Genomic DNA, 144,179 nt, shown 5'->3' with positions numbered 1-144,179 from the left:
ATCTTCATAGGCTTGGCTGTATCCATATGTGACATGTACTAATGTTGGGGTTAGCCAAACGACCTGCCCTGCTAGAGCAGATGTCCAGGGAAAGGAGAGCTGCTGCACTTTGTGTGTGGGGCTCTCCCTTGGTTTGGGGTTCCTCATCAGAACATTGCTTTAGAAACTGTCCCTAGCAATGGCAATCATACTGAATGACATTGTCTAGAAGATGTCTGCTGGTCAAGCTCAATGGTGAGAACCTTACTCACTTGCTTACTTGCAATGACTTTGGGCAGTTGCATTACTTTAGGTTACTTACTGACCAAACAAGGTAGCTTTTGTGCACTGGCTAATAATACCTCTTGTGTTATTTGGAGTAATGTTTCAGAATAAGTCAAGTGGTTCCTATATCAAATTCAAGAACAAGGAATTCCTTGTCCAAAGTGGGATGAACTGACCAATGGAATCTCTCCCCAGGACTAGTCTACATAAGGGCTTGATTAAGGGGCATTTTGGTGTTAATTATACTGTTCTGTTAATTGTAGCTGTTGTCAAGTGTATTGTTAACAATGTCTTAAATGCTGTTGCACAGCTACCTTCTTGTTGGTTCATACATCAGATGATGCTATTTCTAAGGAGACTTAAATAAGTGACATATATAAGCACAGTGGGATCTGTGAAAATAGCACTGAAGCAAGACTATGGTGTGGTCCTGAGCACCTGACATATATCTGTGTTTTATGCTCTCCTTCATTACCTTGAGGAGAAGGAGAACCAATCTGTGGGAAATTTCCAATTACAGTACCATTTGTCTGCTGCTGCTGCTGCTGCTAAGTCACTTCAGTTGTGTCCGACTCTGTGCGATCCCATAGACGGCAGCCCACCAGGCTCCCCCGTCCCTGGGATTCTCCAGGCAAGAACGCTGGAGTGGGTTGCCATTTCCTTCTTCAATTCATGAAAGTGAAAAATGAAAGTGAAGTCGCTCAGTCGTCTCCAACTCTTCACGACCCCATGGACTGCAGGCCACCAGGCTCCTCCGTCCAGGCAAGAGTACTGGAATGGGTTGCCATTGTCTTCTTCAACCGTCTGTCTAGGCGATGACAAATCTGAGCCATTGTCACTACAATGGCTCTAAACAGTTAAAGCAGATCGATGCTGAATAGCCTTGAACCTCAGATTCTCAGAGGACGTCACTGAAGATGTTCCTGACCAATAACAGCAGGACTTGCTTTAACCAGCTGGGTTCAGACCTGTGGCCTAGGTCTGTTCCATCCAGAGGACCAGCCTTTGATGCTAAATTAGACCAACCACCAGGAGCTCCCCTCTTCCAGGACTGAGTTTTTTCTGCCACACAGAACTGCTCAGTGAATTTCTCCACTGGTGCATGATCCCTTGTCTGGCAGGGATATATGCATAGTTTTGTAACTTTCTTTTCTGCCTCTGCTATTTCTGCCTTCTTTTTGACCCATTAGTAAGACATATAGTTTCTGAATTGAACAGATCAATCTGGTTGCAGATTCTGCTTCCTCACAAAAAAGAAAAAAAAATTTTTAAAGACAGTTTAACCTTGGGACAATTAAGGTTAAAATTTCCCAAAACTTATGTACCTGGGTAACCAAGGTTGAAGTGGGAAAGTTTCATCTTCATTTATCCATGTTGAACTCAAGTGTTTTGCAGTTCTAGGCAGTGTTTAAAAGATTGTTATTTTTAATATGATATTTGTGACTTTTGCCACACTTATTTCAGATATTTTTTCTTTAATTTAACTCATTTCTCCTCATAAATAGATAGGAGTATCACAGCAAAGGTGTAAAGATGAAAACCAAAGTACTTTTTAAAATAAAGATTTGCTTTGTGCTGTCTTTGCTGTTGTTTTAGCTGCTAAGTCATGTCCACCTCTTTTGTGACTCCGTGGATTATAGCCTGCCAGATTCCTCTGTTCATGGGAATTCTTAGGCAAGAAAACTGGAGTGGGTTGCCATTTCCTTCTCCAGAGGATCTTCTCAACCCAGGGATAGAACCTGGGTCTCCTGCATTGGTAGGCAGAGTCTTTACCAACTGAGCTACCAGGGAAGCCCTTTATACCACCAGTGGTGTGGTTATCATAATTTGTAGATAACCATTGTGATCTAATAGGCAAGGCCTTAGGACTGCTTTAAACCATACCAACCCATTGCAACACCACAAGATCAGAAGTCAATAAAAACCAAGCATCCAGCAATCCAGACTACTTCCTCTTCCCTAAAGTCTCTTTCTCCACCAGCCCTGGCTTTTTATATCTTTACGAATTTGAACCCTCTGCCTTGTCCCTCTCTCTTTGATCTGTGACCCCCACGGTGTTGAGTTTAGAATCTGATTTCCCAGTTTTAATCTTTCATACTCAGTATATTCACTGTAACAGTTAAGATCCTGTGATGGCAAGCAACAGAAATCCAATTCTGGCTATTTAAACAACAAAAAAGAGATTTAGCAGAAGGATCGGGGAAGTCTGCAAAACTGAATGAGAAGCTGAAAAAATAAATTCAGTGTAAGGGAGAACCAGGGCACTTCTGAAGAGCAAGGACACAGCAATTAGTGGGCAATCTGTTTAGGAGATACTAACTCTCCTCACTCTTTGACCCTTCTTTTGGTTGTTTGGGGTCAACATCGAGGCAGATTCATCTTCGGTGTCTGGAACACCATGCCCAGCTCTTCTGGTGGGAATATTGCAGAACTCCAGCCTCAACATTCAAGGACTTGAGTCACTTTGGGCAACTCTCTTCACCTCTTTTAGTCTCAGTTTCCTTGCATGTGAAATAGGAGACGACATGGGATTTGGGGAAATAGCTATGAAATGCAAAAGCACTATAAGGCAGCAAATACAAGCAAAGCCAACAAGGCTACACAAATCTGGGTTCAAATCCTAACTAAAACGTAAGCACTAGCTATGTGTCTGTGCACAATTTATTATACTTCTATTCCTCATCCGTGAAGTGGAGCAATAATATTTACTTTATTGTAATTAACCTTGTATCTAGCATATAATAAATGCACAGTAATGTAAGCCATACAAGGAAAAGAGGCAGTAGATGTGATAATAACCTCATGAAGTTATTATCAATCATTCCTTTTTGAAGGTGAGTGGTGAAACCATACCTCCTCCCACATATTATTAATTGAACAGTTATGAGAAATTTCTGTCTTACAGTAAGCTTTTCACATAGGAGAATAGAAGCCCATGGAATGAAGGGTGGTACTAGATTTGCCTCTGTGTAATCAACAAGGATTTGCCTGCTCCAGTCCCATGTCTCTTCTGGAGCCTGAAGTGTTCTTGGCACATCTTTTATAAAAGTCAGCCTTGCTTTCTTCCTGTTGCAAATTGCATGCACATTTCTGCTCCCTGTGACCAGCCTCCATTTCTCAGCCATCCTTCTCCAGTCTCCCCTCCCCCTCTCCTAATGAGAACGAGTTGACTTATAATTAAGGTCATATTTTATCTGCAGGGAAAGGCAGTGGCTGGCATGGCTGGGGCTCCACAGCTCCGCTCAGCGTTCCTCTGGCGGATTACTTGTGCATTGATGACCATCAGTTGTTGTTTCAGGCTAGAGACAGAAGAATGGTTTTGATAGCTTGAAATTAACAGCCGGGTTTATAGCTTGTAAATAGTCCTTGTGGCAAGATTTTCCTTCTCTTCTCTAATCTCCTCTTCCCATTCAGATCTTATTTAGGGATCCCATGCCAGGAGCATGCAGACTGTTTCCAATATTCCAAGTAGCTTCTGCTGAGACGTCCATAAGGGGCTTCCATGGCTCTTTGCACCAAATCTCCCCTTCTGGGATGGGAAGAGTCCCACTGGTCCACTGCAGCCTACCTGCCCAAGTCCCCCTAAGATTGTGATCACTCACCTCTCACTCTCTCTCTTCTTGGCTCAGAGTGAGAGAATTTCTGATCCCTTCCTATTATTTTTAACTTATCTCTTAACTTAATGGTTCCTGCAAAAAGACAGGCAGTTTTCCCAGATACCCTGGCTGTTATGGTGATGGAGGAGCTGGTTTGGAAAAATGTGAATTTCCTCCAAACCGCTAAAGTCAATCTAGTGCCCCTCGAGGGATACTGAGAAGCCTGGCTGGCTTTGCCTGTTTGCAAGTTGCACTTGCTTCTCTGGCTCAGACAACTCTGCAACGAGAACTAAGCAGAAGTTGCTGGAGAGATCCCCTCTGGGAAAGGAAGTTTCCCATTAGAAGCGAAAGAAAGAACAATCCATGTCCAGACAGCTTTCTGGTCCACTGGTTCTGAGACTGGCGGATGGGCCAGTGCTCGTAAGCAAACTGGACCAACTTGGACAGGAGGGACCCAGGGCTGGCTTTGTCTGAGTCACACAGCTGCAGCACAGTTGGCAGAGTGACTCACCCTAAACAGATGCCCCAAGAGCCAAGCATGGGGGACATTTAGTCCCTGCTTACTTGTTTTCGATGGGAACACAAGAGTCCCCCACCTCCTGCCCTCCCCCCAACCCCAATGTCAAACCAGAGTGTTTTAGATTAACGTCAGGGCTTTAAATGTGAACAGCATGTCAGCAAGCCCCCTAGACAACATTATTTAGTCTCCCGACGTCAGACGTTTGTAGTGACTGTACATTGTACCAGCACCTTCTTCAGAGTGACATTGACATCACTCTGCACGAATAAGTTAATTTTCCCATCACGGACTGATTCATTGGGCAGAAACCGCAAGTTCACATGCCGACGCATGGGCTGAACTCCATGACCCCTCTACTGCAAAACTGAAAGTATATCATTGTGTTTTCATGCAAACAAGCACTGGGAAGCAGTTCTCTTTTACTTAGTTAGATTTTTATTTATCCTTTTCGTGGCAACATGACCTTTCATGACACCGGCTGAAAGTTAGCTCTTTTTGCAGCATTCTCATGGTGGAATTTGCCAATTACAGCCAATATTTATTGAGCTCATTAACCTGTTGGATTGTGCTGGGCAACTTCTGAATGCTATTTTATGTCGTTGTTAGAAAGACTTATCAGAATGGGTGGCATGGTCCTCTTTGAACCAAAGAAGAAATGGATGTTCGGAGATATTAGGGAAATGTCAAACTCATGGATGAGCTCAAGAAACTGTGGCTATAAATGTCAAACTCTAACAAATCATTAGATCAATACAGGCGAATCAAATGTTGTTATGCTTCTATTTCCACTCTTCTCCCCTACATCAAGATCCCACTTCATTTCCCTTCTGGAAAAGTCTCTGAGCAGGTTGCTCAGGAGAAAGTACCCCAAAGCTTGAGACATCTGGACAGAACAGATGCCATGCTGATTCTTCAGGGTAGATTCTGCCAGCTGCGACTCAAGCTTCAACCCAGCAGACTTGCCACTAGCCCTTTATCTTTTGACTTTAGTTCAAAAGAAAGAGATGGGTAAGTGTGCCCGACACCAGGGAGGAATGAACGAGCTTCAGCAAACGTGAACCCACCCACCAGGCCCTCCGCTGATTGTTTAAGCCCGGCCCAAACCCAATGCTGCTCTTTGAAGCCTGCAAACTTTTCCTCATTACTCATCCCTTCTGATTCCCAGCCAACTTTCTACCATGGAAGTGCTGAAGGCCCAGAAGAAAAGTGCCTTCTTACCCTTGGGGAGGAAGTATCCTGGAGAGCTGTGAAAGCGCCTCTCAGGAGATTCCCCCTGCTGGCTTTTCAGATCCAGCAGCTTGAATCCTTGGGGAAACATCCAAAAATTCTAGGCTCTCCTCCAAATGGAAACTGAATCCTGAATCTTTGCAACTGTGTCTGTAAGCATTTCAGACCACTCACTGTGAACTCAGTTGTACTGTGGTGTGAAGTTTTGGTCTGATGGCCCATCATAATACTCTGGTAAAATATGAAATTTCATGCTTTCAGATTACAGTTTCCACATAGCTTCTACTCCCAGATGCCTCTGTCTTTCGACACGTGTTTTTTAAAATTGTTCCGCAGAATCAGCAAAATTAGATTACTGGTTCAACTGCCTGATTCCATTATGTACTTCTGTGTCCAAATCCCACTCAAAAATGGCTTTAAAATCAAAGAGGGATTATTGGTTCAGGAAGGTGAAAGGTCCAGAAGTAGTCGTCTTCAGCTGAAGCTTGGTCCAGGTGCTCACAGAGTATCATCAAGGCTCAGTTTAGCTTCATTTCTTTCCTATGTCTTTCAAGACATCAGCTTCATCTTTTAAGTCCCACATGCTAGCTTCCAGCAGTTGCAGGCTCTTGACAGCTACAACTCCTAATGCAGGAGGGGAGTTACATACCAAACTATCCAAGAGGAAAAGGAGAGATTCTTCTAGCAGTTCCCATGGAAGAGAGGACCTCATACATATCCTGGGAGTTCAAGGCCAATGTCTCCTCTCACCTCCTTTGACTGTGACCATCATCAAACCAGTTCTCACCATCAAAGGGAAGATATGTATTCGCTGGCTGAGAATAATGGACCTCCAGGAAGTTCCTGCATGGTCTGTGCCTCCAGTCACCAGCCATGATGACCTTCTCAGTTCCTTGAACTTGCCAGTTTCCTGCCTGTCACCTGACCTTCCCACAGACTGTGTCCTCTGTCTTCATGCTCTACCTCCTGAATTCTTGCTCAGCGCTCATCCCCAAGGCCTCGTTCCTAAGGCCTCCTAACCAACGCAGCGTCCACTTGTATTCTCGTCGTTCCCTTCCCTTTTGCTTCACCAGTTAAGTAGGTGCCCCCCAACTTTCTAGTGGATGTTAAGTGAGCACCTCCTTGTTGTCCGGTCTCATCCCGGGTGCTTGGGGATGGAGCTATGAATAGGAAAGACTTTATGGAGCAGATCCCTCATTACATAGCTCCAACAGGGAAGCACGGATAACAAGAGCACCTTAAATCACAGGCACCAAACAATGACTGATGGACAATTACATCTGAGGTTCAACCCTCTGATAGAGATTCTGGGTGCCATTACTAGCCTTAGAAGCTGTCTTATTCTGGGCTTGTATTAAAAATGCACAATCCTGAGGTCAGGCCTCTGTGTAGTAGGAAAATTAAATTCCTGAATTCATTTCTGTGGGTCCAGCCTGTGCTAAAGCCTCCCCCGCTCTCTCCTGTGAATTTGGAATGGTCTTGGAGATCCTGGGGAGCAGGAGCTTAGTCCCCTTCACCTCAGAGTCCCAGCACGCCTTCTGGCTCATAAACATCAGTTTGATCAGTCAGTGGCCTGCCTGCCTCCATCTCCTTTTGTATCTGGTCTAGTCCCCACCTGGCCTTCGAGTGATCTTGTTCTCACGGATGGGGCCACCTGGCCAAGGAGATGTTAGTGCCCATTTGACAGTAAAGGGAACTCAGACTCCAGGAAGCGAGGTCAAGTTCATGGATGTAAGGTCATGACAAGGAAGGGCCAGGATGTGACTGTGTCTGTCTGGTTTCACATTCAGTCTCTCTTCTTATGACATGCATTGGCCTATAGCATGTCATAAACCAGGCAGGGGCTCCTCCGTGGAGTGTCAGAAACCCAGTGAACATTCAAGATTCTGTGCCAAATATGGGCATGTAAGCACATGTCTGCAGAAGGAAGATCATAGCTTTCACCAGATTTTCAAAGGTTTCCGGAACTCAAAACCATTAAGAATAACTGGCTTGGGGATATTTTCTTTCTTGCCTTTCCTTATGACTGAGACAGATGCTGATACACCACTGCATCTTAATAGTGGGTTTCATGCAAAGCTGGGGTCCCTTTCTTCCTGGGCACCACCCGGCTGACTGCCACGGACATCTCTGCCAGTCCAAACAGTGTTGACTGCCTCTGTCCCATTCCTGAAGAATCTGAATATTAGAAGGATTGGAGGATACAATGAGGTAAATTTCCAGACAAGATAAATACAGACAGTAATATAATCCTGACTTGAAGAATAAGGCTACTGTTGGAATCGCCTTGCTACGAAAATGTACCAAATTACAGAGGCACACCCAGTTGGAATTCTGGTTTTCACAGTCTCTTTGCTTGTCAAACTTAATATCAAGGAAAATAAGCTAATTTGATTTGGCAAAGGCTCATGCAATATGGAATTGATATCTGTGGCAGCGACCTTTGATGTTTTGTATAAACAGGGTTTTCCCTGCTGGGGAAGTGAGAGTTGAATAATAAACAGCGTCCTTCCCACTCAAGGCCTTCCTTCCCATCAGTACCAAAAGAGAAAAATAGGAAGAAGAAGAAAGAAAGTAGGAAAATAAGTCTTTTCTGTGGCTCACAGAACTCAAAGAGCAAGATGGTATAGCCATCATCAAATAGACAACAATGTTGGCTAATTTCTCAACTTGACATTTGGGGTCAGATAGTTCTTCCTTGGCAAGTGATGGGTGCTATGTTTATATCGTAGGGTGTTTAGCACCACACCTGGCTTCTACTCACTGGGTGCCAACCACGGTATCTTCCTCCTCCAGTTGGGACAACCAAAAATGTCTCCAGACATTGACAAATGTCCCTGAGAAGCAGGATGATCCACCCCGTGCGCCCCCGTCCAAGTTGAGAACCACTGGCGTACAGGTCTGTGTGTGGTTAGTTGCTCAGTCATGTCCAACTATTTGTGACCCCATGAGCTGTAGCCTGCCAGGCTCCTCTGTCCATGGGGATTCTCCGGGCAAGAATACTGGAGTGGGTTGCCATGCCCTCCTCCAGGGGATCTTCCCAACTCAAGGATCAAACCCAGGTCTCCCACATTGCAGGCAGATTTTCTACCACCTGAGCCACCAGGGCATACAGGTAGGAAAGAAGATTAGTAAAGAAAACTTTTTCTTTTCTTTCAGTTTCAGGCACCAGTTTCCTTAATCAAGCCTTCTGCCTGGAGTCTCTGGAGGCCCTGAAACCCAATAGTTCCCTAAGAGCACGCAGTTTTTCTTTGGTGTGACATTCCTTCACCACTTTCCCACCCCCACCCCCTGCCATGCTCCCAGAGGCTTCAGGTCCGAGTGTCACTTACCTGCCTGGAAAGGGGCCGCCCCCACTCTCTCTTGCTGCTTAACCACTTAGTGCAATTGCATGGTTGCTGGGGCACGCTTTACATCCCTTCTCTGTGTAACTCTAGGGAAGCGTGGTACAGAGTGCTTACCTGGAGTTGGGCAAGTTCAAGTCCATGATGTTCTGGAGCTGGCTAGCACCAGCTCATGAGAGCTGATTGCTAAATCTTCAGGAAATCTGTGAACTGTGTGCAGTCATTTTTTTAGCTTGACGTGACCCATTATGAAAGGATTTACACCATAGAAATTGGCAAATGGTACCCATCAGAGCTTCCTGTCCCCTCATCTACACCTCCAACCAGTTAAATGTTTACTCATTCACCACTAGTTCAGGCCTGAACGTAGGCTAGCAGGTGGGCTCACTGCTGACCCAGTATCCCGTCTCTCCTTTGTTTCTTATTTAAGGAATTCTAGTTTTGTTTAGCCTGGCAATGAGTCCATTTATATAACTGCATTTCCTGCCTCTCTTGCGGTTAAGAATACTCAAATGACATAACTCTAGCCAATGGCATGTGGATGGAGTTTAGGGTTGGGCTAACTAGAAACTCTTGAAAAGGGGACAAACTGGCCTGTGACTTTCACTCTCTGCCCTTTCCCTACTCCCTGTTGAGACTGTAGATGCTAGACCAGATGCGGCTCCGACATCTCACAACCACAAGGTGACAACCCAGAGGATGAAGGTCGCACTCAGAGTGGCTGAGCGGAAAGACAGGAGGCACCTGGTCTCTGATGGCTTCCGGGTGTCAATGCCCCAGCCCTGGACTCCCTGCCACAGGCTGCTTGTTGGGGGGCTTCAGTAATATACCACTGGATGCAATCCCCAACTAGGACTTTATGCAAGTCAGCATAGCTCCCTTATCTGTAAAGTAGAAATAGGAAGAATTGAATTCATAGGATTGCTCTGGGGGTTGAGTGATACTATGCGTGTGAAGAGCCCCGTGCAGTCCTAGCATGAGGAAAGCACTTCGTGGGTGCAGCCTGTTGTTATTACTGCTCCTCATCTGCGCTTACCACCCTGGCGGTTATCATGTGCTCGGGGGTTGCCTCTCCCTGCAGGGTTTGTCTCTTCAAGCACGATGGCCATGTCTCACTCACTCTGTTCTTAGTCTCCAGCCTTGATTCTGTAGGCACAAACTGAGTTCAGTTGTTACTAGAGGGCAGGCTAGAGATATGAGTTATACTCAAACAAAGGATAACTAATTTCTTTTTTATTGTTTGAGTATAACCCGTATCCCGAGGCTACCCTTGATTTATTTTTTTAACTATTAAAACGAAATTATTTAATATAGTTTATTACTGTCCTAACTTTTTTTTTAATTTTTATTTTTACTTTATTTTATTTTACAATACTGTATTGGTTTTGCCATACATTGACATGAATCCGCCACAGGTGTACATGAGTTCCCAATCCTGAACCCCCCTCCCACCTCCCACCCCATATCATCTCTCTGGATCATCCCCATGCACCAGCCCCAAGCATCCTATATCCTGTATAGAACATAGACTGGCACTTCATTTCTTACATGATAGTATACATGTTTCAGTGCCATCCTTCCAAATCATCCCACCCTTGCCCTCTCCCTCAGAGTCCAAAAGTCCGTTCTATACATCTGTGTCTCATTTGCTGTTTTGCATACAGGGTTATCGTTACCATCTTTCTAAATTCCATACATATGTGTTAGTATACTGTATTGATGTTTTTCTTTCTGGCTTACTTCACTCTGTATAATCAGCTCCAGTTTCATCCATCTCATTAGAACTGATTCAAATGTATTCTTTTTAATGGCTGAGTAATACTCCATTGTGTATATGTACCACAGCTTTCTTATCCATTCATCTGCTGATGGACATCTAGGTTGTTTCCATGTCCTGGCTATTATAAACAGTGCTGCGATGAACATAGGCTACCCTTTAGCACCAATTGAATTCGAGTCAAGCTTACTGAACACAGATTGTATTATTAATACAATGAACAACACATGAAAAGTGAATAAAGCATTGCTATCTCTGTCCCACTCTAAGGAACTTGGTACTCAAGTTGGAAACATAAGAAGGGCCCGCACGTAACTGTGATGCACAGGAGCATACGGGTTCTCAGACAAAGATGAAGCCAAGTGCTGCAGGTGACCTATGGAAGTGACGAGGGGTAAAGAGAGAGCCATATGGAGGAGGAGGAGGCCTTTATAAACAGGCTCTGGGGGATGGTGTGTTGAGGTTTCCATGAAGAAGGCATCATGGGTATCACAGACCATTAAAGACAAAGACAGTGTGGCAGGAAACCCTGGTTCTTGTCTCTGTGAATGGGGTTAGGTGGAAGGCTGGTTCGGAGGCTTCTCATGGAAGATTTGATTGCCAGGCTGAGGCATTTACATTTCTGCTCACTCTCTGGGCAGTGGGAAGCCACTGAGGCTTTGAAAGCTGGGAGTGACATCAGAGTTGTGATTTAGTTAGATTAATCCAGTAGTCACGTGGAGACTGGTTGGAAAGGAAGACAGAGAGGTAAGAATGGGTAGTCTGTCAAATGGATGAAAGAGGCATACACTCTATCAGCTCTGTGAGCTATGCCTGCACAGTACATGAAACAGTTCTAACTGTATATTTCTTTGGGTAATCCTTGATTAATGTCTGCCTTTACTTCTAGGTCAGAAATCCATGATAGAGGGGCCTTGGTCTGTGAATCTCAGCCCCTAGATGACAGGTGCTCCATGAACAGCTGTTGAATGATAAGGTCAGAGGGGACTGGGGTCAGACTTGTGTCTTCCGAAGCACCGAGAGTAGTCTGTTAACCTTGGGACATGTAGCCAGATACCACCAAGAAGGCTAGTGGGTGTCCTGTCCTGGAGGAATGGTGGAGAACATCTGGTTGGAGCCGGGAACTGAACCCAAAGTGCCAACTTCACTGCACCTTGCTGCAAGACCCTGGGAAGTCCCTTAACCCTATCTAGGAACTTCAATAAAACAGAAGTTGAGACCATGACCTTGAAGGTCTCCTCTAGCCCTGTTCAGTGTAAAGGGAGGAGGGAATTGATTGAATACATGCTGCAGAGCAAGGCGCTGAGCCCTGGGCTTTCTCTCGTTGAATCTTCAGAAGATCCTGCCTCTTGTGTTCTAAGTCACTCAGGCCCAGGGAACATTAGGTTCTACATTTTCATGTCTGCATATCCTTGGGCAAATTAGATAGCTTTTCTGTGCTTCAGTTTCCTCATTTCTAAAACGGGTCCCCCAGAGCATCATGTATCTCACAAAGGAATTGAAAAAGCTTCATGAAATAATGCATTTAATTCATATCTGGTCCATCTGGTTGGTCCTTGGAGATGAATAATGTCAGTCATTCATATAATGATAGACCCGGTGGAAAATCCAAAGCCATTTATTTCCAAGAGTTGCATGAGTTGGTAGGGGACTCAACATCTCATGATCCTTTCCCTGTAACTAGGTATTATGATTTCCTCACTATAATTTAAAAAATCACTTCACTTTTAAAAAGGAAGCTAAATCTATTCCAAAAGCCTGCAGATGGCTACTCAATGGGCATGCAGCAACACTTTGGATATGAACAAGGAAATCAGAAAAATAAATACCACAAACCAAAGTCCCTTAGTCATGTCCAACTCTTTGCAACCCCATGAACCTGCCAGGTTCATCTATCCATGTAATTCTCCAGGCAAGAATACTGGAGTGGGTAGCCATTCCCTTCTCCAGGGGATCTTCCCGACCCAGGGGTTAAGCCTGGGTCTCCTGCATTGCAGGCAGATTCCTTACCATCTGAGCCACTCGGGAACCTCACAAAGATGATATAGAAGTCTGACATTCTAGCTGGCTCCGGCTGCCTGCAGACGGCTGTGAACTTGTGTCCTCTTGTCAATGAGCAACATCTGCAGGGTCAAGCAGGTGGTGAAGGGCAGTAGCGCCACCAGAGTGAGACAGAATTGAGAAAGGACCATGTTTCCATTTGGTGGTCATAAGCCACTGAATCAATCCCACCTAAAATCACCCACCATCACCCCACCCTTGCAGTCTGGAAAATGCTACACCATGCTGTCCTGCTTGTGGCAGCTGCTCAGACGGAAGGCCATTTCCCCAAGGGGTATATACAGATGCTTGCAGCCAGGCAAAATACCCAGGGCACACTTCTTTCCTCTGCTCCTCTTCTTCTCTTTTACTTGATCTGGAGCATTATCGTGGTTGCAAGCAAAGCAGCCTATTTCTTTCATCTGTTGCATCATGGAGGAAATTTTTTTAATCCTATGGTTTTCTTTTCATCTCTATTACCAGCGTTAACTGCTTAATTGGTCAGGTTCCTGCTAGCTGCCTATTGATAACTGATAGACTGTTCCTTCCTTCCCAATTTCCTCTATTAGTCAGCCCAGGAAGTTTATTTGTGCTTTGCATGTAACCCAATAGGATGGAGAGCGCCTGGCTTGTTTGTGGGCCTGTGTAAATTAATACTGTCCAGCCATCTGACCAGGAAGCTCTCCGGTTGCACCCTGGCAGGCTCCTCTTCATTGAAACGACCTGTAGCAGAAACAGAAGGACCGCCCTTGCTCTAATGGCTTTGAGTTGGCCACCTGGGGAGATCACTGATGCCAGCCCTGATCCTCGCTCTAAACCTCAGCCCTGTACCTCAAACCCGGGGCGTTTACAAGGTGGGGGTGGGGAGGTCTTGCTAAGAACATCCTGTTCAAAAGAACTCAGTTTCTCAGCCTTGTCCAGTTCCTCCTGGTTTTTTTTTTTTTTTTTTCCTGTTAGTTTTTTTTCCTTTTCCCTCTGAGTTTATTCAGGCAAGAGGCATTAACTACAGAGAAGTCTCTTTGAGTGGGACTTTGATTTGGGGGTGAATTAGTACTCAAAGTTGCAAGTGACTGTCTATAGGCTACTGTGGTCTGGCTCTTTAAAACAGCTGTGTAGTGAAAGTCTGGAGGTTGGATTGGAGCCAGAGATTTGGAAAATTTTTGCAAATGTTTGGCTTCTGTTAAGAAATTGGAAGAGACATGGTCCACATTTCTACAGGAAAAGAAATAAAAAGGGAGTTTCATGTCCACCAGGATCCACTCTCCTGCTGAGCACAGCCTCCAAAAATGGGCAGTACAGGGCCATGATCTTGTACCTCAAACAAGTTGCATGTGCATAGGACTTTCTGGGGCCCCATAAGTGACTGAATTTCAGACCCCTAGTCCATGCGGCCCAAACCAAAGAGGCATCACTCCTTCAGAGAACTTTGGATTTGGTCAGACAATTGTCAGATTTCTACTTGTGTTCATTTCATTCCCTATTAACATAACTTTAGCCCCCTCCCCCATAGTCCTCTCCTGAGAGAAAAGAAATTGCTGACCTTCTCATTCATTCACTTTATGAGCTTAACAAGGAGCTATGTGTCATCAGGGCCTCTGCTAGAGTCTGGGGATCTGAAGATGAGTTATTTTTGCCTGCCTTCCCTGTAGAATGAGATCTGTGAAGACAGGATGGGAGCTAGTCTGCAAAGAACCGCTGCAAACCCTAGCATCTAGCACATGCCCGGCCCCTCAAAGAATGAAGAGAGAGAAGAACAAGTAGGTGAATGAAGGGCATGATCTCTGCCCTCAAGGAGCTCACTATCTATAAACACAGCACCTTAACACCCTGCATGCAATAAAGGCTATGAAATGGGAAGAACAAGGGACTCTGGACATTAAGTGAAGGGTTATCAGTTGGTGGGGGAAACATTAAAAGCAGCTTTGAGGAGGAAGCAGTGATAAATAAGCATGTGCTTGAAGGGTGAGTATAGTTCAGCCAAAAACAAGGGGAAGTAGAGGGAACCATATGTACAAATGGAAGAACAGCACCTTCATGCAGCTCAAATATGAACTCCCTTGCCTGTGGGCTGTGGGTTCCATTTCGTTCACCCCGAATCCCCAGAATCTAGAGGCTGGCACAGAGTAGACCTGGAGTAAGTGTCTGTTAATTGAACTCATGAAGGAATGACACTTTACGCATAACTGAGATGTGTTGAATCAAGCTTGAATGCGTTTGCACGCTGAAGCTGAGGACGGAGAAGAGATGGCTCTAAGGGTGGTTTGGAATTTCAGCGACAGTAAAGAAGAACAGATGCATTTGAATGTGGTGTTGGAGAAGACTCTTGAGAGTCCCTTGGACTGCAAGGAGATCCAACCGGTCCATTCTGAAGGAGATCGGTCCTGGGTGTTCTTTGGAAGGAATGATGCTAAAGCTGAAACTCCAATATTTTGGCCACTTCATGCAAAGAGCTGACTCATTGGAAAAGACACTGATGCTGGGAGGGATTAGGGGCAGGAGGAGAAGGGGACGACAGAGGATGAGATGGCTGGTTGGCATCACCAACTCAATGGACTTGAGTTTGGGTGGACTCTGGGAGTTGGTGATGGATAGGGAGGCCTGGCGTGCTGCGGTTCTTGGGGTTGCAAAGAGTCGGACACGACTGAGTGACTGAACTGAACTGAACTGAATATCATGTTATTTTGTCCAACTTTGGGGTAATGTTTTAACGATTTTGCTCAATACTTAAGATGAAGATAGGAAGGGGAGGGGAAGGAAACACTCTTCCCTTCACTAAAATTCCTGATACATCTTCATCCTTGTCATGTTTATCTCATCTCTGTGAGGCGAGTGCCATGTGCACTCTTTACTCCGAGAACTGAGGTCTGAGCCTGGAGCCTGCCTCCATCCTTGGTGATGACCCTACTGGACTGCACCCTATAAACTCAGCTTTTCACCGTCCATAGGGCCCCTACTACTTCTGAGCCCCAGCTGGGGCAGAGAGAAGAGGTTTTTCCCGAGAAGCAAACTTACCTTCGCCCTTCACTGAGAAACTTTGTCTTAGGTCGGTGCCTTAGAAGCAGAGCTGGAGAGGGAGCTCCCTGTACAAGTGAGGGTGTAATCTCTCTCAAAACCTGGGCAGGAGCAAAGGAAGCAGGATGGGCAGGGAAACATCAGCAAAGATGTGATTTCCAGAAAAGTCTAGATGGGTCCAGTGAAGAAGACTGGAGTGTGAATTACACCACGGAGGTTACCCTGCTCAAAGGCAAAGGGACAGGACTATAAGTCCTGGCCATGGGCAGAAACAGGCCCATGGGGGAGAGGGAGGGTGTGTGTGGGATGAGCCTCTGAGGCAGTTCTGAACAGCACTGGGTGCATTTGGTTGGGACACGGACAGTATCTGCTGCACACATGTTTCAGTCAATGGAGACAAATATCTTCAAGGTTATATATCAGCAGATGTGTGCTGTGTGCGCTAAGTCACTTCAATCATGTCCGACTCTTTGCGACCCTATGGACTGTAACCCATCAGATTCCTCTATCCATTAGATTCTTTAGGCAACAATGTTGGAGTGGGTTGCCATGCCCTTCTCCAGGGGATCTGCCTGACTCAGCGATTGAACCCAGCCAGGTTTCTTACATTTCGTGCATTGGGAGGTGAGTTTTTTAAAAAATAATTTTATTATTGATTGGTTTTGGCTGTGCTGGGTCCTTGTTGCTGCATGGCTTTTCCCTAGTTGCAGCAAGCAGGGGCTACCCTTCATTGCATTGTGCAGGCTTCCTATTGCAGTGGCTTCCTTTGTTGCAGAGCACAGCGTCAAGAGCACCAAGCTTCAATAACTGCTGCATGTGGGCCCAATAGTTGTGGTTCCCGGGCTCTAGAGCACAGGCTCGATAGTTGTGGCCAATGGGCTGAGTTGCTCTAACGCGCGTGGGATCCTCCTGGATCAGGGATCAAATTCCTGCATTGGTGGGCGGATTCTTCACCACTGAGCCACCAGGGAGGCCCATCAGCAAATAGACCCAGCTTTAAAATCCAGCTTCCACACACACAGTAGGGGACTGCAGACAGGTCACTTCAATTCACAGAGCTTTGTTTCCTCTTCTGCAAGACATGGATAATACTTGTTTTCATCTTTTAAGATCATTGTAAAGACTTAACAACATGATGCAAGAAAAAGGGCTCAGCAGAACGCCTGCTCAAGTCCTCACAATGGCTCTTATTACAGTTACTGCTACTAATAGGCCCAAAGTTAGAAAATATTCTGCCCAGTTGGTGCTCTTATCTTTTGGTGAAGAATTGCTTATTCCTCTGAAGCACAGAGGGATGTTTCTTTACAGGGAACACTGAGAAATACACAAGTGTATGGACAGTGTGCCTATTCTGCACCCACCCCCCACCCAACAACTTGTTTATTTTTAATTGAAGGAAAATTGCTTCACAATGTTGTGTTGGCCTCTGCCGTGCATCAGCATGAGTCAGTCACAGGTACTCATGTGTCCCCTCTCTCCTTAACCTCCCTCCCACCTCCTACCCTTTCCTACCCCTCTAGGTTGTCAGTGAGTACTTTTTTTTAAAGGGGGACCCTAGTTACAAATCCAGTGGGCACATGGCAGAGTGTGACTCATCTTTGGGGTCTGAAGGCTCCTGAGAAGTGCTTGGAAAGGACTGAGTTCTAACAGCCTTCTCCAAGGAAGTGTGTCAACCATCAATACCTTATTTTTTCCCTGTGAGCATCATGGAAATATACAGTCTTAAATTGCCTGAAAACTACTCTGCTGCCAGTTGCCAGAGTAATTTTAGGATAAGCTTCCCTCCCTAAATTTCTAGTGAGCTTTTGAAATGAAATGCAAGGGTAATTATTATTAAATTAAAAATTATTATTAAATTAAAAATGGACCTAGGAAAGGCCCATTCTAGAAGTGTCGATTTCACGTCATCTTTATTAGTCATTCTTCTACATGGAGCACCTTCTTTCATTCTTTCAACTCAATCTGCGTGTTAGCTAGCTGCTCAGTCGTGTCCGACTCTTTGCAACCCCATGGACCATGGCCCGTTAGGCTCCTCTGTCCATGATATTCTCCAGGCAAGAATACTGGAATGGGTTGCCATTCCCTTCTCCAGGGGATCTTCCCAATCCAGGGGTCAAACCTGGGTCTCCTGAATTGTGGGCAGATTCTTTACTGTCTGAGTTACCAACCTAGGATTTGAAAATAAATCAAACTCAGAATTCTCTAAGTGACTGTGGTGATGGTGACTGCAGCCATGAAATTAGAAGACGCTTACTCCTTGGAAGAAAAGTTATGACTAACCTAGATGGCATATTCAAAAGCAGAGACACTACTTTGCTGACTAAGGTCCATAGTCAAGGCTATGGTTTTTCCAGTAGTCATGTATGGATGTGAGAGTTGGACTGTGAAGAAGGCTGAGTGCCAAAGAATTGATGCTTTTGAACTGTGGTGTTGGAGAAGACTCTTGAGAGTCCCTTGGACTGCAAGGAGATCCAACCAGTCCATTCTGAAGGAGATCAACCCTGGGAATTCTTTGGAAGGAATGATGCTAAAGCTGAAACTCCAGTACTTTGGCCACCTCATGCAAAGAGCTGACTCATTGGAAAATACTCTGATGCTGGGAGGGATTGAGGCAGGAGGAGAAGGGGGCAGCAGAAGATGAGATGGCTGGATGGCATCACTGACTTGATGGACGTGAGTCTGAGTGAACTCCGGGAGTTGGTGATGGACAGGGAGGCCTGGCGTGCTGCGATTCATGGGATTGCAAAGAGTCGGATATGACTGAGCGACTGAACTGAACTGAACTGTGGTGCCCTTTTGGGCAAAGGAGAGTTCACTGAGTCCAGAGTCTGGCTTAACTTCTTGGGTCCCTAATTTCCAAGGGATTACTTGCTCACAGAAATCAGTACAGTCCCCTTGGCGGGTCCTCTGCATCCCCCTACTCCCCTTCCCCTGCATACTGGGCTTCAGTACCCTCAGGAGAAGCCAGTGGGTTACCTTATTGCTGCCCAAAGAAGGAATATTTCAGGCTACCCTTGCTGGTTTCTATCACACTTTTTTTGGCAATTGTAGGACAAAAAGAGAAGTTCTATAAAATACTAAGCAAAAAATTGCAATAAAAATGCAAACTAATATATAGTGGCAAAAAGCAGAGCAGTGATTGTGTGTGGAGGAGGAAAGGAAGGGATGGATTATAAAAGATATGAGGAAATTTTGGGGGAGGTGGATGTATTCATTATCTTGATATTTGCAGTTTCACAGATGCATACCTATGTCAAAACTTGTCACACTGTACTTTTAAAATATGTAGTTTATTAGCTAGCAGTTACACCTCAATAAAATTGTAAAAACAAAGTGAATTGCTTCCTTTGTTTTTTAATAGTATATATATATTTTTACAATGAATTAGTTTTCGTGTTTCCAGCTTAAAGGATAAGAGAAAGGTTTTCAGCCAAGAAGCCAGTTAGACATGTAGTTAAAATCTATGTGCCTCTGAAAGCAGCTGAGATATCACTGAGTAGATGAGTAGGGAAATAAACTGTGGCATATCCAGGCGAAAGAATATTATTCAGCACTAAAAACAAATGAGCTATCAACCTATGAAAAGGTCTGGAGGATCCCTGGATGCAAATTACTAAGCAAAATAACAAAAACCCAAAAACCAGCTAATCTGAAAAAAGCTACATACTGTAGGGTTCCAGCTATGTGACATTCTGGAAAAGGGAAAACTATGGAGGCAGTAAAAAAGATCAGGGATTGCCAGGGGTTTCGAGGATGGAAAGAGGGATGAATAGGTGAAGCACAGAGAAATTTGGGGCAGTGAAACCACTCTGTATGACAATATAATGATGGATACATGTCACTGTACATTTGTCAAAGCCCATTAAATGTACAACAGCAAGAGTGAACCCTAAGGTAAACTCTGGACTTTGGATGATAACAACATACCCATGTAGGTTCATTGATTCAAACAAATATATTGCCCTGATGGGGGATGTTGATAACAGGGGGGATTGTGCAGGAGGTATGTGAGACTTCTCCGTACTTGCCTCTCCATTTTTCTATGAAACTAAAACTTCTCTAGAAAGCAAAGCCTTCAAACAATCAACCAATTAATCAAACAAAAGTCCTTATATGCTTCAGCATAAGCCCAGGGGTTATCTGTCTGCCCATCCCTGGACAGTGGGTAGGTGAGCAACGGTCTGGGAAGCTGGTAACTTTCCAACTTAGCCTGAGTTGAATGGAAGCATCTTGAGGTTCTCCCAAAACCTACTCAACTCTCATTAGGTGGTTGGTCAGAGGAAGTGGATTAGATGTGGATTCCAAAATGCAGGACTTGGATGCAATCTCAAAAATGACAGAATGATGTCTGTTCATTTCCAAGGCAAAGCATTCAATATCACGGTAACCCAAGTCTATGCCTCAACCAGTAACGCTAAAGAAACTGAAGTTGAACAGTTCTATGAAGACCTACAAGACCTTCTAGAACTAACACCCCCAAAAGATGTCCTTTTCATTATAGGGGACTGGAATGCAAAAGGAGGAAGTCAAGAAATACCTGGAGTAAGAGGCAAATTTGGCCTTGCAGTACAGAATGAAGCAGGGCAAAGGCTAACAGAGATTTGCCAAGAGAATGCACTGGTCATAGCAAACACCCTCTTCCAACAACACAAGAGAAGACTCTACACATGGACATCACCAGATGGTCAATACCAAAATCAGACTGATTATATTCTTTGCAGCCAAAGATAGAGAAGCTCTATACAGTCAGCAAAAACAGGACTGGGAGCTGACTGTGGCTCAGATCATGAACTCCTTATTGCCAAATCCAGACTGAAATTGAAGAAAGTGGAGAAAACCACTAGACCATTCAGGTATGACCTAAATCAAATCCTTCATGATTGTACAGTGGAAGTGACAACTAGATTTAAGGGATTAGATCTGATAGACAGAGTGCCTGAAGAACTACGGACGAAGGTTCATGACATTGTATAGGAAGCAGGGATCAAGACCATCCCCAAGAAAAACAAAAGTAAAAAGGCAAAATGTTTGTCAGAGGAGGCCTTGCAAATAGCTGAGAAAAGAAGAGAAGTGAAAAGCAAAGAGAAAAGGAAAGATATACCCATTTGAAAGCAGAATTCCAAAGAATAGCAAGAAGAGATAAGAAAGCCTTCCTCAGTGATCAATGCAAAGAAACAGAAAAACAATAGAATGGGAAAGACTAGAAATCTCTTCAAGAAAAGTAGAGATACCAAGGGAAATTTTCATGCAAAGATGAGCACAATAAAGGACAGAAATGGTATGGACCTAACAGAAGCAGAAGATAGTAAGAAGAGGTGGCAAGAATACACAGAAGAACTATACAAAAAAGATCGTCATGACCCAGATAATCATGATGGTGTGATCACTCACCTAGAGCCTGACATTCTGGAATGCAGAGTTAAGTGGGCCTTAGGAAGCATCATTACAAACAAAGCTAGTAGAAGTGATGGAATTCCAGTTGAGCTATTTCAAATCCTGAAAGAAGATGCTGTGAAAGTGCTGCACTCAATATGCCAGCAAATTTAAAAAACTCAACCGTGACCACAGGACTGGAAAAGATCAGTTTTCATTTCAATCCCAAAGAAAGGCAATGCCAAAGAATGTTCAAACTACAGCACAATTGCACTCATCCCACACACTAGCAAAGTAATGCTCAAAATCCTCCAAGCCAGGCTTCAACAGTATGTAAACTGTGAACTTTCAGATGTTCAAGCTAGATTTACTATTATTTTTAAAATATATCGCTTATTTATTATATATATATTTTTAAATTAATTTATTTTAATTGGAGGCTAATTACTTTACAACATTGTGGTGGTTTTTGCCATACATTGACATGAATCAGCCATGGGTGTACGTGTGTTCTCCATCCTGAACCCCCTCCCACCACCCTCCCCATCCCATCCCTCAGGGTCATCCCAGTGCACCAGCCCTGAGCACCCTGTCTCATGCATTGAACCTGGACTGGCAATCTATTTCACATATGATAATATACATGTTTCAGAGATACTATACATGTTTTTGAGATAATATACATAATTCTCTCAAATCATCCCACCCTTGCCTTCTCCCACAGAGTCCAAAGTCTCTTCTTTACATCTGTGTCTCTTTTGCTGTCTTGTACATAGGGTTATCAGTACTATCTTTTTAAATTCCATATTTATGCATTAATATACTGTATTGGTGTTTTTCCTTCTGACTTTCTTCACTCCTTATAATAGGCTCCAGTTTCATCCTCCTCATTAGAACTGATTCAAATGCATTCTTTTTAATAGCTGAGTAATATTCCATTGTATATATGTACCACAGCTTTCTTATCCATTCATCTGCTGATGGGCATCTAGGTTATCAAGCTGAATTTAGAAGAGGCAGAGGGCCCAGAGTCAAATTGCCAACATCTGTTGGGTCATTAAAAAAGCAAGAGAGTTCCAGAAAAACATCTACTTCTGCTTTATTGACTACGCCAAAGCCTTTGACTGTGTGGATCACAACAAACTGTGGAAAATTCTTAAAGAGATGGAAGTACCAGACCACCTGACCTGCCTCCTGAGAAATCTGTACGCAGGTCAAGAAGCAACAGTTAGAACTGGACATGGAACAACAGACTGGTTCCAAATCGGGAAAGGAGTACGTCAAGCTTGTATATTGTCACCCTGCTTATTTAACTTATATGCAGAGTACATCATGAGAAATGCTGGTCTGGATGAAGCACAAGCTGGAATCAAGATTGCTGGGAGAAATACCAATAACCTCAGATATGCAAATGACACCACATGAAATTAAAAAACGCATTAAGACCCCACCACCCTTATGGCAGAAAGAGAAGAAGAGCTAAAGAGCCTCTTGATGAAAGTGAAAGAGGACAGTGAAAAAGTTGGCTTAAAACTCAACATTCATGAGATCAAAGCATCTGGTCCCATCACTTCGTGGCAAATAAATGGGGCAACAATGGAAACAGTGACAGATTTTATTTTGGGGGCTCCAAAATCACTGCAGACAGTGACTGCAGCCATGAGATTAAAAGACCCTTGCTCCTTGGAAGTAAAGTTATCACCAACCTAGACAACATATTAAAAAGCAGAGACATTACTTTGCCAACAAAGTTTTGTCTAATCAAAGGTATGGTTTTTCCAGTAGTCATGTATGGATGTGAGAGTTGGACTATAAAGAAAGCTGAACACTGAAGAATTGGTGCTTTTGAACTGGGGTGTTGGAGAAGACTCTTGAAAGTCTGTTGGACTGCAAGGAGATCCAACCAGTCCATCCTAAAGGAGATCAGTCCTGAATATTCACTGGAAGGACTGAAGTTGAAGCTGAAATTCCAATACTTTGGCCACTTGATGCAAAGAGCTGACTGATTTGAAAAGATCCTGATGCTGAGAAAGATTGAAGGCAGGAGGAGAAGAGGATGGCAGAAGATGAGATGGTTGGACGGCAACACCGACTCAATGGACAGGGGTTTGAGTAAACTCTGGGAGTTGGTGATGGACAGGGAATCCTGCAGTCCATGGGGTCGCAGAGTCAGACTTGACTGAGCGAATGAACTGAAGTGAACTGAACTGATCTCAATGCAGATAGGTTCCATGCCAAACCCAGACACTAAGGTATCTTCTAAACTTACCCCTTCTCCCTGATGCTAATGGTGTCACCACTCCAACGTCCTGGGATTCCTGTATGTCTCCTGATCTAAGTTTATGCTACAAACATGTCTCTCTCACACACACACGTGCGTATGCACACACGTGTGCCTGCATAGATTCACTGATACATATGCACAATGATGAGGTTTTATTAAAAGCAACATCCATTTATCCAAGAATTCTGCTGATCACCTGTTTAAGCTAAAGTGCAAGGGACTGGGTGGGTGATCAAAACAGACACAGTGCCTACCCACAGGCACCTTACGTTCTAGAGGGTAATTTAGACACAGTAATCGAATAACCAAAACCTAAAGGTAAAATGGCAACAGAGGTAAGTGCTAAAAAGCAAAGATAAGAGGCTGTAGGAAAAAATAAAAAGGAGGTCTGCCTTATTCATAGAGATAGGGAAGGATGACTTTCCTGGAGATATGACAAGTGAGGTGATCTGAAAGAAGTTTAGGAGCTAACCAGGTAAAGAAGGTGGATGGGAATATTTAAGACAAAAGGAGTGGTCAGTGCAAAGGCCCTGTGGTCAGAGGAAGCATGGTAGGATCCAAGAACTGACCAAGGGCCTCTGTGGCTGAAGTTCAAAGAGCTATGGTGAAAGAAGTCAGCTAGAGGTTAGAAGGCATACGACTTTACATTCCCTGGAAAAACCACCATGAAATCCCCAAATAAAACAGAAAGCACATTGATCAGGCAAAGCTAAGGTTACTAGACCTACTGCAATAAACGAGAGCACAACCTTGACAGGAGTTTCAGTGATATCCCGGAAGGTGGAGGTTTGGGCAGGCTATTTATAGAGTTTCAGGGCCCGGGTTTGATGGTGTTAAGGCTGATTTTAGCAGGCAAAGAATTAGTTGGGATTAAGCCGAGTTTACAATGTGGGCTTGTTTATGCCTTGAATTCGTGAACATATTGGAAACAGGGTCTTATAGTGAGGCTTGTTGTTTGTCTTCCTATCTAAGTTATTTCACTTGGTTCACAAATTTCTCTTCCATCAGCAAATCTTTTTTTAGAGCACATAGCTAAGTTATCTATGCTGATGCTCAGTATTGCTTAAATGTGGACAGGAATGTTTGACCAAACTTAGTATTTTTTTAATACAGGAAGAGCGAATTATGTTGCTTTCAATTCTGAGGTCTGATTTCACTGTAAGTGCAGTGGGAACTCGCGAGTGGATTTTATACTCCCTCTGTCCTGCCGAATTTGCGGTGGGGTGATGGGTCACCATCACCGTATCACCTGGCTGAGTCACTCACTGCTTGTGGAATTCAGTGTTCTTATCTGTCCAGTGGGAGCCACAGGAAAAGATGACTCAGAAGGCTGTTGCAAAGTTGCTTGTTTTCTTGGGCACATGTCCTTCTGTGTTAGAAGTGGTTGAGTGTGGACACTCGAGCAAACCAGACCTGTCTTCCTTGCCCATCAGCTGCTCATCATTTCTGACCGTCTCCTCTCAACAGTTTCCTCAACTGCAAAGTGAGGATAATAACTTTATTAGGGTAATTCTGGGGATTAAACAAAATGGGCAAGTACATTTTTAGTATTGCCTGGCATGTGACCAGCATTAATTACTCTAGGGTTAATCACTATTGTTGCTTTCAAATTTAACCACAGAGCCAAGGTCTCCAGAAGCCCCTGTGTTCACTCCTGACCCTCTAAAGGGTCAATAATGTACGGAGAATTCTTGTCCCAAGTCACCGCTCTCAATCCGCTCTTATGTCTCTATTATTAATTTGATGTTTGGCCTACAGCAATGCCTTCTGTTTCCCATATCTAGGATTCGAATTATCTGTACTGTCCTCTGGGTCAAGGCTGTCAGCAACAGATTGCAGGGAGCAGGTTTGCTGCCATTTCTTCCCCCACCCAGCAAGAGCTTAAGAACTCAGATCACTCCAAAGGCAAGCCCTACGTGCCAGGCCTAGGCCCAGGTTGGCTGCTGCAAGCGCAGGAATGAGGCAGACACTGATTTCTTAGGGGGTCCTGGGTTTGGAGAAAAAGAGCCCAGATGTTACTCTTGGTTGGGATAAAGTGTTTACCAATAGATGGCTGTATACGGTTCAGACTGAGAAGTGATTCATTCCACCCTGGGGCATTAAAGCAAGCTTCTCAGAGAAGCTGATGCCTGAAGGTTTATCAGATCTCACTCATGCATCATTATTATTTTTTACATAAGAAAAACATGCAAACAGAAAAAAAACAGAAACAGTTCCAAAATAGTTTAGAGTAAAAGTAGGTCTTCTTTCCAATCCCTGAGTTTCCCTCTCAGAGGCCCCACCTTTTGTAGGGTCTGGAGTGGGTAGCTGTTTCCTTCTCTAGGAGATCTTCCTAACCCAGGGATTGAACCCATGTCTCCCACATTGCAGGCTGATTCTTTACCAGCTGAGCCACCAGGGAAGCTGTTGGTAGGATCTACCTGCGAATATCAGTACAGGCGTCACATAATAAACATCCCCACAGCATATTACACTGTTTTACTTGGGTAAGTAGCCTGAGGACCATGTTATATCAGGATGTGTTGATCTCCCTTATTGTTATGATTAATTGCTTATACATAATCAGTGCCTATTGACAGAATGGCTATCCCCCCTTTTTAATTTATATATATATTTTTGCTGCTATAACAAATAATTCCATGAATATCTCTGAGCACTTATGTGAGGAGTGCATAGGTAATACAGAACAATTTCCAGAAGTAGACTCTAAGTATATATGCATGTTAATTTTGCAAGTTGCCTTTCCAAGAGGATATAGCCACATGCGAGTCTTACCAAAGGGCCAGTGGGAGTTGAGCAGAACTTGGAGGATGGGCTCATCTAGAAGGTTTTCAGGTAGCACAGGAGGAGGGGGAAGGATGGGAGGGGTGAGGAGCCCAGGGAGGAAGGGCCTGGAGGCTGGGGGAGCTGGGTAGGTGGATGGAGCAGAGAGGAGTGGGATGAGTTTTCAGGGCAAAAGGCAGGAGTAAGACAAGCGGGCCGAGGAGACTGGGCCAGGCCAGGAGAACCCTGAGTATGGGGCAATGCTGTTGGAATGTTCCTCGGAGACAACTGGGAAACTGATGGAGATTTTAGCAAAAGTAATATGATCATATTTACTTTTAAGAAAGATAATTTCAGCAGAGTGGAGTAAGACCCAGACAGCCAATCGGGTGAGGGGATGTCATCATAATGCTGATGGAAAATGGTGAGACTTGAACTAAGGAAGAGATTTTGAGAGTCCAGAAGAGGGAATGTTTCTGAGAGGTGTTTAGAAAGCAGAATGGACAGTCTTAATTTGCCTAATACTGGGACAGTTTAGGGTTGCACACAGGGCAGGAATGGAAGATGACAGTGGAGCCTAGTGCCTACCATTGCCTAGTACTGAGTCTCTGGGCCAACTTGATTCGGGTCTCAGCAGCAGGAGCGATCACTAAGCAAAGAGGGCCTAGGGCAGTTGGCCAAGATGCTGAATATCAAAATCTTCAGCAGCTCCCACCAGGACCTATCCCAGAAGACTGCTGCCCTTCCTGGGCCTGGGGCTGGGCAAGGCGGTGACTATGAAATTCAGCAATCAGACCTGTGTGGAAATCGGTGAAAGAATGCGTGGAAATGATCTACATTGTTCAGAGTGGCTGTGGTGAAATCAAGTTAATTGAATGGAACTTTTGATTATGAATAATGCCTGCAAAGATTGCTTCGGCCAGTTGGGTTACTATGGTCAGCCTGTGCTTCCCACTTATGTCTGGAAGAATAAGAAGGATAAGAGCTGGGCTCCAATCTTAATTAGCCAAGCTTGTGGCAAAATGATCTCTGTAGTAGACAAGGGTCATAGTATCGCCAGGGACCTGCATGCTCCTCAAATTTTTGATAATCCAGTGGAAAATTTATTTGCAGAGTCAGCTGTCCTTAAACGGATAAGGGAGAAGATGTCTAAGTGGAGGAACTCCATGACTGTCTCATCTGATGCTGGAGGAGCTAAGAGAGCGACTTCTGTCTCAGACTGGTTGAATGTGGACTTGGCTTTGATTCACAGAGAATGGAGGAAGGCTGATGAAGTGGACTGCGTGGTTCTGGTGGGCGATGTGTGGCTCTCCTAGTGGATGACATGGCTGACACCTGTGGTTCAATCTGCCATGCAGCTGACAAACTTCTCTCCCCTGGAGTTGTGTTTATGCTGCGCTGACTCATGGAATCTTTTCTGTTCCAGCCATTTCTCACATTAACAATGCATGCTTTGAAGCAGTAGTAGTCACCAATACCATACCTCAGGAGGATAAGATGAAGCACTGCTTCAAAATATAGGCGATCCCTATCTCCATGATCCTTGCAGAAGCCATCAGGAGAATTCACAGTGGGGAATCTGTCTCCTATCTGTTCAGCCATATCCCTTTACAATAGAATAACTTCTGAGGATTAAAAAAATAAATAAATAAAGTGAACCCCGCCCCTTGTTTTCCTTTGGTATTTGATGAAAAATCCAGCAGAAGACCCAGCTTGTTTCTGCGTAGCTTTCTACATTCCATATCAGTTATATGAGCATTTCTCCTATTGAGTTGACCAAAAATTTTGTTTGGGTTGTTACATAACATGTTATGGGAAAACTTGAATGAACTCTTTGGCCAACCCAATACGTTGGAGAAAGCTAGATTGAGATTAGCTTCTGGGATTTCTTACTTGCTTTGTCTCTTCCTGGCTTCTTTGATCCTGTGAGCCTTGCAGCTTTAACTACAGCTCAGCTGCTGCAAGATGTGAGACTTTGGAAAGCTTGTTGTAGGGTGTGTAAATGTGTTTGGGGAAGCTCAGTCTACTTTGCATGTGAATGCTTCAGCCCCCACACCCCAACATGAGACCAATTCTCTAAAGTCTGTACTCAATTAGAGCAAGAGCCTGGGGCAGCCTGAACCCAACTCTGGCTGCTAAATCCCTGTAAGGCTGGAGCAGCCCTATTTGGTCTGACCTTCTTTTCCTGGCCAAATATCTACTTGTTCCCAAGTAACCCCTGTGCCATAGTCTTCTGGAAAGCAAACTCAGTTTCTTCTCTATAATCTGGAACACTAACATGAAATTATTTCACTGTAGCTTAATCTTCCTTAGCTTACTACCACCATGGAGGTAGGTTTTAGGTGGTGCTGCAGTGCCTTTTGATTATTTAACTGTCTAATTATCATCTTCCTTCCTTGGATCTATTTGGCCTCTCAAATGATCTGAGATTTCTGTTTAAAAAAGTTGATGTTACTGTCTTGTAGAAGAAACTAATAAAGTTATCTGTCTGATTGTGAAGAAAAAAAAGTCTAGTACTTTGAGATTCATTAACTCATCTGATCTTTTTAAGAAAACCTCTGAAATATTAAAAAAATTATTTTAATGTTTTATGTAAATCTGGTAACTTTTTTCACTAATAGTTAATTTGCCTAATCAGCCCGGAGTACTATGGGAGCATTCCAAGATGGAGTGAAGGTGGTGCAGTGGTCTCTGGAGTCTTGAGTGTGGCAATTCAGAAAGGATATCTAGTTCTCTTGGGGTGGGTAAAGACCATTAGGATGCCAGGATGGGGCTGAAGCATAAGCCATCCCAATTTTCTTGAGGGTTCACCAAAATTCCCCTCCCTCATGAGAAAGAAGAGTCATCAAAGGACTTTTCTGCAAGCCTTTCTCTGGCCACAACACGCAACTTGTGGAATCTTAGTTCCCTGACCAGGGATTGAACCTGGGTCCTCAGCAGTGAGAGCATGGAGTCTTAACTGCTGGACCACCAGGGAATTACCTTTGTAAGCCTTTCAAAACACTTCACACCATTGATAATGATGTGAAGAGACCACCAAGAATAGTTTGGAATTATGCGCAGGCTTCTAGAGTCACTTTACAAGAAGAGGTTTAAAAAGACAAAGTGACTATAGATTCAGGAATTGAGACTAGTTCAGTAAACCATAAACAAGCACTTGGGAGATCTTGGAGACTTGGGAGATGAAGTGGGGTCTCTGTCCAGGAAGTTCTCAACCAAGATCCTTTGGAGCCAGTTGAAAGAGCGCTCATTAATCTGTTCCCAAAGTCTCCTGGCAATAACAAGAATGTCTGGGGGAAAGCCATCAACCCCCAGATGATCTAAGCAGGAGGTTCTGCTTTCAGAAATCACCATCCTGCAAGCATGTTTTCAGAAACTATTGGGCCCTTAGGGCTGTGTTGAGTGGTATCTGATTCTTGTACAACAATCATTTGACATTAATTCTCCAAATGAATGTCAGTGGACGTAAGGGTAATGGGGCAATTTTAGGAATGACCTGGGGAGATTCCTTAAACAAATATAAAGAAAAGAGTCAGTTGTTGTGAGCTGGTGCCCATGACCTCTCTTTTGAACAACACCCCAGTGTAAATGAATCTGATGCAAGTCATTTGAGGACCCCACTGTGGGAAACACTGCTGTACTTGAAAGTCCTAGTAATTGGAGGCCGGCTAAATCTAACACTGTATAATACCAGGTAGAACCTAGAGTCAAGATAGGTGAAACGAACAAGGAAGCCACCTCACAGCTGGTATTTATGGAGTCAAATCTGGGGAGTCAGACAGTCAGCTAATGAATTAGCCATGTGCAAGAGTTGGATCGGTTTTTCCTGGCAAAGTGTTGGCTTGGTCTGGGGAGGGGAGAAGGAGGTCACTGAATATGGAAACCAAGAAGGTCTTCATTTCATATCAAGCAGAACACCTAGTCTTTGCTGCAGCTAGTTCTGGATGCTGGGGACACAGTATGAATCCAATGTTGCCTCCAGGAGTTGGTAGTTGCTAGAAACAAGGGAAAGGAAGAGTGCTTTCTTGGCAAGGTTCTTATTTGTGAGCTCCAGCTCTCTAGAGTGGTGCAGCAGACAAATGATGCTCTGCCCTATTTTAAATTTTGAAGGAAAGACATTGACACTTGATATCTGTAGGGTACCCTGCAAACTAATAGCTCAAGGTAGATCCCAGTTGCAACCTTAGACTGTGCTATATCCCTTTTGACAATGCCATAACTTTGATTTTCAGCAGTTACTGTAATAAAAGACAAAGACAGCATGAAAATCAATGTGAAATAGGATATGAGGGTGGTGGTGTTTCATGCACTTTTCAAGGTTTGAGAAGGTGTGTGGTACCCAAGGGCCTCCCAGGTGGCTCAGTGGGTAGAGAATTCACCAACAATGCAGGAGATCCAGGTTTGAACCCTGGATTGAGAAGATCCCCTGGAGGAGGCCACAGCAACCCATTCCAGTACTTTTGCCTGGAGAATCCCATGGACAGAGGAGCCTGGCGGGCTACAGTCCACGGGGTCGAAAGAGTCAGAGACGACTGAAGAAACTAAGAACGAATGCACGTGGGACTCAAGCTTCCCTTTGGAAGTATTTTGACTCTTTAAGAATGAACCCCAAAATATTAGTTTTCTTTTGATTTACACATACTATTTTTAAATGAATGTTAAATTGTTAGGACATAGATACTTATTAAATTTTTAGTTGGAACTAACTGCTTAACTAATAACTGGAGCTATTAGGTGTTTCCTTTCATTAGGGCACTGTGAAAAAATTACCTAGACTTTTGGATTACTCTGTTCGTGCAAAATTTCATTCTTTTTAATCTAATTCTTGCCATAATGGTATTTGTGAGGTATTATTACTCATTCCCATTTACTTTAGAGAAAACTGAAGATCAGTGAAGATTAGTATCTCACAGCTAGTTAGTGCCAGAGGAGGAAAGAAGTCTGAATCGGTCTGACAGAGTGTCCCTGTTCTTAGCCACTATACTTAGCACTCACATACTTAGGATGTCTAATTAGCCAGTGTACCCTAAGCATTAGGAAGGCTTAGTTTTACCGGATTACTAACAAGGCCACATTATTCTTTCATCCTATTAAATCATAGCAGTGTCTCATCTTCCAGTCTGAAATCCCTTAATGTCTGGGCAGTGCAGCCCCATGAGTCAGACCACTGGCTCCTCTGCTGTGATCATGGACAGGAGCAGGGCCCTGAGGACCTGTGAGGGAATACGGCTCTAAATATGGTCCTGACCAGACCCTTTTCCCAGGGACAGCGGAGCCTGGTGGGCTGCCGTCTACGGGGTCGCACAGAGTCAGACACGACTGAAGTGACTTTGCAGCAGCAGCAGCAGCAGCAGGCCCTTTTCCAGGCATTAGGAGGTATTCTTCCTGAGGAATGAGGAACATCTGGAGAGAGTTCAGAAAGAAGCAGCCTCTCTGATCACAGGGTGGGAATCAAAGAAAATTACAGTGTTCAGAACCAGCTCATCATCCCCTCATGACATCAAGGAGAAGACAGGCCCAGGAGGGTTAAGACACTTACCTAAGGCCACACAGGGCCTTGGTGGCAGACCCAACACTCTTGCATAAGCCATCACTTTAATTTTATTGAACCATAACTGATTTACAATGTCATGTTAACTTTTGTTGTACACTAAAGTGACTCAGTTATACATATATGTATATATACTTTTTCATATTCTTTTCCATTAAGGTTTATGACAGGATATTCCTTGTGCTATACTGTAAGACCTTGTTGTTTATCCATCTTATACATAATAGTTTGCGTCTGCTAATCGCAAATTCTCAATCCCTCCCTCCCCCTTGACCACCAAAAGTCTGTTCTGTATGTCTGTGAGTTTGTTTTTATTTTGTAAATAAGTTCATTTGTGTATTTTAGATTCCACATATAAATTATATATTAAACTTTTCTTTGTTTGACTTCACTTAGTATGATAATTTCTAGGTCCATCATGCTGCTACAAATGGCATTATTTCATTCTTTTTTTTATGTTTGAGTAAGATTCTATTGTGTATATGTCACATCCTTTTTATCCATTCTTCTGTCAATGGACATTTAGGTTGTGTGCACGTCTTGGCTATTGTAGATAGTGATAAGCCATTACTTGTTTTTCCCCTGGGTAAAATTCTTTCATTTCTCCCATTCAGATCCCCACACTTGGACCCCTGTGCCCCTCATGGAGGGTTCCCCTGCCAGGAAGAAAGCTGCCTTTTGAGGCCCCACCTCCTTGAAAGAGACTGAAACGCAGGTGGAGTGCCTGCCAACCCACCACAAAGGCATCCAAGGCTGTCATCACAGAAAAGCCTTCACTCTTGACATTAGCCATTGGGCAAAATTAACAGCCAAGAAGAAAATCTCAGAAGCCTCAACTAACTACTGCTATGCCACCTCCAGGTTAGCTGGAGATGGACATGTCAACCTCCAAACTCCACGGTGGCCCCAAAGGTTTCCTTTTAAGAGTTAACATGGATTGGGCCAGACCCTCTGTGCTGCAGCTCACGTCTATTACCCTCACCGTCACTTAGTAGCCACATTTTAAAGACCAAGCCGCTGAGATTCAAAACAAAGAACATTTGAAAGTTAGGGAGTAAGTGAGATGGGAGGTCAGACTAGCTTTCCATGTCTCATGTTACCTCTCATGCAGCTCTTCCATTGTTCTTGGAGGATGGGAGAGTGTTGTAGAAAACCATTAGCTGCTATCACCAATACTGTCATCTTAGGATTTTCCGCTCCCCTTTGGACTTCAATTCTGAATACACAGACCTCTTCACTGCCAGCTTCCAGTTGGGAGAGCACCTCGGGTTCTCAGATGGAAGAAGGTAGCCCTCACCTGTTTAGTTCAGGAGCTGGCCATGGTTTTCTGGAAAGGGCCAAACAGTAAATATTGTAGGCTTTGCAGGCGCCTGTTGTCACCATTCAACTTTTCTGTTGCAGTAGGAAGGCTGCAATGGGAAATATACAAATAAACAGATGTTTCATGCATTGGAGAAGGAAATGGCAACCCACTCCAGTATTCTTGCCTGGAGAATCCCAGGGACTGGGGAGCCTGGTGGGCTTCCATCTATGGGGTTGCACAGAGTCGGACACGACTGATGTGACACAGCAGCAGCAGCAGCAGCAGCAGCATCTGTGCTCCAGTACAAGTTTATTTGCAAGAAGAGGCAACCCACTGTAGTTTGCTGCCTCCTGGCATAGTTAGTCTCATATCTAGCAAACAGACCTTTTCTGATTTAGCTTTGATATAGTCCTTCTCTTTGCCTGAAACTCATCTTGACACTGAAGTATTTGTCTTAGTACTCTTTTGTTTTGGGGGTGAAGGAGGCTGTCCCAGAGCCCACTGAGATCCCCTAAACTCTCTTCTAAGGAAAATGCAAGTGTATGCAATTCTGCATGCAATTTCAGTGGGGCTTGTAGACACAGATTCTTTTTATCCTTGAGAGATCAGTGAATGCATCTTGGCTTTCTGGAAACTGCAGCGTTGGGGACAGCTGGTTGGCATGAGAACATCAGTCTGAGAATGCTATAGTCTGAGGAAGATTTAGTGGTGTGCCGATGTACTGGTTCTTGTGGAATTTTATCTCAAAACAAACCCCCCTGGCTAATGAGTATATGTCCCAGCCCTCCTGGTGGCTAAGCCTAGCCATGTGATCTTGTTTATACCACTGGATGAGAGCAGAAGTGATAGGCACCACTGCCAGCCCTGGCCCTTTAAGACTGGCTATGTGCTTCCCAGGCTACTTTCTCCTTCTCACTGATTGAAGGCAGGTGAGAATGACACAATCACTTTTGATCCAAAGGGACTGGAAAGCCACACCCTGAAGATGGAAAAGCCATACTACTGTCTGAACAACCTACCTCTGAGCTGCTATGTCAGAGAGAATTAAATCTCAGTCTTATTTAAGTCGCTGGATTTCTGGGTCTCTTTGTTATAGCAGTGAAACTGTTCTTAGCACTGGCTACATAATTTGCAGGAGTCAGTAAAAATGAATATGTGGGATCCTTGTTCCAAAATTGTGAAGAATTTCAAGACAGAGCATTAAATCACAATCAGGGCTCTACTAAGCATGGGTACCTATGTGATGGGCCAGGCTGCAAGCCCATGAAGACCATACTTGGATATAGGTGGGAGGTCATGAGGCACAGGGGTTGAATCCTCAGTGCTGGGTCATTTCTAGTGACTGGAAGGCACCACGACTCCAGCAATTTTCTGAGCTACCACACCCACCATGGTCAGGAAGGAACCAACCAGGGACCTAGACTGAGGCTCCCTCTCATGAAAGGGGCCCTGGGGCTTATGCCCTCATGGGAAATTTTCAGATTTCACTCTTTTCCATACTTGGGACACATCAAGAGAACGCACCTACCTGGAGGGCAAATCAGAGGTGACCAATGCCGCGGGTCTCAGTGGTTGCTGTGGACAGACCTTGGGCCAGTCCTTGCTGAGGTTGGATCATCAGATGTCGTTATAACAAGGTCTGGGCAAGGATTGATTTGGTGGCTCCCTGAGATCTTCTTTCACAACCCAGCAGCTACTATTTCTTTCTTCTCAGGAAGGTACTATAATTATTGCAGTTTGCAAACTAGGAAACTGAGGGCCTTCTGAATCAATAGGGAACCTAGATGTGAACCCTGGCAATTTCCCTCAGGAGTTTAGGCTCTTAACCACTGCCCTAAGCTTGACCCAAAAGAAGCTACTTATTTTGCAGGCATTACTGCCCATTTTCCACCCCGCTGAGGGAGTTGGTTTATTCCTCCCACTGTCCGACACCTGTAAGGGGAGGGCCTTTGAGTCAAGAGGTTACTGGGGCAGGTTCTGGAAGGCAGCTGCCAAGGTTCAACTTTTGGCTCCATTACCTACTTACCAGCTCTTGACCTTGGGCCAACCTCAGTTTCCTCATCTGTAAAATGGCAATAATCATAAAATCTCTGCCTTATTAATTTGGTATGAGGATGAAATAAAGATCATGCAGGCAAAGGACTTGCTATTTAGGGAGTCCTTAATAGATGCTCATTCTGATTACTGATGTGAAACATGCAATATGTTACTTTCAAATGTTTTCAGACATTTATCTGCATCTGCTATGCTCTCCCCAGGCCCCTCTTTCTTCTACTCTTGTCTTTCAATCCTTCCTTCTACCCCCGTCTCTTCTTTTGCTGTGATGTTAAAGTAGGCAGGTGTTTTTTTGTTTTGTTTTTGAAGCACCACAAAATGGTTATATTTAACTGAGTCTAATTTATTTAAATAATTGTCTTAATGAATACTAATTGTTAAATGTCCACTTAGTTATGTGCTTCCCTTTGCTGCTACATGTACTTCAGATGAGTCATTATGAAACAAGACAGGCAGCAAACTGCGTAATTACAGACAAAGCATTTCAGACACAAACCAATAAAAATCAAAGGTAGGAGAAAAATGCTTTGAAGAGACGTGACGACTAGTTGGGACTTCCTGTGTCCTGCCAGGAACCCGGGCAGGGGGCAGGGGTGGGGCGGGGCGTCGGGTGATGGCCCCGGAATCTGGTGCCAGCCCTCTCCACCAAAGAGAGGAAATGAGGAGCTGTTTATAGAAAAGACCACAGTGGCCATGTATATCTTTTAACAAAAGAGACGAAACTCTGTTCCGACACAGCCCTTCTCTCAGGGAGAGTCTATGAAAACACAGCACAAGAAGTCAGGTTTGGGATGGAGTCTTGCTTTCTCCAGGCTAACAGTTTGGTGGGTGACTGTCATGGGCTCAACTTTGCCCACCAAATTCACATGTTGAGAACCAACCCCGTCCCTTCCTACCTCAGAGTGTGACCTCGTTTGAAGATAGGGTCTTGCTGAGGTAACGACCTAAAGCTGACAACGTTAAGATGGGCCCTAGTCCAATGGGACTATTCTCTTTACATAAAGTACCACAAACGAATACAACAGTGAAAATCAATTATAATTTAATTTTTTATAAAGTACCGCAAACTAGGTGGCTTAGACAATGGAAATGTATTGTCTTACAGTCCTGGAGGGCAGACGTCCAGGAGCAGGGTGTCCATCGGGTGGGTTCCCTGTGAGTACTGTGAGAGATGTCTGTCACAGGCAGTGCCCCTGGCTCCTGGTGTTTTTCTACCAGTCCTCGGCTTATAGAAGTATCACTTCCATCTCTGCCTTCATCTTCACATGGTGTTCTCCCTGTGTGCCTGTCTGTGTTCAAATTTCCCCCTTTTGTAAGGACACTGGTTTATGGGATTAGACCCCACCTTGATGTCCTCAGTTTAACTTGATTACCCTGCTTTCAACTAAGGTCACCTTCTGAGATCCTGCAAGTTAGAACTCAAGCATGTGAATTGAAACATTGGAATGTGGGGGATGGCGCCGGGGGGGGGGGGGGACCGCAATTCAGCACAGCACAGTGACCTTGGGCATGTATCTTCTGACCTCTGAGCTCAGTTTACCTATCTGCAAGATGATGTGTGAACATATAACCTCCAAGGACTTCTAAGCCCTCGAGTTCCATGCAGGTCAAATAAATCTCTGGAGAAGGAAATGTCAACCCACTCCAGTATTCTTGCCTAGAGAATCCTGTGGACAGCAGAGCCTGGTGGGCTGGTGTCTATGGGATCGCACAGAGTCGGACACGACTGAAGTGACTTGGCAGCAGCAGCAAATAAATCTCAGCCCCCAGACCCAGTCTTGCCCCAAAGGCTGTGGAAGTAGATGCAGAGATGTCAACTTACCACCAGGCTTATGGGGTTGGAAACTGCCTTCCAGAGAGAACTAGGCAAGGGTGTACTTTACAGGAGTCTTCCTGATTTGCTTGGGGTGGGGTGAGGAACAACTAACTCCCCAAGTCTCTGTGTCCGAGTGCTGGGCTGAGTTGGGCAGAGAGGCCCCAGACCTGGACCTGGTCACTTGAGACCAATTACCACTGTGATCCAAGGTTGGGCAAGAATCTCAGGGGCAACAGAATGAGGTCACCAACCCTTTTCACTTAGGTCATCAGAAAGCAATGGGCTGGGCAATAGATGTAATCATCTGCACTCAGCTGCACCCAGTTCAAGCCAGAGGCCACAGAGGAGGGGTTGCGGGGGGTGGTGGGGGGGGTGGTGGGAGGTGAGTATAAAGGCTCCTTTCTCACAATCCTCTCTGCGCATTCCGTTCCCACTATATTGTCCTGGAAATGACCTGATTTTATTTCAGGCCCCCTGAATACTGACCATGACAATGGGTGAGAGGGTTCTAGGACCACAGGTATGGGACGACGCAGGGGAGGTTTACACACCAAACTTGCTCTAATGTAGAGAGATAAAATTTGCTGTTTTGTCTAAGACTGAGACGTAAGATATATAGGTAAACAGAGGGTGCATTTTCAAACCTGAGGAATCTGGCATGTTTCATTTTGAAGGTGGGCAGCGTGGAGATGTGTGCGTACGGCAGAGGCTGTGACTGCTCGCGGCCACCAGCCTCAGCCAAGCACAGTCAACGTCCTCCCCCAGACCATTCCCACCCCAGTCTTTTCCTGCCTCATCTATACCATCTGCATCTACCCCACGGTGAGCAACTTGCTCAGTTGTATCCCTAAAACACGGCCCCCCAAAAACCTACCCTGGTCCCCAGCAAAGTGGGACAGCTGGCCACCCTGTCTCTCGGACTGGCTCCCCCCTCCACACACATGCACACGTGACAAATTTGGAGACACCTGCAGTTTCTGAAACAGCCTGATTTCCTCCCTGAACACTCCCCTGCCGATGGAGATGAGTCTTCACTCTTTCCTCCAAGCTGTTACCCAATCCTGTGCTCTTGGAGCCCGCCCTGGCACGTGAGCTGCTCAGCCCACCTCCCTATAACTGTCTTCTCCTCACCTTGTCTATCTCACCGGGCAGATTAGAAGCTCCTCCTGGGCAGGGGTCTAGAGAAGACTGGGCACCAACAATTGCCTCATGGAAGAAAGAAGGAAGAGGGTTGGACATCAAGATGAAAGCAACATCCCACTCTGCAGCTGTCTGTGGAAGTGACCCTGCCACCTGTCTAGAGAGGGCAAGCACTAACACCAAGAGTCGTGTTGTTCTGAAATGAATAAAGCGTGTATCAAAGTTATACAAGCTAAATTACTCCCACCTCTCTTTCCTAGACACAAGCACAGTGAAGCACTTTCCTGTGTATCCTTCTAGAGATAAGCTGTACAAAGGTCAACACATCTTTAAAACACACACACAAGAAAGAAACTTACAGACATAGAAAAAGAATTTATGGTTACCTAAGGGAAAAGGTTGGGGGAAGTTTAAATCAGGAAGCTGGGATCAGAGCTAGGGTTTGGATTGAAATTAACATATACACATTACTGTATATAAAATTGGTAATTAACAAAGACCTACTGTATAGTACTAGAAACTTTATTCAACAATGTGTAAAAATCTATTTGGGAAACATTAAAAAAAATAATAGATGTATAGTTGAATCATTTTGATGTATAATTGAATTGCTTTTCTGTATACCTCAAACTAACATTGTAAATCAGCTATGCTGTGCTGAGCTTAGTTGCTCAGTCGTGTCTGACTCTTTGCCACCGGGTGGACTGTAGTCCACCTGGCTCCTCTGTCCATGGGATCCTCCAGGCAAGAATACTGGAGTAGGTAGCCATGCCCTCTTCCAGGGGATCTTCCCAACCCAGGGACTGAACCCAGGTGTCCCACATTGCAGGCAAATTCTTTACCATCTGAGCCAAAGGGAAGCCCAAGAACACTGAAGTGGGTAGCTTATCCCTTCTCCAGGGGATCTTCCTGACTTAGGAATTGAACTGGGGTCTTCTGCATTGCAGGCAGATTCTTTCCTAGATGAGCTACCAGGGAAGCCCAAATCAACTATACTCCAATATAAAATAAAACTTTTAAAAAAGATGCACACTCTAATAGGAATATAGTGCCCATGTCCTCTGCTCCTTGTTTTTTTATCTTTGTTGACCATATTTGGTATCAGAACATAAAGCTCTGCGTCTTTCTTTGTAATGACTCTCATTCAGTAGACTTCGGTTGGGGCTGGCAAATTTGCCCTTCTAACAAGTTCTTGGGTAATACTGATGTTGTTTCTCCAGGAGCCCCACTTTGAGAATCACTCACTAGACTATGAGTTGTCTTAGACTGCACGGGAAGCAAAGAGGAGGTTTTAGTCACTAAACTATCCTCTGTGCCTGGCACATATAAAGTAGACAGTTGATACATATTTATTAGGTGAAACATGAATAAGGACTTGTACACAGGCTGTAAACACTTTGTGTGCATTGGTGTTTGTGTGGGTGTGTGCACGCTCAGTTGTGTCGGGTTCTTTGCGACCCCATGGACTGTAGCCTTCCAATCTCTCTGTCCATGGAATTTTCCAGGCAAGAATACTGGAGTGGCTTGCCATTTTCTACTCCAGGGGATCTGCTCAACCTAGTGATTGAACCCAGGTCTCCTGCACTGGCAGGCAGATTCTTTACTACTGTGCCACCTGTGCACTTGTCTGGGGTGAAGCTTAGGCTGTCTTGATAGAGGGCATTTGACAAAGTTGTAGTGTAAATCAGAGATGTGGCTTCGGACTCATCCGGTCAGACAGGTTGGCCTACCCCATTCTCTCCTTGCTCCCAGGGTCTAACTTTTGATGCCACCGACTCTTCTTCATACCTGGATCATATTCCTCCAGACATAGGGTTTCCAACATGCCCCCTTCTCTCTCCTTCATTGTCCTGATCAGCAAACTGGAGAGTTTGGGAGGTAAAGTGGTTTGTTAGGTTCAAAGAGCATTTTTGAAGTTGCCCAGGTAGCCAGAGATCAGCAGTGCTGAGACAATCCATGCCACAGATAAAGCCAGAGTGACTTCTTTTTCTGATGAAAATTTTCAATCTTGCATGAAATTAATGTTCATCATTCATTTATTCATTCAAGAAAGATTTATTGGACACCTACATGCCATGTCAGAGACTGGATATTGAGAATGCAGTGATAAAATAGCAAAGTTTCTGCCTCCATAGAGCTTCCATTTGGGGAGAGGGTGCAAATGAAAACAAGTAAATAATTTCAGATTATGATGACTGAATGCAAAGAAGGAAGGGAAACAGCCCAAAGTCTGAGGGTCCATGCACTGACTAAGGCCATCTTGTGGTGGGCAGAACTGAAGGGTTTTTGATGTGGTGAGTAGGTGTGCTGGCTTTTGGAACATTCCTAAGTAGAGGTACTTTAAGTCGTGGAGTCTAATAGGGCAGAAGACCAACCAGGCAAGGCCATGAGGAAGGAGTTTCCTCTTCAACAGGTACCTTCCATCAGGTTTTGTATTGGGTTGGCCAAAACATTTATTCTTGTTTTTCCATAACTTATGGAAATAGCAAAAATAAACATTTTGGCCAGCTCAATATGAAGAGTAATGCCTCTGCAAACCAAATGTCCACTGATTGGTGAATAGATAGAGAAGATGTGGAATGCTACTTGGAATATATACAATGGAATACTACTCAGCCATGAAAAGGAAATATTGCCATTTGCAGTAACATGGATGGGCCTAGAGATTAGCATACTAAGTGAAGCAAGTCAGACAAAGACAAATATTATATGATATGACTTATAGGTGGAATTCAAAAACTGATACAAAAAACTTATTTTTTTTTACTTCTTAAAAATTTGTTTTTAAATTGAAGGATAATTGCTTTATAGAATTTTGTTGTTTTCTGTCACAGAAATAGACCCACAAATAGAAGACAAACTTACAGTTACTAAAGGAGAAGGAGTGGGAGGGATAAATTGAGAATTTGGGAAGCCTATGTATAAAATAGATAAGCAAGGTCTTACGGTATAATACCGGGAACTATATTCAATATCTTTAACAACCTCTAACAGAAAAGAATCGGAAATAAGAACACGTGTGTACATGCATAGTGTGTGTGTATAACTGAGTCATTTTTCTGAACGTCTTAAACACTGTAAAGCAACTATATCTCAATTTAAAAATAAAATACAGAAAAAAGGAGCAATGCCTTCAGAGCCTGAGAATTCTGGGCTTAAATCCGATCTCAGTCACCTTTTAGCTGCATGATCTGGAGCCAGTCAGTTTGCCTTTGGATCCTCAGCTTTTCTGTCTGTGAAATGGGGCACAATAACAGGAACTGCTGGTTAAAGTCAGAAGAGAAGGGATTGAGTCCCAGTTCTGCTAGATCCAGATAGTGAGGCTTGGGCAAATGACTTGACTTGTCTGAGCCTCAGAAAACATATTCATCCATCCACTCTTTCAAACAAGAAAAATAGATTTATTTATTTTTCTGAGTTTCAGCCAATATATTCATTCATTCAAACAAGAAAAAAAAATGATCTTAAAAATAGGCATGATCATTTACATTTCACTGGGATGTCATAAAGTTTACACAAATCCATATATGGAAATTTCATCCAGGAAATGGCTGTTCCTGTGTTATGTATTACCAAAAGGAGGAAGCAGCCTTTCTCCTCCATCTCATCCCACAAAGTTTTCCAACGCTTTTTACTTCTTTACAGTTCCAGTTTTGGCCTCTCTTTAAGCCACCTAGGCAGCAGACCTCCAGAATCTAAGTAAGTCAAGTAAGACTTAAAAGCAAGGAGAAAGGTGCTTGAGTGAATTAGATGAGAACGGGGTGTATCAGTACCCACACCTGAGATAGTGGGAATATAACTCCGGGCTTGGAGTCAGACACACCTGGAGGTGAGCCTCAATGACTGTGTGACCTTAGAAAAGACATCTCACTCCTCTGAGTTTCTATTTTCCTCCTTTGGAAAAGAGAAAAGCCCATTCCTGAATCCAGGTTAACATTATTATTGTACTGATTCTAAGAAATAACAAAGGTGATAGTGATAATAATGATGGTAATTAATAATGATAATTCTTATTGCTATTATTCACACATTCATTGACTGCTAGCTCTGTAGCAGGCACTGTTTTATGTGATTTATGTGCTTTATGCTATTTAATCCTCATAATTACCTTAGAAACTACTATAAGTCCATTTTACAGGCAAGGAAAGAGACAAGGAGGTTCCAAAAAACCTGCCAAAGTTATTCAGCTAGAAGTGGCAGAGCCTGAATTCCTGCTCCCGTTATCAGCTCTAGTGCCCATGCTTTGAACGACTACACGGCATTACTTCCTGCAGAGCCGTGAACTTGCAGCCCTGGGTGTTTGAGTTGCTCAGAACTGCGTGGCTAGGCTTCCCATTACCACCATCATATCATCAGCTCATAGGCGATGTCGCCAGGTGCCTTCTTGCTGCTGCTGTGGAGAGGGGCCTGGTGGCCAGCACTGCCTTTGTCTCTATTTGTCAGGCCTTAGGGGGTAGCCTCATTCTAATTTTGGAACCTAGATTTATAAGGCCAAGTCTCTGAGTAACAGGATTCTCTTTGGAATGTAGATTACAGTCTTTAACTAGCTTTCTTAAATATGGAACTTCATCCTGGGAGTCAGGAAGACATTTATTTTTCCTATAATTGTAAATTCTCAGATGTTTCTAATTTCTGGAAGGATGGAGTGAATTGGTTTAAATGCTTCAGTTGTCTGTGACTGACATTAATATCCCTTACAGTGATTGCAGTTTCTAAATTGTTTGACTCAAATAGAATGGTTTTAACACACACACACACACACACACACACACACAGAATACAACCAAGTATTCTTATTTCTATCTTTTAAATACATATTTACAAGGAAAATACTTCAGCTTCCTTCAAGTCCAGGAACCATGAATCCTCCTCAGGCAGAGCCGCCCATGTCGAAAATGTTGAAATGTAGTATGGTCTCCATCAACTGTCTTCCTCACCCAGGAAGAGGTTTTGGGAAGAATTTCAATGGTGTAAAAAGGAAACTTTGCAGCTAAACATGCTTCAGGCATCACTCACTTGTTCTCTTATCGTTCTTACTGTTTGCTTATTCTCTTTCCATTTCAATGTCTTTTTATTTGGCAAGCTATTGCTGTGTAACTAGTCACCTCAAAACTTAGTGGCCGAAAATAATATTTATTATTTCATAGCTTTCCTAGGTCACGAGTGTGGGCACAGTACAGCTGGGCCCCTGCTCAGAGTCTGTCACAGGCTGTGATCAATGTGTTGGTCAGGGCTATAGTCATCTCAGGGATCAAGTGGAGAAGAATTTGCTTCCAAGCTTACCTATGTGGTCCTTGGCAGGATTCAGTTTCTTGCAGGATATTAAACTGAGGGCCCTAGTTTCTTGCTGGCTGTTGGCTGAGGCCATCCTTAATGACTTGCCACATGGGCGTTTTCAACACGGCAGCAAGTTTTCTCAGGGCAAGCAGGAGAGTAAGACGGAAGTTACAGTCTTTTACAATCTGTGTCTCAGAAATGACATCCCATCATTTTGTTTCCCTTGGTTTTGGTTTTGTTATTATTGTTTCTGTGAATTTCTTTTTATTTTGTGGGCTTTTTTATATTTAAACTTAAAAAAATTAAATTGTGGTAACATATGCAAAGAGTTGGACAAAACTGAGCATCTGAGCACAAAATATACATAACATAAAATTTGTCCTCTTAAAAAAAAAATTGCCCTCTTAGCCATTTTAAACCAAACTAAGCTGCAGAGTATAGTTTAGTAGTGTTAAGTACTTTCACATTGTTGTGTAGGCCATATTTAGAGCTCTTTTTATCTCATAAAACTAAAACTATCCCTGTTACATAGTAACTCCTCATTCTCCCCTCCCACAGCCCCTGGAAACTGTCATTTTACTTCTGTATTTATAAAATTTTCTATTCTAGATGCTTCATGTAAGTGGAATCATACAGTGTATGCCCTTTCATAAATGGTTTAATTCACTCACCATAATGTCCTCAAGGTTCATTCATGTTATAACATGCAACAGATTTCATTCCTTTTTGGCTACTATTCCATTACATGTATATAATACATTTTGCACATTTATTAATCAATGGATACTTGGTTGATTCTACCTTTTGACTTTTTGTGAATACTACTACTGTAAACAAGGGTCTACAAATATCTTTTCAAGAACCTGCTTTCAATTCTTTTGGGTATACTCAGAAGTGGAATTGATGGACCGACCATACGATGACTTTGGAAGCATCCCCTCAAACAAAGCTAGTGTAGGTGATGGAATTCCAGCTGAGCTCTTTCAAATCCTGAAAGATGATGCTGTGCAAGTGCTGCACTCAATATGCCAGCAAATTTGGAAAACTCAGCAGTGGCCACAGGACTGGAGAAGGTCAGTTTTCATTCCAATTCCTAAGAAAGGAAATGCCAAAGAATGCTCAAACTACCACACAATTGCACTCATCTCATATGCTAGTAAAGTAATGCTCAAAATTCTCCAAGCCAGGCTTCAACAATAGGTGAATCGTGAACTTCAGATGTTCAAGCTGGTTTTAGAAAAGGCAGAGGAACCAGAGATCAAATTGCCAACATCCACTGGATCATGGAAAAAGCAAGAGAGTTCCAGAAAAACATCTACTTCTGCTTTCTTGACTATGCCAAAGCCTTTGACTGTGTGGATCACAACAAACTGTGGAAAATTAATTCTGAAAGGGATGGGAATACCAGACCACCTGACCTGCCTCTTGAGAAATCTGTATGCAGGTCAGGAAGCAATAGTTAGAACTGGACATGGAACAACAGACTGGTTCCAAATAGGAAAAGGAGTATGTCAAGGCTGTTTATTGTCACCCTGCTTATTTAACTTATATGCAGAGCACATCATGAGAAACGCTGGGCTGGAGGAAGCACAAGCTGGAATCAAGATTGCTGGGAGAAACATCAATAACCTCTGATACGCAGATGACACCACCCTTAAGGCAGAAAGTGAAGAAGAACTAAAGAATCTCTTGATGAAATTGAAAGAGGAGAGTGAAAAAGTTGTCTTAAAGCTCATCATTCAGAAAACAAAGATCATGGCATCCGGTCCCATCACTTCATGACAAATAGATGGAGAAACAGTGGCAGATTTTTTTTGGAGGGGCTCCAAAGTCACTGCAGATGGTGACTGCAGCCATGAAATTAAAAGACGCTTACTCCTTGGAAGAAAAGTTATGACCAACCTACATAGTATATTCAAAAGCAGAGACATTACTTTGCCAACTAAGGTCCATAGTCAAGGCTATGGTTTTTCCTGTGGTCATGTATGGATGTGAGACTTGGACTGTGAAGAAGGCTGAGCACCGAAGAATAGATGCTTTTGAACTGTGGTGTTGGAGAAGACTCTTGAGAGTCCCTTGGACTGCAAGGAGATCCAACCAGTCCATTCTGAAGGAGATCAACCCTGGGAGTTCTTTGGAAGGAATGATGCTAAAGCTGAAGCTCCAGTACTTTGGCCACCTTATGCGAAGAGTTGACTTATTGGAAAAGACTCTGATGCTGGGAGGGATTGGGGGCAGGAGGAGAAGGGGACGACAGAGGATGAGATGGCTGGATGGCATCATGGACTCGATGGACGTGAGTCTGAGTGAACTCCGGGAGATGGTGATGGACAGGGAGGCCTGGTGTGCTGCGATTCATGGGGTCGCAAAGAGTCGGACACGACTGAGTGACTGAACTGAACTGAACTGAGACAGCATATTAAAAAGTAGAGACATTACTTTGCCAACAAAGTCCCATCTAGTCAAAGCTATGTGTTTTCCCGTAGTCACGTATGGATGTGAGAGTTGGACTATAAAGAAAGCTGAGCACCAAATAATTGATGCTTTTGAATTGTGAGAGTCCCTTGGACTGCAAGGATATCCAACCAGTCCATCGTAAAGGAGATCAATCCTGACTTCATTGGAAGGACTGATGCTGAAGCTGAAACTCCAATACTTTGGCCACCTGATGCAAAGAGCTGACTCACTGAAAAGATCCTGATGCTTGGAAAGATTGAAGGTGGGAGGAGAAGGGGATGACAGAGGATGAGATTGTTGAATGGCATCACCAACTCAATGGACATGAGTTTGAGTAAACTCCAGGAATTAGTGATGGACAGGGAGGCCTGGCGTGCTGTAGTCCATGGGGTTGCAGAGTCGGACACCACTGAGTGACTGGACTGAACTGAACTAATGATAACTTTATTTTAAATTTTTTGAGGAATGCTTTTCTTGTTTCCCACAGTAATTGCACTATTTTACATTCCTATCAACAGAGCACAGGTCTTCAATTTTTCCATATCTTTGTTAAAAATACTTGCTATTTTTTTCCTCTTTTAAAAATAGAACATCCATTCTAATGGGTATTAAGTGATTTCTCACTATGGTTTTCACTTGCATTTCCCTAGTGATTAGTGATGGTGAGCATCTTTTCATGTGTTTACTGGCCATTTGTTCATCTTCTTTAGAGAGATGTTTATTCAGGTTTTTTGCCCGTGTTCAAAGTTGTGTTGCTTCCTCTTCATGTTGCTGAGTTGTAGGAATTCTTTATATATTCTGGATATTAACCTCTTACCAGATATATAATTTTCAAATATTTTATCCTGTTCCATAAGTCATCTTTTCATTTTCTTGGTTTTATCTTTTTAGGCACATAAGTTTTAAATTTTTATATAGTCCAATTTATTTTTACTTTTGTCTTCTGTGATTTTGGTGCCATATCCAATAAGTCATTGTCAAGGAAAATGTTTCAGAATTTTCCCCTGTGTTTTTTTCTAAGAGTTTTATAGTTTTAGATCTTGTGTTTAGTTTTTGATCCATTTTGAGTTAATATTTGTATGTGATACAAGGGAAGGATCCAAATTTCTTCTTTTGCATATGGATATCCAGTTCTTTCAGCCACATTTGTTGAGAAGGCTTTTCTCATTGAATGGTCTTGGCATCCTTGAAAAAGTTATTTATCTAAATAAATGAGTTTAAATATCTGGGCTACCTGTTCTATTCCATTCATCTGAATGTTTGTTTTATGTCGGTACCATACCATGTTGATTACTGTAGCTTTGTAACATGTTTTGAAGCCAGGAATTGTGTGATTTATTTGTTCTTCTTTTCAAGATGGTTTTGGCTCTTTGGGGCTTTTTGAGTTTCCATATAACTTTTAGGACAGGTTTTTCTATTTCTGCAATTGGAATTTTGATAGAGATTGCATTTAATCTGTGAGTCACTATGGGTGGTACTGACATCTTAACAATACTGTCTTCTAATCCATGAACATAGGAAATCTTTGCATTTATTGTTGTAATCTTAAGTTTCCTTCAGCAATGCTTTACAGTTTTTGGCGTCTTTTCAGTCTTTCACTTTTTGGTTAAACTTATTCCTAATTATTTCATTCTTTTCAATGCTATTGTGAGTGGCACTGTTTTCTTAATTTCCTTTTTGAATTCTCCATTGCTAGTGTATATAAACAAAACTGATTTTTGTACTGATTTTGTAGACAGCAACTACGTGAATTCATGCATTAGTTCTAACAGGTCTTCTGTGGAATCTTTAGGGTTTTCTGTATATCATGTTATCTCTGAACAGAGATAATTTTCCTTTTTCCTTTCCAATTTGAATGTTTCTTGTCCCTATTTCTTGTATAGTTACTTCATCTAGGACTTTCTGTACTATGTGGAATGGCAAAGTGAGCATTCTTGCCTTAATACTAATCTCAGAAGAAAAACTTAGTTTTTTACCAATATGTAACTTGTTAGCTCAGAGAAGGCAATGGCATCCCACTCCAGTACTCTTGCCTGGAAAATCCCATGGACGGCGGAGCCTGGTAGGCTGCAGACCATGTGGTCGCTAAGAGTTACGACTGAGCGACTTCATCTTCACACATTGGAGAGGGAAATGGCAACCCACTCCAGTGTTCTTGCCTGGAGAATCCCAGGGACAGCGGAGCCTGGTGGGCTGTCGTCTATGGGGTCACACAGAGTCAGATACGACTGAAGCGACTTAGCAGTAGCGGCAACAGCAGCAACATGTTAGCTACGTGGCTTTTAGTATGAGGCTTTCAGCTGTGACTTTTACTATGCTGAAGAGATTTCCTTGTATTCTTAGTTTGTTGAACTATTTTTTTTCCATGAAAGAGTGTAGAATATTATTTTTTGCATCAACTGTGATGATCTTGTGTTTTTCTTTTCATTGGTTAATATGATCGATTTTTTAATATTGAATCACCCTTGCATTCTAGGAATATATCCTACTAAGTCATGGTACGTAATCCTTGCAATCTGTGTTGAATTCTATTTCCTAGTGTTTGTTGAGAATTTTTGCTTTACTATTCATCAGAGATATTAGCCTGTAGTTTTCTTGTCTTGTAGTGTATTTTTCTGTCATTGATGCCATCACTGGCTTTATAGAATGAGTTTGGAATTGCCTTCTTTTCACTTTTTTTGGAGAGTTTGAGGAAGATTGGCATTAATTAAAAAAAAAAAAATGTTTGGTAGAATTCACCAGTGAAGTTATCTGGTCCTCGGCTTTTCTTTGTTGGAAGGTTTTTGACTTTTGATTCAATCCATGGGCATCCCACTGCGTTTGTCAGAATCTATATGTTAGAAGCAAGTCACTAAGTATAGTCCACATTTAAGGGGAGGGGATGACCAGGAGGAAGGTATAATTTGTACCACGTTAGAAAGCTATCTATCATAGTCGTCTGTAAAATGCAGCTATTCTGAATCAACTGATTAAAGCAGATGGCAAGTAGAGAGCTTCCACACCGTGCTTGCTATCCCAGAATTACTCAGTGAGAGGAGATTTGCCCTCCCATTTGACTGATGAACTTTTTACGTCTTTGTATAAAATCCACACTTTGACAAGAGTTCCTATTTCCCTAAAATGAACGCAATTTCAAGGAAGTTTGTGTTTATGTTTTCAATATCAACCAGTTAACAGGGTAAGCATCTTAATCATGATTTCCTAATTTTAATTCATCTCATCCTTGACCCCTTAAACCTGGGTACAGCTCTTCCTGTATGACCCTAGACACTCTGGGTTTCTTTTCACATGGTATTTGTTCAGGTATTGTATTTGTTTCAAGCATTTCTCTTTTCATAGATGATGACCTAAGACCAGAAATAAAGTGTTTTTTCCTCTTTGTATTCCTAGACATTCTGGATACAAAATAGGTCCTCAGTAGAAACTCGTTACTTAAAAGAATACATATAAATAAACAAGTAGGTAACTATTGCCATTCTTTTGCTAGCCTTGAAGGCTTTGACTTAGTACACACACCCAACATCTGACCGGCATGAAGCTCAATAAAATATCATGGGTTAAAGAAAAGAATGACAGCTTAGCATCTCTTGCCAACTACTGTAACCACTGGACAAAATTGGAAATTTTTATCTGTTCAAAGGAGCCATATACTTGAGATGTCATTGCTCTAGTCTCCTTATCATAGGAGCAAGAGTCTCAAGGCCAGAGACTCCTTAAATCATTTTAGCATAATAAAAAAGAAAGCTTTTACAGTTGGACTCCCCCAGAAGCTGACCCTGAGAGAGAGATTTGAGTTCAAGCAGTGTATTTGGAAGAGGATCCCAAGGAAGTGTGGTTGGGGGGGAAAGAAGACAGGGAAAGGACAGAATTCAGCACAGGTTGCATTAATGCAGGTGACTTCACTGGGCACCTGAAATACCTCCTCATAGTGGATCCCTTTGAGATTTTGTGGAACACAAAATCTCAGAGCTGTTGCTTTGAATTGCATGGGAACTGTAATATTTACATCAACTCCTGATCTCATTGTCTTGACACTTCTGGTCTGGCCTGTGTGCAGAGGAGTATGCTTTTGCAGTCAGAGAGAGTCCTTAGGTGAGGGTCCCCAGGGACTATAGGAAGAAGCCATCTGGACGCTGAGTGCAGAAGGGGACTGGAAGGGGGATGGACAGCACCACCCACAAAGATTCAAAATTGGACTTACAAACTTGGACCTGAGACCTGATTTTGTCCCTATCAAGCAAGTAAATCCCTTCCAGCTCCTCAGTGTACCCATCTGTAAAGTTCTGTTCTGCTCGGAAGGTGCCAGGATTTTACTCTCCCATGAAGAGGTATGACTTGGGACCAAAGCCTCCCTCGTCAGAGCTCAGGTAGAGTTTCTGGCAGTCAGGCCTCCTTGCACTGCTCTGTGCTCCACACCAGCGTTCGGAGCTGAGGTCGAGCGGTATCTGATCGCTCTTTGCAGCCGATCTGCGCATGTCTAACTGCCGCATGATTCACATTTTGCTGTAACTGTGGTGTTTATATTACTTGATACTCTGATTACTTTGTTCAAAGTGATCTCACTTGTTTATGAGCACGTGTGAAATCCCCAGCCCCCTTGAAATCTCTGCTCTCCTGTCTCCTGGGCAACTCACCCGGCAGTCAGAGTTAAGACCTCTGCTGCTGGAATAACCCAAGGAGGGGCTAAAATAGCCTCATCAATGAGTCACCGTCTTGTAAATTTTTAATCAGACCAGAGTGAGAGAAAGAAACAAAACAAAAGCAACACAGTTGGGTCCAGTTCTGTTAGTATTGATACTACGGATACAGATTTAGATGTTGGCAATTTCCCATCACAGCATGTATCTTCCTCTCCTTGCTGTCATCTCTTGCCCTCCCACCCATATCTTCATCGCCACTTTTTTAGGACCAGATAACTGCCTTCTATTAATAAATGTTCCATGGGAGGTGAATAAGTACCAGGATAAAAAAAAAAGCTTCCAGAGTCACATAAGTTTGAGGAAGGCTGGAACCAACAAAATAGAAAGGTATTTTTATTTCTGGACTTCTTAGAGCCTTGAATCTGCTAATGTGCACTGGACTGTTAGTGGGGACAGGGTGAGCAGCATTTCCAAAATGAACGTGACCACAGGACACTTTTTGTTAACTGAAGAAATGCTCTGCAGAAAGAAGCTTTGGAGGACTTCCTTGCTGGCACAATGGATAAGAATCTGCCTGCCAGTACAGAGGACATGGGTTCGATCCCTGGTCCAGGAAGATTCCACATGCTGCAGGCAACTAAAGCCTGTGAGCCACAACGAATGAGCCCCTGTGCCACAACTGCTGAAGCCCGTGCACCCTAAAGCCTGTGCTCCGTAACAGGAGAAGCCCGTGCAACAAAGAATAGCCCTTGCTCACAGCAACTAGAGAAAGCCTGCATGCAGCAACAAAGATCCAGCACAACCAACCAGTAAATAAAGCTTTGGAAATGCTTTCCTGGGTCATGCACTGGCCATGGAGCTAGAGAAACACTGTTAATTCAGAAAGCTTCAGGAGTCTGCAAGTGTTTAGAGGATGCTCCAAAGGGCTGCCATAGCCCCTCCACGCACTGACTCTCTCATTTACTGAGGATCTACTGTGTGCTGAGTGCTTTACTCTAGGAAAACGGCTTTGGGAAAATGGAAATGCAGCTAGTCTCAAGGAAAAGGTTTCCTGGCAAGTATTTGGAAGAACCAGGGAGGACTGGTGAGAGTTTCTGGGTAACTTCATGGAAGCTGAGTGGGACTCCCTCCACAAATTTGCCCTTAGCGCCAGGACCAGTTACCAGAGCGTGATGACAACATGTGGCCCTTTATTAAAAAATGACCAAGAATTCCAAGATGACAGAGAGAGTTAAAGCAAGCATGGGGCCCTTCTCACAACAGCGCATTTCATACTGACATGCACAGCTTGGACCTGTGGCAAGAACGGAGCCAATCAGATCATGCCTACCTTCACCTCCTCCTCCTCCCTTCCCCTCAGGTGCTGCTCAGAGACTGGCTTTCTCCCCTTCTGCTTGGCAGGAAGCTCGTTCTGCCAGCTCTTCATGAGCCAGCTAATGATTAAGTGCTGTGCCTGGAGATGACTCATAGGCAACAAGAAATGGGGCAAGAGATTGGGGGTTCAGATCCTGGCTTCTTGCCTCTCCCCTCTCAATGATGGTGAGCAATTTTATGTCCCTTTCCTGTCCCTTTTAGAACACTCCTCTGGAAAAAGACAGGTATGGCTGTCCTGGAGAAAGGATGGTGTCGGGGCCAATGAGGGTGACGACACCTGAATATACCCTTTGCTGAAGGCCTACTGCTTCTCAAGTGTAAGGTTTTGTGTGTCTCCCCTTGGAGACTCTTGGTGACTCCTCTCAATTCCTTACTTATTTATTCATTCAGGCAGACTTTGGTAGGTGGATAGGAGCAAAGTGGGCAAAGAAGGACAAAGGCACTCCAGGAGGGAAATCACCTTTGCAGAAATCCCATGGCTGGAGGAGTCTGGAGCACAGGGAGAAAGAGTCAGGGTCCAAACTGGTCCAGACAGCCTCCCACCACCCCTCACCGCCTTCTGAGCCTGGAGAAACTCCACTGACGCTAATGGTAAACGAGGGCCATTGGTTGTCTGTGGATTTTCATCATCTTCACATCCCCAAAGGCACAGTAGCCCAAATAATTGATTGTTGGCCACCAACCAGCTTTAAGAGACTCCAACCTCCTGGGGCCGTCAAACATCTCCAGCAATTAGGCTCAGCGTGACAGTTGTTTCTGAAACGAGGAGCCAAATGAATAGAATTAATCTCCCTGATTGAAATCCATTAGTGCCTGTGATCTACTGGTTCAGGCATTTAAGAGCCACTTCACCTCACCCGGTCATGCCCATAGGGTCACAGGCTGAGTCACAGTTAATAGTGGGGAAGGCTTTAATGGAGGGGCAGGCTTTGAAGAAGGGCAGGGTGTGTTCCGAAGCTTGACGGTTTAATGCATTTTTAATTAAATGTGCTTTAATAGGATTCAGCACCAACTATCATGTCACTGCAGATAGTCTCATTATATTTGTTCAGTTAATTACGCATGTGTTACTGCCCAAGTGTCAACTCTGATGATCTGGAAAGAAGCTTGACTTCGAGGGACACCCAAGAGTTCTGCTGGCCCTTTGAGGAGGAGATTAAACTTCCCCACCCTCCAGTCTCCATATTTACTCTTGTGCATCCCACATCCACACCCACACCCACACATGGGCACACGTGCATACGCTCCAGAAGACATCCAGACACATGTGTGGTATTCTCCCCACCACCCCCCTTCAAAGAGGAAGGGACAGTAGAAGGAATTGAAGTCAGGGAAAAAGTGTTTCCAGATTGGGCTCCATCCTGTTATCAGCTACGTTTAAAAAAAAAAAAAAGAGGTTTTTTGGTTGCGTTAGGCAACATGTCTCTTCGTTCCCCAGCCGGGGATCAAACCCCGGTATCTTGCTTTGGAAGCTTGGACTTCCCTTAACCTCCAGGGAAGTCCCCTCCGCTGTATGTTTTCACACAAGATGTTGAATGGTTCTGAGCCTCAGTGTTGCGCCTCTGTAAACTGTCGTGGCAGCGGTATTAATAATCATACCTGCTAGCACCGCTGTCAGCTTCCAGGAGATAACACCCACAGAGCATTGGACTGTGTCAGATGCCCGGAGACCTGCACATGCTGTTTGCAGCTAGGTGTAACCGATCCGACCAGAAGGCATCCAGAGAGGGCTCCGCTGTCTGCGCTCAGGGCACGGGATGCTTGCTTTACCCGAGTTTGCATGCCAAAGTGTGGCTTTGCTTGCTCACTCAACAGACATGCACTGAACACCTCAGTTATGACTTTCTGAGTATCTACTAAGTGTCCGGCTCAGGGTCCCAGGCTTCTACCTGTTTCTCATACTTGGTTGTGTCTCCATTAACAACCAGAGGAGTATTTACAGGTTACAGATGGGAAGCCGAAGCTTAGATAATGGATTTATTCAGCACTGTTTATTGGCTCTTCATCTGGTGCCAGGCAGTATGCCTCAGGGGCTGGAGATAAAGCGGGGGAGGGGGAAGGAAAGCTCCTGCTTTTGTGGGCTGATCTTCTCACAGGAAGTTTTTGGGGTTCACAAGAAAGTGATTCTGGGCTTTTGGTTTTCTCTGGGGTCAAATCACAGCATGTAAAACTGTGTGTCTCATACGTAGCTTGGTTGCCTGAGCACCTCACTGCCTCCTCGCACAATGTTGGTTCCAAGTTCAGGGCACAACTGAGCTGGGGTGGGGAGGGGCTTGGCAAGGGGGCCCTACTCATTCAGAGGAGGCTCTCAGAGATAAATTCAAAGGCGCTACCTCTCAGATCAGCGTGTACTTCTACTCTCCCAGGGAGCTTGTTAAAATGCAAATTCTCCCCCAAACCCTCCTCTCATCCAGGCTGGCACATAACATTGAGCAGACTTTCATGTGCTATACAATAAGTCCTTGTTGGTCATCCATTTTAAATATAGCAGTGTGTACATGACCTTCCCAAAGTTCCTAACTGTCCCTTCCCCCCTGGCAACCATGAGTTCGTTTTCTATGTCTGTGCATCTCTTTCTGTTTTGTAAGTAAGTTCATGGGGGAGAAGGAACACATGTCTATGTATGACTGACTCCTGTCGCTGTTTGTCTGAAACTACCACAACGTTGTTGATCGGGTATACCCTCCATGCAAAATAAAAAGTTTAAAGTCTGGAAAAGAATGTCTAAAATGCAGATGCTGATTCCGTAGGGTTGGGGGTGGGAGAGCGTGAGGGCATACTTCCTGTCTCCACCTGGCTAGGCCACGCTACACAGTCGTCTGGTGAAACACCAGTCTAGATGTCTCTGAAGGTCTTTGTTAAATGTGATTAACATTGAAACCAATGGACTTTGAATAAAGCAGAGTACCCTCCGTAATCTGAGTGGGCCTCATCCAATCAACTGAGGGCTTTGAGAAAAAACACTGAGGTTCCTTGAGGAAGAAGAAATTCTGACTCCAGACCACCTTTGGACTTGAGCTGCAACATTGGTTCTTCCATGGGCTGCCAGTATGCCAAACTGCCTGGGAGACTTTGGACTTGCCAGCCTTCACAGTTGCATAAGCCAATTCCTGAAAATATCTCCCACTCTCTCTCTGAAGTTAGATAGATAGATAAATTGATGATACCTATAGGTAACATATATATGAATTCTAATAATATATTTTAATGTTGTGTACTTAACATATCTATATTTAATAATAGTATGTTTTAATTTTAATTTATAATTTTAATAATGTATAATAAATAGTAAACTAATTTTAATAATATATTTTACTTAACAGAAAATACCCTATGACTATTTCTATTATTAATAGAAATATATCATATTAATATAGCCTATTAAAATGGCAACCCACTCCAGTATTCTTGCTTGGAGAATCCCATGGATGGAGGAGCCTGGTAGGCTACAGTCCACGGGGTCGCAAAGAGTCAGACACGACTGAGTGACTTCACAGACACATACACACACACACCCCCTGACTCTTTGCGACCCCATGAACTATACAGTCCATGGAATTCTCAAGGCCAGAATACTGGAGTGGGTAGCCTATCCCTTCTCCAGGGATCTTCACAACGCAGGAATTGAACCAGGGTCTCCTGCATTGCAGGTGGATTCTTTACCAACTGAGCAATCAGGGAAGCCCATTTTATATTAAATAATATATTATTAAATATATTTAAGAGTATATTTTAATTTTAATAAGATATAATAAATAGCAAATTAATTTTAATAATATTTTTACTTAACAGAAAAAATCCTATCATTATTTCTACATGTCATCTACATAAACACATATTAATGAGATATAGATATATATGCATGGGTAAATATGTATAGAAAGATATCTTGTCTAGATATATGAAAGTGAAAGTGAAGTTGCTCAGTCGTGTCCCTTTCTGACCCCATGGACTGTAGCCTACGAGACTCCTCCATCCATGGAATTTTCCAGGCAAGAGAACTGGAGTGGGTTGCTATTTGCTTCTCCAGGGGATCTTCCTGACCCAGGGATTGAACCCGTGTCTCCCACATTGCAACCAGACGCTTTTATCACCTGAGCCACCAGGAAAGCTGGTCTATATATATAGATATCTTGTATATGTATATACTGGTTCTGTTTCTCTGAAGTGTGCATGCTTGCTCAGTCGTTTCAGTCATGTTTGATTCTTTGCCACCCTGTACACTGTAGCCCGCCTGGCTCTTCTGTTCATGGGATTCTCCAGGCAAGAATACTGGAGTGGGTTGCCATGCCCTCCTCCAGGGGATCTTCCCGACCCAGGGTTCAGACCTGCATCTCCTGTGTTACCTGCATTGCAGGCAGGCTCTTTACCCGCTGAACCACCTGGGAAGCTGGTTTCCCTGGGGAACCCTGACTAATACAGGGGATGGGAGATTCTACGTTTCCTACAAGTTCCTGGGAGATGCCAGCCAGACTCCAGGTAAAGTCACAGACAATGATGTGTCTGCAGATAGGGGCTCCATCACATAAAAAGCCAGGGCAAATCTTAAATAGGCTTTGAGAGGCTGGTTTGGCTGGAGCTATTTAGCTTGTTCTGTTCTCTCCAGTAATGAGTTTCTGCCCGATTTTCTGAATCCAATAATTTATTCAAGCCAGTGAGCCACTGAAGTCTCCAAGAACGTACCCTGCCTACTTTCAGTCTTGGGGTTTGCAGTTGTATAAACACAGCTTTTCCCACACATTTTCAAGTCAAGCAGAGGCGGCGGTCCCTGCTGCCAAACAGCTGGATGGAAGCTGCAAAAAGAAATCAGAGTTGGTGCAGAAGTTTTCCAGCAGCCCAGATGTCTGGCATCCCACAAACACCAACACAGGCCTCCGCAACCCCCTGCCTTCCCTGACACCTCTTGAATGCCAGCACAAGCTGGCCGTCAGTAGGAGGGCTAGACCAAAATAATGAGAGAGGATTTGCAGCTATTGCAAATGCAAATGGAGCAAGTGACAGTCGGTCCAAAGTATGCAGAAGACCCGGCAGCACACACACATAGACAAGGGGGAGGCTGGCGGGGAAGGCGAGGGTCTTTCTGAGAGTCTGACTGTGTGAAGGCGGTGGCAGCCAAGTCCAGGAGAAGGTGCTGCTGCTGAGTCAGCTCCAGACCTTGCTCTGCCTGGGCACACAGCACTGAACCTGGGGCCAGCCAGCACTGTCCAGTAAAAATACAACACGAGTCACATAGGTTCTTTTCAATTTTCTAGTAGTCACATCAAAAAAGTCAAAAGAAATTGGTAAATTAATTTTTTTTAATTTTTTTTATTTTTGGTAAATTAATTTTAATGATAAACTTTAATTGAACAGAAAATACTCTGAATATTGCTATTTGAACATTTCAGCAGGTCATCAATATAAAGACAGATGAAAGATATTTTATGGTTAAAGGCAGACCTCTTTTTATCAAGCTTCCATTTATTGTGCTTTGCAGATCCTGGGTTTTTTACAAACTGAAGTTTTGTGGCAATCCTGTGTCTAGCCTATGAACACCACTTTCCCAATAGCATCTGTTCATATCTCTGTCCTGTTTTGGTAATTCTTGTAATATTTCAAAGTTTTTCATTATTTCTATATTTCTTGCGGTGATCTGTGATCAGGGATCTTTATTGTTACTGCCCTCACTCACTGAAGGCTTAACATGATGGTTAGCATTTTTTAGTAATAAGGAGTTTTTAAATTAAAGCATGTATCTTGCCTTTTTCAGGCATAATGCTATTGCTCACCTAATAGACAACAGTATTGTAAAAACAACATTTTTTGTTGTTTCTAAGGATTCATTTATTTTATTTATTTATTTTTTATTGAAGTATAGCTGATTGACAATGTGCAAGTTTCTGGTACACAGCAAAGTGATTCAGTTACATAAATATTCTTTTTCATAGTCTTTTCCATTATGGTTTATTACAAGACATTTAATATAGATTTAATATAGATCCCTGTTCTATACAGTAGGTCCTTGTTTTTCTATTTTATATGTAGTAGTGTGTATCTGGGCTTCCCTGGTAGCTCAGTTGGTAAAAGAATCCGCCTGCAATTCAGGAGACCTGGGTTCGATCCTTGGATTGGGAAGATCCCCTGGAAGAGGGCATGACAGCCCACTCCAGTATTCTTGCCTGGAAAATCCCATGGACAAAGTAGCCTAGTGGGCTGCAGTCCACGGGATGGCACAGAGTCAGATGCAACTGAGCAGCTAAGCCCAAGCACAGCACAGTGTGCATCTGCTAATCCCAAACTCCTAATTCATCTCTTGCCCCTGCGAGCTAACTGTAAGTTTGCTTTCCATGTCTGTGAGTCTGTTTTTGTTTCATAAACACGTCCGTCTGTATCCGTATTTTAGATTCTGTATATAAGTGATGTCGTATATTTGTCTTTCTCTGTCCTACTTACTTCACTTAGTATGATAATCTTTATGTCCATCCGTGTTGCCACAAATGGTATTATTTTGTTCTTTTTTATGGCTGAGTAGTATTCCACCGCATACCACATCTTCTTTACCCTTTCATCTGTTGATGGACGCTTAGGTTGCTTCCATGTTTGGGTCATTATAAACAGTGCTGCTATGAATGTTGGGGTACAGTGGATCTTTCTGAATTAGACTTTTCTCTGGGTATATGTCCATGAGTGAGATTGCTAGATCATATGATAACTCTATTTCTATTTTTTTAAAGAACCTCTATACCTAAACATAACTTTTATATGTGTTGGGAAACCAGAAAATTTGTGTGACTCAGTTTATTGCAATGAACCAAATATAGAATATCTCCTAGGTATGCCTGTACCCTTTTTTGCACTAACTCTTGGAAATCTGGTATACTGATAGTACATCTCAATGGGAACAATCTACATTTCAAGTGCTCCTTGAGCATATTTGGCTGGGGGCTACCACGTTGGACAGTGTGGTCTGGATTCTCAATAACCAGCACCAGGTTGGAGCAGAAGTTCAAGCTGGTATTTGCTGCCTGTCCTGCACCTTCCCCCCAACATAGAAATATAAAAGATACTCAGAAAAATAATCTCTGGTTAATTAAAGATGCCAGACAAATCGTGTCAGGTTAACGCTCACAGAGAAGTGAATAATAACAGTGGTTCCACTCAAGCAAGCACCAAATAAGCAAACATTCTTTAAATAAACAGAAATGGAGTATATTTCAGGAATGAATTTACTCTGTGGGTCACAGAGGAGGTTAAACAAAAATTTGTTTTAAAAAGTCTCCCAAAGGACACCCTGTGCTGTGTTCCCAACACATGTTGTTAGGAGAAGGGGAGGGTCTTGAGGGTGGGAGCCCAGTGGGCTGGTGGACTGAGAAACTGAGTTTGGGTGGATAGCAGGGCTTTCAGACACCTCTGTCTGCCATTGCCATTCCCAGCTCTTACAAACGCCAGTGTCACATGCAGATCTGCAGGAAGAGTGAAACTCCCACTTGGGAAAAACTTGAAAAGTGAAAGTCACTCAGCCGTGTCTGACTCTTTGGGACCTCATGGACTGTAGCCCACCAGGCTCCTCTGTCCATGGGATTTTCCCAGCAAGAATACTAGAGTGGGTGGCCATTCCCTTCTCCAGGGGATCTTGCTGAGCCAGGGATGGAACCCGTATCTCCCACATCTCCTGCACTGCAGGCAGATTCTTTACCATCTATCTGAGCCACCGGGGAAGGGAGACATTTTCTGGCAGACACTTTCAGCAGATGTTATGCAAATCTGATTGGAAGGATCAGATTGGAAGGAGGCTGAATCCCACACATTGGAGTTGATTCACTTCTCTTTTCTCCCTCTCCTTCTCACAGTGTCCCGGGTTGGATTCCCTGCTAAGCAGAGGGGAGGTTCATGAGAGTATAACTTATGACCAGCAGCTTAGGCGGGAAGGGGTGAAGGGGGACAGGCGGCTGTGAGGCAGTCTAGTGGAGTCCTCAGCCATCCCCAAGAAAGCTCTGAAGCTGGGATGAGCCTTCAGAGCTCTTCCAAGTCGGGTGGAGAGGGCCTGGTCTTCACGCCCGCAGGCTGGCCAGTTGTCGGATGTGGGCTGCCCTGGAAAGGGAGTATGATGAAGGGAGGTGGCTTCTTCTGCTGAGAGGTAGCACGTTCTGCTGGCAGCACTGCCAGTGTCTGGGGTGAAAGGTCCTCACTCCTGAAGGGCCATGTGGCTGGTGCATCACAGTACCCACCCCACACACCCTTCACCTCGGCCACTCACCTATGCGCGCATGTCTCTGAGTTTCCCTTCCTGACTCCTTCATTCACCCAGTCAGTCATTTTGTCATTCATTTATTTAATGTATGCATGCTTCTTCCCTGCTTATAACCTTCCAGTAGCTTCCCTTGGCACTTCAAGGCCTTCCTGATCTGAGCCCTGGTTGGGTATGAGCTTCACCCTGTCTCACTCTGCTGTAGCCAAGCTTTTTGAACACCAACCTCTTTCCTGGTTTAGTTACCACTGACTGTATTTTATTCTCTGTCTTAGATCCTGCTTCCTGGGATGTTTGTAGCCTGGTTCCTTTGCATCATCTGGGTCTCAGCTTGGAGCTGCCATCTTCAGAGGAGCATTTGCAAAAAACTATAGATAAAACCTCATCTACAGTTCACCCCCAACCTCTCCTGTCTCCCTCCAGCCCTCTTCCCTGGTTATTTTTTTACACTGTCTATCACTATCTGAAATTATCTTATTCATTTACTTATTTGCTTATTCTTTCTCCCTTCTCCTCTGGAATGTAAGTTTCAGGAGGGTGGGTTCATGTCTGACTATTCTTTTTGAGTGAGAGTGAAGTTGCTCAGTCATGTCTGACTCTTTGCAACCCCTCCTCCATTGATGAGATTTTCTGGAGTGGGTTGCCATTTTCTGGGGATCTTCCTGACTCAGGGATCAAACCCAGGTCTCTCGCATTGCAGGCAGACTCTTTACCTTCTGTGCCACCAGGGAATCTCATTTATCCATTTTAGTTACTTAAATATTTGTAGAAGCAAGAAGTGAATGACTCAGCAATTTGCTTACTAATGAAATTATTTCACTATATATTGACTTTCTTATTCATGTATTAATTTGTCCATTCATTCACTTACTCAGTATTTTTATACCTATAAATATGTATTATATACATAGAATTTTATTTGTTGAAATATTTAAGATATTTATGTAAATATATAATATGCATATAATGTATAGGCTTCCCATGTGGCGCTAGTGGTAAAGAACCTGCCTGCCAATGCAGGAGTTGTAAGACATGTGGGTTCGATCCCTCTCTTGGGAAGATCCCCTGGATGAGAGCATGACAACCACTCCAGAATTAGAATCTCATAGATGGAGGAGCCTGGTGGACTACAGAGTTGCAAAGAGTCAGAAACAACTGAAACGACTTGGCAGGCATGCATATATATAATGCATATATCATACACACATATATACTATAACAAATGTACATTATATATAAATATGTAATATATACATTTATGTAAATATCTATCACATTTACTATGAATGCAATAAAGGTAATCTTAGTGACTTTATGAAGGCAACAAAAACAAAATTAAATGAAAAGGCAAATAAATTAGAGTCACCTTGAGTTTGCCTAACACTAGAGAATGGCTGAGGAAATTGCAGGGCATCCTGATAGACCCCTTTGTTAAAACTTCATGACAGTGTAACATGAACAAAGAAAATAGGTACATGAGAAGCGGTGAAAAAGCAAGTTTGATTGACAGGCACATACAGTATGAGGGCAGCCACGTCAAATGTATCTGTTTTCTGGGGAAGACTAGAAGGATGACAAGAACTAGAGTTACTCTCAGGTAGTGAGATGTGGGGACTTTTTTTTCAAGTACTTCTTTGAGAGTCTATAACATTTCTCAGTATGGGAAAGATGTTTCACAACTGTATGGTCCTCAAGCAAGTCATAAGGATATCCTGAGACCTGGTAAGAAGTACAGTCAGCTCTCTGTATCTGGGGGTTCTGCATCCAGAACCAACTGTGGATGGAAATGTTAAAAAAAAAAAATCCAGACTGTTCCAAAAAGCAAAACTTGAATTGTCGGCATTGGCAACTATTTACATAGAATTCATGTTGGCCTTACAATTATTTACATAGCATTCATATTGTATTAGGTATTATGATAACCTAGAGAAGATTTAAAGGACATGGGAGGTACTATCTTGTGCATATGTGTGTATGTGTGTGTGTGTATGCGTCCTAGAATAATGGCTCCAGACTTGTGAGTCTGCCACCTTATATGGCAGAAGGGACTTTGCCAATGTGATTAACTTAAGGTTCTTGAAATGGATTGATTACCTTGGATCATTGGGTTGGTCCAGTATAATCACAAAGGTCCTTACAGGATGGAGGCAGGAAGGTCAATTTTAAAGATGAGAATTGGACCAGAAAGGAGGCTGAGTGCCAAAGAACTGATGCTTTCAAACTGTGGTGCTGGAGAAGACTCTTGAGAGTCCCTTGGACTGCAAGGAGATCAAAACAGTCCATCTTAAAGGAAATCAACCTTGAATATTTATTGGAAGCACTGATGCTGAAGCTGAAGCTCCAATACTTTGGCCACCTGATGCGAAGAGTAGACTTATTGGAAAAGACCCTGTTGTTGGAAAGATTGAGGGCAAGAGGAGAAGGGGGCAACAGAGGATGAGACGGTAGAATAGTATTACTGACTCAGTGGACATGAGTTTGAGCAAACTCTGGGAGATGGTGAAGGACAGGAAAGCCTGGAGTGCTGCAGTTCGTGGGGTTGCAACGGGTCGGATACGACTTAGCAACTGAACTACAACAATGACAAAAGCAGAGATTGGAGAGAAGCAGGGCTACCAACCAAGGAATGCAGGCAGCCTCTACAAGGCAAGAGAATGAATTCTACCCTAGAACCTCTAGAAGGACTCCAACCCTTTTAGATTTCTGATTTCCAGAACTGCAAGTGAATAAATGCGTGTTGTTTTAAGACTGTAGTTTAGGGTAATATTTTTCAGTGATGATAGAAAACTAATATAGTGGATAAATTGAAGCTGAGAAAGATTAAAACAAACAACAACTGTCCAAGGTCAGTGGCATAGTTAGGATTGATTCAGTGATCATAAAATTTTACCTGTTGTTCCCTACAGCTACCTGTCTATGGAGCATAATTGAAGCTGGAATTCTTTGCTATGAATTATCCACAACGTTCTAGATATATGCAGGTACCTGGGTGCTGCCTTAAATTTTGGAGTTTCTCAGGATTCAGTTCAGTTCAGTTCAGTCACTCAGTCGTGTCTGACTCTTTGCAACCCTGTGGACTACAGCATGCCAGGCCTCCCTGTCCATCACCAACTCCTGGAGTTTACCCAAACTCATGTCCACTAAGTCAGTGATGCCATCCAACCATCTCATCCTCTGTCGTCCCCTTCTCCTGCCTTCAATTTTTCCCAGCATCAGAGTCTTTTCAAATGAATCAGTTCTTCGCATCAGGTGGCCAAAGTATTGGAGTTTCAGCTTCAACATCAGTCCTTCCGATAGTAGGCATCCACATATAAATTTCCTTCCTTCTTCTCTTTTTTCTTCTTTCTCTCTTTCCTTCCTTTCCCCTTCCTTGTATTTATCGAGCACCTGTGCCAAGCTCTGTCCCAGACTCTGAGAATACACCAGAAATGTGATAAACTGTCCTTGGGGACATCATGCTGAAATTTTGCCAAGATTCTGCAAATATCGAGAATTTGGTGGTTAATTTGTGCTACAGAAGTCCATCTTCTGCTTTAGTCTCATACAGACATGGGGAGGAAATAAAGGGTTGAAATTATGGTCTTTTCTTCAACCAAGTCCTACCCCTCCAGGAGGACGTCAGAAAATAATGAAACTATGCTGAAAGGCCACGGGAGGGAAAAGATCTGGATTTTCCCCTTCTGAGCCCCACTGCCTCCCAGTGTCTCCAGGGAAGTTTTTGTCTCCTTGGAGTGCAGGGAGGATCCCAGGCTCCTTTGCTCAAGAATGTCTGAAGGGACACAAACCAGGAAGAAACATAAGCAGGCCTTGCATGTCAGGAGGTGAAACAAGCAAGTGCAGCATAGCATGGGAGAATCAACGTTGCATTGGGAGCCTGGAGGCATTTGAGTCCCGCCTCTGCCTCTCACTCTCTCTCTATGTGGGCTGGTCCGTGCACCCCTTGAACCTCAGTCTCCTTATCTGGTCAGTGGGGATAATGCTATTACTTAAGTCTCCTCTGTTCCAGGGTTGGAGTACAAATGAGAAAGTATGTGTAAGGGAAACTGACGCAGTGATAGATAAATGCTTGTGCAGTCTTGGATAAGAAGTGAACAAACACATGGTCACATTTTTAGCCTGCTACAGCTGTACTGATGATGTGGGTAAAGATCATGCTATACCGTAAAGAGCTGTAGATATTGGTATGTGGAGTCCTGGTTCTTTAGCAAATCGTGGCCGACTGTACACACACACACCCCCCCCTTACACCTACAGACACACAGTATGGTGCAGTGGGAAAAAATAATACAGTACAAGCAAGCACAAGATTCAAGTTCAGATTCAAATTCTTCTCTCTGGAGCCCAGTATTTCCATCAATAAAACAGTAAATGGTCACCATCAGGGCTATGTGCCCTTCTGACAGCAGATGAGTTCTGTGGGTCAGAGTGTTGAAAAAAGTTTTAAACGGTTGTCTACATTTTTTTGCAAAGTAGAGACTGTGCTTTACAAAAACGATCTGGATTCTCTTGAGACTCCTGAGGCCTGTTGGGAGCCTGGGGCTCCTGGGCCTCCTTCACCCAGAGCCATACCTGCCTGGTGCTGAGTGGCAGCTGCCTCCTTCACTCCAGAGTGTTCTTGCTGTGAACCACAGACCTCACCACTCTCATATGTCCATATCCCTCCAGCTGCTCTGCTTTTCCAGCAGGAACCTGCTTGGCTCTGTGGTGACTGTGCCAGCCCCAGGTTAAGAATGTTTTGTTTCCCAGCAGTAGGCTTTGGGCACAGGGCAAACAGAGATCTACTGAGAGAGAGAAGGCCAGAAAAATTCAATTTTCTTCTACGACCAGGATACACATCTCTCAGAAGTCAGATCTTTCTTGGGCAACTCATTTCCTTCATTTGGGCATCAGTTTCTCATCTGTAAAATAAGGTGCTGGAACTAGATCTCCAAGGCTTTTCCAATTCTTTTGCTCTTTGGGACATTTTCTCTCTCTCTCTGCACCCTCCCTCATACGTGTATATATATTACCAAACACAAGTTCCTGTGCTAAAAGCACAGTGAGGCCAAACAAACAAAATTGTCACAGTTCAGAGCAGAGAAACCTTTCTTGCAGGGTCATGCAAGGAGACAGGTAGCTCATGCCCCCAAACTCTGAACTCCCCAGGGGTTTCAGAAAAGTATTTTTAAAGGCAAGGTGAGGGCGGAATGTGGTTGGTTGTTGCAAGCCTCTGGGTGTCAGAATCCATGTAAGTCAGGTCATGATGTCCTTGCAAACCTCCAACAAGGCAAATGTCTTTCTCTGTTCTGCAACTCTTTATCTCTGTATGAATGGAAAAGTGTAACCTTAGAGGTCAGAGCCTTCAGAATGGGCTATCCTGTATATTTCAGGCTACAGGCAACATTCTTACCTCAGAGCAAAAATAACAGAATGCAAACTTTAAAAGAAACAAATCCAATATGGAGTCAGATTTGTTCTTGCCTATTACATACACATGTGAGTGCACACAATATGCTGTATTCTTGCACACAGACTCATTTACACATCTTACTGAACATGTTTTTCCATCTACCCACAGAACTGTGCTCCTGACAACAGTCCTTCTGCAGTCTCTGTCAGGACTAAATCCAGCCATTAAGCTTCAATGAGTTACCTACTGGCATTGTGTAAGGGCATGGAGCAGGATTAGTCACCTAATCTCCTCTCTTATCGGTGTTCTCTTCCAGCAGCAGACAACAACACAGACTGTTCGGCAGGTACCCAGAGCTCAGCTGGAGAGGACTCAGATCCCGCCCACAGATAGCAGAATGAGGGCAGCAACCCGAGCTTTGTTCTCATCTCCCGCTGAGCTCAAGGAACTGCAAGAAAGAGATCTCAGGGATCCTTGAAATGGTTACAGCAAGGTCAGGTTCTAATCCTGGCCTCCTGTGGGGCTCCTGAGCCAGGACAAGCCCTTTCCATTAGGGGGTCATTCACCTCCTCTAAACAATGCCAGCTCATCTCCAGCTCAAAATGCTCCAGAACTCTTCATAAAGAACAAAAGTTGACGTTCCAATTTCATATTCTGCTTTGCCGTTTTCTTTTTGGGTCTCTTAAAATTGGAGTAATTTTTGTGTGTGTATGTGTGTGTGTGTGAGAATCTGGGCATTATGAAAAAAGGCAGAAATGACAAATCAGAGTTACAAGTACTGTGACATTAATTTGGATTGAATAATTCATGCTAGTAACCAAGAATGTGACAATGTAATATAATTATGTTATTCACAAAACAATGAATAGTTTGTTTTAAAAATATTAGACGAGGTCCCAAAATGAAGCACAAATTTAAAGCTTTAAAGTGAACCTTTCTTTTTTTAAAATAACAATGTGATGGACATATTGCCTTGCTTACTGATAAGTCTGGATTGAAGCCCTCAGTGAATGAGCTACCTAGCTGTAAAGGTCACCTTAACCTGGCCTGAGACAGACCAGGATTTCGCTGTCTTGACCTGGGAGCTGATTTGAGGAAAGTCCTTGTGAAATGGCTTCCGGGTGACAATGACCTTCATTTTGAAGTGGTTTCCTTCAGATTTAGCATGGCAGTGTCAAGGCAGGACCCATCTGCTTATGCTGAGGTCAGGCTGCTCCTCTCATTCTTTGTTAAAATCCAAGTCCTCCTGGGAAGGGCTGCAGAAAATCAGTCACCTTCTTCTGTGGATTAGTTCATCAGCCTTATTGAAATGTGGCTGTCACTTGAGAGAAGTTCTTCACGAAACAAACCCAGAGCACAAGACTTTGGACAGTGAGGCTTGGCTCCATTGAGTGGGGAGAAAAACCCCATAGACCCAGGGGCCAAGATCTGGATTTTCATTCTTCCTAAACTAACTGTTAGCTCTGGAATGGTGATCAGACCGCTTTCCCTCTCTTTCTTCATGGGTGAAAGTAGATATAATATACTTCTCGTAGGATGGCAAGCCAATGAACCATTCCAGGTGTGAAGTTTACAAGAGAAATAGGCCTGAGCTCTCACAGTTGGAATAGGGAGGCAGATGAATGAGAGGTGAGCTATTTACACTAACTGGTGGCACTTGCGATAAAGATACTAAAATCAAGTGTTTGGATACGACTGGAAGTAGAGAAGCAACCTAACCCAGCATCAAGGAAATTTCTCTTTGAAGAAAGGATACTTGAGCCAAAGGAGAGAAGAAGGGCCTTCCTATAAATATATATGGAATGAATGTTCTAGCAGAAAGAGCCACATGTGCAAAGGCTTGGAGCACGTATGTATGTGAGTGGCGTGAGAAAATGCGAGGTGGCTGGGGTGGCTGGAGCACCATGAATGAGGGGCAGCTAGGGCTGGAGACCGGGGTGGCGCTGGCATCCTATGGGGCCTCATCAGCCATGCTAAGGAATTTGTATTTTATTCTAAGTGACTGGGAAGCTGCTGGTGTGTTTCTAATATACATAAAAGCATGTTTAATATAAAGAAAGTGTTTTGTCAACTCTAAAGTACAAAGGCAAAGTATTATTAGTATCATATGTGTGAATAACAACTTTCCATTGTAGCTAAAACTATTACGTTGGCAGCTTGATCCTTTGGTTCCCTTGGGGAGAACTGGTAGTGCCAGGATCCTGAGACAGTAGATGTGCAAGGGTTCCAGGGGCACCTCTTTGCCCCGCCCCCACTCCAGATCATGGGGCTGCTCAGAGAGCGTGGTCTGCCCAGAGCTTGGGCACCAGCTCCAGGCAGGACACGGCCCTTCCTGCTGCCCTGGTTTCCTCGCCTGGGGGTGAGAGGGGACAGAGGTGTGCATCTGCTGGTCCTCACGCCTCCCACGAACACTGCTGGCTTCAGTGAACACCTAGAAAGTTCTCTGGCTCCTGGGTCATCACACTTGTGTTACCTCAGAAGGACAACTTGGATCTCCTTTGGGGCATTTCTGCTCATGTTTTCTTTTCTTCTGATTCCCCTCAACTATCTTCAGTTCCTTACAGGTATATTCTGAACTCACCATACATTTATCACAGCTTGTGAGTCTCCATTTTTCCTTTTAATGGACTGAAGAATGTCTGACTTTCCCACATCACTGCCAGTTCCTTGAGTCAAGGACCGTGCTTGAGCATGCTTACTTTTGTAGTCCACCGGTGCAGGCTGGATTAGGATGCAATAAAAAAAACAACTCCTGATTTCAGTGATTTAAACTAATAAAAGCTTATTTCTTGCTCAAGCGGCCCATCCGCTACAGGTGGGCAGCGGCTGTGCTCAGCATAGTCATTGAGGCACCTAGGCAGAAGGCTGAGTCTTCATCTTCGGGTGATTCTCAGCTCAGGCTTCAGGGTTCCCAGCAGGAGGGGTGGAGTCTTGAGACCGGGAATAACTGCTGTGGACCAGAAGTCTGCTCACGTCTTACCAGCCAGGACCACTCACATGTCCATGCTAATCTTCAAAGGGTGGTGGTGGGTAATGCCTCCCACGCCCTGATATCCAGTGCCCATGCGTGGTCAGGCCACTCAAGATGGTTGCTCTCTTGCTGTTTGTGCATCTGCTCCAGCAGGTCCTGGTTCACTCACATGACCATCAAGTCCTTTTTCTTAGCTTAATTAGTCCCTGGCCACTGACGAGCCTGCCTGACGTCAGTGCCCCCATAAGCAATATATCAGCCCTGCCCCTTTCCCTCGAGACAGCTGCCGTGTCCTGCCCACCACCTGCTGCACATGGTGGGATGTCTCTACAGGACCCTTTGTCTAAGATCCCCTTGTTCAATAAACCACTGATGTCTCTGTCACTGTCTCTGAGCTCTTTCTTTGGTCTTGAGGCTGGGCAACTACAAGACTTGCCAGCCTTCAGGGTGCAGCCCAACAGTCCAGCACCCAGGCGCTCCGTAAATAATCTTGAAACTGTTGCAAAATGGTCTAAGTCAATCTGACTGACTGAATTTCTTTTAGGGGGCAGGTCAGGGAGGTGGGAACTGTGGATTCCCCACCTCTGACCTCGCAGCTTCACTACTGGATTGCACAATGCAATGAAAACAAGTCTCTGGCTGAATTTTGCTACATGAACATCATTTCTTAGCAAATAAGGAAAAAAAGAATGTCACCTAACATAGACAAATACGAGAATCAGTTCCTATAACAAAACCAGTGAAGTCTCGATTCTTTGTCCTTAGCGTCCTGACACATACATTTCAGGACCAGCTCATTCCATTCTGGGTGCTACCCACCACCCTGGACATTCTGCTGAGTTTCCAGGGGAAACAGAAACCGTGCTTAAAAAGGAAGTACTGGGCAGAGGGGACCATTGGCCTGTAAGAAGGCCCGCCCACCAAGTTTCTTGAGCAATGCTCATTTCACTAAAGGAAAGTGACCCCTCATATCCTATTTTCTATGCCACCAACCATTTAGTGCAGATGTAGACCGGAATATTTGAGGTGCCTGTGCAGCATGGATTCTTGATGAGCATCCTTTGAATATTAACTATCTTCCCCTGAGTATAGATACAGTTAACTCAGGTATAAATGATAGACAAAAGTATAATACATCCATACCATGGAATGCTATTCTGGAATCAAAAGAAATGAATCCCAAAAACATCATTCTCAGTGAAAACAAGCCAGACCGAAGAGACCACTCCATTAATATGGGAGGTCCAGAAAAAAAACTTGCTTTCTAGCAAGATAGAAAGCAAGATAGGTGTTTCCTGGGGTGGGCACGAGGGACTAACAAGTATGCATGAGAGATAATAGTGGAGTGATGAAAATGTTCTAAAGCTGGTGTATGGTGATGGGGCACACCTTTGGAGAGGTACTAGAACTTCGCTGGATTGTGTACTTGGAATGAATGAATTACAAGGTATGTAAAATGCCTCAGTAAAGTTATTTAAAAAGTAAAAATGATAAACTCACATATATATTCCTCATACTGCTTACAGTGCATTTAAAATCAAGGTTTAAATGATGTAACATAAAGAAATCAGGTTTTTTCCTAAGGAGTCATCAATACCTCCATCTACCTATTTGCGCTTTTGAAAGAACAAATTCATTTCATTTGACACCGAAGGGGAATGGATTCTTCTCAAAAAGCCTCCAGACACATTGGCTAGAAAACACAGTAATTTACAATGATAATTCATGTAAGGCATTCCCTCCTCCTGAACACACATGCAATAGGGAAGGGGGTTACAAAACAAAAACCAAAAAACTCTTGAAAGACCTTGGATTTGAAGTTTCTGATAACTTCTTTAGCCCCAGTTCACTCATCTGTGAAATGGGAATAATCTGAGCTCCTTGCAGGTCATGGAATCTAGACTGTAGCTGCTCATGGCAGAGGCTGTTATGACCCAGCAACAGCATACAGTATTGTTTCTCTACAATGATGGAATCTGATCTTCAGCTTCCATTTCCTTCTCCAATGCATGAAAATGAAGAGTGAAAGTGGAGTCGCTCAGTTGTGTCCAACTCTTAGCGACCCCGTGGACTGCAGCCTACCAGGTTTCTCTGTCCCTGGGATTTTCCAGGCTAGAGTACTGGAGTGGGGTGCCACTGCCTTCTCCGAGTCTGATCCCAGACATCCCCAGTGATGCTGTGGGGACACGGCCGCACCTAAAGTTGCAGAAACTAGCCATCTTCACTTGGTGAGGACTCAAATCTATCACTGCTGACTTCTCTTGCAGCTGGTCAAATGTCAGAATTACTGGGGAAGCACAGACACCTCCCTTTGCCAAATAAGCCTCCCAAATCAGTTACCTCAGGGGCAGGGCCCTACCTCTGCATAGGGTAGGATGGAATCTCAGATTTCAAAGCTTCTGCAGAGCTGGAGAATCCCTGGTTAAGAGAAGAACCTTGCAGAGGAAACATGTTCAATCAGGAGGCAGCAAATCTGGCTTCTAATCCCTCCTCTGCCACTGTGTGCATTTGGTGGGGTCGTTTCCCTTTTCTGGGCCTCAGTGTCCCCGTCTGCACAGAATAAGGTGATGGAAGGGTGGTTGTGCCCCCCTCCCATGCTGCTTTTCTGTTCTTCGACTCCGTGAACACCAGCTTTCCTGGCCTGTGCCTCATTTCCAATTGGCCGTGGCATTTCTGTGACTCAGGGGGCAGGCCCGGCAGTCGGGGCGGGGGCGGGGGGCGGGGAAGGAGGGGCAGGTTGCCAGCTTTTCCGCCCTGATGCTGCCACTGGAGCCGGGCGCCCAGCTCGAGCTATTGTCCTCATGGGAGGTCTTAGCTGGGGAGGCCGCCAGCCCGACTGCTCAGGCACCAGGGCTGTTTCATTATTTCATCAAAGTTCATTATGCTGGGGAGGAGACCAGTAATAAAACATGATTACAAGTGTCTCCAATGAGCACGTAAAGGCATAATTCGGGGTGTACATTCTGCGGCATCCCTGTTTGTGGTCACATAACGCACAGAGGCTTGCACCTCTGATATATGCCAGTCTTTGTGTTAACTGAAGTGAAAAAAACGCCCGGAGAACTTGATTCAATTTGTCTCAGGGACTGAGTTGGTGGTTTCCTATGGAGGCATGATGTTAAAATACACAGTTAATTGCGTGTGTAAAAGGCAGGTACAGTGACACAGACGACACAGAGGGGCCGAGCTGCAGCCAAGTGTATCAGATGTTACTGATACACAGTTGCAGCCAAGTGTATCAGCAAAACGCTTTTGGAGAAGTGGTCTTTCTTCCTTCTTCCTTTCTTCTTCCCTCCTTCCTTCCTTTCCTTCCTTCCTTTCCTTTCGCTGCCTCCTCCCCACCCCCATCTCTCTTCATCGTGAAATAGCGGCTGGTGCTGAGTTCTGGGAAGGTAGCAGATGATACTTTCTGTGCCAGAGCTAACAAATAAAGGATCATGTGCCTTGTCCCCTGTCTTCTGGGTCAGCCTCCACACCTGAGGATGTGAAGATTGACAGGTGGGTGTGCCCCGTGGTTCAGGACGTGGATTGGAGACCAAGAAGGCAGAAAGAGCCAGGAAGTGCCCTTGTGTATGTTGAGGAGAATTCTCCTGGGCTGTGGCTGTGATGGCCCAGAAATGTGGCATCTCTCTCTGGGTCTCACTCTTAGCCCCTGAGGGCTGCCCCTTAGCAGGGATGCTCTGCCTTCACCCCTGACTCCCTGAGTGCCCTGAGGCCAGGACATTCTCTGTGGGCCACTGTTGCCAGTCCCTGTAAAATGAAAAGGTTGGGGGACTTACCTGGAAGTCCAGTGACCTTTCAAAGCAGGGGATGCGAGTTCAATCCCTGGTGGGGGATCTAAGATCCCACATGCCTCTCAGTCAGAAAACAAAACACGAAACAGAAACAATATTATAAAATTTAATAAAGGCTTAAAAAAACTTGATTAAAAAAATGAATTGGAAAGGTTGGGCTAGGCAGCACCATCTGTACGGAGATTCCTTAAATAACTAGGAATAGAACTACCACATGACCCAACAATCTCTCTACTGGGCATATAGCTAGCCAAGTCGTTTCAGTCATGTACGGCTCTTTGTGACCCTATAGACCATAGCCCACCAGTCTCCTCTGTCCATGGGATTCTCCAGGCAAGAATACTGGAGTGGGCTGCCATTTGGACTGAACCCACATCTCTTACATCTCCTGCATTGTCAGGTGGGTTCTTTACCACTAGCACCACCTGGGAAACCCATTGGGCATATACCCTGAGAAAATCATAATTGAAAGAGATGCATGTACCCCAAGGTCACTGCAGTGCTTTTTACAATCACTAGGACAAGGAAGCAACCTAGGTGCACACTGACAAATGAATGGATACAGAAACTGTGGAGCATACATACAATGGAATATTACTCAGCTATAAATAAGAAGACATTTGAGTCAGTCCTAATGAGGTGGATGAACCTAGAGCCTATTATACAGAGTTAGTAAGTCAGAAGGGGAAAGACAAATATCGTATGGAGAAGACTCTTGAGAGTCCCTTGGACTGCAAGGAGATCCAACCAGTCCATTCTAAAGAAGATCAGACCTGGGTGTTCCTTGGAAAGAATGATGCTAAAGCTGAAACTCCAGTACTTTGGCCACCTCATGCGAAGAGTTGACTCATTGGAAAAGACTCTGATGCTGGGAGGGATTGGGGGCAGGAGGAAAAGGGGACCACAGAGGATGAGATGGCTGGATGGCATCACCGACTTGATGGACGTGAGTTTGGGTGAACTCTGGGAGTTGGTGATGGACAGGAAGGCCTGGCGTGCTGCGATTCATGGGGTCGCAAAGAGTCGGACATGACTGAACAACTGAACTGAACTGAACACATACAAATGGAATCTAAAAAGATGGAACTGATGAACCTATTTGCCGGGCAGCAATGGAAATGCAGACAAATATAACAGATTTGTGGACACAGTAGGGGGAAGGAGAGCGTGGGACAAACTTTGAGGACAGCATGGAAACTTAAACATTACCATATGTAAAAGAGAGAGCCAGTGGGAATTTGCTGTGTGACACGGGGAGCTCGATCCAGGGAGAGGGAGCTAGGGGAGCGGTTCGGCGGCGGGGGTGGGGGGACATATGTGTACCTGTCGCTGATTCATGTTGATATATGGCAGAAACCGGCACAATATTATAAAGCAACTAACCTCTAATTAGAAAAAAAAAAAATCATCTGAGAAACTTGTTACAAACGAATTCCCTCAGTGTTACACGCAGGATAGAGGATCAGAATCTCCCCTGCAGAGGCCAGGGAATCAGTATGCAATAAATTTTCCCGGCAATCTGAGACAATTTTTTAAATGTTTTAAATTTACTTTATTGGTCTATGTTTGGCTGTCCTGGGTCTTCATTGCTTTGCGCGGGCTTTCTCTAGCTGTGGGAGTGGGAGCTACTCCTCATCGCAGCGCCCAGGTTTCTCATTGTAGCGGCTCCTCCTGCTGTGGAGCACAGGGCCCAGGCATGCAGGGGCAGACTCGGTAGTCGTGGTGCGTGGGCTCAGTTGCTCTGCAGCATATGGAATCTTCCCAGACCAGGGGTCAAGCCCGTGTCCCCTGCCTTGGCAGGAGGAGTCTTACCTACTGCACCACCAGGGAAGTCCCCTGAGGTATATTTAACTCAAATGTTTTGGGTATGTAAGACACATCATTGAATCACCAATAATCGACAGTATAAATGGGTGGTAATAAAGAGTTTCTTTCTATCCACTATGTGCCCCACTCACTTGGTTCCTGCTCCTAATCCCAACCAAAATAATGGCTCCCTGTGTGTGTACATGTATGCATTCTTCCAGAGAAACCTGTGATGTACAAGCCAGTATGCGTATATGTTACATTCTTTATCATCTCCTCTCTCTTTTTATATAAATGATCTTTTTAAAACATAAATGATAACATACTCTATGTGCTGTTCTGTATCTTCTTTTTTTTTTTTTACATTTAATACATCTTGGAGATCTTTTTATATCAGTTAATAAAGGTGGTGATGTGCTGAAGTCAACAGGATCTCTTCTCAAGCCCCATTTCAAAAACCTCTTGTCAGCAGAAGCTTGAAATTGGCCAGGATGGTATTTTCCCCTGGGCAAATGCTACAATCTGGCTACCCACTCCAGCTCCACTCTAAGTTGGAGAACTGGTTGTTACACATTTACCAGCACACACTGGATAAATTCCTCCCTCTTTTTTTTTTTTTTTTAATGGCTGCAAAGTAATCTATATATAGATGAACTATAGTGTATTTAATCGATCCCCTGTTGATGGTTGATGGTTAGGTTGCTTCTGACCTGCCAATGCAGCCAATGCTGAAAGAAATGGTATATACGTCCCCTCACACATAAGCATGATTTGACATTTGTAGTCAAAAGTCTGTACCTTTGTCACTTGGGTAGGCATTGTCACATTGCCTCTGAGAGGCTGTAGCAGTGTGCACACCGCCAACCATAGGTGAGAACAACGCTTTCCTCATACCCTCCACGTAATCACCTTTACATGTCTCCATCTCAGGTTCATGCACGTTTCTTCAAGATGAATGAAGGCTGAGCATCTGTTCACCGTTTGTGGCTCCTTTTCCATGCCCCTTTGAGCATTTTGATCAGGGAAATTTGGAAAGACCAGCCTAGTCTAATCTTTTCTCATACATGGGGACCTGAAGGCATAGAGTTGACCAAGATCCCACAATGAGCACTGGCAACAAAGGGATTAAAATTAGGAGTTACGGTCACTTGTAATCTAACAGGGCATACACAATAAATGAGTCAACATTCCAATGGACATGCATGTGATTACAAATTGTGTCAAGTTAATGAAACAACCAGAGGTGCCTACTGGTGGCCCACAGGCTACACCTGACCTACTGACATTATCTGTTTTGACTTGCACTGTTTGGTCACTGTTGTTTTAATTATAACTTAAAATAGTTGTCAGACTTCAAAACAGAAAGATTTGGCATAGGAATTCTTGTTCATGGTTTCTCTTGGGAAAAAGAAAGCAACCAGAAGCTCTAGCGCCACTGGACTGAATACTATGGGGACAGCGACTACCTGGATAGGCTGTGGGTGGCATCTGCCTCTGCCGTGGGCACACAGTTCATCACGGTCCTCACTGCTCCTCAGGGTTCCCTGTGCTGCCACCACATGTCATCTGTCATGTATGAGCACACCTGTGCTATCATTTTCTTATAATGAAGAAGGAAGCGAGACAGTTCTTATATACATATCCCTGTCAACCCAAGCCCTCTGCAGAGGGCTGCAGATTTAAAGATAAATCTTAAGAGCATCTTTTAAAGCAAGAACATGTTGAAAGGAACAAACAAGTGAATGAATGAATGAAATGAGTCTCTATATGGATCATATGGAGAAGGTGAAATAAACTATGGTAAGAAAAGAAGAGAAGTGAAAGGCAAAGGAGAAAAGGAAAGTTATACCCATCTAAATGCAGAGCTCCACAGAATAGCAAGGAGAGATTAGAAGACCTTCCTAAGTGATCAATGCAAAGAAATAGAGGAAAACAATAGAATGGGAAAGACTAGAGATCTCTTTGAGAAAATTAGAGATATCAAGGGGGTCCATGGGGTTGCAGAGTCGGACACAACTGAGCGACTAAGCACAGCACAGCACAGCATGGGGCTGTTAGAAGGTGGAGAAGGAAGCGGGGAGGATGAGGACCCCTCAGAGCACTGCTGGCTGCCTTTCCTCACACTGAGCAGGTGGACGGCATGGGCCACTGTGGCTGTGGGAGCGCAGGACTGCTTTAGCCTCCCAGAAAGCCAGGGGCAGTGACAGCCACCATTCATTAAGTAACTAGTGTATGCCAGATACTGTGCTAAGTTTCACTTCCGCCTACAGATCTAGGCTTTATTTTTAGCCCCGTTTTCTAGATAAAGAGAAAGAGGCTCTGGAGGTAAGGTGCCTGCCCAAGGCCTCACTGCTGGGGAGTGTGTGCTGGGCACGATGGAACACAGCTGGGGCCTGAAGCACACACTCCTAATCATCTTGTTTCCTGGCAGAAGTGACATACTCATGGTCCTCATGCCAAATCATTTATTTGCTTGATAATTTGCTATGAATTGTTTCCTGACACTTAAAAATTGGAAGACTTCACATAAAAATGGGAGGGCCTGGCATCACTGAACCTATAATCTTGTGTGGCAGGAACAACCAAGTGAGAGAAACCCACACCTCCGGGGACTACAGTCCCAGCTATGTGTTTCTGTCTTATCCCCTGCTTCCTAATTCACTTTTCTACCCAACATGATGAAAACTTTCAGCAATACAGAAAAGTTCTAAAAAAGCAGGGTGAACACCCAACACCTAGATTCCACCGTAACACTTTACTTGCTTGATCACTTATCTTCCCATCTATCCATCCTTCTGTCCATCTGTGAATCCATTTTCTTCTTCTTTTTAATGTATTTAGTTCGGGCTCTGCTGGGTCTTCGTGGCTTTGTGGGTTTTCTCTAGTTGCTGTGAGCGGGGCTCCTCTCTAGTTGTGGCGTGTGGGCTTGTCACGGTGGAGGCTCCTCTTGTTGCAGAGTGTGGGCTCCAGGGCATGCAGGCTCCTAGGTGTGGCTCATGGACTCTGGAGCACAGGCGCAATAGTTGTGGTGCACAAGCTTAGTTGTTCCGCGGCATATGGGAATCTTCCAGATCAGGGATCAAACCAGTGTCTCCTGCATTGCCCGGCGAATTCTTTACCACGGAGTCACCAGGGAAGCCCCACTTTCTGACACATTTCAAAGTCAGTTGCAGACATCAGTACACTTCACCTCTAAAGGCTTCACTGTGTATATCATCAATTAGACTTCAGTGTTTCTTTATGGTTCCTTTTGTTGAGATAAGGTTTATGTATAGAGTGAAGGGCACAGATCTTAAGTGTACTATGCTATGTGTTCAAAAATGCTTGCAGCTATGAACTCAAACCCCTACAAGAAACAGAACACCTATCTCCCCTCTCGGCCCTTCCCAGCCAATCCCATCATCATCTCCCGCTTCATTTTTGAATATTACCAGTGTTGTTGGCTCAGTTGTGTCCGACTCTTTGTGACCCCAAAGACTGTAGCTCACCAGGCTCCATGGAATTTTCCAGACAAGAATACTGGAGTGGGTTGCCATTTCCTTCTCCAAGGGTTCTTCCTGACCCAGGGATCGAACCTGGGTCTTCTGCATTGCAGGCGGATTCTTTGCCATATGAGCCCACTAGTAACAAATCTGACACCTCTAAACCTGAGAAGTTGTGTCTGACAAGATGTGCCGTGTGCCAGTAGAACAGAATATCACCAGCCTGTATGCAATTCAGTTTGGAGATCACAGCAAACAGAAGCAGGAAACAGCCTCAGGGCTGAACTGGGGCAACCATGTCCAGGCCAACCTCCCTTGCCTCCTGGACCAAACCTCCCTAAGCAGAGCCCACCTCTGCAGCTCCCTGCCACTGCAGATACCATCACACCTCTTTATGCAACACCTTTGCACATACCCTGCCTTCTGCCTGCATGCCCCTCAACCTGGCCAACTCCCACGCTTTCGAAAGTTAATTTGAGTGACATCCTGACACAGTGAAAGCAAGAAAAGAGTAAATCTGACCTGCAGATGACACATAATCAATGTCTATCTTTTAATGAATTAATGGATAATTAGATAGAGCTGCTTTATGTCCCAACATTTAATTCAGTGCTTGACACACAGTGGATAGCTGATAAATGTGTGTTGGATAGATATTTAGCCATGGCCCTCTGTTAACATAATTGTGGCAGAGTTATCAAAGCTAAAGAGTTTCGTAACATGTCCATCTTTTTTTTTTTCTTTGCTGTCAAGTCCTTCATTTCTAGAATCACATAAAGGGTGTAGACTTGAACTGGTATTCCAAAGAGCTAGCTCTGAGTCCCAGGTCTGACTCCCTTGCTCTCTGCGAGCTTGGGCAAGCCACTTAACCTGAGACCTCAGCCTTTTCATCTGCAAAATGGGGACAATTGTGATGACTAGCAAAGAGAAGAATAAAGACTGATGAAATCACTTTCCCAAGATATAATTTCCCTCCTTCACAGACAGATCACACAAAGAGGTACCTCTTTGTCACAGCAGTCACTGCTTAGTTACACGAACCTCAGATGGGAATAAGATGATGTGGGCCTGAAATCCTGACTCAGCTCTGAATCCTCGAGCTTTACCTTAGGAGCCTTGACATCCTTGTTAGCAAATAAGGTTCAGTGATCCTTTCTTAATAGAGTTAACACAGAAATGAAATAATTTTTTTGAAAGCACAGTATAAATTGGTGTATAAGTTGCTGTAAGGGGTCACTTATGGCCTTCCCTGGTGGCTCAGATGGTAAAGCATCTGTCTACAATGTGGGAGACCTGGGCTCCATCCCTGGGTCGGGAAGATCCGCTGGAGAAGGAAATGGCAATCCACTCCAGTACTATTGCCTGGAAAATCCCATGGACAGAGGAGCCTGGTAGGCTACAGTCCATGGAGTTGCAAAGAGTCGGACACGACTGAGCAACTTCAGTTTAAGGGGTCATTATAATAGCTATGCGGAGAAGGCAATGGCACCCCACCAAAATTCCATGGGTGGAGGAGCCTGGTAGGCTCCAGTCCATGGGGTTGCGAAGAGTCGGATACGACTGAGCGACTTCACTTTCACTTTTCACTTTCATGCATTGGAGGAGGAAATGGCAACCCACTCCAGTGTTCTTGCCTGGAGAATCCCAGGGATGGGGAGCCTGGTGGGCTGCCGTCTATGGGGTTGCACAGAGTCGGACACGACTTAGCAGCAGCAGCAGCATAATAGCTATGAGTCCGCTGCACAACTCTGCCCTGGTTCAAGCTGTCATTGTCTCCTCTGGATTCCTGGCCATTCTTCTACATCCCCTCCACCCCCACCACTCTGTCCCCTTCTAATCCAACCTCCCCATGTCAGCCAACAGGATCCGACTGTGTCATCTCCAGCTTAAAAGCCTTCAGAAGCTTCTGTGGCCTTCAGGAAAGCATCTAACTCCATACTGTGTCTTAAAAGGCTGTCACGGTTCTTACTGACCTGGCTCCCCACCCGCCCAGTTCTTACTAAGCCTCCTTGCACACCAGCTCCCCACTGGCCTTAGGGAAGGGCTTGCCCTCAGTTGCCTCAAGCGTCTGCACACGGGCTTCTGTGTGTATCCAGTACTCTCTCTCCCTCCCTGAGCACAGGGACTCTGTCTTGTGACTGCTATCTCCCCCAGAAACTGGCACGGAGTCTGGAGTGTAGGAAACAGCCAATAAACATCCATTCAGGGCATGATCTCTCATTGAGCATTCGTCGGGTGTCAGGCACAGCGTGTAGGGAGTTCATACACGTTATTTCAATGCATAGATATCCCCACTGTCCTCTCCCTCTTTCTCACTGTGATTCACTACGTTACAGTGTACACGTGCATGTGTAAGTTGCTTCAGTTGTGTCTGACTCTTTGCGACCCCCACGGACTGTAACCCAAGCGTGGGGCTCCTCTGTCCATGGGATTCTCCAGGCAAGAATACTGGCGTGGGTTGCCATGCCTTCCTCCAGGGCTTCTTCCCGACCCAGGGATCGAATCCATATCTCTTTGGTTTCTTGTATTGGCATGCGGGTTCTTTGCCACTAGCGCCACCTGGGAAGCCCACACCACAGTAAGAAAGTACAGAAATAGACAAATTATTTTGGGTTATAGGGGCTTTACTGATGGCTCAGATGGTAAAGGATCTGCCTGCAATTGGGGAGACCCAGGTTCAATTCCTGGATTGGGAAGATCCCCTGGAGAAGGAAATGGCAACCCACTCCAATATTCTTGCCTGGAGAATCCCACAGACAGAGGAGCCTGGTGGACTATGGTCCATGGGGTCGCAAAGAGTCAGACACGACTGAGCAGCTAACAATTTCGCCTTCATTTTGGGTCCTAGGAAACACAGTCTTTTGCATTTCATTTTACAGAAGGTCTGCTGCTGCTGCTGTTTCGTCACTAAGTCATGTCTGACCCTTTGCGACCCCATGGACTGTAGCCTGTCAGCCTCTGTCCATGGGATTTCCCAGTGGGAAAAAAAAATACTAAAGTGGGTTATCATTGTCTCCTCCAGGGGATCTTCTCACACCAGAGATCAAAACTGCATCTCTTGCACTGGAAGGTGGGTTCTTTACCACTTGGGAAACCTAAGAAACCCTGAGGCATAAATACACGCACTTTTTTTCCCCCCTTTGGGAGCAGGACTGCAACTCAGATCTAAGGTCTCTCTACCCATCCTGTGTCACATGACTAGCAGCAATCTATCAGTAAAGCCTCTGATCAGATGGAGAGCCTCTAAACCCTGCTGACTGATTCAATGGCGGCAGTTCCCAATCTCATGGCTTTCCTCCCTTGCCAGGTAAATTTATAAGCTATCTGTCCCTAAATGATGAATATACACATGAATTACACTCACCATGTCAGTGTTTTAGGGGGTCAATGAGCATAATTTTAAAAATATTTCTTTTTCTTCCGTCTTTATAGAGGGTTCATCATCCCACACCACTGATCCAAGCCACCTGGGGAAGGGAGGGTTGGTAACCTGAGACTGGAAACCAACATCAGACATGCACTCAAATTCCAGTTCCACCATTTACTGCCCATGTGATCTTGAGCAAGTCATTTTACCTCTCTGAGCTTCGGTTTCCTTATCTACAAAACAGGGTGAATCCTGACCTCAGGGGTTGTGTGGATGGTGGATGGAACGAAGGTGCCAAGTGTCTGACATGGCCAGGAGTAGGTACCAGGCACCAGGGCGGCACCTGATGACTTCTGGCAGGGATGATATATATATATATATATATTTTTTTTTTTTGCAAGGGCCAAGTCTGATGGGTCATTGTGGCTGCTGGGAGCATTCTGTTTAATCTTCCTGGACCACATTTGGACTCAGGAGGAAGGAGGGCTGTGATTGCTCTGTCAAGGGGGAGGGGGAGGATGAGCAAAATGCCAAGTGCACATTGTCCCAGATAAGGTATTCGCTGGTGGATGCTCATGTACGGGTTTCAGGTGGCCTGTCAGGAATCTCACGGCTGTTGCCTCTTTTAGCACTGGTATTCTGTGTCCCATCCCGGGCGCCAGGCCTGGGGTTGGGGGGCACTGCTTGACAGGCACTCTTGGAGCTGAAGAGATGAAGAACATTTTGAGGAAGAAGGTGAGGAAGTATGTGTTGCTAAATCACCTCAGTCGTGTCCGACTCTGTGCGACCCCAAAGACGGCAGCCCACCAGGCTCCCCCGTCCCTGGGATTCTCCAGGCAAGAACACTGGAGTGGGTTGCCATTTCCTTCTCCAATGTATAAAAGTGAAAAGTCAAAGTGAAGTCACTCAGTCGTGTCCAACTCTTAGCGATCCCATGGACTGCAGCCCACCAGGCTCCTCTGTCCATGAGATTTTCCAGGCGAGAGTACTGGAGTGGGGTGCCATTGCCTTCTCCGGAGGAAGTATAGGTCAGCTAAACATCTTTCATAACTGTCTTGCCACCTTGAGTTCAGCAAACTTTTGAGTGCTTTTCCTCCTAATCTCCCCTATTTTCCACTACCATTATGAGCCACCAATTCAGAGATGGCATCTCAGTGTTTCTGATTCATTTATAGTTGGGTCAACAAAACGTTCCTTGGTCTGTGGGAGTGGGGGGAGTGAGGGGGAGACCTCCCAGAAAGTTATATAAGCTTCCTCATGGAACTGAGAATCCTTGTTCCGGGCAAGTTTAACTAAATCAGCTGGAGCTGTGCTTTGCTTCTAAAGATAGAGCAAGGAGGAGGTGGAGGGGATTCCCTTCCCACCCCCTCAGTCATCCTTTCTGGTCTTAATTACACAAATCCCACCCTCCGGAGACAGAAATCTTAATGAATAGTAACCTAAGGAGGACTGTGATCTATATACCAATGTGTCTTATCTCAGTAATTTCAGAAGGGAAGTGAAAAAAAAAAAAAAGAGAGATGGATCCTTGAAAAACCATTGTCTAATAAACAGCCTCCTCCCAGCCCCCTTCATTTCCTGCAAAGAAAGCTCTGTTGCAGCTAATCCATCTTGGCTCCACTCAGAGTATATTATCATTTTTATCGGCCTCATAAATCGCCTTTCCAGATTACACAAAAATATACATTGCCCCACTATAATTATCCCAGACCCCCGCCTTCTCCTTTTTCATTTTGATCCCAGGTAAACCCCATCATTACCCGAATCAGTGTGGCTTCCCCAAACGTCAAGATTAAAACGGACCGTGGAGACTTATGCAAGACTGAGTCAGCCGAGCAATTTGAACCAATAAATATCAAAGTCGTGTCTAAGCAGAGAACAATTCATTTGATACCACATCTGTCAACAGGCCTGTGGAGGATTTTCCTTCCCAGGGCTCCACCCTGGCGGCCCTGCTGGCTCTTCTTCCTGATATGATGAAGAGGCAGGATTTGGCCTCACAGGAGGATGAGCGCCCCCTCCTCCCCGCCCAGGAAAGCACGTGGTGCCTGGGTGGGCGGGGCGTGGAGGGAGGCGTTCAGCAGCTGAGCCAACCTCCGCCCGCCCACTATCTAAACGGCCTGTTCTAATGCCTTTAGCTGGGCAAGCGCACTCTGCAATTAGCAATTCCTTTTTATTGGTTGATGTGGGCCTCTAGCCAAGAGGAGTCGGGATTGAATCAATATTCCTTTTATTATGTCATGGTAGGCAAATGAATTATGAAAACAAAAGCTCAATATGAAGCTGCCAATGCTAATTACTGGGTAGGATGCGAAGGCACAATAAACAAAGAGTGCTCTGTCCAGGCGGGAGTTTGGGAGCTGCCCTGCTGCTGGGTCTGGGGTCTGCAGGGCCCAACTGTCCCTCTCCCAACAAGCCCAGAGCTCCCAGAGAGAAGGTGGAAGGATCTAGCCCAGTCCCCTAACTCAGCCATCTTGGATGCCAGTTTAAAACCAACTCAGTACAATTCAATTCATTTATTGAGCACCTACTGGGTACCAGGCCCTGTGCTCTTCACATACCACCATGTCTCACTTTAGTGCTGTCTCTAGAGTCTAGCGGTGAAGAGGGTGTGTCTTTAGAATCAGACACACCTGGCTTCAAACCTCAAGTCGGATGCTATTTACTGTGGAAATTTGGCTTCTCTGATCCTTGGTTTCCTCATCTGTAAAATGAAGACAATGAGTGTTGCAGAGTTCAAGGAGGATTGACTGAGAACGTACATGCCAAATATTGCATGACATAGGCAATAAATTGGAGAAGGCAATGGCACCCCACTCCAGTACTCTTGCCGGGAAAATCCCGTGGGTGGAGGAGCCTGGTGGACTGCAGTCCATGGGGTCGCTAAGATTTGGACACGACTGAGCGACTTCACTTTCACTTTTTACTTTCATGTACTGGGGAAGGAAATGACAACCCACTCCAGTGTTCTTGCCTGGAGAATCCCAGGGACGGGGGAGCCTGGTGGGCTGCCGTCTATGGGGTCGAACAGAGTCGGACACAACTGAAGCGACTTAGCAGCAGCAGCAGCGGGCAATAAATGTGAGCCATAAACTAACCCATAGATGTCAGCTCTTCTCCCCCTCCTCTTCTGCCCCCATCTTCTCCTCCTCCACCTCTTCTGTCTTTATCTTATTATGATTACACTCATCACCACCATCACCATCCTTTGAGCATCCCTAGCATCCAGAGCAGGACTCACATAAGCACTGTTAGTCAATTGCATGATGAGGGAATGGGAAGCAAGAAGGAAGGAAACCGGTCTTGGAATATGGAGGGGATAAAGGAAAATTCACATCAACATCTTGAACTCCACAGTTGACAGTGTAACAGAGAAACAGACTTAAATCAAATAAATTCTAACAGAAAATGGAGAGAAGGGCAACCACATTGTCATGGAGAACACCACCTCCACCTGCCTCCCTGCATCTGTCTTCCAGAACCAAGTGGGAAGAATCAAACTCCTTGCTTTATGAGAAAGTTCTTGCCTCCTCCTGGCATGGAGGATGAGTTGACATCTGCAAGGCCAGCTTGTGCAGGTGGTTGGAGGCAGGGTCATCAGGGAGGGATGGCATGGGCTGGGAATGAACAGCCGCAAACCTGCCCTGTGCAAAGAGTGATGCACACACCTCCTTGCATGACCTTCTCAATGGTTTCTGCAGGCTTTTCTCTGTCATGTGTTACAGAGAGGTAAAGCAATACCTGAGTCCTGTGAGTTCTCACTTGGTCATGTGAAGCTTCAGCTTCCTGTCTAGATGATGGGGATGGCATGTGTGCGCAACCATAAACCTGACGTTGCTGTTGTTTAGTTGCTAAGTTGTGTCCCATTTGTGACTGCATGCAGCATGCCAGGCTCCTCTGTTCTCCGCTATCTCTTGGAGTTTGCTCAAATCCATGTCCTTTGAGTTGGTGATGCTCTCCTACCATCTCATCCTTTGCTGCCCCTTACTCCTCTCATCACTTCATGGGAAATGGATGGGGAAACAGTGGAGACAGTGTCAGACTTTATTTTTGGGGGCTCCAAAATCACTGCAGATGGTGACTGCAGCCATGAAATTAAAAGATGCTTACTCCTTGGAAGAAAGGTTATGATCAACCTAGACAGTATATTCAAAAGCAGAGACATTACTTTGCCAACAAAGGTCTGTCTAGTCAAGGCTATGGTTTTTCCAGTGGTCATGTATGGATGTGAGACTTGGACTGTGAAGAAAGCTGAGCGCCAAAGAATTGATGCTTTTGAACTGTGGTGTTGGAGAAGAATTCTTGAGAGTCCCTTGGACTGCAAGGAGATCCAATCAGTCCACCCTAAAGGAGATAAGCCCTGGGATTTCTTTGGAAGGAATGATGCTAAAGCTGAAACTCCAGTACTTTGGCCACCTCATGTGAAGAATTGACTCATTGGAAAAGACTCTGATGCTAGGAGGGATTGGGGGCAGGAGGAAAAGGGGACGACAGAGGATGAGATGGCTGGATGGCATCACTGACTCAATGGACGTGAGTCTGAGTGAACTTCGGGAGTTGGTGATGGACAGGGAGGCCTGGTGTGCTGCGATTCATGGGGTCACAAAGAGTCGGACACGACTGAATGACTGAACTGAGCTGAACTCCTCTCAGTCTTTCTCAGCATCAGGGTCTTTTCCAATGAGTTGGCTCTTCAAATCAGGTGGCCAAAGTATTGGCCTTTGGCCAAAATATTGCCTTCTAAGCATTGACCCGGGTTTGATTCATGGGCAATGCAGCAGGCTGACCTTTGGGGGCTTCCCTGATAGCTCAGCTGGTAAAGAATCTGCCTGCAATGTGGGAGATCTGGGTTGGGACACCAGGTCTTCCCTTGGTTGGGAAAATCCCCTGGAGAAGGGAAAGGCTATCTACTCCAGTATTATGACCTGGAGAATTCCATGGATTGTATAGTCCACCGGGTAGCAAACAGTTGGACATGACTGAGTGACTTTCACTTTCACTTTCACTTTCAAAGTATTGGAGTTTCAACAACAGACCTTCCAATGAATATTCAGGGTTGATTTCATTCAGGATTGACTGGTTTGATCTCCTTGCAGTCCAAGGGATCATTTGGGATAATGAAGTTTTTGAAATGGAGAGTGGAGAAGACTGTACAACATTGTGAATATACTTAATGCCACTGAATCATACACTTAAAGTGGCTAATATATACATACACACACACCAACACACACAGACACACACTGTATAACTGAATATATAGTGGCACTAGTTGTAACCCACCTGCCAATGTAGGAGACACAGGTTCGATCCCTGGTTCAGGAAGATCCCTTGGAGGAGGGCATGGCAACCCACTCCAGTATCCTTGCCTGGAAAATCCCACAGACAGAGAAGCCTGGCAGGCTACAGTCCATAAGGTCATAAAGAGTCAGACACAACTGAAGTGACTTAGCACACACCACACGCATATGTGTAAACAGAATCATTTTTGTTGTATATGAAACTAACATAACATTGTAAGTCAACTATACTTCAATATGCATGAAAGTGAAAAGTGAAAGTGAAGTCGCTCAGTTGTGTCCGACTCTTCACGACCCCATGGACTGCAGCCTACCAGGCTCCTCTATCCATGGGATTTTCCAGTACTCTTACCAGGCTCCTCTATCCATGAGATTTTCCAGTACTCTTGCCTGGAAAATCCCATGGATAGAGGAGCCTGGTACGCTGCAGTCCATGGGGTTGCGAAGAGTCGGACACAACTGAGTGACTTCACTTTCACTTTTCACTTTCATGCATTGGAGAAGGAAATGGCAACCCACTCCAGTGTTCTTGCCTGGAGAATCCCAGGGACAGGAGAGCCTGGTGGGCTGCTGTCTATGGGGTCACACAGAGTCAGACATGACTGAAGCGACTTAGCAGCAACAGCAGCAGCATACTTCAATAAATAGTTATCTGTTTTTTTAAAAATGTGCTATGCATTTTATCACAATAAACAAATAATGGCCACCTCTTAACTGCCCTGAGCCTCAGTCTTCTTGCCTGTGTAATGGGAGTTAGAACAGGTGCCTGTCTTTTGTGAGGTTCAGTGAGATGGTGCGGGGAGAGAACCCTGGACATACCAGTGGATACGAACAGGTCAGGCACTGATGTCTTGCTTTGGCCTAGCAGGGTATTCCAGGCACGCTCAAGGCCGCGTCTTTGCCAAGTGAGAGCCAGCTGTTGATTTAGATATCTGAGAAGAGCATGGGTACATTCTGCTGGCTCTCGTATTTCTCATTTCCTAGAAGAGCATTTCTGAAACGGTTTACCCTGAAACAGTTATCGGAGCAAGTTACTCGTGTTAAGAGTACACTGAGTTTGGGGAATCATTAGCATTTAAAGGCTCTGAGAAATCTTGTAATTTACAAAGCACATGTATTGGAGCTAAACTGAAGGTTTTCAAAATGTCTTTGAGCATGAGTCCCTTTTTTCTAGGTAAGTTCACAGACTACTTTTAGGAAAATGCTTGTCTGAAGCATTCAAAGGCGAAACATCAAGCAGGCCTAATAGTAAAGACACAAGGCCACGACTCTGTGACTTCTTGCCTTTCATCCACTGCATCAATCTAAGCTCACTTAAGTCCCCCTTAAGCAACTCATGTATTCTCTCTCTTCATTTCCTCATGCATTCAGCAGAACTTTACTGCATAGCCACCCACACAGTGTAGATACCAGGAAACAGGGGTGAGCCCCCAGGGCCCAGCCATCAGGGCGCTCACAGCCTGGGAGAACAGAGAGAGAGCAGGCTAACTCTGCTCTGAATTTCAGGATAAAAGCTCCTACTTTCAAGCCTGTTAAACCTGGAACTGTGAGCGCCTAAAGGAGAGAGCATCTGAAATGAGCACCGAGATTCCTTCACCTCTACCCCACCACCAGCCAGAGTAGAGACGTCCGTGGAGAGATGGAGCCATTTCTTCACTTTCCCGGGGGCAAAGGATGTGGAGCCTCTGGGTGGATTTTCCAGGTGTTTAAGAGCAGACCCTTCAATCTGGTCGCTCTGTGTTCAGTTTGTTTAACTTACAAAGAATCTTTAAGAAATGAGCAAAAAAAGGAGGGGGTATGTGTATACGTTGGAGAAGGGAATGGCAGCCCACTCCAGCTTTCTTGCCTGGAGAATTCCACGGACAGGGGAGTCTGGGGGTGGCTACAGCCCATGGGGTCGCTGAGAGTCGGACACGACTGAGCAACTAACACGCACACATATGTATTTGTGTAACTGGTTCAGTTTGTGGTATAGTAGATACTTACACCACGTTGTAAAGTAGCTATACTCCAATAAAATTAATTTAAAAAAAGAGATGGGCCACCAATAAGAAAAGGGCCCCATGTTAAATTTTGGACTTGGGCTTTTTAATGACTGGGCCCTCTGATGTCTCTGGGCACACCTGCCGGCTCTCGCAGTTGTCTGGGGTCTGCCAGTACCCCTCAGTCGTCCTCCTTCCTATCGGTCTCTTAACTGATTTGTGCTTCATTAGTACGTTTCTCTCTGGATCTTATAAACATGTGAGTTTATAATCCCTATTAAAGACACTGTATGGTCTCCTTTCCCTCTCCCTGTATTAATATTTGATATTGATTTAAAATATAAACCATATATATGTGTATATATATATCCTTGTTGTTTTTGCTTTTTCTGTTAAATTACAAAATGTCATACACATTTATGATCATCCCAATTTCTGTGGTTTTTCTTGACCAATGTTATCCTTTTTTTTCTATATGTTTCTTCTGACTTCTTTTTCCCTGGCCTGCAACATGGCCAATTATTTTAAAAACAACCAGTTACTGTTACCAAATGCTTTTGGAAAACCGGTGATAACATTTACCAGAAGTTTTCTGTGGGTGACACACCTCTCCTGCTTTCTAAACAATCAGCTAGCTACACCTGGGAACCAGAAATTTTCAAAATAGCTGTTTCACTGACTTTGTCCTTGCTTTTTCACTTGTTGGTGTTTGTAGATCTTCTGACAGCTGGAGATATAGCTGGGGTTATTTCTGCTGTGACTGGTGAGATTGAGGTGGGGGAGGGAGAGAGACAAGGAAGACGGGCACAGTCTGCGCCCCTCCTACTATGTGTCAAGCACGGTGCAGGCGTTCTGGCCTCCCCGAGGGCCCCCTGCCTTTTCTAAGCACCCGTTTCCTCCTCCCACTGTGGGGGTAGAAAGGATTGTAACATGGCCTGTTGGTCTCTGAGAGAGCATCTTGTCCAACTGGCATTCTATTGGATTGTCCAGTTGGAAACTGCGGCACAGAAAGGTTATGAGACTTCTCCCGGGTCACACAGCAATGGAACAGGGCCTATGAATCTGTTCACCTAATGCCTCCAGGCAGTGTTCCTTCCCTTACACTGGTGTTTTCCAGACATTGGTTATTCAAGTACCAATTTCATTAAGCTGTATGAGCTTTTATCAAATTATATACTAGATCATTTAAAAAATCACTTTGCTATTTTTACAACTTTGTATCATTATCATAGATGGAAATCCTAATCTTTTGACATTAACAGAAGGCAACTGTACAAATAGATACACTAAAACACAGAAGGTCATTTCAGTTCAGTTCAGTTGCTCAGTCGTGTCTGACTCTTTGCAACCCCATGAATCGCAGCATGCCAGGCCTCCCAGTCCATCACCAACTCCCGGAGTTTACCCAAACTCTTGTCCATAGCGTCAGTGATGCCATCCAGCCATCTCATCCTGGGTCGTCCCCTTCTCCTCCTGCCCCCAATCCCTCCCAGCATTGGGGTCTTTTCCAATGAGTCAACTCTTCGCATCAGGTAGCCAAAGTATTGGTGTTTCAGCTTCAGCATCAGTCCTTCCAATGAACATTCAGGACTGATTTCCTTTAGGATGGACTGGTTGGATCTCCTTGCAGTCCAAGGGACTCTCAAGAGTCTTCTCCAACACTACAGTTCAAAAGCTTCAATTCTTCGGTGCTCACTTTTCTTCACAGTCCAACTCTCACATCCTTACATGACCACTAGAAAAACCATAGCCTTGACTAGACGGAACTTTGGCAAATAATGTCTCTGCTTTGTAATATGCTGTCTAGGTTGGTCATAACTTTCCTTCCAAAGAGTATGCATCTTTTGATTTCATGGCTGCAATCACCATCTGCAGTGATTTTGGAGCCCCCCCACATAAAGTCTGACACTGTTTCCACTGTTTCCCCATCTATTTCCCATGAAATGATGGGACCAGATGCCATGATCTTCGTTTTCTGAATGTTGAGCTTTAAGCCAACTTTTTCACTCTCCTCTTTCACTTTCATCAAGAAGCTTTTTAGTTCCTCTTCACTTTCTACCATAAGGGTGGTGTCATCTGCATATCTGAAGTTATTGATATTTCTCCTGGCAATTTCGATTCCAGCTTGTGCTTCCTCCAGCCCAGCATTTCTCATGATGTACTCTGCATATAAGTTAAATAAGCAGGGTGACAATATACAGCCTCGATGTACTCCTTTTCCTATTTGGAACCAGTCTGTTGTTCCATGTCCCGTTGTAACTCTTGCTTCCTGACCTGCATACAGATTTCTCAAGAGGCAGGTCAGGTGGTCTAGTATTCCCATTTCTTTCAGAATTGTCCACAGTTGATTGTGATCCACACAGTCAAAGGCTTTGGCATAGTCAATAAAGCAGAAATAGATGTTTTTTTCTGGAACTCTCTTGCTTTTTGGATGATCCAGCAGATGTTGGCAATTTGATCTCTGGTTTCTCTGCCTTTTCTAAAACCAGCTTGAACATCAGGGAGTTCACGGTTCACGTATTGCTGAAGCCTGGCTTTGAGAATTTTGAGCATTACTTTACTAGTGTGTGAGATGAGTGCAATTGTGTGGTAGTTTGAGCATTCTTTGGCATTGCCTTTCTTTGGGATTGCAATGAAACTGACCTTTTCCAATCCTGTGGCCACTGCTGAGTTTTCCAAATTTGCTGGCATATTGAGTGCAGCACTTTCACAGCATCATCTTTCAGGATTTGAAATAGCTCAACTGGAATTCCATCACCTCCACTAGCTTTGTTCATAGTGATGCTTTCTAAGGCCCACTTGACTTCGCATTCCAGGATGTCTGGCTCTAGGTGCATGATCACACCATCAAACACAGAAAATTTCTTAGCAAATTCTAGTTTTCTATTGCTGCCTGCCAGACTTCTGTTAAAAAAGAGTATTGGCAATTGCTAGGAGAGGAATTAAAGATAGACTTTGATGTTGTTTAATCGCTAAGTTGTATCTGACTCTTTTGCAACCCCATGGACTATAGCCCACCAGGCTCCTCTTTCCATGGCATTCTCCAGGCAAGAATACTGGAGTGGGCAGCCATTCCCTTTCTGACCCAGGGATTGAACTCACATCTACTGCATTGGCAGGCAGATTCTTTAACACTGGGCCACCATGGAAGCCCCCAGGCTAGCACCTCACTGAACTCTTTCTCTTGATCTAATTCTAAGAACTGGAGGAATAGCTTCCCCTGAGTAAGCCTATATTCTTGAATGTCACTTGCCAGCAGCACGCAAAAGCACCTCTTCCAATCAGGGTGAGCCCACTGCCTCCATGTGTCTCCAGGCTGCCTCTGTGGACCGCGTGAGACCACACCCACCAGTGCATGACAAAGAGCAGAGGTTCTCTGCCGATGGGGTGTATCATCATCACCATATCTGCATACAAAGCAGTAGCTCTGGGCTGTGGTGGTCACTGCTCCCCACAGGCCCTCGGTACCCTCTGTGTCAAGTCCACCGACTTGTCCAGCCCTGTGAAGGCTTAGATCAGAAAGAACTTTAAAAGCCCAAACCCCAAACAACAACACATGAAATCATCCCTCTTGATCCAACCTCTGTATTTGAGGCAAAATCAGAGCCTCTCCCCGGAATCTGGAGGTGGATCTGTGAAGCCACAGTCTTGTTTAGAGACACCTGTGGTCCAAGCTGGTCAGCACCCTCGAGCTGCTGAGATTGGTCTTCCCTCCTTTGTTGTGACCTGTCTACTCAGTAATTAGTCCTGGCAGCCTCAGATTGGCTCTTTTGTTTTCATAATTCATTTACTTTTGATGATATCATAAAGGGTGTATGAATTTCATCCTCCTCCCCTAACGCGTCCTGGCCCCACGCCCACATCCACTAATACAAAGATACTAATTGCTCCTCGATCTAGTGCCAGGCACTTTGAAAACATCTTTTCCTAATGGATGGAATTAACCTTGTTTAACGTACAAATCAGCAGCCTAATTTGCCATGAATCCCGACTCTGTGGCTCCAAGTACCCTGCCTGGGAGGAAACGGCTTCCTCCTGTGCCCTAGTCACACTGGGAAAGAAAACAGATGATGCTGGCATTAGCCACACCTCCCTCTGGGCTCCCCTCTCCTCCTCCTGGGATGGAAGGAAGTGACATCTGAGCTGAGATCAATGTCATCATTGGGGGAACCCCCTGGATGAAATGGTAACCCGGGGAAATGGTAACCGCTACGTATGTTGCCGGGCAGGTTCTCCCAGAGACCACCACATAGAAAGACTAACAGACCAAATGAAGATATGTGAAGCACGTGGTTTGTTAAATCCATTTAATAAAGAGGAAAGAGCTGGGGTTGGCTAATGAATCTAGGACAGGAAGCAGTGTACTGCCAGAGTGTAACATCTGAATTCTGGGCTACCAGATGCTTCTGCGTTCTGTCTCTCTGCCTTGTCAGCCTACCTGGCTGACGGTGAGGTTATAAAGGCCAGAACTGAGGGTGAGCAAGGGGGTCCACAGAGGGAAGATGCCCGGAGCCAGCACACATGTGTTCTGCTAGAGAGTGGCAGGGCCAGTCCTCTAGCCCAGGCCATGCTTTAGCATGAGGACTTCTGGGCATCGTGGCTTCTGTCCGAGGGTCTTGGACACAGGACACATTTTGTCACAGTGGGTGTCACTGATGGTGGACAATCTAAGACCTTGTGAACATTGAGAGCCCATGGGTATTTACTATCTGATGCTTCTTGGCCCCTTCACTTCATCCCACCCAAGTTCAGACACAGATGCTTGACTCACTTCATTTGTGTCCAGCGTAGCTCCCAAGAAGCTTACTAATCTTAGTTTCACCCAGCCGCCTTATTTCTTTGTTTCTCTTGTTCTCAATAAAGCAGAATCAAATGTTCTTAAATAACCCAGGGAACACAGTAAACAGATCTGAAAGCTTAGTGGGAGCTGGCCATGGAAGGTCTGGAGAGAGGGTTCCAGAAGAGAGGATGCTTGCTATCTGACCCAGCCTTGCTGTGCCTGGTCCACAGCCCATCAAGGGTCAAGTCTTCAGCAGCTCTGACCAGTATGAATGGTGGTGGTAACTGGCAAGGCTGGGGGCTCAGATATACCTGGGTTAGAATCCTGGGTCTATTGCTTCTCAGCTGTGTGAGCTGCAGTGATGACTTGGGCTCTCTGAGCTTCTGTTTCTGCAGCAGTGAAAGAAAAATGAGAATCAGTATGGTGGGATTTGAGAAAATGCATATAAAACTGTCCTCATATTACATAACTATCTTTGGCACCTCCATCTAGAATATTTGGTTTTGGATCCTGGGTCTGTGTGCCTGTAAGTCATCTAATTAGTTCATTCATTTGCAGATCAAAGGTTTACTGAGCTCCACATGTCAAGCTCTTGGCACTAAGGGTGCACCACTGATCAAAGCAAAGTCCTAGCCCCCGGAGCTTTCATTCCAGGGGGTGGCATATGTGGGTGTTAAGTCACTTCAGTCATGTCCGACTCTGCGATCCTATGGACTGTAGCCCACCAGACTCCTCTGTCCATTAGGTTCTCCAGGCAAGAGTACTAGAGTGGGTTGCTATGTTCTCCTCCAGGGGATCTTCCTGACCCAGGGACTGAACCTGTGTCTCCTCTGTCTCCTGCATCGGCAGGCAGGTTCCTTACCACTAGTGCCACCTGGGCAGCGCTCCCTTCAGGGCGTGGAAGGAGACACAAATCTGAGGAACAAGTTAATCTATAATATGTTGTATGGTGATAAGGTTACAATAAAGCCCACAAGAGAAAGGGGAAGATCGTTCCCCAGGCCGGGGTGCTGCGTTTGTCCTTTTTATTTATTTTGCTGGGGTGCTATTTGATCTGGGAAAGTTCACACCCAAAAGATCCTATGAGACTTGGGAAAATCGAAGGGTGCCTGACTTGGGAAGAAAATTTCAGACAGAAGCAACAGCATGTGCAAAGTTCTTGAGTGAGTGGGGAGAAGCTTGGCAGGGTTTGAGTGTCAGCAAGGAGGCCATTGTGTCTGGGGTGGGGGCAGGGGGAGAGTTAGATCCTTGAAGTTTCCTGGAGGGCTATGATTTGATGTACAGTTTAGGAGGATTCTGTGGCTGCTGCGGGGAGAACAGGCAGGAGAAAGAAGAGTAGCTGGGAGGCTACAGAGATGCTCGGGGGCAGGGCGGCTCTGAGGGGGTGGCAACACTGAACTCAGTTACACTAACCCCTTAAGTTAAACACATCTGTAAGAGGTGTGTGACCCTGGGTGAGCACAAAGCTCTCTGTTAAACATAGTCACAGCCCTGCCATCTTTTCTTTCTTTCTTTTAAAGTTGTAGTTGATTGACAATATTCGTGACTTCCCGGTGTTAGGCAAAGTAATTCAGTTATTTTTCTCAGATTCGTTTCCATTATAGTTATTACAAGATATTGAGTCTAGTTCTTTGTGCTATATGTAAATCTTTGCTGCTCCCTTATTTTATGTGGAGTAGTTTGTATCTATTAACGCCAACTCCTAGTTTGTTCCTCCACCCCTTCCTTCTCACGTTGTTAACCATAAATTTGGTTTCTGTGTGTGTGAGTCTGCTTCCGTTTTGTACAGAGGTTTGTTTGTATCATTTGTGATTCTACGTGTAAGTGCTGCTGCTGCTGCTAAGTCGCTTCAGTTGTGTCCGACTCTGTGCGACCCCATAGACGGCAGCCCACCAGGCTCCCCGGTCCCTGGGATTCTCCAGGCAAGAACACTGGAGTGGGTTGCCATTTCCTTCTCCAATGCGTGAAAGGGAAATGTGAAAGTGAAGTCGCTCAGTCGTGTCTAACTCTTAGCGACCTCATGGACTGCAGCTTGCCAGGCTCCTCCATCCATGGGATTTTCCAGGCAAGAGTACTGGAGTGGGGTGCCATTGCCTTCTCCTATGATGTAGTATTTGTCTTTCTCTGACTTCACTAAGCATGAGATTCTCTAGGCCCATCCATGCTGCTGCACACGGAAGTATTTTGTTCTTTTTATGGCTGAATAATATTCTGTTGCATGTATATACAATATCCTCTTAAGTCAAACATCTGTTAATGGGCACTTGTGCTTTCTTCATGTCTGAATGCTATGCTGTGAATCTTGGGGTATGTGTATCTTTTCCAATTAGAGTTTTCATTCTTCCAGATATATACCCAGGAGTGGGATTGTTGGATCATACAATAACTCTATTCTTAGTATTTTTTTCTTTAAGAAACCTCCATACTGTTCTCCATAGTGGCTGCACCAATTTACATTCCCACCAACAGTGTAGGGGGTTCCCTTTTCTCCACACCTTCTCCAGCATTTACTATTTGTAGACCCTTTGATGATAGTCATTCTGACCAGTGTGAGATGGAACCTCACTGTGGCAACCATGCCATCTTGATACAACAGAAGTAAAGTCTCCTGACTGCCCACCACATAGCTGCTTCTGGAAAAAGAATCTTAAATATGTGTCCTACTGGTTGAAGGATGGGGCAGCCTTGTGTTTTGTTTCCATGTCAATCAAACGCTGCCGTCCTAAATTGTCATTTGTTGAATAGACTTACAGGTGCATCAGTTAGTGGAACCAGCCGTTTTCCATATGTATGGGACCCTCAGGGGTCCTCTCCTTTCACTCTTCTGCTGAGAATGACCCTCAGGCATCCTTACACCCGCCTGATCATCCCCAGGTTCCCCTTGGCTGCCTCTTTCTCTACATCAAGGCAGAAATAGGCTGACTGTGTCAGGATCCTACCATTTAGGCTTCAGACCTTAATCACAAATCAAAGGTATGTGTCACTCGCCTGCTATTTCTAGCCTGACATCACCTTCTTTTGAGGATGAAGTGAAACAAAATAGCGTAGGAGAAAGCACAACAGACGGTGCCTGGTGCATGATCACTGCTCCATCAATGGTGGCGGTCATCCGTTTAAGACTCAGATTTAATGCACCCTGTCACAGAGACCCCATACATGTTTTTGACTGTGACGTTCTATAGGATTAGAAATGGAGAAGGAAGATGGACTTCTCTGGGGGCACAATGGATAAGAACCCACCTGCCAGTGCAGGGGACACGGGTTTGATCCTTGGTTCAGAAAGATGCCATGTGCCTCGGAGCAACTAAGCTCGTGAACCACAGTTACTGAACCGGAGCTCTAAGACCTGGGAGCCTCAATTACTGACCCTGTGAGCCACAGCTACTGAAGTCCACGCGCTCCAGAGCCTGTGCTCTGCAACAGGAGAAGCCACCGCAGTGAGAAGCTCGTGCACTGCAATCAAGAGTAGCCCTCACTTGCCACAACTAGAGAGAGCCCAGACAAAGCAACAAAGACCTAGTTCCAAAAATAAATAACAAATAAATAATTATTAAAAAAAAAAGAAAGAAATGGAAGAGGAAGATGGGAAAGGTCATTTGCCAAACCGGAAAGTTCTGGAAAGGGATTTGCAATGAGATGGCCTTGGCACCATACTCACGTTTAGGCCAACCTCCAGATGCTGTGGGATTGTTTGAGTCTTGGTGGTCACCCCCTTTGTAATACTGATGCTGCTCTATAACTGAGGGATAGCATTCAACAACTTGGGACTTTGGAACTGCAGCCCAAAGTGACATGGAAAGCAGCTTCTGGGGCATGTCCCCCTGCATCCTGGGGTATACTCACTCAATAGCCTCTAAATCCCAGGACTCACTGTCCACCCATTCAGGCATGATAGGGACACAGCTTGCTGGCCCCTGGCACCCCTGAGCTCCTGAGACTACAGGGTGACCCCAACAGGGTCCAGACACATGGAAGGCATTTGGTAACTATTCATGGACTAGATCAATGAAGGATCTCAAATAGCTTGTAGATAAGTGGGCTTACCTTATGGATCATGGAAAAAGCAAGAGTGTTCCAGAAAAACATCTACTTCTGCTTTATTGACTATACCAAAGCCTTTGACTGTGTGGATCACAACAAACTGTGGAAAATTCTCAAAAAGATGGGAATTCCAGACCATCTGACCTACCTCCTGAGAAATCTGTATAGGTCAAGAAGCAACAGTTAGAACTGGACATGGAAAAACAGACTGCTTCCAAATCAGGAAAAGAGTATGTCACGGCTGTATATTGTCACCCAACTTATTTAATTTGTATGCAGAGTACATCATGAGAAACGTTGGACTGGATAAAGCACAAGCTGGAATCAAGATTGCCAGGAGAAATGTCAGTAACTTCAGATATGCAGATGACACCACCCTTTTGGCAGTGAAAGCAAAGAAGAAGTTAGCGAAGAAGAACTGAAGAGCCTCTTGATGAAACTGAAAGAGGACAGTGAAAAAGTTGGCTTAAAACTCAACATTCAGAAAACTAAGATCATGGCATCTGGTCCCATCACTTCATGGCAAATAGATGGGGAAACAGTGGAAACAGTGAGAAACTTTATTTTTGGGGGGATCCAAAATCACTGCAAATGGTGACTGCAGCTATGAAATTAAAAGAAACTTGCTCCTTGGAAGAAAAGTTATGACCAACCTAAACAGCATATTAAAAAGCAGAGACATTACTTTGCCAACAATGGTCTGTCTAGTCAAAGCTATGGTTTTTCCAGTAGTCATGTATGGATATGAGAGTTGGACTATAAAGAAAGCTCAGCACCGAATAACTGATGCTTTTGAACTGTTGGAGAAGACTCTTGAGAGTCCCTTGGACTGCAAGGAGATCCAACCAGTCCATCCTAAAGGAAATCAGTCCTGAATATTCATTGGAAGGACTGATACAGAAGCTGAAACTCCAATACTTTGGCCACCTGATGTGAAGAACTGACTCATTTGAAAAGACCCTGATGCTGGGAAAGATTGAAGGTGGGAGCAGGGGTCAACAGAGGATGAGATGGCTGGATGGCATCACTGACTCAATGGACATAAGTTTGAGTAAACTCTGGGAGTTGGTGATGGACAGGGAGGCCTGGTGTGCTGTGAACCATGGGATTGCAAAGAGTCAGACACAACTGAGTGACTGAACTGAACTGAGCTAGCTTATGGAGGCAGATGAAAAATGAAAGTGAAAGCAGTAGTCACTCAATTGTTTCCGACTCTTTGCAACCCCATGAGCTATATAGCCCGCCAGGCTTCTCTGTCCAGTGGATTCTTGAGGCACAAATACTGGAGTGGGTTGCTATTTCCTTCTCCAGAGGGTCGACCTGACCCAGGGGTTGAACCCAGCTCTCTTGCATTGCAGGCAGATTCTTTACTGTCTAAGCTATCAAGCAAGCCCATTTAAGGAAGCAGATGGGGAAGCATCAGAGTGTAGGTTCCTATCATTGATCATATACGATATAGAAAGTTTTTGAATCTAAAATTGTGACACATCCCTCTTGCCAGTGGCTGTGCTAATCTCTCTGTGTATTGCACTAGGTAGAGGGTTTTCTTAACCACTGTGCTGTGCTTAGTTGCTCAGTTGTGTCAGCAAGAATACTGGAGTGGGTTGCCATGCGCTCCTCCAGGGGATCTTTCCATTCTAGGAATCGAACCCAGGTCATCTGCCTTGCAGGCAGATTCTTTACCATCTGAATCACCAGGGAAGCCCTCTTCAACCACTACCACCAGCTTTAAGCACCTTTACCCATGAACACTGCCTTATAATACCAGCCCAAGGCCCTTCTCTACCCTCCTCCTTCCCACCACCTCATCCCCCAGCGAAGGTTCACAGTTGACTTAGGACAGCAAGGGGGTAAACAGAGGCTCCAGGGTGACTTTGCAGCATACACAGGAGTCTGGGAGCTGCCTGGGAAATGGTGACCCAGCCTGAGAATTGGCAAGGAAGAGGTGGACTGGAAAAGGAAGGAGAGCCAGTTCTAATTCTGAGGTTGGAGGCAGCTTGAAAGTGATTTGCAAGGCTGGCTGGACTGGGACTGAAGAAGGCTAGGGAGCATGTGTGTGTGTGTGTGTGTGTGTGTGTGTGAGAGAGAGAGAGAGAGAGAGAGAGAGAAAGAGGAGTCCTGCCTGTTCTAATCTGGTAGCCAGCCAGGCTGGTGTGCCCTGCCAGGGAGAAAGAGAAAGAATGCAGAATCAGTGGCTTCTGTGGCTGAGTTTCCATCCCATCCCTGCCCCTTGCCAGGTGTAATCTGCTGTCTCTCTCAGACCTCGGCTTTCTCATCTGAATACCAGGGTTCAAGTCTCTGCCTTGACATCATGGGGATAACATATCTATTTTAGACACTGATTCCTTGGCAGCCTTCCTGAGTCTGAAGTTGCCACTGCCTGTATTATTTTTAAAAACTTTTTTAATGAAAGAAGCTTTTTAGAGTACATTTAGATCAACAGAACAGTTGCAAAGGCAATAGAGTGTTCTCTTATGCTTCATACCCAGTTTCATATCCCTTATTTCCTTTCCTTGATTAACTTTTGCAGTTAAGATAAATTCAGAAATCCTAATGTATTGTTTAGAGTATTTCTTAATCTGTGCATTGATCACTGCTAAAGAACCAATGTTAACCACACGATTATTAACCAAAGCCGACACTTTATTCAGATTTTCTTAGTGTTTACCTAATGCCCTTTTTCTGTGCTGGGATCTCATCTGGGACCCAACATTAGATCTGGTCATTGTGTCTCCTTAGGCTCCTCTTCGTGTCTCTCCGGCTTTTCTTATGTATGTAATCTTGATAGTTTGAGGAACACTGGGTAGGCATTTTGTAGAATGTCTTTCAGTTGAGATTTATTGGACACTTCTCACAGTTACACTGGAATTATGGGCTTTAGGGAGGAAGACCACAGAGGTAAAAGCACCATTCTCAACACATCCTACCAAAGGTACATACTATCAACATGACTTATCATTGCTGATGTTGCCCTTGATCATCTCCCTGAGGCAGTGATTGTCAGGTTCCTCCACTATGGAGAGGAGGGTGTATCTCCAGGCTTTTCCCCTGTTGCTGTACCATCCTTGTTGGAAGGTAATCACTATACACATTTTACCCATGAGGGGTGGGGAGTCATGTCCCACCTCCGAGAGGGTGGAGTAGCTATGTAAATTATTTGGAATCTTTTTTTATGGGTGTGTTGTCTCCTCTCCTCATGATTTTTATTATTTGATGCTTTATTTATGGCAGTATTAACTCATTATAGTTTGGATTATAAAACTACACTCTTTTATTTTATCCCTTGAATTATTTCAACTTTGGCTATTGGAAGCTCTTTCCTTTAACAGATCATCATTTTTTCTCCCCCCACAATTTCTTAATTTTTGATACTGCAAAAATTTCCAGGCTTCCTAGGTGGTGCTAGTCAGTAAAGAACTCACCTGCCAGAGCAGGAGACGTAAGAGATGTGAGTTCGATCCCTGGGTTGGGAAGATCCCCTGGAGGAGGGCTTGGCAACCCACTCCAGTATTCTTGCTTGGAGAATCCCAAGGATAGAGGAGCCTGGAAGGCTGCAGTCCATGGTGTTACAAGGAGTCAGACACAACTGAAGTGACTTAGAACACATACACACATCCTGTCTATGTCTTGTATATGTCCTGCCCCAGGCCCAAATCAGTCATTTCTCCAAAAAGCTCTCATTCTCTTTAATGGTTTTAGAATGGTGTTAGAAACCAAAATCTGGATGTTAACTGTGCTCACGGCTACTGAGGGCTCATTTCTTCCAGGTCTTCTCAGCTGACAGAGTACTCTGTGCTAAGTCGCTTCAGTCGTGTGCAACTCTGTGGACTGTAGCCTGCCAGGCTTTTCTGTCCATGGGATTCTCCAGGCAAGAATACTGGAGCATATTGCCATGCCCTCCTCCAGGGGATCTTCCTGATCCAGGGACAGAACCCATGGCTCTCATATCTCCTGCACTGGCGGGCAGGTTCTTCACCACTAACGCCACCTGGGAAGCCAGAAGACGAGAAAGGAAATGTACATTTGAATACTAACCCATGGCTTCCCAGGTGGTTCAGATGATCAAGAATCCTCCTGTAATGCAGGAGGCCGGGTTTGATCCCTGGGTTGGAAGATCCCCTGGAGAAGGGAATGGCAACCCACTCCAGTATTCTTGCCTGAAGAATCCCATGGACAGAGGAGCCTGTGAGGTCCAGTCCACGGGGTCACAAAGAGTTGGACACAACTGAGAGACTACCACACACACACGCACTGACCGACACATACTTACATCTCTACATATTCCTACCTATTGGTATAGCCATCTGTATCTATATTAAGCTAAACGTAAGTTCTTACCGATCTTTCCAGCTCTAATCCTTTATTCCATGTATGATTCTAGCCTTTCCCCCTAGCTTGTCTGTAATCTTCCACTCTAACAATGAAAAACATGGCTAGTATCACCCCAAATCCATTTACTTAACCGTTAAATTTAAGTTTACAAATGCAGTGGTTTCAGAATCTTTAACCTGTACCCACATAGGACAACTTTATTAACTAGCAGACAGTGCTTACGTGTAGCTCTTTTTATCCTTAGTGTAACAGACCCCGCTCATTTCCACAGTTACTTAGGTCAGGACCTTTCTCTCTCACCCACTTCTGTGAGGTCATTTCAGATGATAATAATACAGTTAGATTATTTTGTCACCATCTGCATTCCAGCCTAGGATCCCCAAATTCCTAAACATTTTTTCTTCATTTTTAATTTGCATGCATTATGGTACACTGTTTCTGTTATAAAGTTCTATAGATTTTGACAAGCAAATGGTATCATGTATTAATCCTTCAAGTGTTATACAGAATAGTTTCACTACCTTAAAAATATCCCTGGTGCTTCGTCTAGTTCTCCCCCAAGCTCTAGCACCTCTGGGAATCACTGATCTGTTCATTGTTTATATAGCTTGTGTTTTCTAGAATGTTAGATGAATGGAATCATACAATATATAGTCTTTCTAGAAGAGTTTCATTCACAAAGCACTATGTATTTGGAATTCATATTGGGAATTTATATTTGGAATTCAAGTCCCACTATGTCTTGGCATGACTTAATAGCTAATTCCCTTTTATCACTGAATAATATTCAACTGTATGGATGTACCACAGCTTGTTTATACATTTACCTATTGAAGGATATTTTATCTGCTTCCAGCTTTTGAAGCCAGATGCCCCTGCCTAGGACTTTGACTTTTAAGGAAGTGACCCAAAGATACCAGATCAATTCAGATAAATTCTGACACCATCAGCATCATCCAATGGCCACTAGAAGTGGCATCTTTTTGTTGTTTAGTCAATGAGTTGTGTCTGACTCTTTGAGACCCCATGGACGGTAGCCCACCAGACTTCTCTGCCCATGGGATTTCCCAGGCAAGAATACTGGAGTGGGTTGCCATTTCCTCCTCCAGGGAATCTTCCTGACCCGGGGATTGAAGCCATGTCTCCTGCACTGGCAGGTTGGATTCTTTACACCTGAGCCAGAAGTCCAGTGGTATCTTAAGTATTTCTGGAAAAATCCTTGATTCCAGCCACCACTAATTTCCTTGGCTCACTCATTTTCCATGCCATGGTTCTCCAGTCTTACCATTAATGGCGTGGAGTTCCAAGAGATCTTTACTTTTCTGTATGTTTGAGTTCACAGGTATAGCGTCTCTCTACCCTCTTGCCATTGGTAACCACTAGTTTGTTTTCTATATCGGTGAGTCTACTTCTTTTTTGTCATATTCACTATTTTGTTCCATTTTTTAGAGTCCACATGTAAATGATATCACACAGTATTTGTCTTCTCTTGCTGAGTTATTTCACTTAGCATAATGCCTTCCAAGTACATTCATATTGCTGTAAATGGTAAAATTTTGTCTTTTTTAATGGCTAAGTAGCATTCCATTGTGTGTGTGTGTGTGTGTGTGAGATATCACATCTTCTTTATCCATTCATCTGTTGATGGACACAGGTTTCTTCCATATCTCAGAAATTTTAGATACGAACACTGCTATGAACACTGGGGTGCATGTATGTTTTCAAATTAGTGTTTTCGTTTTCTTCAAATATCCATGGCCAGGAGTGGAACTGCTGGGTCACAGGGTACTTCTCCTTTTAGTTGTTTTGAGAAAACCCCATACTGTTTTCTCCAGTGACTGTACCAATTTACAGTCCCACGAACAGTGTGTGAGTGCTCCCCTTTCTCCTTTTCCTTGCCAACATTTGCTATTTGTATTTTTTTTTATAATAACCATTTTGACAGGTTAGGATGCAAACCAGTCAATCCTAACGGACATCAACGCTGAATACTCATTGAAAGGACTGATGCTGAAGCTCCAGTACTTTGACCACCTGATGCAAAGAGTTGACTCACTGGAAAACACCCTGTTGCTGGGAAAGATTGAAGGCAAAAGGAGAAGGGGGTGCAGAGGGTAAGATGGTTAGATAGCATCACTGACTCAATGGATATGAATTTGAGCAAACTCTGGGAGACAGTGAAGAACAGGAAAGCCTGGAGTACTGAAGTCCATGGGGTTGCAAAGAGTTGGACACAACTTACTGACTGAACAGGGCTTCCCTCAGCTCAGCTGGCAAAGAATCTGCCTGCAATGCAGGAGACCCCCCAGTTCAATTCCTGGGTTGGGAAGATCCGCTGGAGAAGGAATAGGCTACCCAATCCAATATTCTTGGGCTTCCCTTGTGGCTCAGCTGATAAAGAATCTGCCTGCACTGTAGGAGACCTGAGTTGGGAAGATTCCCTGGAGAAGGGAAAGGCTACCCACTCCAGTATTCTGGCCTGGAGAATACCATGAACTGTATATACCCCATGGTATAGTCCATACGGTCGCAAAGAGTAGGACACGATTGAGCAACTTTCACTTAGTGACTGAACAACAACAATAAATTATGACAGGTGTGAAGGGATATCTCATTGTGATTTTGATTTTCTTTTACCTAGTGGTTAGTGATGTTGAGCATCTTTTCTTGTGTGTAATCATCTGCAGTTCCTCTTTGGACAAATGTCTTTTCAGTTCTTTGGACTCTTTTTTAATCCAATTGCTTGATTTTTTGATGTCAAGTTATTTGAGTGCTTATATATGTTGGATATTAATCCTTTATCAGTCATATCATCTGTAAATATTTTCTCCCATTTAATAGATTTTCTTTTTTGTTCTATCCATGGTTTTCTTTGGTGTATGATGTATACCCAGTTGCTTAAGTTTTTTAAGCCTCAGTTTCCCCCTCTGTAAAATAGGACTGCCTATCGCCACCTCAAAGAGCATACATGGAGATTCAGTGAGATAACAAAGGCAGGGAACCGGGAGACTATGCTTAGCACAAAGCCTGCACTGAGAAAATATCTGCTGCCTAGGCCCTTTCAGTTGCAGTGCAACAGGGAGGGAATCTCATGAGAGGCCAGGCCATGGTCTGTCCAGTCCAAAGCTGGGGCCTGGCAGTTGTAGAGAAACTCAGTCCACTCTTTGACAGACCTCAACCCACAGCTTGGCTTTTCTCTTTGGAGGAACCACTCCCAAAAGCGGGGGAGTAATGGGGTCACCATGACCCAGGACAGAGCACATTACAAAGTCAACATGAGCTGTGTGCCCCTCCCTGCCAGGACAGAGTTACACTGACAAAACAAACAGTCTTTTAAGCAGGATCTAACCAAGAAGCAGGAGAGGGGACCCCAAGAGGTCTGGAGGTGATCAACATTCTGATGGGCTCTCTCTGAACTCTCTGGGGGCTCTTCTCCCATTTGGAGGAGGCAGATTGCAGATTGTATTAGAGGAGAAAGCATGAGGCAGACCTGTGTTAGAATCCTGGCCTTTCTAACTACTAATTGTGTTGTCTTGGATGAGCTTCTTTACTTCTCTGAGCCTCAGTCTCCTCATCTGTAAAATGGGTATATGAATCTCTACCTCCCAAGACACCATGAAGATCAAATGGGTTAGTGTAAGAGTAGATGCCTGTAAATATTAATTACCTTCACTGTGCATAACTCTTCCCAGAAGTCCAGAGCTGAGCCTGCCTAGAGAGCCCCCGTCCCCCTCCCCGGCCCCAAGACTGCAGCTCATTCCAGCAGCAAGTGCAATGTCCACTGGGAAGGGTGGCCTTGTCCTGGGTAGGCAGAGTACTGTCCCAGGAGATAGTCTGGGTTCCAAGAGCTTCATTCCCAGCTTTCTCTGTAGACCCAGTATGGGAAGGCAGTCAGGCAGGCCCTGGTAAACCTGGTCTCCACCAAAGAAAATGTAAACTGCATCTCTGAAGGAAAAAATGCCATCATTAGGCAAAATCTCCCTTTCTATTTTGGTGTCAACAAGTTGGGAACAGCAGGCTCTCGGCCCAAGAAAACTATGCTTGTGCTGCTGCTCCTTGATCGCAATCCATCTTTCAGCAAATAATTACTCTCCCTCCAGGCACCATCATCTCAACCATCTAATTATACTATTGTTGGGTTTAATGTCAACTGAACAATAAATCAAATGTGGAGCAGAATGTATGGTGGAAGAACATACCGGGGAGTAAGTTGCAGGGAGCACAGGGCATAACGGATGGGCACAGGGTGGGGGCTTGTTCTCTCTTTTTCTAAGTTTTGCTTCGGAACAAACTTCCCTTTTCTCTGTTAATTCTGTTAACTTTAGGATCCTGATCTGGGCTATGGAGGTAACTGCATTTGTAATCACTTCCCTCCAAGGGGCCTAGAGAGAATTTAATTAATCAATGACCTTAAAACACTAGCAAATATATGGCTAATCAGCAATGTCTCATAAACTTTTTCCTTAGTGGCAATTGGCTGCCTTCTCTGTGAGAATTTTTGTTGCATTCAAAAGCCAAGGTCCCCATTAGAGAAAGAAAGAGGGCAGTGTTTATTTTAGGATTTTATTTTATTTCATTCCATTCTGTGTTTCTTTTATTTTATGTTACTGAGGGAGGGGAAGTGGCAGATTGCAGAGTGGCCAGCTCTGCGTATCTCACAGTGTGTGTTCTCTGACTAAATTTTCTAAATCAAAGTCTGTGTGTGCACTGGACCAAAGTCCAATATGAGTCAGTATTCTCAATTTAGTTTAAGAAATATGACTTGACACCTACTGGGTACCATGCCCTGTCCTAGGTGCAGGGGATGAACAGACAAAGACCTAACCCTGGCCTCAGGGAATTTCCCTGAAATGGGAGAGACAGCTATGAAAATAGGTAATCATGATGTAAGTGGATGAGTGCTATGTTTGGGGTGTGTAAAGGGTATTTAGCAAGAGTAGTAACTGACTGAGAATCAGTCAAGGGCACCAAATTGACCCTCTGTCCTTTAGCCCCAGAAAACAAGGTGTCTCAATATACCAGTAATAGCACTTCTCCTTTTTAAACCTGTAGTCTATCGAACTATTATTATGGACTAGACACTGTGCTAATCACTTTTCTGTTGACTTCTTTAATCCTTCCAAAATCCCCATGGGGTAATAAAAAATTAGAAAATGACTCAATGTCATGTCATTCAAGTTCAGTCGCTCAGTCGTGTCCGACTCTTTGCGACCCCATGAATCGCAGCACGCCAGGCCTCCCTGTCCATCACCAACTCCCGGAGTTCACTCAGACTCACGGCCATCGAGTCAGTGATGCCATCCAGCCATCTCATCCTCTGTCATCCCCTTCTCCTCCTGCCTCCAATCCCTCCCAGCATCAGAGTCTTTTCCAATGAGTCAACTCTTGGCATGAAGTAGCCAAAGTAATGGAATTTCAGCTTTAGCATCATTCCTTCCAAAGAAATCCCAGGGCTGATCTCCTTCAGAATGGACTGATCCGATCTCCTTGCAGTCCAAGGGACTCTCAAGAGTCTTCTCCAACACCACAGTTCAAAAGCATCATTTCTTTAGCGCTCAGCCTTCTTCACAGTCCAACTCTCACATCCATACGTGACCACAGGAAAATCCATAGCCTTGACTAGACGGACCTTAGTCAGCAAAGTAATGTCTCTGCTTTTGAATATGCTATCTAGGTTGGTCATAACTTTTCTTCCAAGGAGTAAGCGTCTTTTAATTTCACGGCTGCAATCACCATCTGCAGTAATTTTGGAGCCCAAAAAAATAAAATCTGACACTGTTTCCACTGTTTTGCCATCTATTTCCCATGACGTGATGGAACTGGATGCCATGATATTCGTTTTCTGAATTTTGAGCTTTAAGTCAACTTTTTCACTCTCTTCTTTCACTTTCATCAAGAGGTTTTTTAGTTCCTCTTCACTTTCTGCCATAAGGGTGGTGTCATCTGCATATCTGAGGTTATTTATATTTCTCCTGGCAATCTTGATTCCAGCTTGTGTTTCTTCCAGTCCAGTGTTTCTCATGATGTACTCTGCATAAAAGTTAAATAAGCAGGGTGACAATATACAGCCTTGATGTACTCCTTTTCCTATTTGGAACCAGTTTGTTTTTCCATGTTCGGTTCTAACTGGTGCTTCCTGACCTGCATACAGATTTCTCAAGAGGCAGGTCAGGTGGTCTGGTATTCCCATCTCTTTCAGAATTTTCCACAAGTCATTAGGGGAGTGCAAATTAAAACAACAATAAGATATCACAACATGCCTATTAGGATAACCAAACACTAGGATGCTGACAACAGCAAATGCTTATGAGGATATGGAGCAATAGGAACTCTTATTCATTGCTGGTGGGAATGAAAAATGCGACAGTCACTTTGGAAGGCAATTTGGGGATTTTTTTTTTTTTTACAGGGGTAAAGATCCTCTTACTATAAAATCCAGCAATTGCACTTCTTGATATTTAGTCAAATGAGTTGAAAACTTATGTCCTGACAAAAATCTACACATGATGGTTTATCACAGCTTTCTTCATAATTGCCCAAACCTGAAAGTGACCAGGATGCCCTTCAGCAGGTGAATGGATAAATAAATGGTGGTACAGTCAGACAATGGAATATTATTCAGTCCTAAAAAGAGATGAGTTATCAAGCCATGAAAAGACACAAGGATCTTAAATGTTTTTAAAAAAATAAAATGAAAAAAGCTAATCTGAAAAGGCTGCATACTGTAGGATTCCAACACTATGACATTCTGGAAAAGGCAAAACTATGAAAACAGTAAAAAGATTAGAGGTTGTTGGCAGGAATTGGGGGAAGAGGAATAAGCAGAGCACAGGGGATTTTTTAGGGCAGTGAAACTACTCTGTATGACACTATAATTGTGGACACATTATTCAACCAGACACGTAGAATGTACGACACCAAGAGTGACGCGTAAGGTGAACCGTGGACTGTTAGTGGCGATGATGCATCAGTGCAGGTTCGTGGAACGTCCCACTGTGGTGCGGGAATGTCCACTGTTGGGAAGGGCGCTGCTTGTGGAGAGGCAGCAGGTATGTGTACAGAAGTGAAGTGAATTCGCTTAGTCGTGTCCGACTCTTTGCGACCCCGTGGACTGTAGCTTCCATCCATGGGATTTTCCAGGCAAGAGTACTGGAGTGGGTAGCCATTTCCTTCTCCAGGGGATCTTCCCAACCCAGGGATCAAACAAACCCAGGTCTCCCGCGTTGTAGGCAGACTCCTTACCTTCTGAGCCACTCTATCTCTAGATCATGGCAAACTCAAACATACACTAATGTAAAACTTGGTTCACAGTGTATTAATACCCACGTGCATGCATACTCCGTCGCTGAATCGTGCCCCCATGGACTGCAGCCGGCCAGGCTCCTCTTTCCACGGGATATGTACAGAAAACCTCTGTATTTTCTATTCAAATTTGCTCTGAACCTAAAACTGCTCTAAAAAAACACAAAGTTTATTAAAAACAGGAAAACAGTTGCCATTCATGTGTACTGAGCTGACTATGTCCTGGGCAGTGGGTTATGGGCTTTGGACTTGCCCTAGGGCCTGTGGTCACCGTCTCCTTACACTAGAGAGCAGTTAACGCTCTCAAGGACTAAGGAAGGAATTTGTCCAAGTTCTCCAGGAGAAGCCAAATCCCGTCTTCTGACTCAGAACCCAGGCCACTGAACCCTGTGGTGGACTCTTATTTCTAAGTCCAGACATGCATAATCTCACATTTGGTATAGTCGGCGGCCAGTCCGTACACCACCGGCAGAACTCCATTTAGTTTCACGTGTCCACTCACTCATTCAGTCAGCGCTTTGGTGGACAGGGGTCTGGCTCCCCTCGTCGGGGGCCCGACATTGTGCATTATTATGTTCCTTTTCACTGTCCTGAGAAGCAGGAATATTCAAGTACCTGTTCTGCTCCCTCTGGCTCTGGCTTCAAGGATTCGATGTGAAGCACTGGCATTGTAACCAGCCAGCACAATGACTGACCCCTTCCTTACACATGCCTTATTGGATCGTTTGAATGTGTGGCAAAGTCTCTTTAATGAAATGGCCTGCTGCCAAAGAATACCAGGAAATTAATATATATGTAACGTATGAAGCAGTGCCTGGCACAGTTGCAAACCAATGAACCATCAATTCTAAATGAAGTTGCACATTTGCCCCAAAGGCCTGGTCTCAGGCTGAGCCAAGAGGAGGTTGGGGGAGGAAGCAGCGTAGAGGAAATTCTTCCCCTCCACCCCAGTAGCCAATCTTTTGGTCAGAATTTGCCAGATCAAGGCTTTAATTCTCTCTTCATTTTGGCTGCAACCACCCGACTGGCACTAGACCTGTGTGCATAAAATCAGTGTCGCCTGTGCAGACAGTCGAATGTAAAACAAGGCCAAGAAGTCAACTTTGAAGCCCACATGGGGCCTCATATGCCTTGGATAATTGTTTACAGTCATTCAGAGTATTATTGTCTCTCCCTCTCTCCTTATTATGGAGTGTTTGCTTCCCAGCATCAATATACCCAGATGGCTCGGGTTCAAATTGGCTCCCTCAATTCAGTAAAGTAATAAGGTGTCTAAATTATTGTCATTACTATTCTACTGGGAAGGAATAGATGAAGTGCCTACATTTTTGCACCTGAGGGGCCCAGAAGAGAAGGTGGAAGGCCAGAATTGCAGTAGCTGCTTGGGTAGGAGCCGTGGCACAGCCTGGTGTCCTGGTCATAGACCTGGGTTAACTTGGAGCACACTGGAAACAGTTCACAGTGTCTGGATTTAATGGTGTTCTACATGCAACTCTAATGAGTTCCAGAGGGAAGGACCATGGCTGTTTATCTTCCTTCCTCCAAATCCTAGTGCAGGTTCCTATGCAGTGTAGAGGCTCAATAGATACCTGCAATCAAATGGAGTTCAGCTCTAGACTTTTGTTTCCGTGTGGTGTGGACCATGTCAGGTCCATCATTCTAACCGTGCAGGGCTTAGCACCCAGCAGAGACCAGCACATGCTTGCTTGCTTGTTGAATAATAAATGAATCAGTCAGTATTGCTCACCTTCTGTGAGATGGAAGTCATGACCTTCAGGGACACAATGAGTATAAGAACGCAAGTTAATAGCACACTGAAGCCTAGAGAGAAATCGTTTATGTTGGTATTTAACTCATTTCTTGTTGTTGCTTAGTCTCTAAGTTGTTTCTGACCATTTGGACTGCAACCCACCAGGCCCTTCTGTCCAAGGGACTTCTCAGGCAAGCATACTGGAGTGGGCTACCGTTTCCTTCTCCAGGGAATCCTACTGACCCAAGGATTGAGCCCACCTCTCCTGCATTGCAGGCAGATTCTTCACCGCTGGGCCTATTTCCCATAATCAGGTGGTGGTCCATCTACTAGCAGAAAGAGGAGGGAGTGGAGTTGAGTCAGTGAACATGTGTGAGTCCACCTTTAGGCTCTCCACTTCACAGGATCCCTAACTTTCAAGTGACTCGGTTTCCTCACCTGCAAAAAAGGGATAATAATAGTTATTTCAGAGGATTTATCTGAGGATTAAATAAGGTTTAATTTAAATAAATTAAATTTAATTTACATAATTTAATTAAATCTTAGGGCACACAAAGCATTTTTATATGCCAGGTGCATTTACTAGAAGTTCCTGGGTTGCTGCTGGGGCACAAAGATGGCCAAACACTGGCCACTGCCCAGAAACTCAATATGTGGGGAGGGAGGCGGATGAGAGACTAATTCTCACACCAGCCAAGAAGAGGGGCTGCCTGTGTCCCATCCTTTGACCCTGGAACTTGATAAGAACAGTTTATGAAAAATTTTATGGAAAATATATTACTATATTATATACTTATTTTCTGGTATCAGAGAAGATAAAAAATAAGGACAACATTTCTCTAAGCAAAAATAAAAAAGGTTATATACCTTGCAAAAGATTCATACAGGACTGGGGAAATAGAAAATACTAGCAACCTTGAGACTGGGACATCGTATGTAAACAGGATGTCTGCAACAGGCTTCGCAGGGTGGCTTGGAAATGAACGGGTGGAGAAGGGGGCAGTGGGTGGGGGAGGCCACAGCACGAATCTCGGGCTGGGAAGGGAGAGCTGTCGAGAAAGGCAGGGAGGGGACTCTGGGTCGTGGGTGGAGATTGTTCTGTGTACCTGTGGCCACACAGCGGCCAAACCCTCTGGAAAGAGCCAGAAATCCCTGGCTGGGTTCAGATCCTGATTCTGCCACTCACAGGCAAGGCGGGACGGGCCACTTCACATTCTCTGAGCTACTGTCTTTCTGTGTACCCCAGGAACAGAAGTACCTCCTGTTGTGAGAGGGAAGAAAGAAAAACATGGAAAGCGTGTGACTGTACCCAGGACAGGGTCTGACACGCAGTAAGTGGGAACTTGGTGTTAGAACCCGTTTCTCACTTGCTTTTTGCCTCCATCTCCCCTGAGTCCCCAACAAGCAGAAATCTTCAAAATTCCTGTGCAGCTGGCTGAGCTGTGGGAAATGGAGGGAGACACCGGGCAGGTGGTCAGGAAGGGTCATTTTACCCTTTGCCATACACTGGGCATGAAGACCAGGGCTCTGGGATGAGGGTCATGTGTAAGGGGCCACGTGGGCTCATACTTTCTGGAAGGCCCCCCTCACTTCCACACCCCGGCACGAGGCAGATGGTGTTCCCAGTCCGTGGAACAAAGGGAAGCCATTGGCATCAAGGTTTCTGTGCCCCCCAGATCCTTCATTTTCAGGATTCACATGGTCCTCTCCCTTCCCCCATTCATCTCTTAGATCCTAGGCACCTCTCCACCCTGCCTCCCCTTGCCAAACCTTCAGACATCACTGTCATGTGAACTAGGCAGGCCGCCAGCCGGCCAGCGCTTACACAATCCATGGCGCCTACTTAAAGTGTCTGAGAGACTCACCACTCTGTCAGGACCTGGGGGCAGAGAGTCATTATCTCGCTCTCTTTCTTTCTTGTCTTTCTTTCTTTTTTTTTTGGTCTTGTAAAGATAAATAAAGAATTGATATTTTCCCCTGAGTACCCTTCTGCTCGTTCTTTAATGGGAGAAATAGGGGAATTCCCTGGTGGTCCAGCGGCTGAGACTCTGTGCTTCTAATGCAGGGGGCATGCATTCAATCCCCGGCCAGGGAACTAAGACGCTGTGTGGCCAAAAGTAAAAAGGAAGAATAAGCGAATCAGAAAGTTTCATATCATTCAGACCATAGTAGATTCCTAACATGACAAATGGGCCCCTTGGAAAGGATCCATCCAAGGGGACTCCAAGGAGACTAAGTGATGGGTTGTACTCCCTGAACGAGTCCTGAATCATATATTTCGTGTAACTGGCTGGTTATGTAGTCAAAGATTTTTGGCAACCCTGAGTCCACCCAGGTTACAAACAGACTCTTTTTCAGACTAATATTTATTCCACCCCATATTGTCTTTGACAAAGGTGAACAGGACACTACTTGCCCTTCAACCATTTACATTCTAGTAACTTCGAAGAATATAATTTCCTGAGTTCCGCAAACATGTATGAGTGTGCGAGGGGAGGAGGAGAGAGGGGAGTCAAGTAGGGGAGGGAGTGGGGTTATTTAGGAAGCTCCTCCCACTCAGGTTTCTCAGGGTGCTGAACATGAAATGATCTGGGAGTGCAGGAAAGACCCACTCATCATTCAGAATCTAAAAGGCTAAAACATATTTTTCATTTTTTAAATGATGGTGACATGTGGTAGGGAAAGTGTAACATCACATTTTTTCACAGATTTTTTAGTGTAGTTGACTTCTTGTGAAACTAGGACACATCAAGCGTGAAAGTGGGTAATATTAAGAAATATGTTGGGACAGTAAGTATAAATCTGGGCTGTGCCAGGCAAGTGAGGACACACGATTACCTTGCTGATCTGGCATCTTCATACAGCTGGAATAAGGCATAGAGTCTTGCATGACGTTGGACCAGCTGTCGCAAACCTCATGCACTAAAGTGTCCTCCTTGCAGGTGAGCTGCCAGTTCCTTCTTACACACAGCTTACTTGTTCTTCATCTTCTCCAGCAGCAAATAAGGAAGATGATGAAAGTTGTTGTACCCAAGCAGCCAGTACTGACAAGCGGCAGCCTGAGGATGTTTTGCCCCCAAAAGCAAAACCCAGAGAGAAATTTCAGTGCTAAGCTCTATTCAGCTCAATAGCTCCTTATATTTCAAATGATGACTTTGCATCATCAAGAAAATATAAATTTACTCATCAGCCAATTGTGATCATCTTCACTGGGCTAGAAATTGGAAGTAAAGATGAATAAAACAGAGTTTTAAGGAGCTTATAGCCTGGAGCAAGAAACGGATGTGAGAAAAACAAATAACAACAACGCAGTGAAATTGCTATTGAAAGCAAGTTCATGTGCTCAGCGTACAGTGAGGCCAAACAAATGACAGCTTCTGGGTTTGGAACAAGAAAAGGTTTATTACGGGGACACAGAAGGGTGGCTCATGCTCCCCCCATTCCCACCAAATCCGAAACTCCCTGAAGGGTTTTAGCAAAGTCTTTTTAAAGGCCAGGTGAGGGAGAGGGGTCACAGAGGATGTGATCAGCTCATGCACAGCTCTCTAATTGGTTGATGTTGACCTAATAGGGCAATGACACAGCAGTGAACCTTGTCAGTCTCTAGGCTCCAGGAGGCCTGGGGGCTATGTGTTCCTGGTCATCAGGCAGTTAGCATCTTCCATTTGCTGGGGAGTTTCCACATGTGTAAAACAACTCAGGAAAAGTGCATCAGATATTATCTAGGTACTTCAGAGAGGACCTACAGCAGAGGATGTGAGGGAAAGATTTGCCCCGAGAGGGCCCAAGAGGGTAATGTTGGGTTATAAAATGTGTGTAGTCAGAGAGGTGTGGGTGGTGGGCATAGCAATGCAAGGAATGGAAATGGGCTCATTTATTCTGCCTGACATGACGGAGGGCTTCTCAGAAGAGGTGACAATGAAGCTGGGCTTTGAGGTATAGTTAGGCATTGAGGAGACAGAGAATGGACAGAAAGGCTTCCTGACCAGGATGAACAGCAAGGGGACCAAGGTGCTTGGGAAGCAGCAGGGCACTCAGGGTGGACCCAGCACCACCAACGGAAGGTCCTGTTTTTGAGACAAATTGATGGCCCATTATCGTGTGTCCGAAGGCTTAAAAATAATCAAGCTAACTGCCTATTAAAAATATACAAAATGTGAATATATTTGATGAGAAATGTAGAGAAAATGGAAAAAGTTAAGCAATAAGAATTATTTTCCTCTCTATTTTATGAAATAAATTTTCTTCTAAAATTTCAGTTATCTATTGAAGTTAAAAAAGGAAAAATATAAATTATAGTTGATAAAATCAAATTAAAATTATTTTAAAAGCAGATTAAAAATATGATTTAAGTTTATGCAAGTTTGAAAAGGTTTTTTAAATGTTATTGAAGTATTGTTGATTTACAATGTTGTATACACAAGTTTTAAAAGTTTCAGTAATACACACATAACATAAAATGCACCATGTGAACTGTTTTTAAGGGTAGAGTTCAGTGGCATTAAGTACATTTACATTGTATAACCATTACTACCATCCATCCCCATAATTTCCTTCATCTTGCACAATAGAAACTCTGTCCTCATCTGTCCCCTTCTTCAGCCCCTGGCAACCACCTTTCTACTTTCTGTCTTTATGAATTTGACTACCTTAGAGGGGCTTCCTGGGTAACTCAAAGGGTAAAGAATCTGCCTGCAGTGCAGGAGACCTGGGTTCAATCCCTGGGTTGGTTAGATTCCCTGGAGAAGGGCATGGCGACTCACTCCAGTATTCTTGCCTGGAGAATTCCATGGACAGAGGAGCCTATGGGCTGTAGTCCATGGGGTCACAAAGAGATGAACGTAACTGAGGGACTGACATGCACACAGGGGCCTCATATAAGTGGAATCATACAGTGTTTGTCCCTTTATGAGTGACATTTCATTTAGCAAAACATCCGAGTGCTTCATGCTATAGTTTGGGTCAAAATTTCCTTCCTTAAAAGGCACATGTTCTAAATATCTTAAACATTTTTTTTCCAGAAATGTTTCAATGGTCGTCCAGCTACTAAAATAGTCAGTAGCAAGCTCCAAACATGTTACACTGAGACCTCCATCTGTACAAATTCGAGTGTCAAATCCATTGCTTAATATTGCAAAATCCCACAGACTCGAAGTGCTGCTGATGCAAACTCGAAAAGTGAAGGGAAGTCAGAAAAGGAGAAACCTGGTGTTTTGTGAAACCGTCCATTCGTACTCTCCGAGGAGAAAGATGGAGTCAGTGAGTGAACTTGTGTGTTCTCTTTCACGAGCTTGCCTGTGGCTCACACACTCTGCTCTCTGAGGCGGCGGCAGCTCCACTGCTGACCATGATAAAGCATGCAATCCTTCCCAGCACTCGAACACACCTGCCTTGTGTTGCAAGGACAGAAGGCAGAAGATGTGGAAGCATTTCCCAGGGGCCTGAATGGTGTCCACGATGAAATTGTTAGGGGAAGCACGCTGTTTGAAACCGCCCACCCTGGCCAGGCACCATAGTAACCATTTGCATGAGTTGTTTTATGGCAGGAGATCCTGATAAGGAATAGGGAACTAATCAGCCACCACCAACCGGAAGAGTTCAGGAAAGGTTGAAAGACACCGTGTGTCAGTCGACTTCCCAGAATCCCTCTTGCTAGCATCCATCTTGGTTGAGCGATGCGTGCGCCACCAGAAAAGACTCTGAATTAGAGTGATTGGCCAAAGACCACCTAGAAACTAATCCCATCACCATAAAACCCGAGACTGTGAGCCACACGGCAGAGCGGTTCTCCTGGGTGCCCTTTCCCAATAACATCTCTTGGTTTGTCGGCACATGTGTCTCCTCGGACAATTCATCTCTGAGTGTTAGATAAGAGCCCAGTTTCGGGCCCTGGAAGGGGTCCTCCTTCCTGCAACAAAATGACTGTTCAGATGCATGGGTCGTGCTGTGCTCCCAGTCCACAGGGACTGAAACACCTGGGTGATATTTATTTTAAGGCATTTCTGCATCTGATTCTGACATATTGCAACCTCTGAAGTGCAGGGCCCAGAGCAGGTGGCACCCTAGCCTGGGTCTGAGGGTGCCACTGTCCAGAAGCAACAAACTCTATCTTGGCAGCATTACTAGGTGATTCCCCTCCTTCCTTCATCAGCGCCCCCGTCAGCAACACCAGAGAAGATTACAATCTAAGGAAAATTCCTAGACCGTGTGGGGGTAATGAAATGTCTTGAGGACAGGCAACCTAGAAGTCAGCTGGGTCTTGCTGTCTAAAAGCCAGATCTGCGTCTCCATTCCTTCCCTGCAAGTAGGTTCATCTATACCATTTTTTGCACATTCCATATACATGTGTTAGTATATTATATTTGTTTCTCTCTTCTAACTTACTTCACTCTGTATAACAGGCTCAGAGAAGAGACTTGTGGACACAGTCAGGGAAGGAAAGAGTGCGAGGAGTGGAGAAAGTAGCATTGATATATATACACCGTGTGTGAAACCGAGAGCTGGAGAGAAGTTGTCATACAGCACAGAGAGCCCAGCCTGGTGCTCTGTGATGACGTGGAGTGGGGAGATGAGGGCAGGGGAGGAAGGCTCGAGAGGCAGATGATGTACGTAGGATTATGGCTGATTTGCAGTGGAAACTAACACGACACTGTAAAGCAATTTTCTTCCAATAATAAATATATAAATAAATAAAAGCCAGATCAATTTTGTTCCAATTTCTCCCTCCCAGGGCCTATAGAGGTTCAAAGCTTCCTCTCCAAGGACTACTGTTTTCATCTCCACCTTCGTTACCTGGGCATTCATTTCCTTGGGTTTTTACCTCTTTGGGTGCTGTTTCCCATTTGGCATTATGTCCTTCCTAGCCAAAACTTTTGAGTTTCTCCAAAAAAACAAGAAAGTGCAAACTTTTTTCTTTTTTTTTTACTTTTCACATACTTTTTCGAAAATCGTAAAACACTGATATGTATGAAAAAATTTGTTTATGGAACAGGGAGAGCCAGCAGAGGAAATGCTAATATTATTAAAGTGCAAACAATTCCAAATGCAACGGTAGATTTCGCAACTCTTAAAATGCCCTTTGGCAGATTGATTTATTTAAACACTGAGGGTGTTTCCGTGCCCAGTGACCAGGGACCCAGTGAGTCCCTGGGGTCCTCAGTGTGACTGACGTGGATTAGTCCTTCCCGTTTCTTTCTTCTCGTATCCTTCACCACCCTCACTGGTACAACAAATTCTTTCCTTGTCTGATGTATAACAACTTCCTTCCTTTCCCACCCTTCCCACACCAGCATACACACAAATACACACACACACCCCTTTGGAACTTTGAGTCAGCTAACATTCTGACTCTCAGTGTTTCAACTTCCCATAAATGACTTGCCAGTGTGTTTCTTCCAAACAAAGGCAGCTCCCTTTCTTAGAAGAATCATTAAGATAATGTCAATGTTAGGAATATAATATTTTAAATTGAAGTAGAGTTGATTTACAAGGTTTCAGATGTAAAGCAAAGTGATTCTGCTATATATACATATACATATACATATATATATATTCTTTTTCATTTTCTTTTCTATTATAGGTTATTGCAAGATACTGAATACAGTCCCCTGTGCTCTACAGCATGTCTTTGTCATTTTTCTATTTTATATGTAGTAGTGTATATCCCGAATTCCCTATTTATCCCCCCCCCCCACTTTCCCCTTTAGTAGCTGTAAGTTGGTTTTCTATGTCTGTAAGTCTATGTTTGTATTCTATTTCTGTTTGTAAATAAGTTCATCTGTATCATATTTTAGTTCCCATGTTTAAGTGATATTATAGGATATTTCTCTCTCTCTGCCTGACTTTCTTCACTTAGTATGATAATCTCTAGGTCTCTTCATGTTGTTGCAAATAGCATTGTTTCATTCTCTTTTATGGCTGAGTAAACATCTTTGTCCACTCATCTGCTAATGACCATTTAGGTTGCTTCCATATCTTGGCTATTGTGAATAGTGCTGCTATGCACACCAGGGTGCATGTATTCTTTCAAATTAGAGGTTTTTTTCCTGGATATAAACTCAGGAATGGGATTGGAGGCTCATATCGTACTCTAGTTTTGTATAGAATCTCCATACTGTTCTCCATAGCAGCTGCGCCAATTCACAAGGAATATAACATTTTTTTCCTATCACATCGCAAAAAAGGATGGACAGAGATTTGTTTATTGCCTGAATGCGAGTGCTGGAGAAGACAATAATTATATGGTGCTGGCTATGAACTGCAAGCTTTGCTGACTGTTAACTGCTGCCACTGCCTTGTAGCTGAAATGGGACAGATCAGCATGAATGAAACAAGAATCCCTTTGGAGATATCTCTACTCCTCCAAGCATGCAGGTTCCAGATTTAGACACACAAGAGATGATTGAAAATCAAATACACTTAGCTTTTGCCATTTATTTGGAATTACTTGAGAGTTGGAAATGAGTATTGCAAGAGAACACAAATAACAAATTACCATGAACCTATCCTCGGGGGATCCTCCACCTCTCCTGATGGAGCCAGGTGTTAATTTGCTGACTGTCAGAGCTGGAAGGGAGCAGAGGCATTATCTAGTTTAGTGACTGATTGTCAAGATTATTTGGCAAAAGAACTCTTTTTTTCAGAAAGACTCATTCAGGTACCTGATAAGTTATTCAGATAAAAACGGATATTCTCTAGCTGAAGCAAGCGTTAGAGACCTGAGACCTCATGCTTATGAAAATGACCCCATATTTGGCTCTCATCTTCCACCCCGACCCTCCCCTAACCACAAGCCAGCTCAGCAAAGTCTAAGCTTACGCAAAAGAAAAACTTATAGGGCACTGTGTGCCAGGCTCTGGGAAGCCCAGAGCAACAAGTAGGCAGCAGGGCTTCCCTGGACTCCAGTGGCTGAGAACCTGCCTGGCAATGCAGGTCTGCTACTTGGCCTGGGAAGATTTCACACTCTGCTCGGCAGCTAAGTCCCATGTGCCACAACTGTTGAACCCACACACCCTACAGCCTGCACTCCCCAACTAGAGAAGCCACTGCAACGAGACGTCTAAGCACTGCAACCAAGAGCACCCCTGCTCACCATGGCTAGAGAAAGCTCGTGAGCTACAGCCAAGACCCAACACAGCCAAAACTAAATAAGGTAACTAACTAAGTAAAAAAGATGAAGGTTAAAAAAGGCAGCAAATAAAGGCAACTGCAGCCCCAGCTTTCATGGAGCAATCAGTCCAGTGCCAGAAACTATTCCTCGCCTCCTGCAAGATCTGCAAGGTCAGTTTTCTTTTTCTTTTTAAATTGAAGTATAGTTGATTTATAATATTGTGTTAATTTCTGCTGTACAGCAAAGTGACTCCGTCATACATATACATATATTCTTTTTTATATTCTTTTCCATTATAGTCTATCCCAGGACAGTGAATATGGTCCCCTATGCTATACAGCAGGACCTTGTTGTTTATCCATCTTATTTATAATAGTTTGCATCTGCTAATCCCAAACTCCCAGTCCATCTCTCCCCTACCCCCCTCCTTCTCTCTTGACAAACACAAGTCTGTTCTCTATGCCTGAGTCTATTTCTTCTTCCTGCTGCTGCTGCTGCTGCTGCTAAGGCGCCTCAGTCGTGCCCGACTCTGTGTGACCCCATGGACTGCAGCCCACCAGGCTCCCCGGTCCCTGGGATTCTCCAGGCAAGAACACTGGAGTGGGTTGCCATTTCCTTCTCCAATGCATGAAAGTGAAAAGTGGAAGTGAAGTTGCTCAGTCGTGTCCAACTCTTCGTGACCTCATGGACTGCAGAAGTGAAGTGCAGGGAAGAAAGAAAAGGACAAACACCATATGACGTCACTTACATGTGGAGCCTAAAATAGGGATCTAAAATATGATGCAAATGAAAATGAACGTGTTCCACATGTAAGTGATCTCATACGGCGTTCGTCTTTTCCTTTCTTCCCTTCACTTCACTTTGCGTGATAGTCTCTAGTTGAGCCATGTTGCTGCAAATGATGTTCTTTCTTTCTTTTTATGACTGAGTAGTATTCCATTTGCACGCATGTACTACATCTTCTTTATAGCCAAGACACGGAAACCATCTAAATGTCTATCGACAGATGCAAGGTCTTTTGTAACAAATCTAGAGCAGACCTTGTCTAGGCTCAGGAGACCCAAAAGATCCTAGAGCAATTTTGCTTATCTTGTGAGGAACGCTATAGAACTCATAATGGCTGCCATTTGGGAGTGTGAGTTTACCATTTCAGAGTTGGGTCTTGGCACATGCAGAAAAGAGTAGGTTTATTTTAAGAGTCTAGGGTCACTTGTGAAGTCTCTCACCCTGTCACTTTAGCATCCAGGAAAGGAGGGCAAACACAAAATAGGTCTAACTGTCTACTAATTTGTTCATTTATTTATTCACTCGTTCAGTCAATATTTCCTGATTGATGACCTGGTCCCTGGGCTAGGGGCTTAGTCTGATAGGGATAGAAAACGAAAATGATTGCAATATATCCAGTGTAATCAAGGCTTTAGCAGAGAGACAAACACTGTATCATGGGGACACTTTAGAGAAATGAACAAATGACTGGTGGGGTAAAGGTGGATGCCAAAAATGATGCTATCTGAGTTTAGGTGTGTACGTGCAAGCTAAGTCACTTCAGTCGTTTCCGACTCTTTGTGACCCTAGGGACTGCAGACTGCCAGGCTCCTCTGTCCATGGGATTCTCCAGACAAGAATACTGGAGTGGGTTGCCATGCCCTCCTCCAGGGGATCTTCCTGACCCAGGGATCAAACCCGCATCTCCTAGGTCTCCTGCATTGGAGTGGGTTCTTTACCACTAGAGGCACCTGGGAAGCCCTGAGTTTAGGTGCTGCTGCTGCTGCTAAGTCGCTTCAGTCGTGTTGACCCTGTGCTGTCGACCCCATAGACGGCAGCCCACCAGGCTCCACCGTCCCTGGGATTCTCCAGGCAAGAACACTGGAGTGGGTTGCCATTTCCTTCTCCAATGCATGACAGTGAAAAGTGAAAGTCAAGTCATTCAGTCGTGTCCGACTTTAGCGACCCCATGGACTGCAGCCCACCAGGCTCCTCCGCCCATGGGATTCTACAGGCAAGAGCACTGAGAGTGGGGTGAGGAGATGCCAAAAGCTTCTGTCACTTATCTGGTTCCTCCCAGGGAAAATGACATCAGCCTGCACCTAACCCGGCTCAGACCTCCAATCCCCTGCTGCTTCTAGAGTCCCTGTGCTCTGTGCTTTGCATCTTGCTTAACTAGCAAAACCCTTGAGGTCAATTACCTGGCAATGTCTTGTGTGTTAGTCATGTTGCCTTCAAGGGCCGGCTATTTATAAGATTCCTGGAGGATGGCTTGGATCAGATCATGCTGATCCTGCACTGGACAGGAGGAGGTTGAGGAGGAGATGAAGAAGCATTAAAGGTCTTGGATATGACTCATTCCAGATCACATGGGAGGGGACTCGGCTCAGATATGAGTGTGGGTTATTATGTCCATGGGCCTGAAGGCAGAGTGACCAGGCTCACTGCCTCCTGTCAGCTGAGTTAATCTGGGTCAGCCTCTTCACCTCTCTGTCTCCGATTTGCATCTCTGTCTCCTATCTCTTCCTGTACCCCATGTCTTAAGATGTTTTTAGCTTAAAAAATCTGTTGAGCTTATTACTGAATAATTGATCCCCTCTACATTTTATTAAGCATAGATTTGTATACCTGGTGGAAAAAATAAAATAACTAGAGTAACCCCCCTGAGTTGCATTAAGCCCAGAATGAAGACTCTTGATGATTTCGTGATTACAAGGACATGTACAGCTTTCTTTGAAATATGCAACTGAACTTTCCACCTGTACTTTCAAAGACCCTGAAAGATTTGGGGTAGTCTCACTTGGAAAAGCAACAGTAACCCCAGTCTTCATGTTCTAGAGGAGAAAACGAATCTACGTTCTAGAGGAGAAAATTCTCTGATCTAGAGGGCTGGCAGCAAAGCTAGGACTTCGGCAGAAATTTCAAGTCCAGACCAGAGATCTTTGCTCTACAGCTTACAGTCTTCTCTCCTGTCTCTCCAGGCTGTATCCTAGAAAGGCAGATTTCCTACAGGAGGATCTGTTGAAAGGGAGCCAGAATCTACTGGTTTGTCCAATCAAATGCTATATTTTAAAAATGCTGAATAATGTAAGGAACTTGAACTTCTTCAGTAATGAGCATTTCCACCAAAGTATTTACTCAAACTGAGAAGGACGGCAATTGATAAAAGCAACATCTGTACTCTGCACCCCTAAATATTTCCAATGCAAGGAGGTGAACATTTATTCTTTGACCTGACCAGTCCTGTCCTCTCTTTGGGGGTGAGCACAGACTGAAAATTCACAGCTTGACTACAGCCACTACAGCTGGTGAAGGCAACCAGTGAAATTCTCTGTTGTCTCCTGGTGCAAGAAGGATCCTGACCCAAGCCTGACCAATAAGAGTCTTTCCTGGGAGTCTTTTTAATGAATGCCAAGGGGAAAAGGGCAGTGCAGTCTTACAAAAATGTGAGTGTAAAACTGCAGGAAACTTCGAAGCCTCACTTGGCTGAGAAAATTAGTCTGCAGAGAGAAATAATGCCATCTGCACTGAGAGAGCCTGAGAAAGAGTTTCTGAAGGCATTGGAATTTCTGGTTTTATTTTAAAAACATCCTATCTTTTCAAGAGCAATTTTAGGTTCACAGCAAAATTGAGAGGAAGGTACAGAGGTTTCCCATATACCCCCTGACTTTACACCTCCATTATCAATATCCCTCATCAGTTTGGTACCTATGCTACAATTGATGAGCTTACACTGACACACCATAGTTACCCGGAGTCCGTAGTTTACGTTATGATTCACTCTGGGTGTTGCACATTCTACGCGTTTGGACAAATGTGTAAGGACCTGTGTCCATTGTTAGAAGATACAGGGTATCTTCATGGCCTTAAAATTCCCTTGTGTTCTGGTTGTTCATTCCTCCTCCACACCCAGACTCTGGTAACCACTGATCTTTTTATTGTCTCCATACTTTTGCTTTTTCCAGAATGTTATATCTTCAGACTCATACATATGGCCTTTACAAATTGGATTCTTTTCCTCAGTATAACGCACTGAAATTTTTTCTGTGCCTTTTATGGCTTGGTAGCTCATTTCTTTTTAGAGCTGAATAGTATTCCATTGCCTGTGTGTATTACAGTGTGTTTATCCATCCACTTACTGAAAGACATCTTGGTTGCTTCTAAGTGTGGGCAATTATGAATAAAGCCACTGTAAACGTCTGTGTGCAGGTTTTTGTGTGGGTATAACTTTTGAACTCATTTGAGTAAATACCAAGAAGTGTGATTGCTAGAGCATATGGTAAAAGTATGTTTAGTTTTGTAAGAAAATGACGAACTGTCTTCCAGAATGGGTGTACCACTTTGCAATCTCACCAACAGTGAACAAGAGTTCCCATCACTCCACGTGCTTGCCAGCACTTGGTGTTGCCAGTGTTCTGGACTTTGGCTGAACTGATGGGGATGTGGTGGCATCTCACTGCATCTTCCTGTGCATTTCCTGGATGCATAAGATGCGGAGCATCTTTCCATATGTGTATTTGCCGTCTGTATGTCTTCTCTGATGACGTGTCTGTGAAGATTCTCAGGCCATTCTTCAATTAATTTGTTTTCTTATTTTTGCATATTAAGAGGATTTTTTTGGGGGGGGAGGGATATATTTTGGAAAACAGTTCTTTTTCAGGTGTGTCTTTTCCAGGTATTTTCTCTCAGTCTGTGGATTGTCTTCTCATTCTCTTGACACTATCTTTTGAAGAGCAAAAGGTTTAAATTTTAATAATTCTAGCTGATCAGTTATTTCTTTCATGGATTGTGACTTTAGTATTGTATCTAAAAAGTCATTGTCATATCCAAGGTCATCTAGCTTTTCTCCTAAGTCATCTTCCAGGAGTTTTATAGTTTTGCATTTTATATTTGGGTCTATGGTCTGTATTGAATTAACTTTCATGAAGGCTGTGAGGTCTGTGTCTAGATTCCTTTTTTTAACATGTGATGTCCAATTGTTCCAACACCATTTGTTGAAAAGACTGTCATATTGCATTTGTGCCTCTGTCAGAGATCTGTTGACTATAGCATGTGGGTCTGTTTCTGGGCCTTCTATTCTGTTCCACTGATCTTTTGTGTGTATTCTTTTAAACAGACAAAATACCATACTCTCTCGATTACTGTAGCTCTATAGTAAACCTTGAAATCAAGTAGTGTAGTCCTCTGACTTTCTAATTCTCCTTTAATATTGTATTGACTATTCTGGATCTTTTGCCTGTCTATAGAACTTTAGAATCAGTTTGTCAATATTCACAAAACTATTGCTGAGGTTTTGTAAGAAACTGTGATGAATCTATAGATCAAGTTGGGAAGAACTGTCATCTTGACAGTATTGATTCTTCCTATTCATGAGCATAGAATATATTCCCATTTGTTCTTTGACTTTAGTCATCAGAGGTTTGTAGTTTTCCTCAGATGGATCTTGTGTATATTTTATGAGATTTATAACTAAGTATTTTTTGGTGCTAATAGAAATGGACACTAGGGAGTCCATGTGCCCCAACGAAAGACCCTGCATGATACAGCAAAGATCCTGCTTGCTGCAGCTGAGACCCTATGAAGGCAAATAAATGTGTAAATATATTTATTTTTAAAAGACCATCTCCTTAAATTTAAAGCATAATACAATAGTATTGTGCTTTAAATTTCAATCCCGCTTGTTCCTGATGGTATATAGGAAAGTGATGAACTCTTATATGTTAACCGTGTATTCTGCAACCTTGCTGTAACTGTGTATTAGTCTTTCTGTCGATTCTTTCAGATTTTCCACAAAGACGATTATGTCATCTGTGAAGAAAGGTATCTTTAGTTTTTTCTTTCCTTAATCTGCATATTTTTCTTTCCTTTCCTTGTACTACTGCACTCATCAGAACTCCTGGTAGTGTTGAAAAGTAGTGGTGAGAAGGGACATTCTTGTCTTGTTCTTAATCTTAGCAGGTTAGCGTCTAGTTTCTCACCATTAGGTATGTTAAATATAAGGGGTTTATAGTTGTTTTAAAATCAAGTTGAGGAAATTTTTCTCTATTCATAGTTTACTTGATTTTGTTTTCTCTGGGGCTCTATTGTAAGCCTGATCTTCTATAATTACAGGAAACTGCCAATAAATTCTCAACCGAACCTACGCTAGTTTACTCTGGGGCTCCATCCTTGGCAAAAAAGGTATCCTGACTAGCGCACATGCCAGTAAATGCTAATGCTGCTTCTTTCTCCTTTCAACGACATGTGTTGAGCACCCAGGATGCACCAGGCACAGCACTGGACATTTTCTAATGTGGAATTTTCTCTTAAAAATAGCTTTGCAAGGTTTGAATTATGTATTTGTCATCTACAGGGAGGAACAGAGGTTCCAAACATTTATGTACTTCTCACACTCACTGCATTAGCATCCTGTGGCTGCTATAACAATTACCACAAGTTAGTGGCTATAAAACAGCAGACACTTGCTCGGTCCCAGTTCTGGAGGGCAGATGTGTGAAATCAAGAGATTAGCAGGGCAGCTACTGAGTCCGCATTCTCTTAGATGCTGCATGCCACAACTAGAGAGTCCATGCGCCCCAACGAAAGATCCTGCATGATACAGCAAAGATCCCACTTGCTGCAGCTGAGACCCTATGAAGGCAAATAAATGTGTAAATATATTCATTTTTAAAAGATCATCTCCTTAAAACATGACACTGCAGGGCCATACTCCCTGTGGAGGTTCTATGGGAGAGTCTTTTCCTTGCCCACATTCCTTGACTTGAGGACTTGAGGCCATGTTACTCCAGTCTCGGCCTCCCCATTTCTGTCTGTGTCAAACCTCTCTCTGCTTCTCTTTTATAAAGATCCTCCAGATACAGCTCTTTTGTTGTGGGGGGAGAGCACTGTTCAACCAGCTACTCTCACAGTTACCCGGGTCACCTGTGTTAGTAGTTAGCAGAGCAGACACTGAACCCACGCGACTCAATTCCCTGGCCAAAACCCCGTCTAGCTAATCACCGCAGATTCCAGCAGGAAGAGAGGCTTAGAATCACAGAATTAAGGGGAACCTTAAGGGGTTTTTAGAATCTCTTTTCCTTTAATTTACAGCTGGAGAAACTGAGACCTAGACCCAGTGAGTCATTGGCACTAAGTCTCATGGTCCATTCTTTGCCAGAGCCTTCTGCAATCTCAGAATGCCATCTGAAAAAAAAATCAACAGAACTTCCAGAAGTTTTTGAACTCTCTTTCTTCAAGGGGGTGACCTGGAGCTAGCTTATTAGCTCTACTAGAGGCTCCCAGGGGCTCATCATTATTATTTACTTTGGGTGGAGAGAGAAGACTCCTTCTGCAGAGAACCATAGTGAAGTACACAGCTCTGTGCTTGACGGATTGCTGACTACACTTTATTAAAGGCCATTACAATTTCCAGCATTTGTCATAAGAAAATATCTTCTAACAAACACCAGCTCATTAGAGACAGACTGCTAGGAATATGAGTTGGTCTTGTTTTGCTCCTACCTCGTCAACTCCAACCCTAGCACCCAATCAAACTATGGCAATCCAAACCCCATACAAGTTCCTAATAGATTTGAAACAGGTGGGGACAGCACGGTCCACTGCAGTAGCACCCAGAGTACATGAAATATATCAAAATCCACTCCCACAGTGAGACTGGCTTCCCCACTTAGAAAAGTGGACAAGAAACAGAGCTCAATGAACCATCCCTTTCTGTGCAAACCATTACCAGCTAAATGATTTTTTTTTTTTTAATGTGTGTTGAGATCATACAATAATGAAAAGCAGTCTGGTTGAAGTGTTGGTGGTTATACAGGGCCTGGTGCAGAAATCTTGATCAAAGCCTCTTGGCATCTGAAGTCATCAGTAATTCGACAGTCTATTTGGGTGAAAAGAGCTCCTTTCTGGCTGTCTGACTTCAGGCCCACCCTGGAGAGGGGCACGCCACAAGCAAACAAGGCTGCTGGCAAATCAAGACACCTCTTCTGAAGAGGTGCTACAGAACATGCCTTGGTGGCAGCAGCTGGGTGGCACGATCGGGTTTCACTGGTGGAGTTGTGTGTACATTACACATGCTATTTGCATACGGCATCTGTTCTGACCAGGCTTGCGCATCCTTTACAGAACCCTGAGCAGTGGCCCTTGACTGGGATGAAACTGCAAAACATATCTCACAAGGAGCCATTGCCCTGCAGGCAACGAGGGGTGAGAACTTAAGCAATGGAACAGTCTGAGGCTAAGGGTCAGGATCACGATTTCATAAAATATTTCCCAATACCCACTTGTGCCAGACCTAGGCTGGTTCCTGGAGTCAGAAAGGTGAATATTCACAACATTGCCCTTTAATGGTTCACAGGCTAGTTGAAAAGATGGGATATCAAAGTACAATTACATTCAGTATAGTCAGGATTTTGAAGGAAAGACCGAGGGCTATGGGGACTGTGAGGGCTCTAACTTAGTATTGGAAAGACAGAGAAAACCATCAGGAAAATGAGAATATCCAAAGCAGAAGCATGGCTGGGAAGGCAGGGTGGTGGAAATTAAAGCTCTTCCTCTTCCCAAGCATAGACTCCAAAGTGTCCTCTTTTATAATGTTTAAAGGTAGTATTTATGGATATTATTATCAAGACTAGTATGAAAAGATACTAGCAGAAGAAAAGTGTAACATGTGATTGACATTCCAGGGGTCAAACTGTGATATACACATAAAAGGTGGTAGAAGGGGGAAACATTTTTATGGTTACTTTTTCGTCAATCAATGGTACAGCCATACCCTCTCCAGCCCTGTCTCCAGAAATGCACCCTCTGAATTCAGAATCTGGTCATGCATTTGTTTCCCAAATGAAGATGTCAGTAGGTGAAGAGGAGTGGAGGCAGGGGATTAAAGAGGAAAGAATAGATTGGGCTGAGAGTATAGTATGTGCAAAGATACTAGGGTGGGAATGCACAAGACAGGCTTCGTGAATTCCTAACACATTGGTTTGAATGGAATGAAGATTTTGTTTAAGGAAGTCCTGAGAGGGTGGGGGATGTTTGAGAGATTGGTGTCACTGGTAGTGGTCCTTCGTTATCAAGCCAAGAATTTAGGTTGCAGGCATCTGAGCAAGGAGGTGATGGATTCCAAGTTTCACTTTATGAACTTGAAAGTGAATTCAACCCTGTTCTATGTTCTGGGAGGGGCACAAAATTTAAACTCATGATTGTATCCCTGGAGGAGATAACAGCCGGCTTGGGAGTGATAAGACGTATATACAGCAGCAACTAGAGAGTGACTATAGGTTTGCATTAATTAGCACATCCCATACTATATTGAAAAGCAGAGACATTACTTTGCCAACAAAGGTCCATCTAATCAAGGCTATGGTTTTTCCAGTGGTCATGTATGGATGTGAGAGTTGGACTGTGAAGAAAGCTGAGCACCAAAGAATTGATGTTTTTGAACTGTGGTGTTAGAGAAGACTCTTGAGAGTCCCTTGGACTTCAAGGATATCCAACCAATCCATCCTAAAGGAGATCAGCCCTGGGTGTTCTTTGGAAGGACTGATGCTAAAGCTGAAACTCCAGTACTTTGGCCACCTCATGTGAAGATTTGACTCATTGGAAAAGACTCTGATGCTGGGAGGGATTGGGGGCAGGAGGAAAAGGGGACGACAGGGGATGAGACAGCTGGATGGCATCACCGACTCGATGGACATGAGTTTGAGTGAACTCCAGGAGATGGTGATGGACAGGGAGGCCTGGTGTTCTGCGATTCATGGGGTCACAAAGAGTCGGACATGACTGAGCGACTGAACTGAACTGAACTGAGTCTGTCTTGTACTAGCAGTTGGTCCCGAGACTTCAACTCATTTTCCCCTCCTGGGTTTCAGTTTCTAGGATTTTAAAATGGGGCATTATCTTCCCTACCTCATGGAGTCATTGTAGAAAATACAAAGGATAACCCATGTAAACGTATCTGATACTGTGCTGTGCTTGGTCACTCAGCTGTGTTCTATTCTTTGCGACCCCATGGACTGTAGCCCGCCAGGCTTCTCTGTCCAAGGGGATTCTCCAGGCAAGAATATTGGAGTGGGTAGCCATGCCCTCCTCCAGGGGATCTTCCCAACCCAGGGACTGAAACCTGATCCCCTGCGTTGCAGGTAGATTCTTTACTGTCTGAATCACCAGGGGAGACCAAAGTATTTGATAGTGCCTGCTAAATTGTAGATTCAGAAAGAATGGAGCTTCTGTACTATAAGGAAATTGTATCATCTTTGATGGGTTAAACAATTATTTTCCAGGCATAGGATAAATACCATTTTTGTAAAATTTGGCCACACTGCACAGCATGTAGGATCTTAGTTTCTCAACCAGGGATCGAACCCACACCTCCTACTTCGGAAGCTCAGAGACTTAACTGCTGGGCTGCCTGGGAAGTACCCAGATATCTTATAAGAGTCTTGTGTGTCTGTCTAGTTGCTCAGTTGTGTTCGACTCTTTGCAACCCCATGGACTGTAGCCCACCAGGCTCCTCTGTCCGTGGAATTCTCCAGACAAGAATACTGGAGTGGGTTGCCCTTCCCTTTTCCAGAGGATCTTTCCAACCCAGGGATTGAACCTGGGTCTCCTGCATTGCAAGCAGATTCTTTACCATCTGAGCCACAAGGGAAGTCCTTATGAGTCTTAGATAAGGTTTTAGACAGATTTTTTTTTTCCTCCCTAATTTAAGATATTGGGGTTAAAAAAGAGAGGAAATATTGATGCTATGTAAAATGGAAGAATTTTGGAGATAAGGATGTCTCCTTCAACTCTCCTGGCACCAATGAACCTATCTGCAGGGCAGGAATAGAGACACAGACATAGAGAACAGACTTTGGTCACAAGCAGGGTAAGGAGAGGGTGAGACACGTTGAGAGAGTAGCATTGAAACATATACATTAACGTATGTCAAATAGACAGTTAGTGGGAAGTTTCTGCAGAAGCACAGGGAATTGTGTTGAGCACAGGGAGCTCAACCAGGAGCTCTGTGACACCTTAGAGGGGCGGAATGGGGGGTGTGGGGAGGTTCAAGAGGAAGGGGGTATATGTACACTTATGGCTGATTCACACTGTTGTATGGCAGAAGCCAACACAATATGGTAAAGCAATCATTCCCCAATTAAAGCTAAATTTAAAGAGAAATACCATAATATTCTATGGAAGTGAACATTATTTCTTATTGGACTCTTCCAGGAAATTCTGCAGGAATGGAGGAAATGCTTAACGGGCAATGCTTTGCTGTGGAAACTGGCCAAGATGTGCCTGCAGTTGAGAGAGGACATATGGGAATATAGAAAAAATGAAGATCATGGCATCCGGTCCCATCACTTCATGGCAAATAGATGGGGAAACAATGGAAACAGTGATGGACTTTTATTTTCCTGGGCTCCAAAATCATGGCAGATGGTGACTGCAGGCACGAAATTAAAAGATGCTTGCTCTCTGGAAGAAAAGCTATGACAAACCTAGACAGTGTATTAAAAAGCAGACATTACTTTGCCAGCAAAGGTCCATCTAGTCAAACTATGGTTTTCCCAGTAGTCATGTACGGATGTGAAAGCTGGACCATAACGAAGCCTGAATGCTGAAGAATTGATGCTTTTGAGTTCTGGTGTTGGAGAAGACTGTTAAGAGTCCCTTGGACTACAAGGAGATCAAACCAGTCAATCCTAAAGGAAATCAGTTCTGAATATTCATTGTAAGGACTGATGCTGAAGCTGAAACTCCAATACTTTGGTCACCTGATGCGAAGAATTGACTCATTTGAGAAGACCCTGATGCTGGGAAAGATTGAAGGCAGGAGGAGAAGGGGATGACAGAGGATGAGATGGTTGGATGGCACCACCGACTCAATGGACATGAGTTTGAGCAAGCTCTGGGAGATGGTGAAGGACAGGGAACCCTGGAGTGCTGCAGTCCGTGGGGTTGCGAAGAGTTGGACACGATTGAGCAACTGAACAAAGAAAGTTCAGAAAGACATGATAATGGGGATTTGACCCATTTGGACCTCGAGAGCTGGAGTGAGCTGAGCTGGCATCAGAGCTGCGGATACAAATGTGCATGATGTGAACAGTAGAGAAGGACAGAGACTGAGTCCAACTGAGAAACAGCATTTCCTCGTCAGGAGGCAAAATAAACACCAAGTATTCAAATTCATCCTCTAGAATGCAGTTGGCTCACCAATCCCATATTATATGAGCTCTTCCTGAAAACCTTTGCATTTGAGCATCCCAGGAGCAGAGTTCTTCCTTAAGCTCTTGATTGTCTAAACCTCAGAATTAATTTTAAAGAAATAACTAAGGATGCTCAAAATGTCAGCCACAAGGCTGTTTGCCCCAAGTACAGTTTGTAAGAAGAAAATGTTAGAAACAATGTGGACAACCAACAGAGGGAGAATGGTTAAATTATGACACGGGCAGAAAATGAAATATTGTGTGGCCATTGACAATTGTGATGTGAGGCTCTATTTACTGACACGGGAAAATGCCCACAATATAGTATTACAGAAAAAATAACCATTCAAAAATGTAACCATGCTTGCAGTTTTTGAATGGTTATTTTTTCTGTAATATTATATTGTGGGCCTTTTCACATGTCAATAGATTTGTGCAAAAACAAATGTAGTGTATATACATTCTCCTACATAGAGAAAGCCTGGGGAGGACCTACATGGTGAAGTGAACAGTGATTACTTCAGGCTGGTGGGGTGCGGGTGATTTTTTACGTTATCATTTTCTGCATCATCTTCATGGTTTTGACAGTGTATATTTATAACCATATAAATTCATAAAGCTATATCTACTCCTGGACCAAAAATCAAAGCAACGCTTATGTATCATAGTACTTTTTTGTTATATATTTAAAAGTACATATTTATATACATAGAAAGGCGTATGCGGTAAAGTTGTAGGAGTCAGAAGTCGCTATCTTGTAGTGAGTGGAATCATGGATGGTTTATAATTTATTATTTTGGCTTAACTCTATTTTGAAAATGATCTACAAAGGAAAAGTGTTGTGGGGGGGAGAAAACTAACAGTGGAATGACTCTCCTCCATAGCTCTCCTGTGGGTTGTTCAGTCCTCTCTCAGCCCTCCAATGTTCAAGACGCTCTTAGGCAGAGAGATGGCATTGGAAAGTTACCAAGTTCAGATATAACGATGGCAAGAGAAGGGGAAGACAATGAGTATTTAGAACAGAGGTCCTGCCTGGGTTTTGAATCCTGTTTCTGCCACTTTCTAGTTCTATGACTTTGGGCAAATTACTTAACATCTCTGTGGCTCAGTTGCCTCACCTGTAAAATGGGCACGGTGATCATTTCCACCTCAGAGCTCTGAGAGATTTGGGGAAGAATGAACCAGCCCCAGTCTGTATTTTTTTTTTTAAATTAATATTTCATGGAGGAGGCTGTGAGTGCTCAGTGAGGCCAAGACAGTTGCCCAATGTCACGCAGCAATGGGTAGCAGAGCTGAGATTCAAATGACTCCAAGTACAGTGCTCCTTCACACAACTTCAGAGGTGTAGAGCCCACCAGTCATTCTTGATTGTATTTTTATTATGAAAACAGATTCCACCAAGATAAGCAGAAATGATGGGAAAACCTCTTTCCTAGTAGCATTTAGCATGCCACATACATTTGCTTTCTGATGTTTTCATGTTCCTTCAGCCTCTTGCTCTCATTCTGTCTTTGCTTCATTTTCCAGGGGAGAGGTGGAGGATGAGGCCTCTTAAACGGCTGTGAATTTGGCTACAAAAAAAGAGGAGAAAAGAAACATAACACAAATGAACAAAAAACACGAGATGCTGTTTGGGAAAAGATGCATGTTATGAAGTATCTGGCCCAGGTGTCAAGCAGTGGGTCCAGTGAGAAATAGCAAAGCTGGCAATTCCCAGAGGAGCTGGTCACTTTCAGCCCACGGATAGCTCAGAAGCAGGGAAAACAACATAGGGGACTGGAATGCAAAAGTAGGGTGTCAGGAAATACCTGGAGTAACAGGCAAATTTGGCCTTTGAGTACAGAATGAAGCAGGGCAAAGGCTAATAGAGATATCGTCATAGGATGGTGGGGTGGTGGTGAAGGGACTTGAGGGAGAACAAAGGATAGTTTTCATTTTCACTCTAATTTTCTAGATTGAAATCTAGAAATGGATGAGAACTGGCTCACATGGACCCAGAAACAGTGGATAAACCTGAACCCACACAGTGCTGGTGTTGGCAGTTGAGTCTCCACTCAGTAATGTCCAACTCTTTCCGACCCCATGAACTGTAGCCTGCCAGGCTCCTCTGTCCATGGAATTCTCCAGGCAAGAATACTGAAATGGGTTGCCATTTCCTTCTCCAGGGGATCTTTCCGACCCAGGGATCGAACTCAGGTCTCCTGCCTTGCAGGGGGATGCTTTACCCTCTGAGCTACTAGGGAAGCCCAGAACCTTAGCCCGAGGTGATGTTGCCCTGACACTCAGAGCGTGAAAACCTCCATGCTAAGGGGAGAAGACGGCAGCAGTAAAGGTAGCGGCGGATGGGAGGAACATAGTCCCTCACGCACAAACCTGGCTGGTTGCAACCCCGACTCCAGCTCCCGGCTCTGGGCCCTTTGCCAGGCGTGGTTAAGAGCTTGGATTCTGGAATGATACCAGGGCTGACTAGCTTGTTCCACCACTTAGCAGCTAAGATCTGTCTAAGCTTCAGCTGTAAAATGAGGCTGATAATAATAGCAGCTCCTTCACCCCCTGCAGTGACTTGGGAATGGGTTCATGCAAGTAAAATAATAACATGGTCCTAGAGTCTCAAAAATCCTCATGGTTATCACTATTGATTTAACTTCTCTGCAGCTCATTTTTCTTATCTCTGAAAAGGCACTCATACTGACCGCCCTCTAGCTGTCCTAAGGCTTCAGCGAGACAACGGCCGTGCAGATGCTTTGTAAACACATCGCTCTTCTGTCGACCACACTTCTCTCCAAGAATCTCTCACCAACAACTATGGGTGGTAGTCTGTGAAAGTCCCTGCCCCACAGTAGGTATTTCATTAAACAAGCAGCAGTTAAGTTCTTGGCTTGTGTCTGTTTAGGCCAGACAAATGGCAGCGCTCTGAATAGCTTCCTATAAACAGGCATTTCATGCGCGACGAGCAAGCAAGCATCCCTGATTGTTTCTCAGTAATAGCATTTAGGGCCAAAAAATTATCTAGAGGAGCAACCTGACTCCCTGTGTGTACCTGGCAGAGGAAGAAAAGGTGGGCCCATGGGCAGGTCTCTGGGCAGCTGTGATGGGTGTCTTGACATCATGCAGACCACAGCATGAGCTGGCAGCCTCCCGAGAATCTGACAGCAGCTTCTGCGGGCAGGAGGGACATCATCTTCTGTGATCACTCTTTCAAAGGGACTCAAAGAGAGACCCCTAGGTGTTGACCTCTTGTGCCCTCCAGATGGTCACCGGTAGAAAGCCACGTCTGGCAGCAGATAGATCCCTTCCAGAGGCCTTCTCAGCTCCACCTAAGGGCCATCTGACCTTTGTGCCAGAGTGTGTTGGGGAAAGGGGGTAGGATAGGAGGGTATCTCTGCCTGAGACAGTCCAGCATAAATAACAACCTTCACTTATCGCCTATCATTCTCAGGCACTGAGCCGGGCTCTCAGAACAATGAAAAGTACATCATAAGCGAATGAAAGAACACCCACTGAATGGGAGAAAATACTTGCCAGTGATGTGATGTGACTAACGAGGGATTAGTCTCCAAAATTTACTAGCGGCTTATGTGGTTTGTTGTCATCAGAACAAACATCCCAGTCAAAAAATGGGCAGAAGACCTAAATGGACATTTCTTCAAAGAAAACATACAGATGGGCAAGAGGCACATGAAAAGATGTTTAACGTCTCTAATTATTCGAGAAATACAAATCAAAACTACAATGAGATATCACCTGACACCAGTCAGAATGGCCGACAGACAACAAATGCTGGACAGGGTGTGGAGAGAAGGGAATCCTCCTGCACTGGTGGTGGGAATGTAAATCGATACAACCACTTTGGAGAACAGTATGAAGTTTCCTTAAAAAACTAAAAATAGAGCTGCTCACTCCCAGGCATATATCTGGATAAAGCATGATCCAAAAGGGTACATGCACCCCAGTGTTCACTGTAGCACCGTTTACAATAGCCAAGACATAGAAGCCACCTAAATGTCCATCGATAGAGGGATGGATAAAGAAGATGTGGTGAACATATACAATGGAATATTACTCAGCCATTAAAAAGAATGAAACAATGCCATTTGCAGCAACACGGATAAGTCTAGAAAAGGTCATAATGAGATAAGTCAGACAGAGAAAGAGAAATATCATATGACATGGCTCACATGCAGAATCTAAAAAGGGATTATATAAATGAACTTATTTACCAAACAGAAATAGACTCACAGACTTAGAGAACTAACTTATGGCTACCAGGGGTGGGAGGAAGGGATAGTTAGGGAGTTTGGGTCCGACATATACACACTGCTATATTTAAAGTAGACAACCAACAAGGACCTAGATAACCCAACAGGCCATGCTGTTCAATACTATGTAACGACTTAAATGGAGAAATAACTTGAAAAGGGATAGATACATACATATGTGCAACTGAATCATTTCATTGTATACCTGAAACTGACACAACATTGTTAATCAACCAGACCCCCATGTAAAATAAAATAAACAAAAATAATTTTTTAATAAAAGAATAATAGAAACAATGATAACTAAACCATTTTTACTGTCTGCCAGGCTGTGCACTGAGCATTTTACAAATGGTAGTCCTTTTAATTGCCATAATTGTCCTAAGTTATGGAATGGGATGAGTGAGCTCTATTTTAAAGATGGGGAGACAAGCCCAGACAGACCTCCCCTAGAGCATAGGGACCCACCTCCAGGATCAAGATGATGTTTCTGAGCACGACATTCAAGGCCCCTGCCTCTTCCGGCCTCATTTGTGCTTTGAAGGATGCTGTGTCTACAGAACACGTGGCTGTTTGCAGGAGCCCCTGGCTCTCTTTGTCTGCCTTTGTGCATCAGCTCCCCCAGTGTGTCTGGAAGGCTCTCCACCCTCCCCACCTCCGCTTGGGTTCCAACTTGCCTTTCAATAAGAGGCAGCATCAGAGAGTGTCTCTAGAGGCCAGACACTTTATCCAGAGCAACCCTGAGAGTTAGGCATTATCATACCCACTTTAAGGAACCAGAAACTGAGGCATAGAATAGCCAAGCAACTAGCAACAAGGTCAGAGAACCAGAAAGAAGCAGACCTAAGATTCAAATCCCTGGAGTTGGACTTTGGATGGAGCCCAATATCTTCTCCACCCTATGGTGCTTCTCGGACCAGCAATCTCTTTCTCTGGGAAGACCTTCTTAACCTCTCCTGTTGGGTTAGGCCCAGGAATGTGCCGGAGCCTGTCCTTACCAGGCTGTGAAAGCCAATTATTAAATTGTCAGGAATTTTGCAAGCTGGTTGTTAAACATGGCAATTATTAAAGATTAAATTATAAACACTTATAATTAAGTAAATGATATTAAAAACAAAGGTCATAAATACTCAAAACTCATCACTTCCTAATTATTTTATTACATTTTACTATTATCTATGCTCTGAAGATTATTCATATCCAGTGCATCTGTGTGGTGGAGATGCTATATAATGGGGTATGGCTGTGTACCTTTCAGTGATAATACATTAGTGGCTTTGAAATCAGCCACAGTTGGAATATCTACACCACAGAAACTAGCAAATGTTACCTATCAGGGCTGAGTTTATTGCTGTGCTGTTTGATCAGATTTAACAAAGTGGTGGAGAAAATACAGCTTCAATACAGCTAAACAATACAGCTTCAACTTGCTAAGTGGGCACATTGGCAGCCACTGTATGTGAATAGCCCCCTAAAATGGAAGACAATATTCTGATATCTGAAAACTTGTAATCCACATAGCAAAGTGCTCATTCCATCGATAAACAAGTGGGCTTGCAACATAGTCCTTGTTGTTTGACTTTCATCTTGATTGTTAACGTCAATGAAAATATCATGTCAGAAGTATACTTAAAGAACCGCTGTTCGGTGCTCAGCAGCACACCAGCTGTCTTTCTCTCCATAGCAGCCCTAATTCCAGGTTTCTGAAACTTTCCCACCTATGCTCAGTTCTCTGGACTCCTCCTGAGAGCAGAGGCTGAGTCTTTCTCTTTATCAAATCCTCAGGTCTTACGGTAGGTGCTTAATTATTATGGAATACGTCAATGCGTGCATGAATGACTGTGTGAATAAAGAATTACTATCCCCAGTGAAGTCCCCTATCTTCAACAAAATGAATTTTTTAGATATTCACTTATGCATAATGTATTCCTCCATCGTATTTTGCTCAGAACCTTCTCCATGTCAGCTGCGTTAATACTAACTTTCCTGGGCTGGCCACACTGTCATGAAGAGCACTAAGATAGAAAAGATAACAAATTTCTAGACATAAGGACTTTTTCTGTCTCCTGTTCAAAACAACCCACCCAGACTAATGTATTACTTGAGGAAAAGTGAGGTTATCAACCCTCCAACTTCCCTTACCCCCAAGGATCCTAAGTAAGCCTTAGGAAGGATGACTGAAATCTCATTCAGGGACAATGCCGTGCCCGGTACTGAGGGCCTGGATATCATGGAGGGCCAGAGTTGTGTTTGCTTCCCCATAAATGTCTCTGACTTTGATCTTCCCTAGTGACAAGGGGGAGGTGATTTTCCTGTGAGTCCAGAGCTGGTTTCTTGTCTCTAAACGGTCACCATGTACCTGGGAGTGTCACCTTAGGTCTGCTGAGGCAGAAAGAAGAAACGGCTCAAAATAATTTACAGCACAAGGCTTAGAGGATCGCAAGATGCCAACCGATGCTCCTGTTGCCAGCGGCTCACAGTAAGCCCCCACTTCTCTTCTCTCTTTGCTGGTTTCGTGCAACTCAAATGTCAAGACTATCTTAGCAGATAAACAATATAGTGTGTATCCCATTATGGTATTACTATAAAGATAGGTGGTCTTAAACTCACTAAGCAAATAATTAGTCACCAAATGAATAAGAGAAAAGAACAGCCATTAACTCACTAAGTCACCTGTCAAAGGTGGCTGTGTTTATACTGGCGGGTGGGGGGATGGGGAGGGGCACTTTCCCAGGCCAAGCAGGCATGACATTGGTTGCAGCAGGCCTGAGACATCCTCCAATATATGTCTCTTTTCCTTAAAAAGAAGAGACGAGGAAGAAAAAAAAAATCAGTTGCTCTGACTTGAAAGTCAGTGCTAAAGGAGGCATTAGAAAGAGACTTTCTTGTGGCTCAGAGCCCTGATTACCACAATTAAAGTTCAAGGTGTGGTGCTATTTGCTCAGCATGCTCTGACACATGAAAGAAAATGATTCAGGCAAGGAAAATAATTACACATTAATTTGTGTTTGGCAACTGTGTTTTATCCCTTTGGCCCACAAAGCGAAGATAAAAGGTGATATTGTTGAAAATGTTTTATCTGCCTTCAATGGGGTTGCCATGGGCTGCATTTGGAGACGGGCCTCTTTGGTTGGGCATTTTCCTGGCATGGTGGGGCTGCCTTTGTGCTCCACTGCCAGGGCTGGCCAGGAGGAGCTGAGGAAAGGCAGGTTATTAGCTGTTTACTGCCCTGAAGACTTAGCATTTGAGGGTTTCCCATGGGTTTGGCTAAGTGTCAAGAGAAGTGACCCTGTCCTGGGTGAAGGCGCCAGTCCGTGTGCTGGGGGGCACTCACCCTGTATCACACTAGTGCATTTTGCCACGGAACAAAGAGGCAGACCAGCCAGGACCACAAACCCAGTCCTCTATGGAGACAGATGGAGGGCATCCACGGGCAAGCTGCACGGGCAGGCAGTGTGCCAGGAGGAAACGCACGCCCCGTGTGGCCAAACCTTCCAGATCTTCAAAAGAAAAGTAATGCAATCTGAAGTTTTAGAATAAAATCTCTCCATTTTTGCACACTGGCTTAGTGCAAAACAAATAAACCATGTCTGCACCTGGCCTACGGGTGCCCAGTTTGGGCCTCTGAAATGCAGCATGGGCCTTAAACACTAGTTCCTAAAGCCAGAAAGATCCAGACTCTCAGCTCAGATTCATGGCTTCCCAGCTGGGTGATGTTGGACAAGTTAGTTAATCTCTCTAAGCCTTGATTTCCTGTTTGTAAAATGAAGACAATAACCATTATACCTCCCTCGGAGAGTTACTGTGGGGATTAAATGAGATAATGCAAGCAAGAGGCAAGTTCTTTGCACAGTCCCTGGCAAACAGAAAGCACTGAATAGATGTCAGTGATTATCCCTAGTTATAATTGAGCCATGGGAGAGTGAAAAAGCACATCATCTCCCCCAGGCTTACTGTCAATGAGGACGTCTGGGACTCCTAGACTGCTCTGTACATAATTAAGTACTTGCTGAATCAATGGATGGATAGATGGATGGATGGAGAGACGGAGGGAGGGTGGGATGAAGATGCCAGCTAGGGGGCAGAATGAACAATCCATCTACCATCTTCTCTTTCTGGTGATGTCCTTAGTTGTCTTTGTGCCAGTTATTTCCCTTCTCGGACCTCAGTTTCTCTACCTGTAAAATGGACTGGATGTCCTTCTTTTGCTAGCTCCAAGGATGCTCTCCTATCTACTGGCAAGATCTTTCAAGGACTCTCAGACCAAGCTAGGAATGGCTGTGTGCGGGTGTGCTCAGTTCCTAAGTCATGTCTGACTCTTTGCAACCCCGTGGACTGTAGCCTGCTAAGCCCCTCCGTCCATGGGATTTTCCAGGTAAGAATACTGGAGTAGGTTGCCATTTCCTCCTCCAGGGGATCTTCCCCACTCAGGGATAGAACCTGTGTCTCCTGCATTGGCAGGCAGATTCTTTACCACTGAGCAACCTGGGAAGACCTAGGACTGGCCAGCAGGGACTTTACCACCTGGCTTTGGGAGGGGAGGCCATTTGCAGCTGGGAAAGTGAAAGTGAAGTCCCTCAGTTATGTCCGACTCTTTGTGACCCTATGGACTGTAGCATACCAGGCTCCTCCGTCCATGGGATTTTCCAGGCAAGAGTACTGGAGTGGGTTGCCATTTCCTTCTCCAGAGGATCTTCCCAACCCAGGGATCGAACCCGGGTCTCCCATATTGCAGGCAGATGCTTTACCGTCTGAGCCACCAGGGAAGCCTGTTCATAATTGAAAGAATATCGGTCCTTCGTCATCCCACCCCGTATCTGCTCTCTACTCTTCTCTCTTCTGTTTTTTGTCCCGGAAGGCTGACCTGGAAAACTATCTCCTTCACACTCTGCTTTCAATATGATTTGGTCAGGAGGGAACCTAGCTGGAAATCTGAGGTTTAGGGAAAGAGGGATGTGAGGTCTGAATCCTCCACACCCAAGCCCCACCCTGCCAAAGGGGCCTCCTATATGACCCTCTGTTCAGACTCCTGGAACTGCTGCCTCCCCCTTCATCCCTTTGGGCCTAGGGGCATAGTTCTCCAGGCACTGCATCTCACCTTTGCCCACAACTTTGAACCTCACTGACCATCTGCAACTCAGGTGAGGTGCCTGCTATATCCTGCCCAGACCCTAACAGATACAAGCAGATACCTCGCCACCATCCAACACATGAAAGATGGATTCTAAGGAAGAAGCCTTCCAAATACCCAGTAGAGAACACAAGCCTGGGGATCAGACAGGCGGGAGCTCAAATCCCTGTTAGCCACTTACGGGCTCCGTGAACCTGGGCAGGTTCCGTCACGATGCCGAGTCTGCTTCCTAATCTGTGCAGCAAGACGCATGCAACATCTTCCAGGGCTCTGGGGCTGAGAAGGACCATCTAGCCAGCCCCGCACAGTGCCAGCCTCTCAGGAAGGTTCTTCCTCTCCTTTTTCTGCCTCTTCTTTCTGCTCCTTTTTTTTTTCCTTCTTGAAGCAAGATTTTTTGTTTACTCTTAATTTGTTTCTCACTTTTGTACTCTTGTTGGACTGAGCCTAATGAAAATCACTCCCACTGGTGGAGCATCCCCTGGCTCACCTATGTTCCTGCTAACCCCCTGACCATCAGGAATGGTAGTTATGGTGAAAGGACATGATGGCCCCCAACCAGAATGTAAGGCAAGAACTTTATGTCATTAACATCATTCTTGAAAATCCTTTAAAGATATTTACTCATAAATTGTGATATGTCTAGTGTGGGATATAGCCTCTGCACCCTGGATATATAAATATTCTAGAATGTACAATATATTACAGCAATGTACAGTATATTAACTCCCCAGCTGGCACAGTGGTAAAGAATCTGCCTGCCAAAGCAGAGATGCTGGAGACGTGGCTTCTGTCCTTGGGTCAGGAAGATCCCCTGGAAGAGGAAATGCCAACCCACTCCAATATTCTTGCCTGGAGAATCCCACGACAGAGGAGACTGGTAGCCTACAGTCCACGGGGTCTCAAAGAGCTGGACACGGCTGAGCACTTCACTCACAGGGTATATTAAGGACTACACATGCAAAATAACATTTTGTACTATTGTGTTAAAGAAAGAGAGAGCACATGTAGCTGAACTTGTTGCGGTCAAAGACACCTAAGATACAGCCATACTGATTTTACAAATAAAGACATTGAGGCTCGGAGGTTGGGGGAAAATAAAAAAAGACATTGAGGCTCAGAGAGGTCAAGCAATCCAAGGCCACACAGCTATTAAGTGGCAGAGTCAAAATTCAAATACAGGTCTATCTGACTCTAAAATCTCTTTTCACCTTGTGCCAGAAGGCTGGATTTATGTGAGTTGGTATAAACAACCATTCAAAGCCAGCACCATCAAAATAATTTTAGAATTATTAAATGGGAAATGGCTTCCCACACTGGGCCTACTGCCTGTTTCCCTCCTGTTTCTTGACTTCACCGGAATCTCAGCCACCCCGACTGGTGAGCCCAGGACCCTGCGCCCCCTCACTGGGGATGGGAGATGGTATTGGTGCCTGGCACCCACTCTCTTCTGTAGGCCACTGGAGTCAGCACACGACAGAGACCTCTGCTGCTGGCCGAGCCAGGGAGAGATTTTTTTTTTCTTTTGGCCACCAGTGAACAGTGATAATTATCAGGAGATTAATTTAAGATTCTCAGATGAAAGATACTACCACCAAAGTGCCAGGTACAGAGAGGGATGTAAGGAGGGAGCGAGCCTGGCATTCTCCCCGTGGCTCCAGGGCTGACTCGGCCCTGACCTTGGGCAAGTCATTTGACTTTTCTCATCTGTAAAATCAGCCCAATGATGACTTCTCTTCCAAACCACTTTGATTCTCAGATGAAAGCGTCCATAAAACTGCACAGGATTGCTATTAATTGGGCCATTATTATTTTTATTATTAAGTAGATGAAGTCCAGTAAACTTTAACTATGTTTTGACTCTTCCCCGACTGGCAGGATGAGCCGTTGACTATCAGATGACAGGCCTCTCTGATGTTGCCCTTTGCAACGAGGCCGGTAGATGCGCGCTCCCAGCAACAAGGCTGTGGCCTGTGCCTGCGCAGGCTGTGCTGGGCGCGCCCGGCTGTCTCCGTGTCCACTCTTAGAAACGAGTGCATCCAACCAAGAGTGGGCAATGTGCTCAGCAGTTAGAACCAGGAGCCAGAAGTGCCCAGCTTCCAGGTCTCGGCTGTGCGATTTTATGGGCACATCCTGGAAACCCGTTGCCCATCGGCTTCTGAAGTTTGGGAATGGGAAGCAACATCATCCCACCCACCCCCAGGCCAGGCAGGCGGTGCTGTGCAGGCATCAGTGCCATTATCTGGTCAGGTGTGACCATCCTCCCATCTCTTAAAACATCAGTGTTGGGGGATTTCCTGCTGGTCCATTGGTTAGGACTCTGTGCTTTCACTGAGGAAGGTGTGGGTTCAATCCCCGGTCGGGGAACTGCTAGATACGATGACTAGAGACCAAGCACTTGGCAAATAGCAAAAATGAACTTTCCCCTATATTTCCCTTAATGTTGATCTTTCTGGGTTTATGAGGCATATTAAAAACTAACTTTGCTTTCCTTTGAGTTATTATTATTATTTTTTAACACAGAAACCAGATTACAGAAGTGATACACAGCCTGCAGAAGATGGCAATTAGCATGAACTTTCCAAAAGCCCTATCCCAGGGTGCCCCCGAGGAGGCCTTCTGATGAGTGTGTGTATCTCCCACCTTCTGATACTTTTGTCCCACACAACCCTAGGGAGCTAATGTTGCAGATCTCAAGGTCAAAAGGGAATATTTAGTGGGAAAGAGCCCCCAATTCCAAGAGCTGAGTATAAAACCCCCTGTACTACTAGTTATCTGTGCATTTTCTTCCTCGATGTTGTGTTTTGTCCTTTAGACAATGAACACACGTGACTGGATCAATTGTCGTGCGTGTGGAACAGGGACACATTTTTATTTTCTAATCACTGTGTTTATTAGAAATTCATGAACTGGAGCAGATGCACAAATTAGAAAAGTCTATATCCAGCAAATCAAGTCTATGATTTCATGAATAAATATTGATCTGACATGTATATAATCAATATTTACTATATACAATATAATCCATAAATATAATAAATTTATATAATATATATAATAAATCTGTATGTTTCAACATGTCAGTCAGTCAGTTCAGTTGCTCAGTCGTGTCCAACTGCAGCATGCCAGGCCTCCCTGCCCATCACCAACTCCCGGAGTTTACTCAAACTCATG

At 44.4% G+C, this 144,179-nt stretch overlaps 1 pseudogene; it reads left to right on the top strand.

Moving 5' to 3' along the window:
* Window positions 1-26,882: 26,882 nt before the first annotated feature.
* Window positions 26,883-27,817, top strand: LOC138094732 (ribose-phosphate pyrophosphokinase 1-like; annotated as a pseudogene).
* Window positions 27,818-144,179: the final 116,362 nt, after the last annotated feature.

The sequence above is a fragment of the Capricornis sumatraensis genome, chromosome 18 (genome assembly GCF_032405125.1).
Source record: "Capricornis sumatraensis isolate serow.1 chromosome 18, serow.2, whole genome shotgun sequence".
Lineage (NCBI taxonomy): Eukaryota > Metazoa > Chordata > Mammalia > Artiodactyla > Bovidae > Capricornis > Capricornis sumatraensis.
This window is presented reverse-complemented; position numbering and strand designations above follow the sequence as displayed.